Source organism: Chelonoidis abingdonii, chromosome 14 (assembly GCF_003597395.2).
Source record: "Chelonoidis abingdonii isolate Lonesome George chromosome 14, CheloAbing_2.0, whole genome shotgun sequence".
NCBI lineage: Eukaryota > Metazoa > Chordata > Testudines > Testudinidae > Chelonoidis > Chelonoidis abingdonii.
In genome coordinates, this window is record NC_133782.1 from 5,804,061 (window position 1) to 5,947,157 (window position 143,097).

Sequence of the window (143,097 nt, forward strand, 5' to 3'; positions counted from 1 at the left end):
TTGCAGTTGAAAAGACATTGTGATGTACAATTTATGGATTTATATTTGTTTGTTCAGCACAACGCTACTCTGTTGCCATGGCTTAGATCTGCGTTTAAGCCTGATTTCATTCTTTTGGGCTCTACTTTCAAACATTTGCTGTGCTGTGATTGCTGCTTATCATGTTGTCTCATTGTTTCTTTGTGCTTCCCCCATTAGTTTGTAGCACTTGCCTGTTGCCTCTCAGTTTATATTTAGACTGTAAACTCTTTGGGACAAGGATTATCTCTCTGTTTGAATATTGCCTAGCGCAGTGGGGCTCTGGTCAATATCTAGGGCTTCAAGGCACTATTGCAATGCAAACAATAATTTTTATTACTCACAAATGAAAATGAGTTGGGAGACCACAGAGAAGTGTAGTCCTGGAGCCAGGGGCCATGGCTTGTATGTTCATACCATAAGGTCTGAATATCCTTTGCAATGCACCCTGCATAGCCATTTACCCTTCTATGAAATGGGCATAATATGCTACCAGACAAGAATGGTTGCATTTTATGCTCCCTTTCCCAAGTGCAAATGGCTATGCCAGGTCCAAGGCAGTGAAGAATCAGATATATATAGTGTTCTTCCTGACCCAGTAATGATCACTGCATACACCTTGCAGATTATTGCTACTCACAGAGCCCTTTCTCCCCCCAGCCCCCACCAAAAAGGAACTGCTCACCTGATTAAGAGCTGCACGATCGAATCCTTAGTAGAAACAAACTCCGGGGGAGAGGGGTATGGTAGGTGTCTCAGAGGCAGTTTGCAGTCATAACATTGATGAGTACAAAGCTGTATTTCAATATATATGTGTGCCCATCTGGGGGTTGATTAAACTACGACACTGACTAGAATGTGGATGTTTGCACAGGGTGCATGTTGCAAAATAACAAAGGAAACAGGAAAAAAAACCATCACGTGGCTTGATGATTCTGCAACCCTTATGTACTTGAATCGTCCTTACTCATAGGTACTGGAACTAGGGTGCTGGAGGTACTACCACACCCCTTGGCTTGAAGTGGTTTCCATCATATCCAGGGTTTACAGTTTGGTTCAATAGTTCTCAGCATCCTTACGATACAAATTGTTCCAACACCCCTGTCTTTACTCCCAGGAGTCATCGTAGCGACTTCAGCAGGACTCTTTGTAGCAGTAAGGACAGGATGCAGACCACCTTGGCTGATTACAATGGAACCACTTGTGTAAGGATTACTCAGACAAGTAAAATAAAGGGATTGGGCCCTGGTTTGTGCTTGTTCACTCCCTTAATATCAATGTCTGCACTGACGGTGACACCTTGTGGTAAATCTCCAACAAAATAAATAATCTGATTTAACAGTATCACTCAGCCATCTTTATTTAGCTCTGCACTAGCACTTTGGAAAGACATGTTCTTTCCAGTGTCAGAAGCTGACAGGACTGTTTAAAAGCTGGGAAGAGAGGGAAGGCTTCCTGGATGCACATGCAAACAACACAGACTAAGGATTTCATTAACACTGTACTGCTGACCATAACTCACAAATAACAAAGCCCCAAGTGAGCTATAAGGCTGCAGGCAAGGAGTGCATGGAAGGATGTAGCCAAAAGAATCAGCAGTTTTAGATGCACGAAGTCAGAAACGCATATAAAATTCAACATTCTGGCCTCTTATATGGCTTTTTTAAAGTGATAGTAGCAGTCTTTGCTTGTGATTATCTTTTTTCACTAACTACATGATAAACATACTAAAGTACATATGCTGTAACCTGAGAGGACTATTTGAGAATAGGTCAAAAAGAGCCACAATTTCAAATGAGCGGACCCCAAAAATGCAGCTTTTTCACTGGGGAAAAGAACACCACATGAATGTGCTGTAACCAGGCAGCCTCACCCCTGCGGCACCTTCTGCTGGTTACTTCGGGAATTAGCTCAAATTCCAGCTCGGAGCACCCTCTGCAGGCCAGTAACCCACCTGTCCCGGCTGGCCCCTGTGTCACTCCCTGGACCCGGTGCCCTTTTACATGGGGTTCTGCCCCCTGGCAGCAACCCCTTTTCCTTAGGGTTTCCCCTCCCTGGGAATCCCCCACCCTCTATCTCCACTTTGCTTCAGTATTGGCTACTGCCAGTCATTGTCTAGCCCCACGCCCTGGAGCAGACTGCAGTATCAGCCACTCATCATCGGCAAAGGGGTTTGAACCTGCTGCCTTGGCCTACCCCTGAGTTGCACCCTGCAACCAGTACCTCTTGGCCTAATCCTAGGCCACAGCCTGGGGCTTTCCAGGCAGGAGCTCCCCAGCTCCGCTGCCTTTCCCCAGCCCTGCTCGGTACCTTGTCTAGTTCCCAGCAGCCAGGCCCTTCTCCCTCTACAGCCAGAGAGAGAGGGAGTGGCTCCTGGCTCACTACCTCTTATAGTGGCCGGCTGGGCCTGACTGGGACCTGGCTGTAGCTTAGCCTGCTTCCTCCCAATCAGCCCAGGGTTCTTGCTCCAGCTACAGCCCCCTCCTGGGCTGTTTTAAGCTGCAAAGGGCAGGAGCGGGTAACCACCCCGCTATAGTGCAAAGCACTGTTGCATTTTTGGCTGCACTTTTCCCCTCACCTCCTTCTCTACGCACTCCCTATCCATGGCCCCACGAAGTCCCGGGACCTCCTGGTCAACCTCCTCCTCGCCCTGGCTAAAAAGGCCATCTACACGACCAGGGAGAAGAGGTTGGCCGATGGAGACTCCGGTGACTGTGGGGCTTGTTTCCGGTCCCTGGTCCGTTCACGTATCCAGGCAGAGTTCCTCTGGGCGGCGTCCACTGGCTCCCTTGATGCCTTCGAGGAGCAGTGGGCACTGTCCGGGGTTTTCTGCTCGGTGTCCCCGTCAGGCTCCCTTCTTATGACCCTCTGACTACACTCCTGTCCCTGTTCTTTTATTAGTTGTCCCCCATAATCAGTGGGCTTCTGTGGTCCTGTGGGTCCTCCCCTTAGGCTGGGGGAGGATCCTTTAGCAGTGGGCGGGCTTCGCCCGCCCACTTCCCAGAAACCCAATAGATACAGTGCAAAGCAAGTAATTGGCATAGATGATGCTTAAATGTCGATGCTGCAAAGGCTTATAGCAATGCACAGACATAGGGCTCTTTTGTTAGCCCTGTCTGTTAGCCTCTGAGTGTGTTCTCTGAGCCAGGTTCACAGCATGGACATTGGGAGTTAATATTGCTTTATGCCTGAAGTGCAGAAAATAACGTGTTCCTTTTGGAAAGAAACTTGCTGTTCAGCCTGGCTCCTCCCCATAGCCATGCTGGCCACTCTTCCCTGCACAGTCTAATGACCTTACAGCTCATTTGTAGCGAGGAAATTAGATGATGGCCAGAGGGCAGTGAGCAGCCTACTTAGTTGTCTTCACACTGCATGTTGCCCTGGATGAATTTCAGTGGTCTTGCTCCCCTCCACATTGCGCAGCAACATACCTGGCATGCTGATGAAAGGCTGAGAGAAATTGGTAAATAAACCCAGGAGCATTCAGAATTGGGAGTTCCCAGATGGGGCCTCCAAACTCTCTGATTCTCCCTGTGCTGCCATCAGAAGAAGCAAACCAACCTATCAGGATGAATCCCTTTCTCTAACTCAGTGAGTCATGGACCCCACTGAGGGCACAGTGGTAGGTAAATATCAGTCTTTGCATGTCCACAGTGTGACGTGTCATTCCATTTTCTTTATGAATATATACTTATGATATGAATATAACATAACTGAAAGATATGTTATGCAAGATGGCTCATGTGAGATATCATTGGAAAGGTTATGATTTACTGAATGAGATTATTTTATTTGTATGCCTGTATCATTTCTGTACCTGAAATTAGGAATATTGTATACACACTTATGTATCTGTATGTCAACTATGCTTCTTTGGGTGATGCCCACTGCCAACACTTCAGGTATAACAATGGAAAAGCCAGACAGGGCAGATGGCCCATCAACAAGGAGAATAGACTGCAAAAGGGTTTAGTCTTCCTGTGAACCCTGTGGGTCAGCCTGTGAAGAATGGTTACAAGGGCCCTATAGGGTCAGGTGGTCGTCACCTGATACTAAAACATTACCTGGGGCCTCTTGTAACTTTCCACTGTAAGAGAAAGGGTGTCAAACTAGGTAACGAAGGACTCCAGCCTTATGCAAATCCTATTTAAGGGTGGGGAGTGAGGTAATCCAGGTCATCAGTTCTCCCCTGTTACCCCACGCAAGATGACTGCTAGAAACAACTAAGACTGAACACTGGGAAAGAACTGGGCCCAGGCTGGAAGGGTGTTTGGCCTGTGAAGAAGATTATTAGAACCACATTTAGGGTGAGAACTTACATGTAACCAGTTTCTTTAGTGTATTAAGCTTAGTTTGCGTGATCTGTTTTATTTTCTTAGTAATCAGCCCTGTTCTGTCTGCTACCTCCTTAACTACTTAAAATACATCTGTTATAGTTAATACATTTATTTCTGGTTTATAATACAACCCAGCTGATGTGATTTCTAACTGGGAGGGCGAGAAATTGTGCATACCTTCTTCCACATTGAGGGAAGAAGCGAATATATTATATCTTTGGGTCTGTACTCTAAGGGAGGGGGACATCTGAGTGCTGGAGCAAGTCCCTTAAACTGAGTTGTCCCAGAGCTGATCTGCAGTTGGGTATGGCCCTGCCTGCGTGTGCGTTAGAGGAGATTTTAAGAGCCTGGCTCAGCAAGAGAGGTTAAAGGCGGCCCATGCTAGCAGAACAGGTAGTGGCATCTTAGCACATCAGGTGGCTTCCCAAGGGGTCCAACCAATCACACACGAGTTCCATTCTGTCTACATCACAATTTCTCAAAACCCCAAAAAGTTTTTATGAGACATTTCTACCCAAATGAAAAAAACATCTGAAATTTCCTGCAAAAAATAATTGGCATTTTTCACCCAGCTCTAGTGGGGAGGGAAACAAAGGCTCAGAAAGGTGAAATCATTAGATCATTCATTAGCTGGTTACTAATCGTAAGTGAAAGAAGTTTGGTATCTGTTTAATGTTTGCAGGTTTCAACTGCATTGCCCGCCCCTTCTTGAGAGCAGCCACTAGTAAACACAAAGAGGCAGAGCACAACTCCTGTGTCCTATTTTGGTTGAATCAGCAACCAGGAGTTTCACTGTTCACAGTACACAAATAGCCCCATTCTCTCAGGCAGCTGTCTTCTGTGAAATGAAAGTGCAGACATCGACAGTATTACCCTGTGCATATTCACACAGGAACTGCTGTTATAATGATAATGAAGACAGCTAGGATAATCATCTTAAAGCATAAATACATCCCAGATGCTGACTCACTTTATCTTGTTCAAATCTCACTTTTGGGAGGTATTTCTTTTTGTATGCCGCTTCCAGTGTGGGTTTGTTGTGTCTGAAAGCAGTAATATTATTCTTTTTAGGTACAGGTCTCCAAGCTGCTTAAATCAACATATGTCTTTTCCAGAGGCTGTATTCCCTCTAAGTACAGATTGTAATTACTTGAAGTAGCAAATATGATCAAGTCCAGTTCAGACAAAGCTGCCACAGCTGCAGCCTCAGAGGTAGCTCAGGTCAGTTTATGCTAGTGTGTTGTCAACTGCTTGTGTTCCAGTATGGGTCACTTTGGGTTGACTGAGAATTGAAGGAGGATAGAGTCCCCTGGGGAATCAGGATATTTCCTAAGCAGATCACTTTTAACAGGAAACCTCTATAGTCTATTTCCTATCTAGCTCCACAAACCTGGTCTACTTATTCCCTCCTCCCTTGGCTCCAAAAACCAAACGTACCCAGCCCAACCAATCTTCATTACATTGTTCATGGCAAGTGGAAAGGAAAAGGCACACATGCATCATGAAGGCAAACAGATAACTGACAAAGGCTATTTGCTGGAGGTTCCAAGTAGTTTCAACTGGTCCTAAGTAAGGCCATTAGCTCCAGCAGGGACGAATTTGCCCATAACATCCAGCAACATTATGACTTAGTCCCACTCCTATTCAGTAAGCCTCAAAAAGTCTCTTTAGGAATTCTAGATCTTCCACTATCTTTATTCTTCTTCTTTATAAAGCTGGGTTCATGGCCAAGAAACTTGAGGAGCTGAAATTGAAACTACCTGCCATTGGCACTACAATGCAAAAGTATCCAGAGAGGGTATGCAGGAAACACACAAAACCAAGGGTGTGAAAGGTCACACACTGAAAGCCCCTATTCAGCGGCAGTACAGTGTGGGCAGAGATTAACTCCATGAAAAATGAATCACAATCAAACCATAGGGCTCCCATTAGCACTGGCTCCGCGAGCTGTTCCAGAAATGCCTGGGGCCTGGGGATAAACTTTCAGCATAGCAGGCTTCGCTTAGTTTAGCCACACAATCGTTTTTATTACCATGTTTGCTAATTGCTATAGATGGGCCCCACTCAAGGTGCACATGGGGCAGCCCCTCAGACTCAGTTGGAGCCTAGACCTGAGCAACTACCCTTCATCACGCTGGATGGCTGGCTGCCTCCAGCTTCAAGGGCAATGCAGTCCAGGAGCCAATGTCCAGCAAGCATCACGCTAAACGGAACCTAACTCAGGTTGCTGGGCAGGGCAGTGTTGCCAACTCTGGTGACTTTATCACGAGTCTGGTGATCTTTGATGTTTTCCTTGAAGCCTCAGCTCCTGCAATCACATGCATAGGTCAGAATCTCAAGGCTTCATTTTTTTTAACAATAAGATTCTTTCCAGCCCTGGTCATTGCAGAGAAAAAGCTTGAACCCGTGACGTAGGTGCAGCCTAAAATCTCTAAAACCAGAGTGCAAACAAAATGAACCCCAAATGTTCTATTTAAAAAAAAAAAAAAAACAACTCTTGATTTTTAAGCCAGGCTTGTGCCTTTTGAGGTGTGTCGTGGTGGCGGAGTGCTGTGCTGGGGCTGCGGTGGCCAAATCACTGTTAAGAGGACCTAGCAGCGTTGGGATCTGGGTACAGTGTTCCCTATATTTTGGGTGGTGCAGGGAAAGGTGATGGATGAGTGGGTGTGGGGGGGGGGAGGGGGTGGTAGCTCCCATTAAGGCCCTGCTAGGGCCCTTTCCTACTAGCGCAGTCACCAGAGTTACTGGTCCCTCTGCCACAGGCACCTGCCCTCCCCTCTCCTTCCCCGCCCCCACCCCGAGTAAGACACTCCCACACCGGGCTCCCCCTTTCTGGAATGGCACATTCCTACGCCTGTCACCCATGCTGGGACCTCAGCGCTCCGTTCCCTACCGCGGCGCTACAATGTTCTGTTCCATTTCCCAATCCCTTGTCCCCGCGGTAGCCGCGCCGTTGGTCCGCTCCGCGACTGCGCACTGGCCCTGCCCGGGGGCTCTCGGCTGGGTGAGTGTTTACAGCTGCCCGCCGGAGCCGAAGAGCTGAGGAGAGGTGGCCCGGCCGGGGGAACCGCTGCCCTAGCGCCCAGGTAGAGCCCACCCGCCTGCTCCCCCGGCCTGAAGCGGCCGCTCTCTTTGGGCCGAGCGCTGCAGGCCCCCAACCGCCCTCGCCTCACGGGGGCCCCTCCCCCTCAGGGCCCGGGTGGGGGCGGGGAGCCCGGAGCCCATCTCCCGCTCCTTACAGCCCCTTGCTGGGGGCCCCCCATACTCCGCGGTTCCCTCTCAGTGGGGCAGGCCCCCAGAGGCCTCCCCCCAGCGCCCTCTAATAACGTGGCCCTGCTCACCTCGCCACCTGCTGCAGCAGCGACCCTCTAATAATACGGGGGGGGGGGCTGCTGGGGTTCCCTGCACGATGTGGGAGGCCCCCCAGGATAACCTGGCAACACCCCCGCCCCAAATTGTTACCGAGGCGCCCTGTCTCTTTTTTCAGTGCTGAGTTGATCTCTGATTATTTAAATTGCCAGGAGCGACCCTGAGCTGTGGAGTAATGGAGTTGTGGGTGCGAGAGAGGGCGATGCACAGCGCTGTTTATTACACGCGCACGCACACATATCAGTGACCTGCATGGGGTCTTGTAGTGGAAGTAACAATGGGGTGCAGAGTGAGTGTTTTGGGGAGGGTTATTGGAGGATCAGTGAGAGGGGAGTAACTCAGTCTGGTGTCTGACGAAGTGGGTATTCGCCCATGAAAGCTCATGCTCCAATACTTCTGTTAGTCTATAAGGTGCCACAGGACTCTTTGTTGATTTTACAGATCCAGAGTAACAGGGATACCCCTCTGAGACTCAGTACCAGATTAGCTACCTTTTATTATTCATTGCAAAGTGTGCTGTGGAGTCTGTGGCAGTTGTCAAAAAGCTGAGTTTACCTGTCATGTGTTTTATTGTGAGCTTACAAACAATGCATTTAACTCTGTTTGCTTTGTAATAAATCTTTAAAATATCACTGTTTGTTCCTGGAATATGAACATAGCTTCTCACGTTGTAAACTCTCCTTTTTCTCAGAAAAGGTGAGCATGGCACTATATAAATAGCGGGTGGCATAACCGTTTCTGGAGTGTACACAACTCAGTAACTACACTGTGTTCTGATAGTGATCATAATTGTGGCATGCACTCTCCAGAATAATGCCCAGACTTGTAACACTGTGATCTGTGGAGAAGTCTGTACTCTGCACAAGAGCTGCGAATGAGTGCAACTAGAGTATTAAAAGGTGTGTGTGTGGGGGGGCGTGGATTTTACCTTTGATTTTAGCTAGCAGTTTAGGAAAACAGATGTGTAATTATTGGAAAAGAGAAGTTTAAATGGGGTATGTTTAAAATTCTGCATATGAAGCAGATGTTTTCCACAAAATGAAGACCCATCTGTGCTACAGAAATAACCATTTCAAAGTCTCTCTCTACACTACCAGTATAACTTAGAGGACCCTGTTACAACTTAGTTGTCCCCTGACCGGGTTACAAAATTACTGTTGCTTGTAGTGTGGATGAGAACTGTTGATGTCCCCAAAACTGAGCTAAAGCTTGGTCAGATTTCATGATGGGTTTTAGTGTATAATGGACCATAAAGCCACAGCTCTGAAACATGGTTGTGGTGCTTGTGTGTACAAGAAGCAAAAAAGTTTGTTTAACCTTGTCAGGGAGCCACATCAGAGCCCTGGTAGGGCCACAACCATACTTCACAATTGTATTTAAACATGGAGATTTTAATAGTGTAAAGAGGGCCTAAATGGAGGGAAGGAGATAAACATCCTGAAGATAGTAGTATGCACAAACAAACCTCAAGAAAACCAAGGTCTTAAGGGATGGAAGGAATTTTCTACAGACTGTAATTAATCTGTGTAGAATAGTACCAAAGGCACCAGCCGAACTATGATCAAGCAGTCACAAGAAATTGATAGGTATTTAAGAAGAAAACAAAATTGCAGGATAAGACTGGCTGATGTCCATATTCTAGATTCTGGGCACTCTCACTAGCAATATAGTGTAATGATTTTTTTTTTTTTTTTTAAACTGTGGTGAAAAAGGGATGGTAGACAATTCCTGTCACCTGCTAAAGGAGTGGGGGGAAATATCCAAGAAACTATTAATGGATTAGTATACTTGGAGGCATACATTTAATAAACAGGCTAAAGGTCCTTCCTAAGAACTTGAGTGAAGTTCATCATGCCTCATGTCTGTTTGCAAACAGACAGGACAGTACTCTATGAGAATACATGTGTTGAGATTTTCTTGCTGCAATTTCTTCTTTGTTTCTTTTGAAACTGGTAAAGTATGTAATTTTTCTCTTGCTGAATGTATAGAACAATTTAGCTGTGGGCAGATCTACTGAATCTAGAAAACAACACTAAAGCTGCTGCTTCTGCAGTTATTGTTAGTACAGCGCAGCAAAGCACTGCAAATAAAAATTTGCATTGTACTTTCTGCCATGGAACTTTTTAGTGAGTGGGAAACAACTAGATTAATTTGGAATTATAAATTAAGTGCTTTCCTTCTGTAACTCATTCTTTAAAAGATGAAGATGTACTTTATAAACTGTCTCTCTTAAATAGAGTAAGTGGTTTGCTTTCTTTTCCCAGAATGAATTGTGAGTCTGTAAAAGTGATATCAGCAGTGTCATTATTTTGTAAGGGCTGGATGGAGTTGAAATAGTTTCTGAGGGGGATGATCTCACTTAACTCTTAGAAGAGACAATTAGAAATTGCACTCACTTCTGAGGAAATTTCTTTCCAACAGTTGCTCTCTATTCTATTGCATTCTCCACTGAAGGTGATGCTTGGAGCTGCAGAAGTTTGCGCCACAAGAAAGTATGTATTCTGTTGAGGAGGTGGTGGATATATTTTTTTTCCCTTCACTTCTGCCTGTGCCTCTTGATTATCATCTTTTTGGTAATGTATGTCCATGGACTTAGCATCCTGTTATATTTTCTTTCACCCTTCACTGCAGGCAATTTCGGAGGCTCCCTGGTTCTTTTTTCTGCCTGTTTCTTTTGAAGTCTATTAACTCCCTTCTGGTGTTATTGCAAACAGGGAATCTGGATGTTCCTTGAATTTTGGCAAACACGGGACATTTTTATTACTTATTTTTTGTTATTATTGCTTGGACTCTGTAGTGGAAAAGGGACACTGAATAAGAAGGGGAACCAGAACCCATAATCTTATTTAGCAATTCAAGTGGAAAGAGTAACTGACATGGTGGTAAAAAGTTGGTGTCATTGGAGGAGAGTATTATGCAACCAAAAATGAGAATATTATATTATGACCTTCCAAACCCTCTCCCCAAAACATGTATGTAATTCTGAAACTCCAGGTACATGATTTTGTTTTTAATATTTGATATTTTTTTATAATAAAGTCTGCTTCTGAGTATACATTCTGTTCTAGTGTTTTTACATTGATATCTTTGCAAAGGCATTGTCCTATTTTTAGGACTTCAAGTTGTTTTATGTTCAACAGCCTTAGCGCTTATAATGATGTTAAATGTCTTCTGTTGCTCATCTTCCCCCACCCCAATTTAGTTTTAGAACTTGCTAAAAATTGTTGAAGAAGATGGGAGGTGCAGTGAGTGCAGGAGAAGATAATGATGAGTTAATCGATAATCTGAAAGAAGCACAGTATATCCGAACAGAGCTGGTGGAGCAGGCATTCCGTGCCATTGATCGAGCAGACTACTATCTTGATGATTTTAAGGACAATGCTTACAAAGACTTGGCATGGAAACATGGAAATTTTCATCTTTCTGCACCGTGCATTTACTCTGAGGTGATGGAAGCTTTGGATTTACAGCCGGGACTGTCGTTCTTGAATCTGGGCAGTGGCACTGGTTACCTGAGTTCTATGGTTGGACTCATCTTGGGTAAATAACTTTTGTCAAGTTAATTATTGATTACATTATCTTCTATTTTCATGGTCGTAGGAAACATTCCTCTCTCTAATTTCAAGATTTTAAATTCGGTCTAAGTGCAGATAAAGAATATGTTAATCAGACTTGGCCAATTAAGGAGGATTCAGGGAAACCGAGTGATGACTCAAAACAGACAGTGATGCAGGGCACAGCTGATTGTCGTGGCCTCCTACTGAGGTGTGTAGGCTTGTTGGGCTCTCACTTAAGGGGAAGATCAGTGTCAGGAGTGGAGACAGAGAAGTTTGTGTGGGATGGTGACTGAGTTTGACCAGGGAGGGCCCTGAATCTTTAGATCTGTGCCCATTTATTCTTAATCCCCCACAACCAGCCTAAAATAAGTTTAAAAGATGTGATTGTGATCTCACACTGGTGTTACTGCTGATTTATACCAGTGTAAGATCAGAACCTCGTATGTAGTTCCAGTTACTTCCAGAGTGCAAGCAAGGTGTTACTTCAAAATACAATTTAGCAAATAGTCTTATGTCTTAATATAAGAACAGTGGCGGTGATTGTCCACAGTTAGCAACCTTCTTTTCTCCTTGCCTTCCTGCAGACAAACACACAGGAGTAAATGTGTAAGTAGAATAGCTCTTCCAGGATGTAAACATGTGGCTGATCATACAGAACATAAAAGTGCAGCAAATCCCTCTCATTCTCATGATAGTAATAATCACTCTGCATGGGGAACTGTCAAAATAAATTTCAGACTGCATTGATCCTAGTGAAATCAGAAACAGTGTGTAAGCATTGACTTTGGACTTCCAGTACAGCTACTAATAGCAGGAGGGGCTCCGTTACTCTCCTGCCTGTGGGTCGGAAATTTTAATTGTTTAAATGTTTGTGTCATCGGAGCTGAGTCTTAGCCCCCCTTCCAGTGAGTGGGCATGAAGCTGGAACTATTTATTGGTTTGCAGCAAGCTTTGACAAAGCTAATTAGAATATGAACACTTATAACTTTTTAGGTGCCTTTGAACTATTTCTCCCTTAAAATTAGCAAGCCTGTCTCATATCAAAATAATAGAGGGGTATGTGTAGCGTTAGTTATAATGTAAATATGGCTATTGTCTTCAGTGTCTAATAGCAGGATTCTTAAACTGTGCAAAACTGCATAACTGTAATTCTGCAACAATTTCCTTTCAGATATTTGAAGGCAAATTGCCATATTTTGTATTTTTCTTTGTTACGTTTAATCATGTTATGTAAAGTCACATGACATAACTGGATTGAACTTGTTGTGACATTAAGCAAGGATTCAGTTTGTCAAAATATGTAGGTCACAGGGACTGTTCTGTTTCTGATTAAGAGGAGTCAAACTCTTCAAAACAAAACAGAAAATAATCAATCAAAGATTAATTCCCTAAATTATTACAATCTTCTGAAGGCTATAGTACTTCCTCTTTTGTCCTCTGGTAGAATTTAGACTCCCAGCACTTCAGAAGAACCAGAACATTGCTAACCATTATTGCCTTTGTAGTAACTTCTGGAATGCAAAGGTGTTATAAGCCCTGTTCAGATTCCTGTAATGTTCAAGTTCTTTCAGGTGTAACGCAGAATAATAAATCTTACTCATGGCATACTAAGTAAGTGTCTTTCCCTAGTTTTCATGGAACTGAGCTGCACTCATAGTATTACTCTAATATATTAAAGTTACAGTTCAAAGGAATGTTTCCAACTTACTAACCATATTTAGTCTGAAATATTTTACCTATTGTTACTTACTAGTAACATCTAAGATTATTATAACTGAAAAATAAAACATAAACATCTTTAATTTTGTGGGAACTGTTGCATTTGGCAACACATCTCATGGTGTTTTTAAGCCAACCCGCTTTCCCTTGTTGAAAAGATCCTTATAAATATGCTAATTTGAATGGAAAAATCATTCTAAAACATTTTAAAAGATTTTTTTTTTTTTTAAGTTCAGGATATATCTTTAAAGGGTTGCTCTGTCAGAAGCTTAAACTTTTATATATTACTCAATTAAATATAATTCAAGCACTGTTCCTGTAATAGTAATGAGTCTCATTTCTAGAGCCAGCTAAAATTACGATGTGAATTGTAACTCTTGCCGATTTTTGGTCACTTCGCATAGCAATAATATTTAGTGATTTATAGTGGATTCTTTGTGTTCTATAGCAGTGGTACATCTGAGACATCAGCATTCCCACCTTACCATTTCCTGTGTAAGTAGGAGCACACTAGTTACAAAAGGTTGCTGCACATCAAGGCACTAGCCATCGCTTGTAGTAAATGGTCCTGCACTTCTAAGTGCAGACCTCAAAACAAAAATTTTAAATTGTAGAAACATTCTTAAGGAGTAGTTTATCTGAAACACGTTGAGAATGTAACAGGGATCGGTTGTGCTTAGCTTTTTCCAGTTGCCCTTAAAACCATTTTCTTTGCACTCTTTAAACTTGCAGGTCCTTTTGGTGTTAACCATGGTGTGGAGCTTCACTCTGATGTTATAGAGTATGCAAAGCAGAAATTGGACTTCTTCATCAGAACAAGTGACAGCTTTGACAAGTAAGAGTAGAGAACACTTGTGGCATCCTACTTCGTGATTTTGAATTTAATAATTATCACTACAGAACTACTAGCTCTTTGGGTAGCTCCCCCTATTCCCACAAACTGCAGATTTAAGGGTGATTTTAGGACACTGTCTCCTTAGGCTTGCTGAGCTGCAGTGTGTGGCGGGTAAGTGGAAGGAGAGAAGGTAAGAAATTTTTGCTATGTTGTTGTGCTCTTAGCTGTTCTAATGCCACACAGGTTAAAAGAAGCCAAAATCGGTTATTGGCAATAAGATTTAATTACAGCCAATATATTTGAGGGTGCAAATGATGATAGCCATCTATCTAAAAAAATATATTTGTGACCTCTCAGCCTGAATCCCACCAAAGAGTATAAAGTAATTTCCATGCTGTGCTAATATGGTTTTATTGGAAGAAAAACTTTATTGGTTAAAGTGTGAAGCTATTTTTATGATGACTAAGTCAGTACTAAAGCTGCTTGGAATCTGATTTATGTTCTTCCTTGCAACTTTCACTCCACTGCTGTCACAGCTAATAATTTTCTGCAATTTTCTATAACCAAACGTTACCTTAGCAATACAAGTTGTAGCTCTCACATTTTTGGATTTATTTTGCAATTTGTTTGTGGGAAGAAATGCTTCTGACCACCTGGAATGGTCACAATGCTAGAATGAATAAAATGGATACAGCAGTCTTTAAACAAGAAGAGCTGAATCATAGAATGTCAGGCTTGGAAGGGACCTCAGGAGGTCATCTAGTCCAACTCCCTGCTCAAAGCAAAACCAACCACCAGACAGATTTTTGCCCCAGATCGCTAAATGGCCCCCTCAAGGATTGAACTCACAACCATGGATTTAGGAAGCCAGTGCTCAAACCCTGAGCTATCCCTTCTCCCCCCTGCAGCCACTTCACCAATCTTACACTATTGTCACTACACTGAGAAGCTGATGGTTGAGTAGGGAAGAGGTAACCCTCTTAGCATGCAATCTTTTGTTGTAAGCATAGAGGCAAGAGTTCCTGTGAATAGGCACCAGTCCCCTTCATTGCTAAAATAAATAAGCCTATTGTTGTTGTTCTCGTGCCATCTCGCTTTAAAGAAATACAATTACTGTAGCTTAATGGCACAGAGCAACCTAAGTAGAAAGTTTCATATCTGGAGACCGGTTTGAAAAAAACCCAGTGACACTGCAGTGCAAGTACAAAAGGAGTGGGGGAGCTATACTATTAAAGATGGTGTCATTTAGACGAGATCCTTGCCAATCTGTGGTATATAGAAATTGGTATATCTCACTGAAACTATATAAAAAAGAATAGGTGGTCTACTGTCTGATCAAAATCTTTTTAATAAAATTGTCCTAATAGCCAATTCTTATGTACAAACTACTGATGAGTTAACAGTGCGGTGATTATGTTGGTAAACAAATTGCCCAATAATTCATTGTTTGTAAAATGCTTTGGGGTACCTGGAGTAAGAAAAATAGTATATAAAACCACACTGCTCTACAGCTGACCAGTTTGTACTTCAGAGATTAATACTGTCATAGATAAGAAGAAAGTCTTCGTCTTTTAAATGTTTTTGAGGATAAATACAGGTATGTAAGAAGAGGAAAATAGCTGATAGGATATCTGGCATAACACAGGTAAGGATGTTAGCCAGTTGTTACAAATGTATCATGTTACTTCAGTTCTTGAAATCTTTTGCTTTTGTAATACTAATACCATATTTCAGTAGGCTGCCTTTCTCCAAGGGCCTACGGCGTTCTGTGGATATCTCGATACAACTGTATGTTTTAATTGCAGTTAACTCACACGATTAACTAAAAAAACAAAAATTAATTGCAATTTTAAAAAGTTACCGTGATTAATTGCAGTTTTAATTGCACTGTTAAACAATAGACGATCCATTGAAATGTATTAAATATTTTTGGAGGTTTTTCTACAATTTCAAATATATTGATTTCAATTACAACACAGTATACAAAGTAGACAGTGCTCACTTTATATTGTTTATTACAAATATTTGCACTGTAAAAATGGCAAACTAAATAATATTTTTCAGTTCACCTCATTCAAGAGATTACTCTAGTGCAATCTCTTTATCGTGAAAGTACAACTTAAAAATGTCAATTTTTATTTTTGTTGTTACATAACTGCACTCCATAACAAAACAGTGTAAAACTTTAGAGACTACAGATCCACTCAATTCTACTTCTTGTTCAGCCCATCGCTAAGACAAACAAGTTTGTTTACATTTACGGGAGATAATGCTGCCTACTTCTTGTTTACGATGTCACTTGAAAGTGAAAACAGGCATTCGCATGGCACTTCTGTAGCCAGCATTGCAAGGTCTTTACGTGCCAGATATGCTAAATATTCATGTGCCCCTTCATGCTTCAGTCACCATACCAGAGGACATGCTTCCATGCATTATTTTTTTAACAAGCATAATCAGCATTAATTACATTTGTGACGTCTCTCCTTCAGTCCTCTACTCTGTTTTACCCTCATTCTGCCATATATTTCATGTTATAGCAGCCTCGGATGATGACCCAGTACATGCTGTTTCTTGTTAAGAACACTTTCACTGCAGATTTGACAAAACGCAAAGAAGGTACCAGTGTGAGATTTCTAAAGAGAGCTATGTCACATGACCCAAAGTTTAAGAATCTGAAGTGCCTTCCAAAATCTGAGAAGGACGAGATATAGAGCATGCTTTCAGAAGCCTTAAAAGAGCAACACTGCGATGTGGAAACTACAGAACCCAAACCACGAAAAAAGAAGCTCAACTTTCTGCTGGTGGCACTGGCTGACTCAGATGATAAAAATAAACATGCATCAGTCCACACTGCTTTGGATGGTTATCGAGCAGAACCTATGATCAGCATGGACACATGTCCTCGGGAATGATGCTTGATGCATGAAGGGACGTATGAATCTTTAGTGCATCTGGCACATAAATATCTTGTGATGTTGACTACAAAAGTGCCATGCAAACTTTTGTTCTTACTTTGAGGTGATATTGTAAATAAGAAGTGGGCAGATTGTCTCCTGCAAGTGTAAACAAACTTGTTTGTCTGAGCAATTGGCTGAACAAGAAATAGGACTTGCAGGCTCTAAAATTTTACCTTTTATTTTTGAATGCAATTTTTTTGTACATAATTCTACATTTGTAGGTTAAATTTTCATGATAAAGAGATTGCACTACTGTACTTGTATTAGGTGAATTGAAAAATACTATTTCTTTTTTTACAGTGCAAATACTTAATCAAAAGTAAACATAAAGAACTTTGTGTTCTGTGTTGTAAGTGAAATCAGTATATTTGAAAATGTCAACTATTTAAATGGTATCCTATTGTTTAACAGTGCGATTAATTTTTTTAATCGCTTGATAGCCCTAATATTTTACCATTATTGCTGCATCAAATTTAGGGATTATTATAGTCCGTGAATTCTGGCCATTCTTTAAAAACAGCAATTAGCATAAAATTGTTTCTTTTCTCTTAAACTATATCAGAAGTAATGTATTGCAAGAATATTTGTCTAAACTATGAATTTGTGGTGAAATCCTGGCTCAATTGAAATTGATGGTGAAACTCCCATTGACTTCAGTGGAGGCAGCAACTTACTCTTAGTGTTGAAACCCATTTAGCAGTTTATGGGAAAGGTTATGGAAAATTAAGCCAAAGATATTCTGGTTCAGTCTTAAAAGAGCTTAGAGTTCAAATTTCACTTGTAATATTTATACACAGATATTGTAACTGGGCCCACAAATCGGGTAATAGTATGACAAATCCCAATCCTGATGATTTGCGTAAGCAGTTATTTAGTGTATATGTTCAGATTCTGCACCTAAAATCTTTGGAAAATCTCATGTATGAGTAATTTCAGAATCACTCTAGGCCTTTCTGGTAGTCTATAGAATGAAACTTTTTGAGATCCAGGAAATTGGGGCTTGGGAAGAGAAACTGGCAATGAAATTTCTTTTCTTGTCAAATTTGGAGTGTTGTGATTGGACCTTTTTCTTTTTCAGATTTGAATTCTGTGAGCCATCCTTTGTTACTGGCAATTGTTTAGAGATCTCTCCAGATTCTACTCAGTATGACCGTGTTTACTGTGGTGCTGGGGTACAGAAAGAACATGAGGACTACATGAAGAGTCTGCTGAAAGTTGGGGGAATTCTCGTCATGCCACTCGAGGAAAAGGTTGAGTGCCTCTTTACCTATGATTTTGATTTCTTTATTCTTATTTAGCCTATAGGTGCAGTTCACTACCTTCCTTATAGGCAACTGTTTGGCATATCAGCTCTTACACTAAGTTTTTACTAGAAATAAAGAGAGCAGTTTCCAGAAACTGAACTATACGTGTCTTAATTATATGTTACAAAGTATGCATATTTCTACCGGACAGTCCTCCTTCAGGTCTTTTGTATTTAATTTTGTAGTGAATTGTGAGGTATTCCAAGTTAGTTTCACACTTCATTGTTGTACTTCTTCAACAAACTTTGACTGAAACATTCTTGAAGTGAGGTACCATATCACACTTTGTGCTTTCCAGTGGTAAATTAGACGGTCCATAAAAAGTGTTCCATAGTAAGTACAGTATGTGGAAAATACTGACATTCATGAGTGCCAGTGAGCACTTTGTGCACACAAATTGGGTAATTTCTATGTATATGAAAATACAAATACACCTAACTTATGCATAATAAATATTACAGGTATTAGGAAAGTCAGTTGAAAATTTGAACCAAGGAGTTAGAGATTAGTTAAAACTTTCTTTCACTATTAAAAAAAACAAAAATATTTTCTGCAAGAATAAATGTGGGTTTAGTTGGGTTTTTTTTTTCTTTGTTTTTTTGGAATTTCTTTTTCTACTTATCCCATACACTGTTGAAGTGTTCTCCAGCAGGAAATCTGTTCAGAATTCCAGATACAACCAGTGAAAATTGGGCAAGAAAAAGAAGCAGCTTACTTTGCCAAACAGGAAGTATTCAAAATAGTTGCAAGTCGTAGGCTAAATAAACAGTAGAGTCCAACAGCCTGTCGCAAAAACTGCCACTGATATAAAAAAAGCTTTCTAGGCCTACTGTCTTTATACTGTGGAAAACTAACAAGACAGTTATTAGACTACTGTTACCTTTTCTGTGTGCTTCTGCCTTCTCTGTGGCAGCAACACCCTATGAACTCTACTTTTCCTAGGATTGTGGTGCTGGTATTTACTGGCCCAGCAGATCAGATACCAATTTTTCTAATGATGCCATTTTTAATGGTATGCCACAGGTCACTGTTGATTTGAAACTCTGAATAACCATGCCCAAACTTTCTAAACAAATATATAATTCTGGTATCTCTCGCAAGTAAAGATGTATTGTTTCAAGGGACTGCTTGGTTTAGGATTGGAAGTGACATATGGAACCTTTCATCTCCAAGTACAGTAGTTAGTTTTGGTGAGCAGCTCACAGAAATTATTGCCATTCAGAGGCTGTTAGATCACCTACAATCTGTAAAATTAATTGGTGATCCCGTTCACAAAGCAAAACCCACCAAAAGCAGCAACTTTCAGCCAAGGAATGAATGTCTATTGAAGACAGAATTAACCTCTGAACTCTGAAGCAGCCCCTATAGTTCAGAATGGGGAGAAATTGGGAGGACAGTGTGATGAAATCTGTTGTTGCCACTGTACATGTTCTGTGATTAGACAACTTCTTTGTCCATTAGGGCTGTAAATCTGGTTCTTTTCATGAGTTCTAAATTCACTCTTTAAAGAAGGAATTATGATGAACCTGTGTGTTACTTGGCTTTTCATCTTGTCACCACTAATTCTGTGTATTTCGAACACTTTGCCTGAAATCCAAAAGGCAAACAGTAGATTTTTTTTATGCAGAGAATGAACATAACTATACATAACTGATTTCTACTGTTTGCATAGTAGACAACACTTTCTCTTTTTGATGCAGCTGACGAAGATAACGCGCACTGGTCCTGCTGCCTGGGAAACCAAGAAGATCCTTGCTGTTTCTTTTGCTCCTCTGATTCAACCTATTCATGCAGATTCAGGGAAATCGAGACTTGTTCACTTGCGTAAGTATAAAGGTTTATAGGTACATTTGCTCCTCTTTCTGCTTTTCCTTTGGCTGTTAGTTTCACCTTGATCCAAGCATGGTACTCATACACAGAGGAAGTGCAGCTGTTTCATTCTTTTGATAGTTGTCCAATTTTGTCCATCCTATGCTGGTTACCAGTTTTTCTGTATTTGAAGAGGTGTGGTATTAGGAAAGCAATTTGCAAAATAAATCCAGAAATATTAGTGTCTGCTCTGTGAAATTGAAAGTGCATATCTTTGAATTTTAAAATAATCTGCCTGCATTTTCAGTTTCCCATTTGTCAGACTTTACTGCCTTGCCCATGTAGATTCTTACATGGCATTTTATATTATTAAGAGAATATATTGCAAAGTGAAAAATGCACACAGCATTTGTTTTAGATGTGACATTTATCAATTTATATCAATAGCATGGCTATGCAGAATTTCTTTCAAACATGATACTCTTCAGGAGGGAGTTGCATTATTTTTAGTTGTATTGCAGGTAGTGCCCAGTGATCCCAATCTAGATTGAGGCTCCATTATGCAAGGTCCTGTACAAACACATAAGAACACATGGTCCCTGCCCTCAAGAAATTACTACTTAATCTGTTTTTATTCTTATATGATATCCGCTTATCTCACTGTACAGAGCTTATTAACTGTCCATCTGAGCATACTTGCATGTCGTGTCCACTATGAGGAAGTCTGCAAGTATTTCGTACTTATTTTTCCCCCTTCTTTGCTCAGAAGCACTGCTGTAAGTGTTTTTAATCCACAGTGGAACAGAGCTTTCAATTTAATGTGATGCTTCTCAGTGCAGGGATAGATATATTCAAATACAAGTTTTATTTATATTACGTGAGAGACATGGAATTGTGCAGTAGCGTTGACTCTTGCACTCCTTGGATTGGCTGAATAGTGCTGCACAAAAGAATGTAGAGTCCTCTAAACCAGTGGTTCTCAACCTTTCCAGACTACTATACCCCGTTCAGGAGTCTGATTTGTCTTGTGTGCCCCCAAGTTTCACCTCACTAAAAAACTACTTGCTTACAAAAGCAAACATAAAAATACATTTTTAACCATATCATTATAAAATCAATTGGAATATAAATATTGTACTTACTTTTCAGTGTGTAGGATATAGAGTAGTATAAACAAGTCATTGTCTTATGAAACGGTGCTTTTTATGTAGCCTGTTGTAAAACTATGCAAATATCTAGATGAGTTGATGTAGCCCTGGAAGTCCTCCGTGTACCACCAGGGGTACACGTACCCCTGTTTGAGAACTGCTTCTCTAAACCACTGAAGAGGGTGGGTATGTATCATATATAATACATAGTCGCATGCTTCTAACTCCTTTTATCCACAGATCTTGAAACATATTTCATATAGTAATGACGTTAGCCTACACCTTTTGAAGCAGAAAAGTATTGATGAGGAAACGGACAAAAGTTAAGTGATTTGCCCAAAGTCACAAAATTAATCTGCGGCAGAGCTGGGAGTAAAATCTAGATTTACTCACTCTGTCTTGTGCATTTAGGACTGTTTCCACACTATTGAGAAGTCCAGAAACAAACTTCTCCTCGTTATTGTACAGTCTGAATTGCGAAGTTTTAAGATTTAAAACTTAAAACACGGTAGCATAAAATAGTTCCTTGATCATTTGCGTATAACATACCAAAATTCTATTTTAAATATTTCATTCAGTCTCTACTGATTTGTGTTTTGTGCACAGTGTGGGTTTGTGCGTTTGAACTTTTTCTCTCAACTACTTCTCTTAGTGATCAGATTATGGGAGAAGTGTGTAACCCAACATGTTTTTTGGGCGAAAACATTGTTTATCTGAGTTGACAATGATTGAAATAAAGCTGGTGGGTTTTTTTATAAACATAATGGGGAATTGAAATAGTTATCCTCACTCCGTTTCAGACAACTCGTCGGCCTGTGCTGCCAGATTTTTTGCTTCCATACCTGTTCATATTTTCATTCTGTGTTATAGCACCAATAACTGTCCGCAGCCTACAGGATCTGGCTCGGATTGCCATCCGAGGAACAATTAAGAGGATAATACATCAAGAAACAATGAACAAAAATGGAAATGGTCTGAAAAACCCCCCAAGGTTTAAACGAAGACGTGTTCGCCGCCGTCGCATGGAAACCATTGTCTTCTTGGATAAAGAAGTCTTTGCCAGTCGTATTTCAAACCCCTCAGATGATAACAACAACTGTGAGGAGATTGAGGAGGAGAGGAGAGAAGAGGAGGAAAAGGGTATCTCTGAACTGAAGCCAGACCCCCCTGTAAACTTTCTGAGAGAGAAGGTCTTGAGTCTGCCTTTGCCTGATCCTCTGAAATATTACTTGCTTTATTACAGAGAAAAATAAGTTTCTTGTTCATAGAAAGCAGAAAGGTAGACATAAAAATAAAATACTTCTTAGGGCTTGACAAATGTGTACCACTTGCTTGCCTGTTAACATGACCACACATGGCACTAGGCTGGCTAGCTGGGGAATGTGGCTGCTGTATTTTTAAACATCATAGCTTTTTTTAAGTTTCCTCTCCTTCTTGGTTGTATGCTAGAGTTTTATCCTGCAGCAGTGTTCCCTTTTAAAAAGCAAGCTGATAAAGTGCTCAGTTGCTTAGAGAGAGAAGGCTATCATTCCCTGAAAACTAACTACACAGAGATGTCTATTGAAATCTCTTGGCTGCATTTTCACCAAATTGCAGTTTTAAATATTCTTAGGCAGTGCTCTAAAGACTTCATTGTCCATGCTCTCCTGCTAACTTTGACACAAATGGAGTACACATTTGGTTTCATTTTTAAACGGAGATACTGGTAAAATCTAACCTGGTAAACCTTATTTGTTCCAGTAATATGCAAAAAACACAAACATACAAAATCAGACTTTGGTAGTACTTTGAGGTATCCAGGTTTTGAACACTGAAGCAAAGCACTGGCCACCTTTTGATTGGTGGGTCTCAGGTTAGCTATAAACCTTACATTTTTTTATATTTTGAGGGAAGTGGAATGTTTGGCAGGGACTTGGTGTTTCCTTCACAGAAAACAGCTTGTTCTGTAAAATCCAGTCTGAGGTGAGATGCAAGCTATGTAAGGTTTAAAAAGAAATAAGGAGAGCGAATTTAATTTAGAGTTGCTAAACTGATCTGCTGACTGTCAAAGATTGCTAGAGCGATCAGGTTTGTGGCTGTTTCCTCTGGCACCACTTATAAGGTAATTCAGAAAAAAATGGATGAAAAAAGGACAAACCTAGCAAGGAGCTAAACTAAGACTGGTTCTGATAGCACAATCAACAGACCTTTTGAGTTAATGTGTGACTGCTGTGCTGAACATAGTGTAAGGCAGGTAGTCTCAGGCATTCCTAGCCTGAACTAAAGGAAGTAGCCAGTGTCCTGGGAAATGAACCAAATGTTATTTCTCAGAGGTTGCACAGAAAGTGGAAACAGTCTAGGAAGCCAAAGTGAGCGGTTATGCTACTGACACATAATGCTTAAGTGCCCTGTTTGGGGCTCTGCTGTAGCAAGGAGACTGCAATGCTGTTCACCTATACCTTGTCCTTTTAGATTAGCAGGAACTAGATTTACAACCTTACTAGTTCATTTAATTTTTATTTGTTTCTTTAAGTAGCTTATATAGAAAGACAATAACCTGCAGTTTCATGGAGTATAAATTCTAATCTTTATTCTCAAGTCTTCCTGTAATGATGGTAGGAAGAGATTTATATTCATGTGTTGAGGGGAAGATTGCTTGATTATTTTAGCCTGTTTGAAAAAATCTGTGTACAGTATTGGGGGCTAGAAGGAAACAATTGAGACTGCATTGATTTGGATCACTCAAAGGCTAACTAAATAATAATGCTATCAGTAGATAACCCAGCTATGTTAGAAGGGTATTTCCTCATCAGTTGCAGTTGGTGGGCTTGATCTCCTTTGTATGGTCTCCTCAGCTTGCTGAGAGGAGTGAATGAAGATTGTTTTGCCAAAACACATTAACCCAGACTTTGTTACATGGTACTGAATCGCACAATTTGCATTGACTGAGTTGTGTGTTTTAAATCTTGTGCAACACTTTGAAAATGTAGGAATTAGTCTAATATGTCTAAGCAATGCTTTTATGCTCGCTCCCTTTTTAAGTCTCCAAATACCCACTCTGTACTTGTGACAATTAACATGTCTTTTTCTATAAAATACAATGTATGGATGTCCAATAAAATCCCTGTGAACTGCATTTGTTGTGACCTCAGAGGATATTATTTTTAACTGTTAAACATTCGTGTTCCATGTTTGTCATAGATATATGCCTTTCTCTCCAGTGGCAAGACAATTTTTCACCTTTTGAGCAGCCTCTTGATTTGAGCTACCAATTTCCCCTCCTGTTTATTAATTGCAGGCCTTTCTACAGATATCGTGTAGAAGTCTCCTATTTTTAAAATAGTCAATAACAACTTGAAGTGCATATTTATATGAATAATCCTATTTGTTGCTTCTGTTATTTTATCTTTGCATTTGGCACTGTTTGATGTTTTTTTCTATAACTATAAAAAATATTTTGTCAGATTTTCACCAGATTTGCCTTTTTTATTACATTTGCTAGATTTTGTAGGGCTCTTTAAAATGCATAGAAAAATATTTTTCCCGTGTATGCCTGAATACAGTAAATATACACACAAGCAGTTTGAGTTCTAGGTTGTCAGTGTCCCATTGTCAAAATAAAAAACATGGTAGAAAGTCTATATGTGTAATATAACTGTGAAATAGTGTAGTTTATAGCCTGTAAATAAAGGAGAGTTGTAAATATGATTTTTCCCTGTGCACAAGCACTTGCACTGTAGTTTAGTTCAGTAGATTTGTGTGTTTGCTAGATTAACTGTAGCATACTGGGTTTTTTGTATAGTCTATAAATTTTATGGAAATATTACCTGCTTTTCTGATGACTGTTTTTCCAGATAGTCTGCATTTTAAATGCATGTGACTTCTTTGTAGATTTTGATAGAATAGTAAGTACATAAGGAAACAAGCTTCAAACTGTTGAAATCTTAAGTATGCAAATTGAAAAATAAGTGTGTAAAGCAATTTTTGTCATTTCTGATCTCATGAGGCATGCAAAAATGTCAAGCAATTGAAAACAATTTTATTAAAATGAGTTTCTATATCAATAAATGCAGTAATGACTTTTTAGCATTGCTTCTGTATCATGTGTTAAGAATACTTTGCAAAAATAAGTATTATCAAAACTACAAGAAGAAATTTCTGTTCTTAGAAAAGACAATTCTTAATGCCAAGCAATTGTGTAGTTTACATTGATTTCATCTTAACTTGGAACATCATCTTCCAAAGGCAGCCCAACTGGTGATCGCAAATCAGTAGCTAATGGAATAGTGGAAGATATGGTTGGCAGTTAGAAGTGCACATGGAATTGGTATGGATTTAATAGTACAGCAATATACTGGCAAGCCAGTTTCCTTAGCTAGATCTTTAAAATGTGAACTTAATAGTGAGACAGAGCCCTGAATGGTAACTAGTACTGTGAAAACTCTATTTCAGCTTCAGATGAAATGGAAAACTAATCTTAATGCAGCAAGAAGAGTCAACTGTAGGTATTCTTCATTAGCAATAGATATATCTGTTGACCCTTATGCTACAATAGAATGTATAGATTTTCATCTTTATATCCTCTGGGTTAATCCAGACAAGTGTGTGTGTGTGTAGGTAATGTATCCTTCTCTGAATCAAAACAGTAGGATAGTATGTAAATATACAACTAATCCCTTCCATTTCCATCCACTGCTTCCTAGAAATACTTTTACTGCTTTTGAGATGGGATGAATGTGCCATGTTCTACCTAAGGAGACCAATGTAATTATTATTTCAAAAAGAAAGGGTCCTGTTTTAAAAGACTGTTTAAAAGAATTAACAGGTAGGAAGAGTTTCTGAGAAGCACCTATTGGTTACAAGTAACTATTTGCCATTTAGCCTACTGTATGTATATTAACTTTAAAACTGGCTATCAATAAGGGTGTTTTTATGGCAGTTGCATTTACAATACATCCCATATCTACATTTGACTAGAGCCCGTGAGAAATATTTCAAAAGGCGTTGGAGGGAAGCTTTCAACAACATGCATATGCTTAACTCCACCAGGTAAAAAATGCATGCTATCACAGCTCGCCGGAAAGTGTCAGACGCCACCAAGATGTTCTTAGTAAGTGGAATTTTTGTTCCCTTCTGTTGAGTGAAATAGTCTCTGGCTTAAAAATGCTCTTTTTTCTTTTTCTTTTCAAAACTGTAGTGCTATGTCATTGGATGACAATTGGATATCTATTTATTTGTGGATATTTATCTATACAAAATGTCTCAAAGCTGTTCCTTTTGGTGGTGTCTCATGTTACAAAACAAGTACAGTATTTCATAATGTCTTGTGGAGTAAATGTATATTGTCTGAATTCAAAGTAGAGCTTCATGAACAATGTTATGTTAGAGTTTGTTTTGCCATTGTATTTGTTCTGGTTGCTGTAAGGCATTTCAGCGTGTGTAACAGTATAGTGATTACACTGAAGTTGTGTAAGTAACTTCCATAATTAAACCAGAAAAGCTATGTTCAAATATCTACAGAAACTACTTAACTTGCCAAGCTTCGAAGTTCGTTGATAATACCTGAAAGTCCACTCAACCCAAGACGCTCAGAAATGGAACGTATAGAGCTATACCATTCTCTTGTTATGTACCTGCAACTCCTCTTGATATTCATTTGAGTTGTGTTTGCTGCTCAAGGTAACCAATAGTATGTAAAATCAAGCACTGTCTTGGGAATCTGATAATACTCAGGCTCAGCTGGGCTAAGGTCAGAATGTTTCAGGCTTACCTTTTTGATTTCCTTTGAGACCTTGAGGCAGACCCTTAATATCATTTGAACATACTTGTTGTGGTTTAATTTCTTCTCTTATGGTACAGTACTATTAAACACATATAGGAAAAATATGGGCCTTTTCCCAAGGACTTGCTGTGACTTGGGGTTTGTGTGTAATATGAATTACAGTGTACCCTTTAAATGCATGTTAATAATAATGTGTCTGCATGCCATGGATTTAAAAGAGCCAATGTTACAGTAATTGTAGTTACGAAAACTACATGCACATGCACAGTAGCTACTCCCTTACCAGGCTTTTATAATACATGTAGAGTGTTGTATGTAGTGGGCCTAGTTCACACTTTCAGACTGATAGGACTGTACAATTTGTAATTAACAAAAATAAGTGTTAACTGGGGGGCGGAGTGTGTGTGTGTGTGTGTGTGTGTGTGTGTGAAATCTCTCAAAACAAGACCTCTGTGAGAACTTGATCTTAGTGATATTAATAGGTGCTAATATAATAAATAATAGTTGACAAACAAAAAGTAATGTTGTTCTTATACTGTTGATAAACTTGTTTTCCTCTTCAGATTTTTATTTTAATTTGTTAAAATATAAGTGAGCTACTGTCATATATTAACAAGAGAGCTGGGCTCATCTCACTTGTTTATTGATATCAAAACCTACTGATGGGTTGATTTAGAATTCTCAAAGTTCTTCTTATTTCATTCCTTATTGTTTTTTGAGATGGCTTAAGATTATATAATGACTTCTAGTCACAATAACTGATTTCTTCTCTTGATACCCCCAAAATAATTTTCATTGTTTACAAGAAATAATGGAAAATATTAATTTGGAATCAGATCTTTACTGCAGAATGTACTTAACACAGGGTAGTAGGTGCCAAAAAATATTTTTTCCCTTATAACCTCTCCTGCTTTGGTCTTTGTAGATGAAATCAATTTATAAATAAAGTGTCTATAGGTTTTTGATATTTACAGAATTCTTCCTTTGTTTCTTTTCCCCTCCCTGTAATTTTATTTAAAAAAAGAACAAGCTATTACATGACTGATTTGTAGGTATAATAATTATTTTTACAATAAATATTGTTTATGAAACTAACTAATTTCACAGTTGGTTACATACAATAACAATCGTATTATGTCAAGACAATATGAATGGGAGCTCAGAGACATGAAAGGCCACATTTTTTTGTGCTTGTAAATTATTTTGTTGCATAAATTGGTTGTACATTTAGGACCTGATCCTACAAACACAGCCAATGAGACAACTTGGGCCTGAGTAGAATAATGCCAGTACTTTAGGCATGCGCAGAATCGAGCCCTCATTTTACAGGTATAAAAAATCCCTGGCTCTGGTAGCTCGGTGTCCAACTGCTGATTAACATGTGCAACCTATTTTGCTAGCAAAAGTGGTGATTCAAAATCTCTGGTCTTCAGACTGAATTTTCAAAGGGTGACTGAAAATATGCCTGCACTATTTCTGGATATTCTTCTTTGTGGAGTATGCAGAAGCCAGTATTTTTGTGCCTTTTTTGGCAGAGCCTCGCAATTGTAGTCCATTCAGATTGTTCAAATGCAAAGTGTAATGTCTTGTGGAAGGAGAAGAGAGAGAAGTCCTCAATCTGTCTAAGCACAGTAAATTATATATACCACTGATCTCAAAATCTTTTTGTATGAAAGAGATGGGTTTTGGCCATTATTGGGCATAGAGTACAAGTATGTGCATTAACTCTCTTCTGTCACTCCCAACAGCTGTTAAGTTTCAAACCTTGTTTCCAGGACTGCATATTTATTTTGAATATCATTTGATGCTGATGGACAAAAAGGTTAATTAAATACATAAGCAAAAGGGAGCTATGATGGCTAGTGTTCCATAATAAAGACCTCAACAGCAACTCCTTTTCCAAACAGAAAAGACAAAATGAATAGGAGAAGACACTAATTTGAAACATCAGCTTCATTTTCAAATGAAGGTTGATTTTTTTTAAAGTAACTATGAATAGAATCTTCCTATTCAGAACTGTTCTCTATGTGTTTAGTTATTAATGGTCCAGTTCTGCAGATGAAAGCAACTGGGTGGACTGGTATGTTTGCATATTATCTATTGCAGGATCAAGGCCCAAAATATGTTGTTACCCAAGCCAAGGCAACTATAGGGAACGTGCTCTGAATTCTAGTCTGGCTTTAGCAATGGAATTCATTAAACTTTGATTGCAATGTCTTTGGAAGATGTGTGAGCCAGGAAAATTATTCATAAATGATCTGGAAAAGGGGGTAAACAGGTGGCAAAGTTTGCAGACGATCCAAAATTGACTGTGAAGAATTACAAAGAGATCTCATAAAACTGAGTGACTGGGCAACAAAATGGCAGATGAACTTCAATGTTGATAAATGAAGGTTGCCAATTTTGGTTGAACGTATTCCTGGAGGTTTCATCACATGACATAATCTTTAATTTCAGGAGACTTCAGGGCAATCCTAGAGGGTTGGCAACCCTATGATGCAGAGTAATACATGTTGGAATACATAATCCCAACTATATATACAAAATAACTGGGTCTAAATTAGGTGTTAAGCACTCAAGAAAGAGATCTTGGAGCCATCGTGGATAATTATCTGAAAACATCTCAATGTGCAGTGGTAGTCAAAGTTAACAATGTTAGGAACCATGAAGAAAGATAATAAAATAGAAAATAGCACAATGCCACCCTGTGCCCACACCTTGAATTCTGCATGCAGTTCTGGTCACCCATCTAGAAAAAGAGATATTAGAATTGGAAAACACAGAGAAGGGTAAGAGATGATTAAGGGTCTGGAACAGCTTCCGTGTGAGCAGAGATTTAAAAGACTAGGACTATTCATTTTAGAAAAGAGATGACTAATGGGGGGAGGGATTATGACAGAGATCTATAAAATTATTAATGGCCTGGAGAAAGCAGAGGAAGAACTGTCATTTACCTCTTCATGTAACACAAGAACCTGGGGTCACCCAGTGAAATTAAGAATGTCGATTTAAAACAAACATAAGGAAGTACTTCACACGATGTACAATCAACCTGTGGAACTCACTGCTAGGGGATGCTGTGAAGGTCAAAAAGTATAATTGAGTTAAAAAAAAGAATTAGATAAGTTCATGGAGGATACGTCCATCAATGGCTATTAGCCATGATTATCAGTGATGCAACCCCATGCTCTGGTTGTCCCTAAACTCTGACTGCCAGAAGCTGGGACTGAAAAATCATTATCATTCAATAATTACCCTCTTCTGTTCATTCCCTTTGAAGCATCTGGCACCGGCCACTGTCAGAAGACAGGATGACTAGATGGATCATTAGTTTGACCCAGTATGGCCATTCTTATTTTCTTTAAAAAAAAAAAAAAAAAAATCCAGTTTGACTTTAAGGTTCCAAGCTCATAGCTGATGGTTAGAAAAACCATATTGCTTTAGCACACTGAAGAAACTTGATCTGGAAGACACTGACAAATGTGGGACATTTCATGGCCTTTTTACAGTAATTTTTCAGAGCAGAACTGCACCTAAGTACTTGTTATAATGCTATACTGCTCCAACAGATTTCAGTCTGATTGGAAAGAGAAGAGGTGTGGAGCCACCACAGAAAGAGTCAGAAGAATTCATGCCATTCAGGGCCTCAGGACTTCAATCAAAATCTTGTTGCCTTATCTTATAAATCCCAGACAGGAAGGAACTGAATTTAACTTGTCAATTAGAAGTTCAAGCTGCCATTAATCTGAGGCTATCTGCTTTTTGGATGCCAGTAGTTTGAATTACATGAAGAAGACTGTAGTGCAGTGGTTCCCAAACTTGTTCTGCCACTTGTGCAGGGAAAGCCCCTGGCGGGCCGGGATGGTTTGTTTACCTGCCGCGTCTGCATGTTCGGCTGATCGCGGCTTCAGGCCAGTGGGAGCTGCTGGAAGCGGCACAGGCCGAGGGACCTGCTGGCCACCACTTCCAGCAGCTCCCATTGGCCTGGAGCAGCAAACCACAGCCAGCAGGAGCCGCAAGCGGCCAAACCTGCGAATGTGGCAGGTAAACAAACCGGCCCGACCCACCAGGGGCTTTCCCTGCACAAGCAGCGTCCCAAGTTTGGGAACCACTGCTGTAGTGGGTATTTTTTAGCCTTTCACAGTATGTAATCACAAGAGGGATTTTTGCTGGCCACTAGAGGTCACTCTGCTCATAAACAAGAATAAAGCCTGCAGAGTATAGGTGGAAGATTTCCAGCAAATTTGCCTAGTTTTCAAACCAGTGCCAATGTAAGCAGACAGAAAATTGCTTGAGGGTTAGACCAGAAACCTGATGTACAATGTCTCCTTTTTCTGGCTGGGAAGTGAATGACTTTTAACATCAACTATAAGATTACCATCTAAAAGGTTTGGTCAGATATAATGCAGCAACCACAAACTATTATAGTACGGTTGGTTCATTGTGCCTTCCCGAAGAAAATTACAAATAGTATGCATGTGTCTGGGTAGAATTATTTTGGTAACATTCTGGAAAATATTATCTAAACCATGGTTTGGAAGGTCATTAAGTATAGGGAAATGGCTTTAAAAGGGAGGGAGGGGGCAAGCCGGCAAAAAACCCCAAACTTAAAATGCTCGAATAATATAAAAGGCTTGGGGATAGAGGGAACCACAAAATGCGAGGAAATACAGGATGAAGGCTAAAACTCCATTAACTCAGTCTGGCATGCTTGCACTCTGTAACACCAATGTCTGTAGCCTAATGTTGAGAGAATCTGTTATGGCTAGAACACAATCCTCAATTCCTAGTTTCCTGGGTTTTGAAGGTTTAAATCAGACTCTTGTTAATTATGTTGTTGTCATTTTAATTGTATTTTACAGTTTACAAGGTGGAAACAATTACTGACTTAAAAAGAACTTTCAGTTGATCCGGCAGACAGAGTAGCCTGGAAATTTGCCATGTTCAGTGTTCCTGGAATTGCCCAATCCACTAATGAACTTTCATGCTTAATACACAAATTTAAAACTGCACATCACTTTTAAAAATCATTATGAAACTTCCAGACTCAAAGTTTAAGCTTTTTATAAAAGGCAGGATGTCCAGTATGAAGAACCATTAGGTCTTCCCTTCATTTCTGAATTTTCTCATACAATGCAAAACATGGGTGTAGGGGGTTGAATTTCCATAATCTGGAGAGTTAGTATCACTATTTCCAACTCTGGGTTCATTGTGTTACTTTATACAATAAATAAAAGGCAATTTTAAAAAATGCCTTTATCCATAATCCATATTTTTCTACATGTAGGGCATGGCATCCCATCAACAAAGCATTTTATTAGTTGATCAAATTAGTCTATATTGCAACAATCAGAGAATCCTAGAAATGAGAGATGGGAATTACTAGTTAGGTCATTTAGTCCATTTTACTCTTGCGTTTCTAGTCTGCTGGATTGCGCCTTACAGTACTGTTTTATCTTCAGGTTATTTATCTTAGCCACTAACCGTATAGAACAAACCCACCACTATATTTAGCTGAATATTGCTGACTTGTTTTGTTTGTAGCACCACACAAAATTGGGGACCCATTGCACTCTACTCATGGTGCTGTGGCTACACTTTATTTTTAGTGTGCCAACTTGGAGGTCAGAACTAGTGCAGTCTCCTCGAGCTGGAATTTACATCTCCAGCTCGAAGTGTAGACCTACCCGAAGAGAGAGAGTGACTTCCTCAAGGCCAGCTCTCCTGTGTCCTGGGTCAGTGCTTTAACCACAAAGCCATCCTTTCTTTCGCCTCTGCAAAGCTGACTTTTACCAATGTCAGAGAGCTGTTATGTGGACTTTTCAACAAATGTAGAAATGTGCCAAAGAGGAGTTACTTGAGGAGTTAATTTACTATTCCAGCTGAGAGCCATGGCTGGAGTAAGTCAAAATCAATTGTGGGTGACTGTGTACAAACTCTTAAATGAGGGTGGGGGAGCAGTGTGATCTCAAACAATGTTCATTATGGCAGAGGGGGTGGAAGGTTACACTGTCAAACTGCCTTAATTTAATTGAAAACACATGCTGATGAGTCCCCTCCTCCTGGACCTCAAGGCTGGGAAACTTTTGTCAGCTCCCTGCAGTTCAGAATCAGGGAAAGTACACTTCAGCAAACACAATGCTGGTCAAGTCTGCAGTTGTTCCTAGCTTCTTGCTTTTTGTTCTCTTGCCTGATTTCTCCTGCTCCTGTCCTAGCCGCTGCTTGTGCTTTAGGACTACAGTAAGATGCATGCATCTGATGCTGGAAAACATCCCTGAAGTCCCACCTCAGACAAACATATTGTAAGTAGCCGATTTCATTTTACTGCTTATTTTGTATGATCAGCCTTTTGAGGAGAGGAAAGAAAAGTCATGCTTTCTACACCTTGCTTTTCCTGTAGAAATGCCTGTATTGCAAAAGCCTCACTTCTTCAGAGACTGTCTCACTTAGCATCAGTTAATGATATTTAACTGGACACCTACAGGAAACTAAAAAACAACTAAGGTCACATGAGAACAATGACTTTTGAGTCCCTAAGCAGGGTTTGTTTAAAGGAAGATGATAGATCCTCTTTTGCTATTGGAGAGAAAGCTTTGAGGTAAGGGGGGGGACACTGGGTGTTCTAGTTTTGTGTATGCAAAGAGACAGTGGTTTTGTTTCTTGCTTATAAATGCAACTCCATTCCCTTATCTGCTTTTTCCTGTAGGTTCTTACTTTCCAGACCCAACTGGGGGAAGAGAGAGGGGAAGAACTGAAGGTTTATTTGGGATACCAAACAATAGTGATAAACCTTATATATTCCTAAAAATCCACTGGGTTGGTTGTCTTCCAAAAAAAAAAGGGAGGTTGGGGGGGTTTACAGTGGGGCAGACATGAATTGTTGGCTATGCCTATTTCAATGGAAGATCTGAGTAACAAAAAGAGAGGGAATTCATGTAGCCTTTTGAGGCCAATCTGCGGCTTCTGTAGAACTTCTGGTAATAGATGTGGAAGAACAAACTTCCTTTGCTTTTAAGGAATGGTAAATTATAAAACTCCAGAATGGTTTTAAGACATATCTGGGCCTTACCAAAGTATCTTTACACATATTATCTAGATATGATTTCTTGGACAGTGTCAAAAGCAGACAGGAAATTGTTAAAGATGTATAAATAGTTTTGTTCTCAGATAAGTTGCTGTTGATTATGGAATTTGTTCACAATTAACTAGTTGAGGATCACGTTCATGTGACTGTAATTGACCAAATTGTGATCTCAGCTGGGGTGTCTATCTTAGCTTTTTCTCCCTAAAATTTTTCCTCTGTTGTTACTAGTGCAGCTTTACTACTGGCAACAATGGGAACACTGCAGGAGACAATATGCCATCAGCCACTCGCATTTTAACCACTATGGCATACTCCTGCTCTGAGTGTGGTTAGACAACACAGTGCTATCAGTTCACACTACTGCTCCTCCTGGTGCTGCTGCTGGTACTTTTTGCATGTCTAAAAGTTTAGAAAATCTAGTTATTTGGGTTAATGTGACAGTCAAAGGTAGCAAACTACTGAGATCTGAATGCGATTATTCAGGCTTGGGCCCAGATGTCAAATTAAATAAGAGCCATCCCATTTTGATGTATATTCCTGCACTGCATTTAATATTTCAGACACTTTCTGAGGAAAATTCGTGGCTCAATCTAATGTTGTCCATCTAATTAAAAACAAAGCTCATACTGATAAATCTTTACGGACCGCCCAAGCCAAGTTAAATATTCTCTGTTGTTCATAGATCACTGTAAAGATATACAAATAAAAAATACACTATCTCTCTGGTTGTCCTGAGGTTTTTATAATCTAATTGAAATAAATAATCCTAAGAGGCAGCTTTCTGTTTTATCTGTTATAAAAATGTTTAATAATTCACATGCTGTTTAAAAGTTGCCAACGATCAAAAGGTACATCTTAAAAATGCCAGCTGTTCCAGATTCTTATGACAATCGTACTACTTCCTTTCAGGAGAAGGCACACTGCATCTGTGTGAACGTCCAGAGGTCTGGCAAAATTAACAGCCAGATCATGAAGTTCTTATTTTGAGTAAAAAATATGGAGTTATGTTCATAAGTCATAGTTTGATATGAACACAACGTACTAGTATGAAATACAAATACGAACACCCAGATCCTGGGCCCCAGCTGTATCTGTGCTGCTATAAAATCAAAAGCAGCTGTAAGTCCCCAGATGGGCATTCCTCTGATGGAGGCAGTGATGGGTGGTGTAGATCCAGTGTAGCTGGCTCCAGTGCCATTCTTGAGCACCCCATGTAGGGAAGTGGGAGGAATTGTGGCCAGCACAGACTGTGCTGCAGCAATCTCCTGCTACAGGATGGCTCCTGGGGGGCTGTAGCCAGCTGGTGTAACTTAAAGCAGCCCTTAGCCTGATCTAGGTGATCCCAGGACTGGCTTAGAACCATCTCCAGGATTGATAAGCTGTTACTGGCTCCTTTTGACTCTCATCCCCCGCAGTTGGGTGCAGCTGAGGATCTGGCCCAGTGTCTGGTTTTAGCAATGGAATATTTATCCTTGGTAATGAAGTCTGTTCGTGTTATTCTGAGTATTGGACATGATGGCTGTAATGTGTACAGATAAGTAAGCTATAAAAATGCATGATGTATAACTGCAAATGTATTTTGGCTGTCATCCGTTCCACTGGAACAGGATTTGCCAGATGTGATTTGTTGGTTACCGCTGGGACTAAGGCAGTTCATTTAGCCAACAGGCCAAAGAAGGCAACAGCTGTGAAACATACACTCCGAAAATTTCAATAGGTCTTTAACCTTCTAAGCCATTTGTTTTATAGCATGACATTTCCAACCATAAACTATGAAACATGTTGGTATGGGGAGAAGGCACCAGAGAGAAGAAGTTCCCTGTAGCTGGAGGCTAGTGGATTCCAATCATATTATACATGGATTATTCTCCTTTGCATTATATGTAGATCTACTTCTGAGTTATGTGCTAACTAAACTTAACTTAGGGTAGAAGAAAAGAACATGCAGCATCTGTGACCTGAACTCGGTGCTGGCATGAACTGAAAATGACCCAGTCAGTCCACCACCCTTTCATGGAGTTTGTCACTAATTATGCATTTTCTGTGTATGTCCAATATGACACATTTTTGCCTTCCCTCGCTGTTTTACAGCATACTGTCTGAGCTGCTCTTCTCCCCAGACATGGCTGCATTTAGTGGGCGGATCATGTATGTAGTTTGTGAAACTCTTTGGGATCGCTGGGGATAAAAGTTGTGATATAAAAATTTAGCATATTAGCCTTAAGAAACCATATTGAGCAAATGTGTTCTTGTTGGAACTGCTGCTCTCTTCACGTTGTTTCTACCCTCCTGCCCAAAATTTCTGTTGCACAGGTGGACTGGGGGGAAGGTGGGGGAATTGAGCAATTAATTTCTTCTCTGCATTAAACATATATGTGTAATGTACCAAGTGTTATCTCTTTCCAGTTCATCCTCTTTATATAGGCTACGTAAATAGCCCTCAGAATGAAACCCTTTAGTGTTGATCAGAATTTTCTCTCTGAAAAACTCAGTTTATCAGAAGGAAAATAGGAAAGATTATTCAATAATCACCCTTTTCCCTATTTGGGGAGAACTTCTGCAGCTCAGTGGTTTGAGCCAATGCTAAACCTGTTAAGCCTGCTAAACCCAGGATTGTGAGTTCAATTCTTGAGGGGCCATTTAGGAATCTGGAGCAAAAATCTGTCTGAGGATTGGTCCTGCTTTGAGCAGGGGGTTGGACTAGATACCTCCTGAGGTCCCTTACAACTCTGTTATTCTATGATTCTATCTTTCAAATGAGATGGAAAATCTTACGGTGATGAAGATCCCAAGATGCTCTTTGTAAGGGCAGTGGTTACCAAATTCTAACTTGGGTACTTGTATTCTGCCTCACTACTCCACCTCTGCCCTGCAATTTCAGCAGAATCTTCTTTCCTCTTGCTGTCCTAAAATGAAGCATAGAATGTCTGTGTGCTGTTTATACAGCTGCCGCATTTCCTCAAAGAGGTGGCAATGCTACAGTAGTGGGTGGGTGAAGCAAATCATCATCTTTCTCTAAGCAAGTGCCTCTACTTGCATGCATGTGCACACGCAGAGTAAAGATCTATGGGCTGTGGCTTGAAAGAAGCGGAACAGATTCTACTAATTAATCAATATAAAGGCATCCAGCAGCAGTTCATCTTAGACTGAGAAAGTCTGTGTCTCCTTGTTAGACCCATGGATGGGGATAAATTTACCTTTGTGCTTCTGAAACTTCCTTTTGTTGCTCCTTGATCAGATTCAGTGCATGTTTTCCAGAGCTCAGGAGGAGGGGAGAGCTGTATTTATTTGATTTGGGCAATGTCTGAACAGTCAACATATGGGCAAGATCCAGTGAATTGAGGGAGCCCTGCTGCTTGCTGACATGAATCCCAAGAAGAGGCTGATCTGGTTTGATTAGGATCAGACTGTAATCTCCTCCTTGGAAGAGAGAGCCCCCCTAGCTGCTATTCTCACTTAATAGATCAAATTAACTGGGATCACTTGGGTCAGCAGTTGGCCGTGTAATTTGCCAATTTGTAAATCTGTCTCAGGACCAAATATTTATTCTTCAGACATCTTTTCTCCTCCCCATTCTAGCCACCACCAATTAAATTGTGGCTATCTTCCCAAAGGTGCAATCAACAGACTTGTTGGGCTAAGAGTAGGCAAATGATGATTCACATAGTCTTCATGCATTTAGCCATGGAAGGAGTAATGCAAAGGGAAATCCGCACACTAACACAGGTTGGAATAAACAGGGAGGCACTCAAATCACAAACCAGCAGAGGAATCAGCTGTTTTCCTTGTACATAATAGGCCTATCCTCATTCAGTGTCTGTGACATCTGTCCACTCCAAAATAATTGGGGAGATGTCATACATTATTTGCTGTATTAGTGTTTTATGGGGATAAAATTCAGGGTGCGATGCAAATAATTTCTTCACCTGCTGTCACTAGAGAGAGGACTGAACTGTAACCCCCAAATCTGATCACATAGATGGGCTCTGGGCAATTTCAAATTTGGGTCTACACTTCATTCCTCAGGCATATCTCTACTTATCACGTTATGGGGCAGATCCCAATCTAATTTCCAAAAGCCAAAACCTCATTGAAGTTTTTGTGCCATAGCTATGTAGCAGGCCTCACAGTTAAACACATCTGCTAGTTAAAAGGCACCGGAAAATGTAGGGTTCTCCCTACCAGAACCTTCTGAATGTTCCTGGCTATTGGCCTCCACTCTTAAATACTGTGTATAATGTCAAGTGTCTCCTGTGGTGCTAGGAAAGTGTATTTCCAGTAGACAGGATTCAGTACAAATAGCCAGATCCTCAGAGGGTGTAAATCTGTGTGATCCATTGATATCAACTTTGTACTAGAGATTTGTTCTATTAACAGTGTTAGTGCTCCACTGCAGCAGTGTAGTGAGTAGCTGAGGGGTTCTATCAAGGGTGAATTGTGCTATGGAGACACCATGCTTTTACCTAGATTCATTATAAATCACAGAAGTAAGACAATTAAAAATATCAAATTGTCTCTGGGCAAATGAACACAAGAGCACTCCATTATCCTTAGCAACACTAGCTGTATCTCGGTGTTTTCAGGTGCTGTAGCCAGTCTGGGGTGCTGAAGATAAAAGCAAGCCAAAGTGTTGATGGTATGAAAGGAAAGTGAAATACATTTTTAATTTCTACCAAACTAGTTCCTAGAAATTCTGTGTTGTGTGGGAAACTGAGTGAGGTGGTTATGGCCTGAAATGCCGTCTTCTGTTTAAACGGCTGCCATCTCATCACACCAACATCTGCAGACCAGGGCCGGATTTCCAAACAAACTCTGCATATTGGCTGCTGAGTTATGAAATTCTTGTCCTAGGTGTCACAATGGGAGCTGCTGGGGGAATCTGGCTCCAATTGTGGGTGCTGAGCACAGAAAATCTGGTGCTAAGCAGTTTGAGAAGACTGGCCTCAGGAATGGCTCTGGATTTTAGTTAAAGGGTTACCAGAATTCCTCTCTCTCTCTCTCTCTCTGTGTAACCTTAAAGTTAAGCAGTCCAGCAGTAAATACAAAAGAGAAGAACAGCTGGCTCTATAGTGCAAGGCTCTCAACACTGGCTATATTTGATTTTTTCCTGCATTTTTATCCTGAAGTGTAATCTTGTTTCCTGATACTTAGGTAGATCTCCTGTTGTTATATCTCCTAGAACTGGAAGGGACCAAAGGTCATCAGATCCAGCCCCCTGCCTTCACTAGCAGGACTAAATACTGATTTTTGCCCCAGATCCCTAAGTGGCCCCCTCAAGGATTGAACTCACAAACCTGAGTTTAACAGGCCAATGCTCAATTTCCCCTTGTCTCACAGGCCTGGTCTACACAAGAAAGTTGCAACTGCCTAACTTCAATCTATTTTTAAACAATTTTAGATACACTAGTGCAAACCCCATCCTGGACACTTATGTTGGTGTGGGGGCCTTATTCTGGTTTGGAATAAACAGATTCCTAATTGACTTAAACTGATTCCAGGAGCCATTGATTGGTTTGTGTGCTCTCACTGATTGCTTTGTATGTTCCCATTGTTAATGATTCAGCATAGTGATGTTGGGAAGGATTATTCTGCTAACAGCTGACAGGATCAGAAACAATACAACATAATTCCTTAGGTTGGACTGTTACTATCTGATTTCGAATCCCCTTGTTATCCTCCATCATTCTTCATGCTTCCCCTGGGTGAACTTCACTGGGGAAGATGTGGTGGTATTTCTATAGCAAATGCTAGATTATCTATGTATTTTAACCCAGCCTCCCTGTCCTATCTACAGCCCTTTACAGCAGTAAAGGCAAAATTTGCATTAGCACATTGGACAATTGAAGGCGCCAAATGGATGCACGTTCCCTGTAGAATTGTTTCTACTTGTTTACTTAGCACTTATTTTATCTTCTAATAAGCAGTCAGAATGTAAAGTTTTAGGGTCCAAGTCAGTGCAGTTACACAGAGAGCCCTTTAAGTTTGCCACAATGGACTCTGCTAGTTCTAAATGAAATGGCACTAACTGAAAACGCAGAATGGGAGAAGCCTTTGAGTCCGGCAGCATTTTGGGGCTGATTTGAAATGCTGACTGTATGAGGCTATTCAGTAAGATTTGACCATTTTAGGGCCAAAATTTTGGCCCTGAGCTTTAATAAGAGTGTCCACAAAACTGTGTGCATGTCTGTATACACCAGCATGTGCGGCTCCATTTCAGGCAATGTGTTTGCAAAGACAGTGCACCCACATATGCAGGAGTCTTCCTGCAAATGTAGGGTTTCATATGTGCTCCTCTGTGCGCTTTCTGGAAACTTGCACAGTGCCCATTTGGAAATACTGAATCCTTGTTATGAGTCTCTAAAAATACAGATCCACCTGCATTCTGGCATCGAGAAGCAAAGTTTATGCTTTAGTTAGGTTTACACAAGTTGCATGTGCAGTTACCACATTTTGTGCATGCAAGTTTGGTAATTGCACAGGTAATCACAGAACAATAACCACTAGCAATCACAACAATCCTGTGTTACAAACTAGTGCAATTGATCACCTGACTCCTTTCAAAATGTGGCAACTACGTGTCAGATTCTTAAGAAATGAAGGTGAAGCTCATAAATCTAGGGAGGTTCAGACTGCCTCAGCAAACATGGGTAGCCACTCTATCATCCCAGAAAGGATTCTTCATCTGATGTAGTTTCTCAAGCTCCTTTAGGCCTGACATGCTGAGGTCTAAAGTACCAGGACAGCTAATGATGTTTGTTGCTAATGGATAATCTCGCTCTCAGATGTACACTTACTGATATCATTTCACTTTCAGGGATTTACGCTTCAATCGCATCAAAGAGATTCAACCTGGAGCCTTCAGGCAACTGAAGAATCTCAACACACTGTAAGTTGTCCCCATCTTAAGTCACCCAGTTGTAGTGTCGTCATGGTACAGAGAATGGAAGGAATCAGAAACATGAGACCCTCTTTGTTTTGCAATGTAATCTTGTTTATAGAAATTAAAGGAATTATTAGAACACTGCAAGTAACAACTCCGGTATGTGCAGTCGTGACTTAATTTCCTCCTAGCCTCCATGAACCAAGATAGCAACATAATATCAAAACAAGATAACTTAGCATGAAGATAAAGATGCAGGTCCACCTGTTGGTGGAAGGGCTATCTGCACCGATCATTACAGGAACCAAAAGGGTAGTTCAGTGCTAATGTAACAGGCACAATTTTCTCGGGTGAGGGAGCTTAGACATATAATGGACTAAAGGTATTTGGGTTAGATAAAGGGTATGTGCCATAAGTCTAACGGCTATATGAATGCATTGGCCACTCCCTCTAATGGCTTAGCAAAGACGTCAGTCATGTGGGTTCGTTCAGCTGTGCCCAGAGCTGTGGGATGCAGCTAAATTCTCTGCATAAAATGTTTCCCCCAGTCCAATGCAGGAAAATTTCTTACCGTTTTCAGTGAAAGCTGGAGTTCAATGACTTCCGTTTGAGCAATGAAACTGTCTTTTCTCGTGGTGCATCCTGACAGCTGCCTAGGACGCGTAAAGCCAGTAGATCTTAGAGAAGCTCCTAAGGACAGTTTTGGCCTTGGCTGACCCAGGAGCAGACGAAGAGAGCAATGGCTTAAAGCTATCTTTTTTTTCCCCTTGCCTACCTCAGCTACACAGCTGAAGACCAGGACACCTTGTGCACATACCACTCTTGGGTGGTTACCCTCTGGTTACTCTGTGATATTCTGTAACCCTAGTGTGAGATTGAGAACCAATATCCACATACGCTTTGCCTTCACTAGCTGCACTAAAGTAAGTGTGTTCTGCCGAGCTGCTGGTGCTCACTCCAACTCTAGCATTCCCCTTTGCTCATCCTAGTGCTGGTGGGAATTTGAGCAGACCACAATCCCTTCACTATATTCTTACCTCTGAGCCAGAATAGACCTTGCTACTTGTTCCACTGGGTAGGACTGACCTTAGTTTGGTTTGGGGGGCCTTTATTGTAACAGCGCATGTTTTGCGTTGTAAGATCTCTGGTTCCTATTAATGTTTGATCTTTTGTAACTGAAGCTTCGTTCTGGGGCTTGTTAGTTATAACATTCAGGAACGGGGACTCCGTATTCTTTGGCCTCTGACAATGCCCATCGGTTTATTAGAGCCTGCGACAAGATTTGCTACTGAACCATCCATTAACAACCTTCCCCCCCGTACTTGAATTAAAGGAAATTATAGAAACCTTTGTTGTAGTTGTAATGAATACCAGGAGGAAAATTCCAAGCACATTTTTCAGAATGACTTTGTGGCCAAGTTTTTGTGTTCTTGGACCTAAACTTAAAAAGAAAACTTCAATCAGTTTCCCACTCTGGTCTCTTGAGAAGCCTAGACTCTCCAGTCTAGAGAACCAGGGTAGTGAAAGGATTGTAGCAGGAAGATCCATGCGATATGGATTTCAGTCTAGTTTGTGAGTGGAGGCTGCCTGTGTTCTTAGTGTCTGGTGTCTTTATCAGAAAGAACCACTTCATTATTGACTAATTAAAAAAACAGGGTTTACCTTGGTTTGTTCCTCTCATTGGAGCCAGTTGGCCAAACCACATGCATCCTGCAGAAACCTTCCTCTAGAGGTTCTGAGCAGGAGCAAACCAGGTGGAAAGGAAAGAGATTTTCAGCCAGCCTTGGATTACGGACATCAACCAACTCTCATAATTTTTATTGTGAGTCTCGCAACTGGTACTTGCATCTTTCCCACAGCCCCATCTTGTAGAATCAAGGGATTGCCTGAGAATCCAGGCCCCACATTTCTATGATTCTATGAATCTCTACTTCTTTTTTTTTTTTTAAAGATTCTAGTTCTCATGGTTGAATGAAAAATCTGGAACCCATGAAGAAAATGCATTGTAAAGGCTAAGAAACTAGCATACAAATAAAATGAATCTGAAGTGTATTATTTTAAAACAATCTCATGATTGGCTGGGGATTTTTAAGTGCTTTTTGCTTGGTTGTAGCCATTTGCCAGACATGAGTAAGCATGCAACTCCAGACTTTTGTTTGGTATTTGCATAGCTGGGCCCTCAGTGCCCATTTTGCAAGATGGCTTTTGCAGATGCAATCAGTTGAGCAAACACAATCAGAGTATGGGGCAGGTGGTGTCCGCAGCAAGTCCTGCTTCAGGGGTGAAATCAACACTGAACTCCTTGTTCTTATTGACTTTGGTGTAACAAGAGGCTATTGATACAGGTTTGAGAGGTAGAACTCTCTATTTCTGGGTGTGCCACTGATTTATAGTGTGGCCTTTGGAAAGTCCCTTAACCTCTCTTCCTTAGTTTCCTCATTTGCAAAGTGGGGGCAGGAATCGCCATTTAAGTACTGCACTGTGTTGTGGAGGGTTCGTAAAGGTGACGTGCTCTACAAGTGCTCTAGGAAGCTTTTAGGGTGGGCAGTCGTGGCTAGAAACAAGTCCTCAAATCCTTCATCCAGCCCTTCCTCCCACAGAGAGTAACGTGTACCACTAGGAGGATCCTGAGAGGATTCCAATCGAGGGGTGGCAGCAGGAGTGTGTGTGTGGTTGTATAAGGACATGAGATGGGGCTGCAGGCAGCAGTGGTTACCTTCCACCTTGGCAGGTGAGATGACCTCACTGCAGAGGATGAACTGCAGCCTGTACCTTACAGCAGGCCCTGGGTTCGCTTGTTGGCATACTATGGAAAGTTTTAAATAAAAATTTGAGTTGAGTTATTTAATACAAGCTCTCATTGCTGTAATGCAAAGAACATCCCAGAGTCTGGCTATCATTTCACCCTGAGGTAGAAACAGCAGATTTTGATTGACTAAGCCTTATCTATATTACTGAGAAGACATGAGTCGTACCAAAAACCTGGGATCCCAGCACTTGGACAAAGTTTGTATCAAGGTCCAGGTTTTCCAACCGAGCTTTAACGCTCTAATGAGCCAAACCAAAAGCTCTGGATTCAAACAGCCCCTTCAAACTTCCTCCAAAATTTGGCTCTGATAGTTGGGGCTTTCTTCCCTCTTTACTATAAATAAATCGTTACGTTACTGGACTGGGACTCAGTCTGGTAGCAGAGGCCCCAATGTGCAGTGTACTGTATAAACGCGCCCTGAGAGACAGTCCCTGCCCCAAAGAGCTTAGCCTATACAGACAAGGAATGGGAAGAGGCACAGAGATTTCACCAAGGACAAGAAGGCAGGTCACTAGCAGAACCACGAATACTCCCAGTTCAGTCTCCTAGCCAATGGACCACCGAGCTCAGTTCTCTTGGGGCGACATTGACTTCAATGGAGCCAAGATTTCACTATTAATCTCTTTCTGCCGCAGTCCCTATCTTGTAAAAGGGGGATAATCTGATTCCTTTGTCTGGCCCTTTGTCTTATCTATACAGATGATAAACTTTTGGGGCCAGGGACTGCATCTGCACTGCAGCCAGCACATGGGGTCCCAGTCTTGGTTGGGCTCTGTAGGCACTGCTGTAATACAAATACAAAATAACGAGAGTGTAAATTTGTATTCCCAGGTGCTAACTGCTCTGTACTAAGCAAGAGAAGTTGTTCGTTCTCATTCCAGTTCAATTGCACTCAGTGGAAAGTATTGCCTAGAGGCTGCTTTCACTTAATTGAGCCATCTTGTTTATACTTTAATAGAAGATCTTCTGTTATCTAGCCCAGCCAAGAAGCCTGTTGTACATTGGATGAGGGAGATCCTGGCAAGATAAGACAGTGTTACATAGTGTGTGTTTGCCTCGTTCAGAAAAATAAAGCAATCTGCCACATGCTTCCCCCTTTGTGGAGCATTGGGAGCCAGTATGTTTGGAATTAACACCATGCAATCATTAAATATTTACGTATCCTAGGACCTTATCCAAAGGCCAGTGAAGTCAATGGATAGACTCCTGTTCATGCTAGTACCATGTAGCTATTTAGCCAGGCCTGTTCCTAATGGGAACTAGAGCTGAGTAGTGGGCTCAGGTTTCTGGGCTCTTAATAGCCCTGGATGGGTGGATCAATTGTGTGAATGACAGGGTTGGAGGAAGTGAGCTCAGATAGCCAGAGCCAAATGCAGTGCAGGGTCACGTCCCACCTTGCACAGAGCTTCGTTGTCCTGAGTTCTGACCTGCGCTGTTCCAGTCCTTGGCCTCACCAAGAAAAGCCTGCATTGCTTGGAGCCAGCATAGGTACTTTGGAAGCTTCTTCTATTCAGTTCTACCAATGCGCCAGATTTCGGTGCTGCATGGAGAGTACTGGTAATCCAGCCCTGTGCTTGAGGACCTGTAATCGGGCACCGATTAATTTCACACCTATCACATGCCACTACTTGTGAGATATCCACAATAGCTCTCAATGCTAACTATTATTCCTTGGAGCGTCTGGAACCCCAGTTAATGTCTGGGGCCCCCATTGTAGAGACACCTAGTGAAATGGCAGTCCCTGGTCCAAAGAGCTTCTAGTCTGGCAAAAGACAACAGCTGGCTACAGCAAACAGGTGTGGGAAGGACAAGTTGGCAGTGGGACAATTATAATTAAAGTAGTAACCAGTCGTCACAGGAGGCTTTATGGTGACATACGATATTGCCACAATAACTTGTCCTGATGGGTTGGAGAACAGAGCTGTGTGCCACCCCTCGGCGGTGGAATTGGCCATACCGCAGGTCTTCATGGGGAGCACGTGGTAAAATAAATCAGAGGCTTCAGCACAGCAACAGGAGTTCTCAGGCACATGTGGTGATAGAATGGGCACATTTCCCTGGTCCCACCCTCCCAAAACCTCTAAATCAGGATTTCTTTCTCTCTCCTGATTGCAGCAGCTTTGCACAGCCTATGCTGTCAATTTGCTGTGTGTTGAACCCTGGCAGCAGAGCTGGGTTGAGTCAAGTGGACTGGAAGAGAATTCGTGCTGTACGTGCCCATCTAGCTTAGGCACATTATACATTCCAACAACTCTGTCTGCTCTGCTCCCAGGCCAACTAAAACTTCAACCCCCTAGGCATGGCTTCGGGTCACTCTCTTGCTTCCCCGCCTTTCCCAGAGTTAAAATTAAATTGCAGCTGAATTTAATCCTGGAAGCGAGGGACTCATAATGCTAGCTGGAAGTCAGGCAATGGGTGGGTAGGTGCTATTAGGATGATGTATTGATTTTATATAGCACCTTTCAGAAGGTCATATACAATGTGCTTGCGGATCCCATGCAATAATCACTGTACTTTCCGTACTGCTGAAATTCAGCTACATCTGTGCTGGTAAGGGGCAGCTGTGATTCTAGGCCAGCAATAAAATGTACCAGTGAAAAGGACACAAAGCAAAGAGGCAATACCTATCCAATTAAAGTGACTGGTAAATTAAGGTGGGTGAAATGTGATTGCTGAAGCTATTATTTGTGTAGAACACCAGGACCAATATTCCTAACCTTGTAAATAGCACCATGGGGTATGTAACTACCAAGAGCAATCAGGAGAAAAGGCCAACATAGATGTACATGGTGGATTCGTGTCATTCTTCAAGGGGCTCAGTTAGGGCGAGGAGTGTGGAATGAATGCCTAGGTAGAGACAGAGAGACCTTAGACAGGTGTGCATCTTATCACAAAGCTATGCAGATTTTTTCCACACAGTCCTGCCAAAACGCCTCAATCTAGGTGCGATGAGCTCCCTGCTCTTCCAGCCCTGAAGTAAAGAAAACAACTCATTCCAAATTAGGTCATGGCTTTGCGATGTTTGGATGTGGACAGATGTTTGGCAGGAAGCAAAATGAGACAGCCAAGCTATTTTCAGAGGGACAATCTGCAGGCTGGCAGGCCTAAAATTGGAAACACACACCTCACCTTTACTTTGGTAGGCTCGCGTGCAGATCTACTCTACCTGCCTGACCAGCTACTTGTGACTAGACAGGACAGTGAAATGTACAAGAGTTCTGCCTTTCCAGTCCCTGATTCCTTGGGTTCTTCTTCAAGATCCAGTAAATGAGGGCATGTGATCCAGGCCAGCTGGATAGGGCTAGAATGGCTGAACTGCCCTTCTTATCTTTTTGATTGGTGGCAGCATCTCATCTACTACCTACCAAGAAAAGGCTGCTCGACGGGGCAAACGTTTTAGAAATATGTTAGGATTAAAATATCAGGCATTAAGTGAAAGTGCTTCTAGGTAGTCTCCCAAATGAATTTTTCCTTGGCTTAGGGAAAGAAGGTAATGATTTCTCTGCGCTCTAGGCAGCACGGCTTTGCGTGCATGTCTGTGTCCGTGTACACACAAACTTTTGCATTGGGGTGCCAATGTAACTGGTTGCCAGAGTTGGGCAAAGCTGCTATAGCTGAAAGAAATATGAGCAAACCCTGGAACTGCACATGCAACTTTCTCTCTGGGGCAACCTTACAGCTCACTGCTTCCTATCAAACAGAGGAAGGGGCTTGCAGATTTTGCCCAGACAACACACTGTGGCCATCTGAAAATGACTAACCAGACTGTATGGAGAATAGCTGACAAGCAACTTCACCAGCATCCAGGCAGCACTAATGGGGAAAGCATTCAGATGGGAAAAATAAACGCAGGCCAGCATCAAATCCAACGACTTGCCGAGGAAGGGGTCCATCCATGTATCAGCTGCTTCCAGCATCTTCCTCTGTCTGCCCAATCACTTGGAACAAGTTGCAAGCTTAAAAGGGCTTTGATTTCTCCTGACTGAAGTGTAAGAGATTCAGACATTTCTTGAACCCAACAGCTGGTTTTCAGGTTGTGCACACAACACAGGAGCACAGTGTGTGTCGTCTCCTTTTAGTGGCTGTTCCGCCTGAGAGGTTTAAGAGTAGTATTGCTACCAAAGAAAGGCATTATTCCTTTAGTTCAAGTGGCAGAGACCCCTATTTTAGTGCTGCTAGCATAGGTGCTCCAGAGCTGGAGCGGTTTGGCAGCCTGGTTAGCATGCTCCAGGAGGTGTGGGGGGGAGCGGGAACGTGGCATGCTATGGGGAGAAGGTGGGGAAGAGGTGGGGCTGGGGCGAGGATTTGGGGAAGGAGTTGGAATGGAGGTGGGGAAGGGGGGGCAGGGGGCGGGGTCTCATGGAAGGGGTGGAGGAAGAGGCAGGGTTGAGCACCCACGGAAAGAGGGGAAGTTGGCGTCTATGACTACCAGTCCGAGGTTCACAGTCGGCTGGCATCCCACACGGATGGTGTAGGGGAGTGACTGACTTTGCGAACTGACAATGGCCTTTTACCAAATCACCCATGATATGGCTGTTTTTCCCATCAAGCTGCAACAGCCATGCCTTCCTCTGGCTGCAATGGAATTTCCCAGGTTTATATAAGTCAACTGGAAACAGACTTCTTAAAACAAAGAAACAAACAAAGTCAGGGTGGAAGTTTAGTAGATCAGAACTCTCTTACACCCATGCACCTTTACAAAAGTATGTCTTAAAAGTATACGGCAACATTTGACAGGAGGTTTTCAGGAAAGCATTAAGCACATGCTTTAAACAAATTGAAGTTCTGTAGCAGGAAGAATGGCATACATGTGGTAAAATCAAGCTGTAGCAATTATGTTGTTGATTCAGATATTGCATCCTGGGACTACGGGTTAAGAATTCTGGTGGAGGCTTACAAAGGGCAGTTAGGTGTCTGATTCCCTTTGAAAGCCAAGGGGAGTTGGGTGCTCCTTCATGACACCAAAGCATTCGGGATTTCCGTCATTCCAAATTGGTATGGACAGGCCTGATATTTAACCAGACTGTGACTTGTCCTACTATAGGGCTAGCCTGACAGTAAAGCAGAGTGAGAATCTTTTGGGGTTGACGTTAAACTAGAACTGGGTGCAATTTTTCGTACAAAACTTTTTTTTTGAGTGTGGGGACAAAATGCAGATTTGGTGACACAGAAATGTTTCATGTATTTGTGTCAGTTTCACTGGATTGTTCAGCTTGAAAAAAGTGTGAATTGAAAATTCAGAAAAGAATTGAAACGTGTTGACTTTTTGAAACAATGTTTTGATTTTTCGGATTGTTTCCACACGTCTTTTTGCTTCAATCCCATTTTAAAAAAATCAAAAACGTTTAAAAATGGTTGTAATGAAAACACATTTCTGTTTTTGTTGAATTGAAGCATTTTGTTCAAACCAAAATGAGAAAATGGATTTCCATTTCGATTTTTTTCAAAATTGCCAGTGAAGAGAAAAATCAGATGTTTGCACAGTTCTAATTGTAACATCCTGTAGTGGTGGTGGTCATGCTGCAATGTGCCACAGAGAACGGGAGACAGCAGCCCTATACAATTTGGGTGTTTGTCATTTATTTAGTCTGTTTCCTGCAGCAAAACTGAAAGAAGCTGTGGAATTTGGCTTGTTACAGGGCAAATTTTTGCCCCATGCATCTTTATGGGTTATGAAATCACAAAGAAAATGAGTTTTTTTAAAAAAAAACAAACCCAACCCCCTGTGAGATTTGTTCTGGATTTTTGTTTCGTGCTAATGTGCTTGATGCAAATGTTCTGAAGGGTTTGAGGATGGGTCAGGGTCCATGTGCAGGAGTCCTGAACATGCAGTGTGAGGCCCAGAGGCAATGTGAGCTGGAGAATTAAATGCTGCTCCCCCACTGTTAAATAAATAAATAGATAAAAACGGCCTTCCTGTAGGTTGGCAGGGGAAGGGCAGCAGATTGTGTGGTGAAGTCTCTGCTTTGCGTCTCTTTCCAGGCAGGGTGGCTGTGGAATATCCAAGCTGACATCTGTAAACCTCCTTGCTAAGGAAACTTTGTACGCAGAATCTAACAGGGAGTGAGAGAAGGAGGTGGGCTTTGAAACTGCCATGAAAGGAGCACACTGCAAACATACTGAGGGTCTCTTGGGGCTTCTAAACAGCCTGGGCTGGAGTAAGATTTCCCTGCTGGCTCCAGCCTCTTGCTTTCTTTCCCTGAAGCAGGAGGTTTGATAAATTGCAATACTTTAAAAGAAACAAATCCAAGTTAAACTATTGAAAGGTTGCAAGCACAATATGCTCCTCGATAGACCTTGTCTAGTATTCTCGGTAGGGTCCTGCAGCGGCAATGAAAGATTATCTCAAGTTTTCCACCTTGGTGAGCTTTTAGGTCCTGTCGACTGCCTGTCAGCTAGCTGGAACTCTCCCAGCCCTGTTACATGGCCCATGCTGATCGTTAATGAAGTTGGGCAAATACAGAGCCATTCAGCCTTGCGATCTCTGCCTTGCGGTTATGAGCTTGTGAACGGAGCTCTCTTAACACAGCACAATGAGTCTTGAGGGTCCCCCCACTCCCTTTCTTGTGCCTCTTTCTGTGACCAATGCCCGTATCGGGAAGACAAGTGCTTTGGTGGCATGGAAGCTGGCACAACCCGTCACCTGTACTAGCCTTTCACCTCAAAAGATCTGGGACTGCATTGCAGTTGCGTTCAAAGTTAATGCGTTTGATCCCATCTTAGCTCTGAGGCTCTGGACCTGTTGGTGTCAACCCTCCCTTATATCCTTAACCCTCCCGCTTCAACAAGCCACTACGTGCTGCATCTAGGATGACTCAGAATTCAAAGGATTGGGTTGCAGACTTAGCTCTGCTGTGCTGGTTCTGCAGCTCTCCCATGCCCTCACCCACCCACCCCAGCCAGCTGGCATGCCGCTCTTCTGGTGCGTGCGGCCGACACACCTCCTCCCCTCGGCCAAGGCAGCTGCAGCTGCTAAACAGATGCTGGGCAGCCATTCATCTGGGACCCCCTGAACACTCAGGCCTGCTCAGTCTGCCACTGCAAAAAGGCACCTGGAAAAGCCCTGCACCCTAAGCTCAGGCCTGCCTCATGGGCCTGCTGGATATAATAGTCATGGCTGGTAAGCCTTAGAAGAGGCCAGAAGTAGAATCATCGCCATGTTTGCAGCTCAAGGCTGAGGTGCATTGTCAGCTGTTGCCTTGAGCGAGAATCACAGGGAAGCTGGAGATGAGGCAACAGAGCTGTATGTGAGAGGTTTCTGCAATATCCACGGGCACAGCCAGTGGGAATGTCTGTACTTCAGGGTTAGCCCAGGTGATCAGCACCCAGGTCTGAGCACCTGGGTTAGCCTAGCATGGGTGTGAGAAAAGCCCTACCCAAGTTATTTTGTCCTCAGTGGTGGTGCGCTCACTTGCGTGTGTTGCTGGGACATCTGGAGGCATATCTCAGGGTTCTTTGCATTGCAAGTCTACTGGGCCTCTCTGAGTCTTTCCCAGTGAATTGTGTGAGAACTTGTCTGTTTTTCTAGGCACATGGTGAATTGGGGGAGGGCACTGGAGGGCAATCAGCATTTGAGAGGTAGGTGGGTTACCAGCCACAGTGAAAGTGGCCCTGGGGTCTAACCCTCTCCCTGGCGGGGCCAGCTAGCCAACACTGAAAGCACCTCCAAACATGGGTGAGGGATTTTGTGTGTGAGGGAGTGGGGGGTTAGGGACAACACCCAAATAACAGCCTGGGCTAACTGTGCAGTGACAGCACACCCTGTAATGGCTGGGAGTTTGCCAATGGAAGGAATGTTGGGTATGTAGTCAGTGTTAAGATGCTATGGTCATGGATGCTACAGAGAAACCTAGGGTACATGCACAGATAGGAATGAGAAGTGGGCAAATACCTCCGGGCAAATGGCAAACTTTTGCTTTTTCCAGTTTTTCAAACAGGCAAATAAAAATATGGCCTTTCTCCATCTAGTTTGTATTTTCAGGAGATATTGCAATGTGTAACCAACTAAGGACCACTAGAACTGTCGTTATTTTTATTCCCTGTCTTTAATGTGCTAGGATCAGCATTGGCTGCTCAGCAGATTACGTTGTACGTTATAAATTGTCTGCAAAAACCCCTCACTTTTGACTACATTCCAGGGCACATTAGAAGTGTGAGAGTTGGGGTCCGGCCCCTCCATGCATTAGGAGGGCCTGTGGCAGGAATCCGATATTTCTGCTTCTAATTGCTTTTTAAACTCTCCACAGATTTTTGTGCATCAAACAATGGGGTAACAGAAACACAAAGACATTGGTGCTGTGTGTACAGTTTGCATTTACAGAGGGGGTTATTTTGCTTTGATCAAGGCAAAAGACTGGATCAGTACAGTCAGCCAAATAGCTGTCTGGCTGAAATGGGCTGGGCTGAGGTTTTAAACAGCAGCAGAGTTTGGAAATACAGAGGATTTCACTCTGAAATCACCTGCTGAAGTCATTCTAGTTCCAAATACATGGTTATTACATTTGTGCCTAGAGACCCCAGCCAAGATCAGGGTCCTGTGGTGCTAGGGGCTGTACAAAACACAGCATGAGACAGGCCCTGCCCCTGCTACCTGGTGGTTACCTGGCAGCCTGCATGAAATGACTTGTTGAAGTCTGTTGTAGTGGACAGGTGTCCACCTCCCTAGCAATGACATCATAGCTCTTCCTAGCTGGCCACCTGTCTGGCTTTCTCTGAACTGAGGCTGAGGAGTGAATAGCCACAGGGACCGACTTGCCTTCTTCCCATCGGAGCTGATCCCTCCATCTCAGGATTAACTCCACTGGCAGGGAAAGATTATGAAGATGCACTGCGGCTGTCTTGTGCTGTACTTATTCTGTGGGTAATGAACAACATTATTCTGCTGGGCTACTTGGACACCTTGTGCTGGCACTCAAGCGTTTAATCAGCAGAGAAGCTAATTGCTCTGTATTTAGGAGCTGTTTCCTCTTTCAGCGTGGCTGGCTGTTGGAGCGGAGTAGTCTGGTCCAAGACTTTGCCCTCACCCTGCATCCTTATGGGAGAAAGCAGGCTGTGCAGCCTACACCATGTCTATGGAACCATGGTTTCCAGCTGTGGAGATCTCTCTTGCAGTGTCTATCTGTATTAATCTTTTCTATCTGTCGGTCCATCCTCCTAGCTATCTGCCTATTTATCTGTTGATGTTTTTATAATGTAATATCTGGGCAGCTCCCAAGAGACAACAGGCCGGATTTCCAAAAGCACCCATGTAACGTAGGGGTGCAAGTCCATTGACTGTCAATGATATTTGTGTTCCGAAGTCATAGGTGTAACTGTGTCAGTTAGGGGAGTGGGTTTTGTTTTTGTTTTCACCAATACAGCTAGGCCAGTACAAGCGTGGGTGCAGTTATACAGTATAAAGATATACTTACACTGGTATGGCGATTGCCTTTCCTGTATGGGAATAGCTAGAGTAGCATAAAGCACGTTTATACCAATATAATTGCATCTGGAGGGGAAGTACTGGTCTAATTATACAGCCATAACTACTTTATAGTATAGACAGGGCCTCAGTTACTATACTTTACAGCAGTGTTTCTCAAACTGGGGTTGCCACTTGTGTAGGGCCAGCAACTTCCAGCGGCTCCCATTGGCCCAGAGCAGCGAACCAGGGCCATTGGGAGCTGCGATCTGCTGGATCTGTGGAGAGGGCAGGTAAACAAACCAACCCAGCCCACCAGGGACTTTCCCTGCACAAGCGGCGACCCCAGTTTCAGAAACATTGCTTTACAGTAACAGGTATCTATACTGCTGTCAGAAACTTTACGAGTCTCAGGCATATTGCATTCATGTGTGTTTCTTTTTTTTCCTTCTGGTTTTGAACAGGCTGCTGAACAATAATTTGATCAAACAGATTGCAAGAAGGTCCTTTGAAGCTCTGCAGAACTTGAAATATCTGTGAGTTGGCACCTCTAAATCCCATAAAATCCAAAAGCTTCTATAACTCTGCCAGCCAAGTGCATACTTTGTATGGCCAGATCTTCTAGATGGCATTGACATAAGTATATCCCAGCTCATATCCAATGAGAACACTCCAGCTGCGTCCAGCTTTATAGCTCTTTTCTGAGTATCTTGAATGCAGCAATGTCCAATTATCCTAATGCTTCACGTTTCTCTGTTCTCCTCTCTCCCCAAAGCTACCTGTACAAAAATGAAATTCAGAGTATCCAGCAACATGCTTTCAAGGGGCTCCATTCTCTGGAACAGCTGTAAGTACAAAAGAGCTCTGTTTGCTGCTTGGGAATATGATTCACTTTAGAAACTCTCACTAAGACATCTCTGAACTGCTACACATGGCACTTAAGACTGATGACGGGACTTCAAGAAGGGCTGGTCCTTCCATGCTGACTGATCAATGCTGAAGACTGTTCTTATTTTCATTCAGTTGCCCATGGCCCCAAGGGATATTCCAGCACCTGGAGATCCCTGTAGCATAGGAATGCTCTGGCCATGCTTCTCTTTCCCTCCTTTTCCCTAGACCAGTGGTCCTCAACCTTTTTCGTCTGGCAGGCGCCAGACTATGAGCCATGGAGGACCATGGCAGCGGACGAGCATCCACCGAAATGCTGCCGACGAGCGGCAACATCAATAGGTGTCGCCGCCGAAACACTGCCAACAAGCAGCATCATTCAGAGGCATCGCCACCGAAATGCTGCTGAAAATCGGCACCATTTCGGCGGCAACGCCTCTGGATGACGCTGCTTGTCAGCGGCATTTTGGTGGATGCTCGTCCGCTGGACCGTACGCGGGTGCACTTAGACGCCCCAGTGGGCACCATGGTGCCTGCGGGCACCGCATTGGGGACCCCTGCCCTAAACAGTTTCCTTGTGCTGGGAGGTGATGGGGAAGTGTGGGAGCCAGTAGGAGATTTTTATCCTAAGTGGGACAGACCTTTACAGAGCAGGGCCCAGTATCTGGCCCTTTGTTTGAATTTTGGGGATAGGCTCAGTTTTTCTCTTATCCAATCCAGCTCATCTGTTGCTGGAAGCAAATGGGCGAAGCGAACAGGCAGCTGGGAAAGTTGAGTACTTATAGCAGCTGTCAGTATTGTGGTGTTTGCATGCATTAAAATTGCTGCTGAAGTCCAACTCTGAGGTACTAAACAATAGAAAGACTTTCAGACCATGCCTCCTGGGATGCCCCGGTATGATGGGACCCTACACTCTGTATAGCCACTGGATCCTGTAACAATGATGCTTCAGCATTCTGTAATGGTGCCCCCTCTGGCCATAGCTAATTGCTCTGTTTGTCAGTTAGAGCCATTTTTCTTTCCAGCTATCAGCACTTCACGGCCAAAGTGGTATAAGAAAACCAGGGGGTAAATCTTCCAAAGCGTCCTCGCAAGTTGGGATGGCTTTGTGCATGCACGGGGAGTGGGTGGTTCATGAGAAATCCCTGGTGTGGGTCCGCATGTGCCCATGCACAGTGAGGGGTTGTGAGCATAGCGGGCAGGAGGACAAAAACTATTTGAACATGCTGGTGGATGCAGCCAACGGTGAGTCTTTTCTGCCTTGTGCATCATCACCAGCAACCAAGGTTCTGGAGTTGGAACATAACTGGCTACTTTGCTGCATGAGAAACAATAGGATTCAACTCGGTCTCTACAGTGCTGACAGTACTAAATTTATCTAATACCTTTTCCTCCTCAATAAGCTGAGCAGAAAGGTTGAGAAGACTCCTGGAGAGCAGATACTATACGTGCTGTAGCATAGGGGCTCTTTTCAGAGATACACTTCTGGCCACAACCACATTTTAACAATGAACAAACCAGATTTGGTGTCAGAGGGATAAAATACCCCATCTGTTTCTAATCCCTGAAACAGGCTTTTCTCCAAGCAAATTGGCCTTGCTCAAATCCATCCCACAAACCAACTTTTCAAGTAAAACTAAAACCTGTTTGACAGACAGTATCAGCTGCTTTCCTTCAGAGGAATGAAAGCACGCAACTGAGACTTATTAAAACACACTCCAGGCTATAGAATCTGAGTCACAACGGTTTAGTCTTTATTCTGATAGCCAATCTTCTACCAAGATTCATTCCATTATGAACGGAACAGCTGCACGCTGGCTTTTGCTCAAACCAGTTGGATGCAACTGGTAGAACATAGACTTGTAGAGTTATCAGGGGTCACCACTGGAGCTTTATTTAGGTGGCATAAGGGGAGGAGGCTACTTCTGCCACTTTGATATTTAGGTGTATTTCCTAATCATTTCAGAGCAGTGCTACTGTTGTGGGTTGATGTAACAGCTAGTTGTGGGTGGGGGGAGAGTGGAACCTTGATTATCTCTGTCTCTGTATGTTTATTGCCATGCGCTCCTTCATCCCATCCATGCAAAAGTTTCCACTAGAACCCTGTACTTTTGGATGGCAGGCATGGCTTGGAATGTTAGTGGAGCCGAGAACATCAGCCAGAATTAATATGTTTTGGCAGAGCTGGGTTGCTCATGTTAAGCACAGGTCAAACTTTTGGCACTCCATTTGACCATCCACCCTAGGGAACCCCTTCCTCAGTGCCACATGAGGGTGGGTTATCCCCTCTTCTACTGTCATTGTTTGACAGGTTTAAACTAGAAGCAGTGGTGGATTCTCTGTAATTTGAAGTCTTTAAACTTTGAGTTACTGAAGGTAACAAATCAGCCAGAGGTCATGAGTCTGTTACAGGAGTTGGGTGGGTGAGTTTCTGTGGCCTGTGATGTGCAGGAGGGCAGACTAGAGGATCACAATGATCCCTTCTGGCCTTAAAGTCTATGAGATAGCTATCCTGACTATTGTGGGGTGTATAAACCCGCATCAGCAGGGAAAGGGTTAAGGAGCTGCTTGGTCTGGAGGAGCTGCAAGTCATGCCAGGAATGCAGGAGGAGTTTAAAAGGCAGAAGCTCCTCTCAATAAGAGGCAGCCCAGGAAGGGAGCAGGCTGTTAAGTTTCCCAGCTCTTCAGAAGATGCCTGAGAGCGAGTGGAACCTCTGCCCTCACAAACGGGGAGCACAGATCCCCTAAGCTAAAAGGATGAAGAGATTGTATCCTGTGACTTGTGCTGGAGACCCAGCGGACCATGGGGTGGATTGTGGCCCATCCAGGGCCCCTTTGTGGAAAGAGGCTGATATCCTGGCTAGTACTGCCCCTGGGGTTTCTTTTTTCTTTTTCTTTGCCCCTTTGTTTAACTTCTTTTGCTGAATTTGGGTTGTTTGTTCGTTTCACTTGAGACCCCACAAAGAGGAGAAATAGCCAGAAAGTCTCAGCTGGAGAGCTGAGAGCCCACTGCCACAAAACCACCACGGAATCCTTCCACTAGGCAGGCTGGGCTTATGCGAGTGCGCTTTCCAAGGAACATCCAAACGGGGTGCTCTGATGAGGACAGATCCTTGACAGCAACCTTGTGTCTTCAGGGTGTGTGGGGGGGGGGGGCCCTCTGTAAGCCTACGTCTCCTCTTCCCCCAGTCTTGCAAAGGACTACCCTATACAGACGCTAGGGAATGCTTTAGGTAGCAGGAGGGAGGAGGAGAAAGCCCTGTACTGTTGCAGCCACTAGCTCCAATGATAGCAGCTTCAGAAGAACCACATAAAGTTCAGCCCAGGTTAATAGTCTATTGTACAATGTGGTGGTGGTGGTGGTGTTTCTATGGCTAAGGGGAGAGCTTTGAAAGTCTGGCCTGTGGGGGTTTTTATGGTTCAGTAGAGTAGAACTGTTGACAACTGACAGAAGTTTCTTGGAATGGATAGATAGGGCATGATTTCCCAACCCGGGCTGGTTTTGCACATGCAAATTGCAGATACAAATGTGAAGACCATCTTCTGAAAATTTGCCCTTGACTGTGCAGTGGCTGATTGACTGACTGGTGAACATTTGTCTGAACCACTCTCCAGCCGTGAGCTATTGTCCAGTCTTGTAAGTCAGTTTTTATAACACCATCCCTTGTGCTTTCTCTTTTTGTGCCAGTTACCTCCATTTCAATAACCTGGAAACCATGGAGCCAGAAACCTTTAGCGACCTGCCCAAACTGGAGAGACTGTAAGTGAAGGGGAAGGGGGACTCCCTTGGTCACAACATTCTTGACTTCTCATCATGTGGCCCACTGGAAGAGTTTCCATCTTGGGTGATGGGCAGGAAAGTTTCTGAAGCTTTAGTTTCAGGATCTGATATCTTCTGCTTCATTTCCTTGGAGCAACACCGGGCCTCTAAAATTGAGAGAGACCTGGACATGAGTTTCCTCAAATCAGAAGACTTTAGTCCTTGCAAAACAGGAAGGTGGGTGAGAATATAAGGAGCTCATCCCAGGATGTATTCTGTGCATTCTGACACATACAACGGGGTGAATCCACCGCTGGCCCTGTATCTGGTCAAGCCGTATTAAAATGCTGTGATTTTACACTTCTTTTCAGGTCAACATTAGTCAACTCTTGGCACCAATGCCAGAACGAGGTGGAAGGAGGGCAAGGGGCTGTGCCCCCCCCCCCACTTTTTAACATGGGCATAGTTTGGAGGGGCAGGGGGGGCTTTGCCCCCCAAACTGCAAGCCTTGGGCAGGCTCGGAGCAGTGCCAGCAGGGGCTGCGCTTCCCAGTGGGGGAGCTGATCACAGTGCTGCAGGTGCCAGACCAGACTCCGGCTGGTGGGAAAGGCAGGAGGAGGACAGGCTGTGTGGCTGGTTCCCAGTGAGCTATGTGCAGCTGCTGGAGGGAGGAGACGGGCTGCACCAAGTGCTAGGAAGAGAGGGGTGCAGGGGCTAGGTCCATGAGGGAGTGCAGGTTAGGAGAAAAAGGGGCTCGAGAGATTAGGGGAAGGGGTACAGAAATCCCTCCCCCCACCTTTTACAAAGATTCTCGCGGCCTTGACTCTTGGGCAGTTTGCATGAGAAAATGAGGGGAAAATGCAGTCAGAGAAAAAGATAACAAGAAAAATGTGTGTAATGCTCTAGAATGGGTAGAGAACTAAAGCTTTCCTTTCCTACTCCCCAGTACTACTAAAAGGAACAACATCACAGCCAGAACAAGTCAAGTGAAGGTTCATATTCAGTTCAGCAAGCCCTCTCTATATTGGCAAACAAATGTGCTTTACATCCACAAACACTAGAAAGAGGCCCAGAGAAAAAGCCAGGATTCAAACATCCCTGAACTTTAGGATAATCAAGAGCTGGATCAAGAGGTTCTAGCTGATCTTTGTAACTTAACAAACTAAAACCCTGGTATCATAACTTCTTACTCAGATTTGAACCTTAGCATTCATAAACTGAGAAGCTAGCATGAACCCTTCTAAGCTTAATTACCAGCTTAGATTTGATCTCGCTGCCACCAGCCAAGTGATTTCCAAGACTTGGCTCCCTCTCTAGTCTCCCAAAACCTTCTCTGGGGGACCCCAAAACTCAGAAGCCCTGAGTCTTACCCCAAAGGGAAGTAAACCCGCTCCCCTTGTCTCATCTTTATCTCTATTTCCCGGCTCCCCCTCCTGGGTTATCCTGGCGTACTGTACTTAACTCCTTGAATGCAAAACAGAGAATGTGCAATTTACTTCCCCTGAGCATGCAGATTCAACTTAGTCAAGCTAACAGAGAGATTTCCCCCTCCTTCTTCTTAGCCTTTACCAGAGAAAATTCAAACAGGTTTTAAAAAGAAAGCTTTATATAAAAAAAAGAAGAAAAAAGAATCAAATATTGTCTGTATCAAGATTGACATATAATACAGGATCAATTGCTTAAAAGAAAAAATGAATAAACAGCCTTATTCAAAAAGAGATACAATTTAAACATTCCAGCAACTACACACATGTAAATACAAAACAAAACATATAAAAGCCTATTGTTTTGCTACCTTTGTACTCACAACTTTGAAACTGAAGATTAGAAGCTTGAAGATAGAAAGAAGCCTCTCATAGCCGAGAGACAGACAAAAGACCAAGACCCAAACGTTCCCTCCCCTGAGCTTTGAAAAATCCGGTTTTCTGATTGGTCCTCTGGTCAGGTGTTTGGTTCCTTTTGTTAACCCTTTACAGGTAAAAGAAACATTAACCCTTAGCTATCTGTTTATGACACCTGGATCTAAATTTCAGGGAAGTTAAAACTCTGAATTTAAACCTCAAATCCAAATTGTGAGGCATGGCTGAACCCTAGGGCACCCATGCACGCGTTTCACACACACGGCTGCCTGTGTATTCCTTTCCTGTTCCATTGTTTAATACAGTGAGTTACTCACTAGCATCTGTCAATTTTCCTTCATTCTGAATTTTAGATATGGCTGCAGACCTCCTCCTAGTAATCATAACCTAATTACTCCATCTTGCTCCCCACCTATGCATACTGGTGTAACTAACTTGCTGTTCTTCTAAGAACCAGGAGTCTTGAATCATATGTCTCAGAACCTGGAGCTGAACTTTGGTTTTATCTAGAAATAGGCCAAGGGGCTGGTGTTGGATCTGTACTAGATTTAGGATAGGGTTTGGGTTCAAGGTCTGGTTGATTCTAGGATCAGGTTTGGGTTTAGACTTTTTTAAGGGCACTGGGCTAACATGAGATGTTCTCATAAGATCTCTGCCTCCTTGAGCTGACATCTTATAGTAATGGCTGCTCTTGCAAAATTTCAGCAGTGTCTGAATCCATGCTCAAAATAAGTCCCTTCTGGTTTTGGATCTAAGCTAGAACCAAAATGCTTGGGATGGGTCCAATCGTAGAGCTTCAACCTCTTCCTCCCTGCCCCTTGCAGAATTTGAAGTGGTTTTTATTTAAGAATATGGTTTGGGGAATTTTTTATTTCAAATCCCGAGTCACCATCTCCAGTACACATTCAGCATTTGATGTTGCATATTGCATTGTGTTCACAGGCAAATTAACAATATCCCTATAGCCCCTAGAGAGTATCAAAGTATCATATGCACACACACAATAAATTTGCACATCAGCAAGATTCTGGTGACCAATGTTAAGGTTTAGACTGAGCTTTGACCTGGGATGTTGTTATCTGTATAGTGTAGAATTCTGCATAATGCTTTGGCACTCTTGATATCCCCATTGCAGATTCTTGCACAACAACAAAATTTCCAGAATTCATCCAGGAACCTTCTCTCAACTGGAATCCCTCAAACGGCTGTAAGTGGATGACACTGCCTGCAAAGAACAATCGTTTTGTCTTTTATCACATGGCCAGGACCTAGAGACCAATTTGACTGGCTGACAAAGGTTCCAGTTAATGTAGTTCTGGGACAACTGTTATGTCTTGTACACTGTTGTGTTAGCCGTGCACAAGAGAAGACTTAACCAGTTAGTGGATCCTTCACTTTGCTGACTCAAATTGCTGTAGTGCCTTCTGCACAAGCTGCAGCTGAGGTCCCTCTTAGGGCTCAATCCTACAAGGTGCTCAGTACCCTCCACTCCCATAGCATGCTTGAGCTCATCCAAAGCTTATTGAAGTCAATGAAATGATTTTGCTTGTTAGCCATCCTTAAATCGATACACCCTGTGAAAGGAGAAATACTGTATGGTGAGAGAAGTCTTTTAGTATTTTTTATAGGGACTTGGGATAGAACCTTGTGCTTCACTACACAGCCAAGAAGCATGGTTATCTTGCAACAAACACAAAGCTTATCATGTGGTGTTCTTCACTTAATCTGGCTTTCTCCTGATTTTCTCTTTCTTTCACTTAAAAATCCTTCATACCTTAGAGTTGTTTGTGAAGTTGAAAAGTTTTGTGCACAAATCATGGGGTTCTGCCATAATTGAAAAATCCACAGTAGGATCATGCTTCGCCGTTCCGCTGCTGCCTTCTCGACATTTGCTGCACACAGAAAAAACTTCTTCTCATGTTGCCTAATAATAATTCATAATAATAATTTATAAGAAGTTGTAAAATGTTGCCCAAGTGTCAAGGATGAATGAGATGTTTGCAAAATATGGTTACATGGTATGAATTTTTATATTACCAAATATTTGTTTCATGAAGCATTGTACCCTTTTTCATTTTTCTTATGCAATTTTCACAAAGTGAAACCCAAGAACCTTCCACAGCTGAACTTTCAAAAGGGAATGTGGTATAGTCTAAAGTTTTCTTTGGTCTCCTTTAGCCCTGCACCTAGAGTTGACCCTAGTAATGAGATCTGCAGGGAAGAAAGGACAGAATTAGCTGAAATACCATTATTGCCATCTCCCAAGGGTGGGAAATGGTTTACAGAGATGAAAACTCCTCTGCAGTCATGGCAGCATATACAGCATCTAGCATTGGGTGTACCAAGCAACTGATTCAAAGCACATTAAAATCAATGAGAATCTTTCCACTGGCTTCAGTGGGCATTGGATTAGACCTAAGAATTGGAATGTTAGATTGGTGATGTTATTCCTTATATAGTAATCTGAAATTTTATACCGCTGTGCTCCTTTGTATGGGCACAATAAGAACCCACAAACTGTGTAGATGTAAAAATGTGTCCATGAGATTTGTGCTTGTATTTGTGGTCCCACAAATGAATTGTGGATACCAATACTGATAGCTGGACAGTTACTGAACTGATTTTCTAGTTTCAGGCCAGATGAAATATCTGCGTAATGGGCAGTGGTGCGTATTCTAACTATCCAGGTATAATTTGAAACGAACAAGCATGGGGAACTAAAACAGGATTTCTACCTTCAGCAGTTAGTAGCAGAACTGAACAAAAACTGGAATTTCCATCCTGCATGAAATTTTGATATTTCAACATTTGTTTTTATCCCAAATCAAGACAAAAAATTAAAATTAGATCTGATTGAAAAACTTCAAGGGAACATTTTCCATTAGAAAATGCAGTTCAGTCAAACTGAAAATGCTTCAAGAAATCATGTCAATTTTGCTGATGTTTCATTTCAGGGAAGAAAACAGGAGGGAAAGTCACAAAATGTCGAAACGTCCCATTTTGACATTTTGGAATGAAACGTTTTAATTTTTTATTTTGAATATAAAGATACATTTGAATAAAATTTTGAATCAACTTTTGATTTTGAATTTTGTTTATTTTATATTATATGTGATAAAATAAAGTAGCAATCTTAACTAATTACTTAAATCTATCCAAAACGTTTTTAAAAGTTTTTTTTTGCAGAGAATTTCTAGATTTTTGGCTGAATTAGAATGAAAACAAATTTTGACATCACAAAATCCAGAATGAAACAAAATTTCCATCATCTGCATAGCTCTAGGTGAAATATCAACATTTTTCATGGAATGAGTAGTTCTGAAATATTTAGATTTGAAAATGCCAAAATATTTCATTTCTAATCAAAATGAAACAGTTTGACACTTCAACTTTCATTTTGGTTTGTTTTGGGTCACCTCAACATTAAAGTGTATTTCCCTATGGTTGTGCATTGCCTCATAGGGGCTGTAGTTTAATTTGCTTGATGACCCATTCTGCCCTATGGATCAAGCGCCCTGGCTGGACTACATCTGCCATGATGCACCACACTATTCAGTTAGAGGGGACCCTGGATTGCATCATGGGAGATGGAATCTGGTCAGGGAGTCCAGCCCATAGGACAGAATGAGGATCTGAACTACAACTCTCATGAGACAATGTGCCACAATAAGGATCGGATTTAGCGTTCAACTGACCTGAAATGAAACATTTTAGGTCAGTACAACAAATCGAAACATTCTGATTTGGATCAAACCAGCTCTAATTCATTGATGTCATTGAACCAATATGTATTTCTGAGGAAAGGAGGCGGAAGCACTGATAAATTGAGGACCAGATTTCCAAAAGAGCTCAGCACTCAACAGCTGCCATTTTAGGCACGTATACAATAGGAGCTGTTGGATGCTGATAACTTCTGAAAATCTGCCCACTTCAGTTAGGTCCCTGGATGGGAGCTGAGAGCTCTTTTCAGAATCTGGCTCCGAGTCTATTTCGTGTAGCCCAAGCCATTGTGTATGTTTAGGGAGGGTGATTGGGGAGTGAATGGGGAATTAAATAACTTTTCTTTGATCTACATCTCATAGACGGCTGGACTCCAATGCCTTGCTCTGTGACTGTGATTTGATGTGGCTGGCCAAACTGCTGAAGAAATATTCTGAACAGGGCAATATTCAGACAGCTGCCACCTGTGAGAATCCAAGGGAATTGCAGGGTCGGTCCATCACAACCTTGACAACCCAAGAATTTAACTGTGGTGAGCATGTTTTTATTATTAAATCTATTCACCCAGTGATGCTCAGTTCTGAAATCAGTGGGATTGCACCGGTGTAAACAAGAAAAGGGGTTGGTCCAGCATCTGTGGGGTTTTCCCCCCTATGGTCCTGCTTTGCATTCACTTCCACTGCTGAAATGAGCGATGATTAATGAGGTCAAATGACTTGATCAAAGTAACATAATAGGAGTCGACAGCACATCTAGAATGTATGCTCAGGACCCTTCCAGTATTACTCCTTTTCTCTAGCCACTAGACAACACTGCCTATTTCAGTTCCTTTTCAGCACCAGTGCTGCAAGTAGGAAGATGGAGACTGGTGCTGTCAGCATCCCAGGTGAATAGACCATACCCTTAAGCTAAAAGAGCACTTTGGCTGCAGTCATTTTTTCTTTGCACATGAGCATCAGTACAAGTATCCATAACCTTAGTTAAATACTCTGTCATAAGTACTATACCAATGGAGCAATACGATATAACGAGTGCCCCAGCAGTATGTGTCTCTTTCACTGTAATAGTGATAGGCCCCAATTCAGCAAGGTACTTAAGCACATGAGCAGCCCCGTTTGTTTCAATGGCACTCCTCATGGGCTTAAACTTGGACACAAGCTTATGTACCTTCCTGAATCAGGGTCAGATTCATCCCTATTCAGCAAAACCAGCACTGCAGCATATTTAATTCCCATTGAAGCCAACAAGACGTAAACGTGTGTTTTGCGGAGTAGGGATGGACTGCTGCATTGGGGTCACAGTGTGTAAGCCCATTTTATAATATAAGTGGTAAGGCTTAGAATATTGTACCCATATTTTAAGCTATTGGGTCAGAATTGGCCCAGGATTGCTTGGCATGTGGGGTGATTTATTCATCTCTAGGCTTGGTCTAATTAGGCTTTAACTTCATCCTACCCTGGAGTTTCCCAATACCTGTATGTTAGGTTAGTATATACCACCTTATACAAATGCCTGGCAGTTATAAGAGCTGAATTGGTCTATGGGTTTTCCTGGAGTTCTGTTCACTCATGCTAGGGTGCATCTCACAATACCCTCCCATCGTGCCACCCAGCATTTGGCGTAAGTAGAAGGAAATTTGTCTAAGTCAAGTTTGTTCTATGACTTAGTACAAGCTGGGAAGGTACCTTCACAGACCGATAGCTGGAATGCTAGCATCCAAAACAAAAATAAGGAAGGGGCAGAGCAACAAGTTAAGGAATTGAGACAAACTGAGGGGTTGGATTTTAGTGACCTGTAAAGAGTTTTGTAACTTTGTTAAATCATCCTATAAATACTCCTAGCTGAAATGTGTAACTGTGGGACCACACCTTCTGTTTAAGGTGAATGTAACCACGCTGCATAAGACTGCTTCCTGGAGACTGGTATCATATAGAATCTTTTTCCTGTACTATGTTCTTACTGGCTTTTAGCAGTAAACCTAACTGATACTGGTTATGAGATTTCATTGTGAGCCAATGTGTGGTCAGGCAACTGACTATACAATTTATCAACACTAGAGTGGGTTTTGTTAAATGGTGTTTTTCAGAGAGGCCTCGCATCACCACCGAGCCCCATGATGCTGATGTCAAGTTGGGAAACACTGTTTATTTCACCTGCAGGGCAGAAGGAAACCCAAAGCCAGAGATCATCTGGCTACACAACAAGTGAGTCGCACACACAGGCTCTGTGGGGGTGGCCGCTTCCATCGAGTTACTGCCTTTGATTACAGGAGTCATTTCACACAAATTAGAAATGCATGTTTCATTAATTGTATTTACCTTCATTTTAGTAGCACTCTCCAGTGACCCTGTCAATAAAGTGCTGACTTCTTCTCCATCTGAAATGTTTTCCCAGGGTTTATACTTGCCCATAAATGTACTCTGCAGGCTGAAAGAAGTTGTCTCTGAAAACATTTTATTAACCTTTTGGCGTGCTTGGAGCCACCATGTTTGTGATCTATTAACCACTAAAATGGTGCCTCCTGTACTTGGTTTGCCCATGGAAATGTCAGCACTTCAAAGGGAAGTTATTGTATTCCATTGCGGTGTGGAGGCTGCAATGAAAGCTCTCCTGCCAGTGTAGACGCCTCTGGTGCACAATGACACTAGGTGCTGAAAAGTCATAGGGAAATGCCTGACAAGAAAATGTTTTGGGCTTGAGCACTTGTCAATTCTTCATGTTAAAGTATTCCTTGGTTTCCCTTGCTTCTATGTCATGGGAATGTGGGCAAGTGAATAGGACGATTTTAAAAGTAAAACCAAAAGGATGAATGCTAGCATCCCTGCTGACACTCTGCAGGCAGAGTTTCACTCCAGTGCAAATTTTTGTGGCTGAGTTATCTTGCTCTTGAAAGAGGGTTTTGTGATGGAAATGCTGGCAAGTTCCCACTCAGAGCAGTGCAAATGGGATCACATTAATATATGTTCATCACACTGGAAACCACTATAACCGGGCAGCAAAGGGAATTAATAAATGCTCACCGCGCATGTTGTTCTGCCTGGTGGATCCAGCTATATTCTGAGGGAGAAATTTCATCTCTTTCTTTAGTCTTCTGCAGCCCTTCAATGTTTCATCATGCTAGGACAAATGATATCCAACAGGGTGACCTTCTAATGCTGGCTGGGCTCCAGGAGTTGCAGCTGAATGTGGGGAGAGAAAAAAATACTTCACAGCTTTCAGGTCCTGGAATGGAATTCCCATATTTATTAGGACTCCACAGTGAATTTCCACCTAGCTCTTCTCCTAACGAAGAACCTCCAGCCCTGCTGAAATAAAGTTGGCTTCTCATAAAGCTTTAGGGGTGACTTCATCATGACTACTGCATGCATTACTTGATGCTATTTTATATGTGCTTTCACTGATTTTTTTTTTAATCTCTTAGGTATAAAAAGATTCCTACCCTTACACTAAACATCTTAAAAAACAAAGTTAATACTACAGCTGGGTGAAGTTTACTAAAGGGCTATTTTTAATATATATTTTTTCAAAACTTTGAATGTAGTGAAAAAATATTTTTTCATAATTATTTTTACATTTTCCCTATTTCTCAACAGCTTATAGCACCAATAAACATTTTTTTCCAAATTTTGAAATTTCAATGAACATTTTTTTAATTTTACATTTTGAAAAAAGGAAGTTTCACAAAATGTTTTCCATTTTTTTTTGAGCAGCTCAGTCTAATGTATTGAATACCATAAAACCTGTCACTTCTCCCTAAGCAAGCAAGGTCTCTGATGGGATTGCTACTAAGAGTTACCAAGTTAAATGTTGTTCTAGCTGCCTAACTGCTATGCTACATGTTTAAATTTTCAAGGACGTTCCTGTCTACAGAGACAGGCAACCATTAAGTAGTCATTTTAGGGCAGACTGTCAGGGGAGACTTTTCCTTTTGTTCTTTCTTCCTTTATAGTTCTCTTTGCCTGCAATAAAGATTCCTGTGACTGAAAGTATCAGTGTATATCGAGGTGGAGAAGCATGCTAAAAATTGTTTAGGTGGTTTTATTGGATCCATTGGTATAATGATATATTTACTTGCAGTGTATGATTCACCTGCTGAATAAATCTATGTTTTGAGTTCCGGATAGGGTGTGGTCCTTAGTGAACAAGGGAGAGAGAGCTGGAATTCAAGCTGAGACAAAACTTGAATGTTTCTGCCTGTAGTTGTTTTCTGTATAAAAGGAATACTAGCTGTGATTCCATATAATATGACAGTCGGTGGAAAAAATATTTGCTGTCAATTATGGGGAGCTAAAAAATAATTTGAAGAGAGACAGACCTAATACTATGCATGCAATAGATAAGTAAATAGTTTGACGATGATGAATGGGGGAAATGGTAGTGTTTTTCCTCTGTCCCTCCAAACTCAGCTTCTTTGTGCCTGGCTGTGCTTTTCAGTAATGAAATTGACATGAAAGACGATGGGCGCCTTAACTTGCTGCAGGATGGAACCCTGATGATCCAAAACACCAAAGAATCTGACAAAGGCGTCTACCAGTGCATGGCCAAGAACGTAGCTGGAGAGGTCAAGACACAGGAAGTAGTTCTGCGCTACTTTGGCACTCCATGTAATTGAGCCTTAAACACTTCTTGACGGTCTGGATTATGGAAGGGAGTCAGATTAAGCCCTTCCTTTATTTATGTACACTTTGGCAAGTGTCTTCACACGTGTGGTGCTTTGAAAGTTCCTATCTGGTTGGAGGGGTGTTATGGAGCAAAGGGAGGGATAGTACTAGTGAAGCCATTATTGTATGAATCCACCAACCATTTCAACCCCTCAGAAAATTAACATAGCACACATGAAGGCTACTGCTGCTCTGAGCAGGTAGGGACAAGTTCTGCTCCTGCTCCAGAACCTTCAGAAAGAAGGGCTGCCTCTCTGTAACTCTAATACAGCACCCTGGAGCCTGGATTGTTTCCTCAGGCTGTGCAGGAATGAGGATTTTCCCCAAGGACTCAGCTTGTGTAGCAGAGAGGGTCAGAAGGCCCCTGTGATTCATTGAGTAAAAGTCACTGGAACTGTGTTGTTACATTCATTATCCACTGATGTTTATTTCTAGTGGCCCCCGTGTGTGCTAGGCACTTCGAGACAGGAGTCAGGGTTGAAGTACGTCTTCTGGAGGCAGGGTCCTGAGTGCAGAGAGAGAAGGGGACTGGAGGAGGGGAGGTTTGAGGGGAGGGAATCGAAGGTGGTAAATAAGTGTTGGGGATTGCAGGCCTAAGAATATCACAGAACAGAAGGAGAGGACAAACATCCCAGTAAAGAGGATCTGCACAGCCCTGAGACTTTCTCCAGGGATGGGCAGAGCATGGAAGCAGAAGCGCAAGAATCATAGGTTCGGAGTAAGCCAGGGTGGGAAGATTTGTGGGGCAACCTTTATAGACATGGATGATGAGAGCAAAGGGGAGAGGGAGAGCGGAGTACAGCGATATCGCAGCCGAGTCAGTGGAGATGCAGAGTGGTAGAGGAGTCATTCGTCTTGTCAGTTTGGAGGTCATGGAAGGGTTGGGTGGAGGGAGGCGTGATGAGACACAGCAGACTCTGAACACATTTGAAATGCAATCTGGGTCAAGCCCCACTTTTCTGTGGAAGATTTGTTCTAATTTACCAGCGAAGTTTGATTTGCCCCGTTCTCGAGGGGCCTGCCCAGGAGAGGGCAGCAAGGTTGCTTGTGTCTGAAATGTGTCCCTTGCTTTCAGCCAAGCCCAGCTTTGTGATCCAACCCCAGAACACAGAAGTGTTGATTGGGCAAAGCGTCACCTTGGAGTGTGGGGTCTCTGGGCACCCACCCCCTCATGTCATCTGGACTCTGGGCACGGGCTCACCACTCCCAAGCGATTCCCGCTTTGCCATCACGGGCTCGGGAGGGCTGTACATCCAAAACGTCACCTTTTTGGACCAGGGCCAGTACAACTGCAATGCCAGCAACTCAGAAGGCTCCATCCAAGCTATGGCAAACATTATAGTGCAAGGTGAGGAACTCAATGACATTGGCTGGTGTTAAGCACTCAACTGCTGGTCAGGCCGCTAAACCCAGTGTACTGGGCCCTGTTCTGCTCTCAGTGGCTATTCCTGTGTGGCTGGATTTGGTTTTTTCCTACTACTCTGCCATTGTCTTCTCCCCTCAGATGCTCCCAGGTTCCTGGTCATTCCCATTGATCAGACTGTGACCGAGGGGCAAAGCGTGGATTTCTCCTGCACTGCTGAAGGCCATCCTCCACCTGTTATCACCTGGACAAGGGCAGGTACTCCCCCCCCGTGTTATCTTCTCCTGTAAATACCCACCGGGCCTGGACAATGATGGCTAGGCTACTGCTCTGGGGCATTCTGCAGCCGATGGTGAGTTATCACCCAGCTGACCTGAAGGTTTACCACCCTGGTAAGATGTCGGATCTCATGACATCCTTTGGGCTGGTGGTTGGCCTGAGGTTGAAGTGGATGGATAATGCGTGGCTGTTCCCATACTTACTCAGTGCAACTCTAAAAAATGTTCATTATACTACATGAAATATCCAGGTTCGGAGTCACCTTCCCAGGTGCTTCAGGAGTGGCATTAAAGTGGTTCCCCTTTGTCCCTCCAGTGATTGGAAGGTGGTGCCAAGAGGCCATGGCATCGTCCTATCGTCACTGGCAGGGACGTGGAGGATTCTGGTGGGAAAGAGGGAGGCTGAGGTGAGAGTACAGGGAGCCTAAGGCAGTCACTGAAACTCTTCCTTAGGGGTCGAAAGAGGCAATTTGGCTTCTGTAGCCTGTAGGTACCAGTGAGGTCAGTCGCTTCTCTTTGACTGAATTTTCTTTACCTTTGATGGATTAACTGCTGTAGCCTTGACTCCACTCTCTAAAGAGTGATGGTTCTGGCCTGAGCCTACAGGGCTGGTAGCTAGCAGACATTCCAGGGTGAGTGAGTGGCTACCGTGGCGGGTGGACTGTGTCAGGCAGCCGGGGGTGAGTGCAGGAGTCACTGGTCAGAAGTGGCTCTCCCTTGGCAGGTTCTTCATCCAGCCCAGCATGGATCAATACATGGCACAGCCCTGGGGGCAAGGCCACCCTGCAGGGTGCTCCCCTGGGCCCTCCAGGGCTCCCACAGCTCACCCTTAGGGCACACCCTTCCCAGTGACAAGTTACCACCACAGCTCCAGCCCCTCCGCTGGCTGGGAGCTGGCCTGACCCACCCGTCCCCTCCACCAAGCTAGGACACTGCACCAGCCAACGAAGCCACAAGCAGGGAGCAGAGCCCGCCTGGCAGGCACATGCCTCTTACCCTGCCCAGGCGCCAGCACCCTCTTGACCACAACACCCCAGAGCAGTTGCCCACATTGCCCGCCCATAAGGCTGGCCCTGATTACATTGCATCATCCAGGGTAACATTAAGAATCAGGAAAAGAACAGAGACTCTTAAGCCTATACACATTCCTAAGTAGGACTATCAGAAGGAAGGAGGGATTTGGAGACTGCATGTCCTTCACTTTCTTTTCATCATGAAGTCCTTGGCAACGCTGAACCATAGCCAGTTCCAGTCACTCACCTGGTTTGAGAGAGCTGGGGGCTGGATAGCCATGGCTGATTGGTGTCACCGCACTGCAGCTTTTGGTCATCACCTGGTTCTTTCTAATGGGAGAGGGTGCTAGAGGAGAGAACTTGCTACTGACACCTCCCTGGGGTTTCTTTTTTTGCTTTTGAAAACTGACCTTTGAAGTTCTGTGATGGTTCTCAGCACGGCTCCTCGGCGCTGACCCCACGTAACAGTCTCTGGGCCAGGAGCCAGTTATCCCTGGCCCAGAGGCCCCCCAGCTTCCTGACGCTCCACAAGCCATAATTAATTGTTTTGAGCTGCCGGCACTGTGGCTTCCACAGCAGCAGACCAGCCATCAAGCTCAGAAGGGCCAGCTGAGATCTCCTTAACCAGCATGTTCTCCATTTCCTTTAACCTTTTCCCTGTTGCTGCCAGTGTTCCAGGAGCAGCTTTCCTGTAGGATGGACACTGAATGGAGTGCCATGACAGACTGTGGAGTTAGCAAGGCTGTGGCATGAATAGACTTGGTAGGCTGTCCAGCAATGAAAAGGTTAAATAAATACCACTTTAGTGTCTGACCTCCTGCATAACACAGGCCACAGGACTTCCCCGAATTAACTCCTGTTTGCACTACTGCCAACCCCTTTCAAAAACATCCCATCTTGATTGTGGGGAGTCCACCACATCTCTGGGTAAGTTGTTCCCATGGTTAATAGAGGACATGCAAATTGCAACCCAGGTTAGAAAGGTCTGGTGGAGTCTTGTTCGTGTTGATTGTGCTTCAGGGCATCAATAGCAGGGGGTCGGGGGTTGTAGTGTGTGAATGCGCCGATTCCAGACACACACTCAACCACTCAGTGAACGCAGTAGTAACACAGCTTCACAAACACATCATTCTGCTGTCACAATCAGGTGGGCCATTGCCAAATGACCGGAGACACAGTATCCTCTCCACTGGCACCTTGCGCATCACGAGGGTTGCCCCGCATGACCAAGGCCAGTATGAATGCCATGCCGTCAGTGCCATTGGAGTCAAGAGCCTCCCAGTGCAGCTTTGGGTGACGCCTCGAGGTACACCAATGCGGGCCAGCATGTGTGGAAAATACTAGTTGCCAAATGGATTGCATTTGCTTTACAGTATGTTGAGTTTGACACTATCTGGTGAGGAAGGCAATTTTCTGAATTCCTGGGCAATGGATTTTTCTTTGCCTTGGGGAGCAGAGGGACCATAGTAAAGTTCCTTTAGAGGATGGGAGAAATGCACAAGTCCAGGTTCTCAGCCAGTGTAAATCAGCATTGTTCCGTTGAAGTCAATGAAGCTGCCTAGTTTACATCAGCTCAAAACTCACCTGACATGGACAGTGACTGGGAGACAGGGACTACACCAGTGCTCATCTAGTTGGTGAGTGTTAGTTTTAGTGCTCCTCATGGATCTTTCACTGAGCGGTGCCCTTCCAAAACCTACATTTAAATGCTGAAAAATACATTCAGGCTGGGACGTTTTCAAAGGAGCATAATGGAATGAGAATTGGGCATCGGACTGCTTTAGACTCCTTTGGAAATCCCAGCAGAAACATTTTATTTGGCTTGATATTTCCTGGTATTTCAACGACAACCAAACCTGAAACGTTGCATTGTTTCGTTTAAGAAAATTAGCTTTGGGTTAATTTTTTGGTAAAAGTTTTTTTTCAGTTTTTAAAAACAAATTCTTTATTAACCAAAAATGGTTTTTCATTTTTTTCCTCTTTATGATTTTGTTCTTTTCCATTGGGAGTGGAAATAGTATTTTTTGTAGGATACTTTGACAAATGCCAATTTTGATATTTGCTGTGAAAAATTTATTCTTTTTTCCTAGCAGCACTGGTTCTGGCACTCTGTATAAGTGGTAAATCTTACTGAGAGATCATTGTTCTGAACACTAACTGCCGGGCAAAATTTCACCCCAAATTTAGATTTTCCTGAAACTGAGCTTTTGCAAAAGACAAGAACAGAAGTATTTCTATGATTTTTTAAAATTCCTATGGAAACAATCTTCTTAAACAAAAAACATCACCCACAGGGTTTGCCCACCAAACACTGCAGCATTGTGCCCCTGGTGAGACTGGGGGCAGGCCTACACTATAGGGTTAAGTCAACCTAAGTTATGCAACTCCAGCGACGTGAATAATGTAGCTGGAGTCGATGTACTATAGGTCGACTTGTTGGGGTGTCTACACCACGCTGGGTCGATGGGAGAAACTGTCTCATTGACTTACCTTACGCTTCTCATTCTGGTGGAGTACCAGAGTCAACGGGAGAGCGATCTGTGGTCAATTTAGCGGGTCTTCACTATACCCGCTAAATCAACCCCGGTGGATCGATCACCACAGCCTTGATCAGGGTAAGTATAGAGATACCCTAGAGAAATTAAACTGACTAAAATCACATGAGAAACTGACTAGCTTCTGTAAAATCATAGATTCATCGAGTTTCTCTTCTGTGTAACACAGACTAGAGAACCTCACTCAGTAATTTCTGAATCAAGTCCATAATTACTGCTTGAGCTAGAGGCTAGAGCAGATCATTTAGAAAGAGATTCGGTCTTGATTTAAAAACTCCAAGTGATGGGGAAATCCATCGTGTAATTGTCCGAGCTGAGAGAAATACAAACAGCGGCAGAAGACGAACAGTGAAATTTAAATGAGAGAGCGTTGTTAGTAACAGAGACAAGGAGAACAGATGATGTTTTAACTTGACAGTGTCCCATTAAATGTTGTTTGAGACAGGAGTCTGGGAGCCTTATTATTTCTCTCTGGTGAGATGTTACTAACTCAAACCTTCTCACAGTTGCCCCTAACAAAGAAATTTCTTGTATTTATTCCTCTGTTTCTTCACACTGAACAGTGATCCCTGTGTTTCTTCACCCTCCACATGATGTGGTAGCTGAGACTGGCCAGGATGCTGAGATCACCTGTACTGTCCAAGGAGATCCACGACCCACCATCACCTGGGCCAAAGTAAGAGAATTACAATTCCATAGTCACCCTGTACCCAGCTGATAATCCCCAGGCTGCAGTGTTGCTGATACTGTGTCATTACTAGAGCAGAGTGAATCATTGATTTTCCAGTTCAGTGACTGAGCCTAAAATATCTGAAGCAAATTCGGTTAGTTTCAAACCAAGACTGAATTTGTTGTTTTTTTGGTTTTGTTTTTTTTTTCTTGCTGAAACAAAAAAATGAAAAACTTGCATTTGGGTAGAAAAGAAACGTTTCTGATGTTGATTCGAATCAATGTTTCAAAACTAAATGTTGAGTCAAAATGACATTTTCGAAATAGTTTGGTTTTGATTTTTGTCAAAACGAACTATTTCAACACTTCCCAAATTTTTGTTTTCAGTTGGCTTGGCGGGTTTATCAGCCAACATTCTTCACCAAATTTGACCGGAATTCATGAATAATTTCAGTGCCCCCCAAAATGCATTTTTCAGCGAATTTACTATTAACTAAAAAAATTTCAGTCAGCTCTAGTTATTACCTAGTGCTGTCATGGTTTTAAATAAGCTTGCACAGTAAATATGGGAGAAGAAACACTTGATGGAAAACAATAAGGTTTTGAGGAGAGAAAAAGAAGGGATAGCAGGAGCAGTTCAGTTCAAACAGGAACTGAAACGTTATTTTTATTATTGTTGTTTGTTTTCTTTTATTCCTATTATTGCTGTTTGTTATTTGTATTACGGTAGGACTTGGGACCCACAATAAAGATTAGTACCCATAGTGTTAGGCCCTGTACAGAATTGTGTTGGCCTGACTCTTCTCATTTAGGGCTTGTCTTCATATGGAACTATACAGGAGCAGTTATTTCTGAATAACTCCATGTGTGGACCCTCTTACTCTGGGATAAGGGCGCCTTGTTCTTGTTTAGCTTAATGCACATGAAACTATGTTGACTTCAGTGTGGTTAGTCCAGAGTTACATCAGTATAAATGAGAGAAGAACCAGGTCTTACATATCCCTTGGCTTCAGCTGAAAAGCAAGAAGAGACACCACAATCCAAAGAGAAGGGCTGCTCCAACTTTTGTGATTCTTTCGCTTGTCTCTCAATATTTGACATTTTACTTCTTTGTAAACTACTTTTAGATTGACTGATGAAAAGCACTGTACTATGTAGTGTATGTATTTATTTATTTATTACCCAAAGCCCCAACTCCTGGAGACAAGCAACTGCATGAGATTCTCATTTTCATTTTTTTAAAAAAATAAGTTGCTAGCTAGCTTTGTGGTTACAAAGAAAGGACTGAAAATGTGACCTGAGTTTGGCCTGAAGGCTCAAAACTCAGAAGGCAAAGAACAAAAACCCTAAATTTATTTCTTTTGGATCTCATGATTTTATGCCAGTCTCATGATTTCTGGGGGCCTGACTCAAGATGTTGACTGTTTGGGGTTCTTAATACTGAATATGTCTGACCCACCCAAGGCCACGATGGTCTGAGATCTCATGAGAGAGCCTGGTCCTCTAGAGGTTCAGAAAAGCCTCTAAATTTTTATTCTTCATCTGAACCAAACCTGTTGATACTTATCCCTTGCACTTCTCAAATTTTAATGTCTGTATTGCAGCAGAACGATCCCAGCTTCCTGCCTCTAAGCTAGTATAGAATATGGAAGAAAAAGTAATTCATAAAATGAATGAATATATATGGATTATAAGAACAGCCAGACTGGGTCAGACGAGATCCATCTGGTCCAGTATCCTGTCTTCCAACGGTGACCAGTGCCAGGTGCCCCAAAGAGAATGAATAGAACAGATAATCATCAAGGGATCCATCCTGTGTCATCCAGTCCCAGCTTTTGGCAGTCAGAGGCTAAGGGACACCCAGAGCATGGGGTTGTGTCCCTGACCATCTTAGCTAATAGCCATTGATGGACCTGTTCTCTGTGAACTTATCTAATTTTTATCTGAACGCAGTTATACTTTTGGCCTTCACAACATCCCTTGGTAGTGATTTCCACAAGTTGATTGTGCACTGTGTGAAGATGTACTTCCTTAGTTATGTTTGTTTTAAATCTGCTGCCTATTAATTTTATTGAATGACTCCTGGTTTCCGTGTTATTTGAAGAGGTTAATAACACTTCCTAATGGACTTCCTCTACACCTCTATCTTATCCCCCCTCAGTTGTCTCTTTTGCAAGCTGAACAGCCCCAGTCTTTTTCATCTCTTCTCAGGTGGAAGCTGTTCCATACCCCTAATCATTTTGTTGCCCTTCTTTGTACCTTGTCCAACTCTAATATTAATTTTTTTGAGATGAGGCAACCAGAACTGCGCACGGTATTCAAGGTGTGGGCGTCTCATGGATTTATATATTGGCAGTATGACATTTTGTATTTTGTTATCTATCCCTTTCCTAATGGTTCCTAACATTCTCTTAGCTTTTTTGACTGCTGCTGCACATTGAGTTGATGTTTTCAAAGAACTATCCACGACTCCAAGATCTCTTTCTTGAGTGGAAGCAACTAATTTAGACCACATCATTTTGTGTGTATAGTTAGGATTGTTTTCCAATGTGCATTACTTTGCATTTATCAACATTGAATTTCATCTGCCATTTTGTTGCCCAGTCACCCAGTTTTGTGAAATCCCTTTGTAGCTTGTTGCAGTCAGCTTTGGACTTAACTATCTGGAGTAGTTTTGTATCATCTGCAAATTTTAGCACCTCACTGTTTACACCATTTTCCAGATGATTTATGAGTATGTTAAACAGGACTGGCCCCAGTACAGATCCCTGGTGGACACCGCTATTTACCTCTCTCCAGTCTGAAAGCTGACCATTTATTCCTACCCTCTGTTTTCTATTCTTTGACCAGTTACTGACCCATAAGAGGACCTTCCCTCCACCCCATGACTACTTACTTTGCTTAAGAACCCAAGGTGTGGGACCTTGTCAAAGGCTTTCTGAAAGTCCAGCTATACTAGATCCCCTGGATCACTCTTGTCCACATGCTTGTTGATCCCCCAAACAATTCTAATAGATTGGTGAGGCATGATTTCCCTTTATAAAAGCCATGTTGACTCTACACCATATCGCATTCATCTATGTATTTGAGAAATCTGTTTATTACTACAGGTTAAACCATTTTACCTGGTGTTGAAGTTAGGCCTGTCATTGCCAGGATTGCCTCTGGAATCTTTTTTAATAATTGGCGTTAGATTAGCTACCCTCTGGTCATCCAGTATCGAAGTTGATTTAAGTGACAGGTTGCATACCACAGTTAGTAGTTCTGAAGGAACTCCTATATGAAACTGCAAAACTATGCAATGTATGTTTGGCAGCAGAGAGAGGTGGGAAGCTGGACACAAGTGAAACCAGTCAAAACAATTGCTGGGGGTAGGGTGAGGGGTGAAAAGGACTGAAGTCCTTTTTTTTGCTTTCAGATACTTTTCTGTGTTGCACAGAGATCTCCTGACATCTGCTGGCCATGCCAATCAATGACAGCTGTGTGTGTGTGTTTCGGAGCAGAGTCTAGGCTGAGGGATTCTCTCTGAAACGTCTTCCTGTTTTTTGATCATGTCACAGGAGGGTATTCAGATCACAGAGAGCGGCAAGTTCCATGTAAGTCAAGATGGGACCCTATCCATTCGAGACCTGGGAGTGGCTGATCAGGGCAGATATGAGTGTATAGCCAGGAATACCTTTGGATTCACATCCAGCACCATGCAGCTGACGATCACTGGTACAGTGTCCCTTGGCTTTGTCTCGACAAGGTTCTCTCTTTCTCTTGTTCTGCTTACATACTTCCTGTGTGGATGCCTGTACTTTTAGAGGACAGTTATGTTACTCCTTTTGCTTCCTTACGGGCAGGTCATTCAGACACCCAGGCTTGCAAAGGGTGGGAGAATGAGAACAGCTCTACCAATACAATGACAAGCTTTTAAATGCTTCCTAATAACCCTAATCCATTGGGGGAAGGAAGGCGTTCTCCATTTTTCACACTACTGCTCTGTGTAAGAAGATAGGAGAAGCAGAGATTGTAACAAATAGCAGCCAGGGAGGTAACATCACAGTGGTAACCCTTGGAGGGAAGGGAAGAATCGAGGAGGAAAAAATTGGAAGAAAAGCAAGGTCGGTTTAAAAGCATTTCTCAAGCACGCAGGGGTGAATAGTGTGCATAGCATGTCATTTATTAGATTAATTTGGTCTCCTTATCTGTGCATGAATTGACCATGAGGCGTTTAGGATGGTGTCTAACTTCTTTGTTGTTTGAAATTACTCACAGTATAACTAATGTGATTTGTTCGTGGTGGTTCGCTTGTTTTCCAACAGCACACGTTGCACGTCAGTTCCCACTGTCAATATTCACATTTGAGCTGGGTTGATTACCTTTGGTGTGATGTGCTGGCCACAAGGTATTGTCTGGTTCTTCAGTGGGCAGGGGGAACATGTAGGGTTTGTCTGATTCTGCCCAGCAATCAGGAGGTGCTTTGATCTAGCTAGTGCCACTAAAAACAGCACTGAAGTGGTGGCAGCATGGGCTAGCCGTTCGAATACATATCCAGGGTTGTACATGGGCAGCAAGCCTGTGCCACTGCCCACGCTGCTGCTTCACTGCTATTTTTGAGCAAGCTAACTAGCTTGAAGCTAGCTCAGGTATGTCTTCACATGATACAATCACACCTCCCAACTGAAGTGTAGAAATACCCTTAGAATCAGGTTTCTGAAGTGCATACTTCTGCGTACGGGCTCATGTTAAAAAACTCGCTCTTGCCATGAACGTACCTGTCAGTTAACATGTTCTTTAGAAGATCTGTGAACATGACAGTGGGGCAACTACAGCTGAAGCAAATTCAGATATCTTATGCAAGCGACTGTTCACAGACCAAATCTTGGGGTGCTCGCTAGGCCTAAGATGGCATATTGTCATCCTGCGGTGTCGTCTCTTGTATGCTGGGGCAGCGATTTCAGTTCATAACTACCCTGCAAACTGAGACACAAACCTACCCCAAGTTGTTTCTGATGACATGCAGCAATGAAGTTCTATTTTGTAGTGGACACTGATGCACAAAAGCCTCCCCAAGTTCTCTCAGGGTTGGAAAACCAAAGTAAAATGAAGTCATTTAATTTTCTCATTCTCTCTTGATTCCTTGAAAGCCACGGATGTTGATCGGAGTGGCGACACCTTTGTAGCCACGTCAATACAGGAAGCCATCAGCAGTGTGGACCATGCTATCAATTCAACACGCACTGAGCTGTTTAGCAAGTAAGCCTGCTTGGGGATAAGATCTGAGCTGCAGAAGTGACAGCCGATGGAGATCAGAAATACATTGGGTGGAGATGCTCTGAAAGCATGTATTATACCTCACTGCTATAATTCCATCTCAGGTTTCTGGTGATCCAAATTAGTAAACATAGGCTCGATAGCAGGGTAAAAAAAATCATAACGGGGAGACCCATTTGACTGTAGAATTGTCTTACAAAGGAATCCCATCTCTCAAGTCCCTTGAGACTGTTTTGTAGGAAATAATACAGCTGTAAGAAAAATGGGATTGTAATCCTGAGCTGTTCAAAGAGACAGAGCACACAAAGAAATAAAGGATCAGCACAATCAGTATATAAATGCAGGTGACTTCATTCATTGTGGGGCAGTGGAGCAGGCCAAAAAATATGTATCTGAACTTTTTTCTTGACAAAAAGTAGCTAAGGATTAAATGGAAATTTCATAAAAGATGTATTTTAATTGAAAATTTGGGGGTTTTCATAAGAAAACCAAAAAAAATTGGCCTTCAACCAAAATGTTATGGTATTCAGGTTCCAAAAACTGAAACATTTTTGAAATTATGAATAATTATGAAAATATTCATTAATTTTTTTCATTGGGGGGGGAGGTGGAATCCTTTCCTGCTCAGGTCTAGCAAGCAGACACGTGGAATCACGAACATAAATACTTGTTGGGATATCTCTCCTGAATAGGTCTAGACCAGGGTTTGGCAACCTCTGGCACGTGGCTCGCGAGGGTAAGCCCCCTGACGGGCTGGGCCAGTTTGTTTACCTGCCGCATCCGCCGGTTTGGCCAATCACGGCTCCCACTGGCCACGGTTCACTGCTCCAGGCCAATGGGGACTGCAGGAAGTGGCGCAGGCAAAGGGATGTGCTGGCCACCGCTTCCCACTGCCCGCATTGGCCTGGAGCAGCGAACCGTGGCCAGTGGGAGCCATGATCGGGCAAACCTGCGAACGCGGCAGGTAACCAAACTGGCCTGGCTTGCCAGGGTGCTTATCCTGGCGAGCCGTGTGTCAGAGGTTGCTGACCCCTAGTCTAGACTGTGACTCAGGGTTCCTGAAACATCTTGTTAACATCAGGGAAATATTCATTTCAGTAATCAAGAACCCCTTGTAGCCTACTTTTAATTTTCTGAAACAGGCGACCCAAAACTCCCAATGACTTGCTGGCACTCTTCCGTTACCCCCGGGATCCTTACACCATCGAAACAGCCCGGGCTGGCGAGATCTTTGAAAGAACCTTGCAACTGATCCAAGACCATGTCCAGCAGGGATTGATCGTGGACATGAATGGCATGGGTATGACAGGTTATTTCTGATCCGACAGTAGAACATCAGGAAATTCAGAGGGAGAATAAAGTAAAGTTAACAAACAGCAATGCCCATACTGTTGCAAGGTGGGAAGTCAGAACATTGTACTAAAAGTTCAAAACACTTAAATATCAGTAAGTGGAGACATAGACTGTCCAGGATCCAACACCAGTGATTAACTCTGCCCCTTATCCTGACCATCATCATCCATCTGACTTTCAACTATAGACATGAAGAGCATAGAATGCCCTGTAAAGTAGAAAGCATAGCCCAGTGGTTTAGGCCTGGGTTCACTTCCACACTCTACCACAGGCTTCTTGAGTGAACTAGGGCAAGTCACTTAGGCCTGGTCTACACCTCAAACTTAGGTTGGCCTAGTTACATGTCTCAGGGCTGTGAAAAATTCACCCTCCTGAGAGACGTAGTTAAGTTGACCTAAGCCCCAGTGTAGACACTGCTAGATGAATGAAAGAATTCTTCCATCAACCTAGCTACTGTCTATGAAGGGGGTGGATTTACTACAGTGATGGAAAAGCCCCTTCCATTGCTGGAGCAAGTGTTTAGATAAAACCAGAGAAGCTGCAGTTCTGCTGTTGTAGCGCTTGTAGTGTAGCCACAGCTCTAGTCTGTCTCTGTATCTCAATTTCTCATTTGTCAAGTGGGGATAATGCCTTCCCACTCAACAAGGCTGCTCTGAGGATACCTACATTAAAGATTGTAAGGTGCTCAGATGGCAGCCCTCTTATGACTATAAAGACATAAAAACAAAACAAATATACTAATTAGGGACTGGAAACCAAGCTCACCCTCATGGCATGGCCCGGCCCGGCCCAGACACCATAACATCATACATTATCCTCTCTGTAATGTTTATACCAAACCCTGCTTCCATCCACCACTCCATGATGGAGCCAGTACCTCACTATTCTTCCTTCACCCTCCCACAATCAGTCGCAGGCCCTACACTCCACATACCGCCCAGTGATCACATTGGCCTTGTCCACCCTCAGGATACTGATGACAGACCCCAACTAGCCCTCGTGTGGGGTGGCACAGTGTGTGTCTCCGATGGCTATGCTCTAATATGTTGTTTTGGAGTTCCCTCACAGGCTACCGTTACAATGACCTGGTCTCCCCTCACTACCTGAACGTGATCGCCAACCTGTCTGGCTGCTCCACCCACCGCCGCACACCCAACTGCTCTGACATCTGTTTTCACAAGCAGTACAGGACCCACGATGGCTCCTGTAACAATCTCCAGCACCCAATGTGGGGTGCGTCCCTCACAGCCTTCCAGCGCCTCCTCAAGCCGGCCTACGAGAATGGCTTTAACCTGCCGCGGGGCTTCTCTTTGGCTGAAGACTCCAGGGAGCTGCCCCTGCCACTGCCTCGTCTTGTCTCCACAGCCATGATAGGGACAGAAACCATCACCTCTGACGACCAGTTCACTCACATGCTCATGCAGTGGGGCCAGTTTCTGGACCACGACATGGACCAGACGGTGGCAGCCATTAGCATGTCGCGGTTCTCGGACGGGGCACCCTGCAGTGAGGTGTGCACCAATGACCCACCATGCTTCTCAGTCACGATCCCGGAGAACGACCCCCGGGTGAGGAACGGGCGCTGCATGTTCTTTGTCCGCTCTAGCCCCGTGTGCGGCAGCGGGATGACCTCCCTGCTGATGAACTCCGTCTACGCCAGGGAGCAGATCAACCACTTAACTTCTTACATTGACGCCTCCAACGTCTACGGCAGCACGGAGCAGGAGTCTCAGGAGCTGAGGGACCTGAGCAGCCAGAGAGGGCTGCTGAAACAAGGGCAGGTGGTGCCCAGCTCAGGGAAACACCTCCTCCCGTTTGCAGTGGGGCCGCCCACCGAGTGTATGCGAGACGAGAACGAGAGCCCCGTGCTGTGCTTCCTGGCAGGGGATCACCGGGCCAATGAGCAGCTGGGTCTCACAGCCATGCACACCCTTTGGTTCCGGGAGCACAACCGCCTTGCCGCCGAGCTGCGGACCCTGAATCCCCACTGGGATGGGGACACACTCTACCACGAGGCGCGCAAAATGGTGGGCGCCCAGATGCAGCATATCACCTATGCACACTGGCTCCCCAAGATCCTCGGGGAAGCTGGTATGAAGGTGCTGGGCGAATACAAAGGCTATGACCCCAACATCAATGCTGGAATCCTCAATGCCTTCGCCACTGCGGCCTTCCGGTTCGGACACACACTGATCAACCCCATCCTGTATCGGCTGAATGAAACCTTCCAGCCCATTCGCCAAGGCCACGTCCCTCTACACAAGGCCTTCTTCTCCCCTTTCAGGATCACCCAGGAAGGAGGGATTGATCCTCTCCTCCGTGGTCTGTTTGGGGTCCCTGGAAAAATGCGGGTCCCCTCTGAGCTCTTGAACATGGAACTGACCGAGAAGCTCTTTTCCATGGCACACTCTGTCTCACTGGATCTGGCAGCAATCAACATCCAGCGGGGGAGGGACCATGGCATCCCCCCATACAATGACTTCAGGGTCTTCTGCAACCTCACGTCGGCACAGGAGTTTGAAGACCTCCGGAACGAAATCAAAAACCTGGAAATCAGGGAAAAGCTCAGGAGGTACTGTGGTTTGGATCATGAATTAATTTTAAATTTTAATTTTAAAAATTTAAAATTTAAAAATTTAAAGATCAGTCTACCAATGATATTGCCCTCCCCTAGCACCTATCAACTGATCTGCTCTATTGTGATGGGGTTTAGAAGCCAGGGTGATGGCCGTGGTATAACAACTAGAATACCTGGAGACTTCCAAGCAATCCCTTACTTCTCAACCTCTAGTACTGTATCAGGGGATTGGTATGTTACTCTTTGGGTTTCAACCTGAGTCCCTGGTAGCTATTTTCCAAGAGGACTAAATTGCCTGTTGTCTGTCTGGGTTGCTACTCCTCATTAGGCCCTCCCGTCTGTCATCTAGGTAGTTCATAGTAGTTACTGTCCAAATGTTGCCCAGATGAACTCCTTGTACCCAGATTCCTGTTCAACTGAAGCAATACGCCAGCTGAGATCGCTTTCCACCCTCTGATAATCTTTTCCTTTTTGCCTCTCACTGTGCAGTTTATATGGGACTACCAAAAACATTGACCTGTTTCCAGCACTGATGGTGGAAGATCTTGTCCCTGGGACCAGAGTTGGACCAACACTGATGTGCCTGCTAGCAACACAGTTCCAAAGACTCAGAGATGGGGATAGGTACCATCATCTCTGGTCAAACCAAACCCCCCAGTATTCTACTTGGGGAGATCACTTCTCTTGGGGAGACACGAAAGGAGCAATTCCTGATTTCACCTGGTTTCCAAGGCTGTGATGGTTCTTTGGGTAGGGGAATAAGGATGTAGGGCAGGCTCTGTTCTCCTCCCTTCTGTGTATCTGCTCAAGGACTTATGGCAGTTCAGGCATCTTATCTTGTTAAAGATTAATTCACTTGGGCTTCATTGTTACTTTCAAGGTTCTTAAGTTGTCATCTGCTGTGGGAATGCTAGAAAAGTATGGGTGTGGGGACAGGGTTGGGAGCTTAATTTGGGGCAAATTTGGTGCATGCGTTATCAGTAGTGCCACTGGTTGCTCTGATTACCTGCAGAAAGAATGCAAGCAGGAGCTATGTGTGCCAGGGCATCACAATCCTAACCCACTACTCTATAGCTATTGCCATTCTGAGCTTGTCTTGGGATGGAACTGGTTCTACTAGGTATCCTGCAGGGAGGGGAAGGGTCGGACTTGAGTAGTCACCCCTTAAGGCCTGTGAGACCCTCAGACTCAAGTCCACTTAAGCCACAAATTAAACTCAGGTCCTGAAATGTAAATACTGGTTTCCTACCTCATTGCACATCCTCCACCCTGCCTGGCCTTTCCCCACATCTTGGCCTCTCCTCGCTCGGCATTACTGCTTGTTAGCCTCAGTGACACCATGGCTTGCAATCCCCTGTAGGTTTTGGTATGAGAATCCTGGAGTCTTCACCCCAGCCCAGGTGACTCAGATAAGGCAGACGTCGCTCGCTCGCATCATCTGTGACAACAGCGACCACGTCCAACAGCTCCAAAGGGACGTGTTCCAGGTGGCATCCTACCCCCAAGGCCTGGTCAACTGTGAGGAGATTCCAGCGGTCGATCTCCGCATGTGGAAGGACTGCTGCGAAGGTGGGCGCAATGCCGCTGTTGTGCCAATCGGCACGTGGGTTCAGGTGGGATGAGTCCTTTTATGCGCTCTCTCTAAAAGAGATAGAAGGGATGGTTTTATCAAGTACGTAAGTCCTCTGCAGGCAGGAAGTCACAGCTCATTCTTGTTACATATCATTGGTATTTCTGTAGCGCTTACAATCCTCTGTCATGAACCGGGACCTCGCTGTGCCAGACCCTGTACAAACACACAAGAAATATCTGTATATCTGTGCAGGCAGTGTGGCCTGCACTGGGACCCAAGAGACCTGAGTTCTGGTCCCAGCTCTGTCACTGCCCTGCTGGGTGACCTTAGACAAGCCACTTCCCCTTTCAGTGCCTCAGTTTCCCCATCTGTAAAATGGGATAACGACACTCGCCTATGGAAAATGCTTTGCAATCTACTGATGGAAAGTACTGTCTAAGAGAGAGGTGGTATTACTATCAAATACAGATGCATGCTGTATATTTAACAACCTGCTTATATTTAGACAGGAGTCTGAAAATATGATGGGTTCCTCCTTCCCCTTGATCCTAGCACTTCTGGTCCTGTGGCCAGTCAGTCCCCAGCAGCCTCCAGTATTCTACCCCTTGGTTCAAGCGGAGCATTATCATGGCTGCACCCCCAAAGCGTGCAGCCTAAAAAACAGTGGGCACTGGAGAAGGGACTGGCTGGAGTCTCTGTGGAAGGCAGCTGCAGCTGCTGCCTTTTGCTCTGGGAAAGAGGGGCTGTTGGTAGGTAGAGCTGGAGAGAGATATTGGCTCATGCCAAGCCATGGGAATTAGGGGAAGAAGACGAGGGAAGAAGACAAGAGGGAAGAGAATCCAGAAATTCTCAGAAATGGCGCCTTATTATTCCCAGCTCCTCTGAGCTTCAAGATCCCCCCTGGTTTCCCTTCCTCACATTCGCCCTGAAGGCATCATGTCACAAACGCTGCCCTTCCAGCCAAGAAGGGCTGGACTGGGCTCACTCCAGAGACGGTCAGTGCCGCTCCATCCTTCCCCCTCCACACACTGCCACCATCCCTGAGAGCAAGTGACCAGGTGTGGGAATCAAACCCCGCGCCCCAGGCCAGTCCTAGAGGAGTCGGGTTTGATCTTGAAAGGTCAGATACTGACCTGCCAATGCTATAATGGGCACTAATTTCTGGGGGAGTGGAAGCAGTGCAACCCCTCGCTGGGTCAGGCCTTTGTGTCCCTTTGGAATCAGCGTAACTCAGCCTGGAGCGGCCCAGAGAAGGCTGGGTCTCCTGATATCGGAGTGATCACCAGGGACCTTTTGAAGGAGCAAACTTGGGTCTGTTGTCTCCATAGGGAAGGATGCCGACGCCCTGAATAAATTGTATGTCCTGAAAAATCAATTGGCCGGATTCTTTTTTAAGTTAACTTCTGCTGCAACCTGGGCACCCCTCCTTGCTGGTGCAGCTGTGGCCCTGCCAAGCCCTGTACCCCAGCAGGCCCACCTCCCTCCAGCATATCAGGAGAGGAGGGGGGCACAATGAAACCACTCAATGACTTCAGTCCTCCACTGGCACCAGTGGCTGCAGTTCTATGTGGCAGTGGGGGCCAGCGCTCAGAATCGGGGCATGGAGCTGGCTCCCTGATGCTCTCGCCCCTACGTTGAATGGTGCTCCAACCTGGGAGAGGTTCTTGCTCCATGTGCTTGTGCAGTGGAACGCAGCAGCTCAGAACTGCTTGATGTAATTGTTCTAGCTGCATATCAGAAGACGAAGGCTTATGCTGAGTGGGGAGATTGGAGGGAGGGGAAATTCAAACAAAAGGGCAGGACTTCCAGACTGAGCATCACTCCAGGGTCTCCTTTCCCTTCCTCCAGACTGCAGAACAAGAGGGCAGTTCAATGCTCTTTCTCAGCAGTTCCGGGGCAAGAGGTCTCCTGGCTTCAGCTACCCAGAAGAAAACCCTTCTAAGCACAACCCTGCCGTCCCAAGGTGTGGTACCTCTGCATCTTTCACCTTCCCTTTCTCTACTGTCACAACGGTTTTCAATTTGTGTGTGCGCGTGCATGTGATCATTTGAAATTTACCAACCTGAGCTGAGGACTAGGCTGCAGGGATATTTGCAAAACTAAAGATATCAAATTATACATGACTGAATAAGCTGTTTTGTCTAGAGAAAGTGCTGGATTCTGCTAAGATCCGAGCTATGGTGCTGTTTAGGGAACTATGATATCGCACAAATACAAGCTCTGAGCCTGATCCAAAGCCCATTGGAGATGGTAGGAGTCTTTCTGTTGAGTTTAATGAGCACTGGATTGGAGTCCTGTATTGTTGACAGTACGTATGCAGGTATTGTTTGCTGCTCTTTCCCTGTGAAGTGTCATCGCCAGGTGAAAGCACATGAAAACAAGAGAAAATGAACACTGTAGGGCAGATTTTCAAACTCTTCGGAGCCTAAGGCCACGCACACAAACAAATCTGCAATTGCACATCTAATCAGTATGTAGATTCACCAAAGTGTAAATTTGGGGTTTGCACTCAGTCATGGTATTTGCTTGTGCAAATTAGGCAAACAGTTGCATGGGCGTTTCCCCGGTGACTTTTGGCTCTTGAACCCTTGAGAATCTGGCCCTTAAACTCCTTTTGATTTAGAAAAGCAGGAACATCAAACACAGAACCTGAGTGTACAGCCAGGGTCACACTTTTAAATACCTGCACAGCCAGGAAATTCACGAGTGAATGTTTTCACAACAGCTTTCACTTTCTCTTCCCCACCCCCCCTTACAGAAACGAAGAGTCTTCCCATGACCAGTCTTCCCAGCAGGACCTTGAGTCCTTCGTGGCTGACCTAGAAAAGACTGTCTCTTTCCTACGGAAACAGGTAGGACTTCATATGGCACGAGAGCTCTTCCCCTCACCCACCCGTGAACAGGATGTAGTGCCCTGTATAAAGCTGCCAAGTGTAGTGGGTGTGGCTTGTTCCCTCCCTCAGAAGTGGGAGTGACTGAGCAGAGGGAACTAGGGGTAGCCCCAGGAGCCGGAGGGCAGAGAGAGGAGGGGAAGGGCAGGGCTGGTAGGAGACTCTTGCTGGGTAGGGATTACTGTTAGGAGTTCACCATTCTGAGACTCCATCCCAAAGCCCCGAGGTCCAGCCTCGCATCTTTCACGAGGCTGCCTGGCCTTCTGAAGTGCCTCCAGAATGGGATTCATTCTCAGCATCCCTCTACATTTGATTCAGCTGAGACCCAGCAGTGCAGAGGCCTGTACAAATTGCTCTCGGCAGTGGGAGTGAAACGTTAACCAGCCTCCTCCTAATCTGAGGGTGCCCTCAAGTTGGGGAGTGCAGGCTGCAGAATTTTGGGTGGGGAGAGGAGCTTGGCAAATTCCCCACCTGGAAGCTGGTGCTATCTTTGTCTTGGTGTCTCAGGTCAACTCATTAGAAGGTCAGCTGAGGTGGTGGCATAGAAGCACTAACGAATATAGACAGTGGAAGACGACTGGAGAGAAACGGAGAAAAAGATGATGACCCCAGCAGCTAATGTGAGGTCAGAGCACGTCAGCTGGGCCACCAGCATGGGAGAGGGTGCAGGGAAGGTTAAATTGGTACTAGATGTCTGATTATTATTGTTACTATTTATTATTTGTATTATCGTAGCACTTAGGAGCCCTAGACATGGCCCGGGACCCCACTGTGGTGGGCAGAACAAAGAGACAGTCACTTCCCTAAAGAATTTACAATCTAAGTACTGTAAGTGGATTTACTTTATCCCCAAATGATGCCCCCAAATCTCTCAGCCCAAAAGGGTCTCTAGAACGCCATGTGGGGAGCTCAGATCACAGACCGGGGTGGACGGAGGGATTCTCCTATATATACTTTGTTCATATGCGTCCCCTGAAACTCAGCAATAGCTGTACATGGCTGTTAGCCTGTGGACTGCTGCTCCTTCTCGTGTTAGCAGCCTCGAGAGCTATCCGTGCTGTACCCCAAAGCCATGTGCCCTCCATCGAGTTCGCTGTGTTCATGGGGAGTGGTGCCTAGTGGGAAGCAGAAGGAGCCCACTTAACAGTTATTTGCCTTAGGAAAGCACTGTGGAGATTCTTACATCCCTGAAGGAGATTAAAAATGGCCTGGCTGGCAGTACACCCAGTTTAAGAGTGGGGACCTGTAACAAAACAAAACCAATCCACTAAGTGTGTATCACAAACAGGAAGCCCCTACTTGGTGTGGTGGTGATGCCCATCAACCACACTAGGGCCAAGGGCAGACAGATTGTACAGCTGTGCAGCATGTCCCCAGGAGCTGTCCTCTGCAGAGAGTAAATGTTTGGAAAACCTATTTGGAAAGAAGGAGTTTTAAACTCGCTCAGTTCGCTTACAGCAGAGGCTGGACAGCTAGGTTCCCGCAGAGTGATGGTGGAGGATAGAAGGGGAAGCTTCAGGGGGGAGGGATAGCTCAGTGGTTTGAGCATTGGCCTGCTTAACCCAACATTGTGAATTCAATCCTTGAGGGGGCCACCTAGGGGATCTGGGGCAAAATCAGTACTTGGTCCTGCTAGTGAAGGCCGGGGGCTAGACTCAATGACCTTTCAGGGTCCCTTCCAATTCTGTGAGATAGGTCTATCTCCATATATTATACATTAGAGGGCTCTGTAGCCTCTTGTTTTTATTTGATAGGAGCTGTCATGCTGCTATTTGCATTGCAATAACATCTAGAGGCCCCATCCTCTTGGTGCCAGGTGCTGTACAAACATGTAACAAGGAGATGATTCCTGCCCCAAAATGCTTACAATCCACCTGATCTCTTTTCCTCCTCTCTAGGTTTTCGGGTGATCTGTACACCTCACGCTGCTCCATCTCTCAGCCAATCTTCTCCACCCAACATGACGGCCAGTGAGAACAGCGTTTCATCCAGTCTGACACGTCTTGTACAACTGTGCTTTCCCTGGTACCTGACTGTCTGCACTGACAGCTTAGAGCCCCTGAACCATCTCTGTCCCCCTATGCTGAAGGGGAAAGGTTCCTCCTAGCCTGCAAACCTCTGCATTGCCTTGTTTTAGGCAAGCATACCTGCAGTCTGCCACGTGCCTCTAGGATCTCACTTTTCACCAGCAGAGCCCTCGCTCAGAAAGCAGAGACAAGTTAAAACTGCTTTGATGCCATCATCCTGTAGGCTTTCCTCCTCCAACTGCTGATCACATCCACTTAGCTTTTGCAGCAGGTATTCCTAGGGCACCCAGCCCCATTGGGAAGATAGCGTACCTAGCAACACTTCTCCCAGACAAGCCATCTCAGACAGCAAGGTCAGCAAGGATTTGAAAAATCTGATCTCACGTGTTTAAATTTAAAAAAATCCTCCTCTTACGTAATTGAGTGAACGAGAGCTTCAGGGACTGTGAAGCACTACTGGCATGGCCTGCAGTTAACGCAAGCAGTGACAAGAAAACCCCCCATCCATGGAAATATTCCTCCCATCCTGAGCAGCGGTACTGGAAACAGAAAGGAGGTCAGCTTACCCTGGATGCTTTACTTCCTCAGTCATGTTAAAACTAGTGGAATCTCCCCATTTAAATCTCAGCGAGCGAATCTACCTTTTGCTGCCCCGTGGTCACAAACATTTCTTTCGCTCTGGACTGTGCTCTCCATGCTTCGACCATTATGCGTTTTAGCTGCGTGTGTGTTTCCATCGGTCTTTCCCGTCCTAAGGCTTTCAGCTGGAAGATGTATTTACAGTGTAAATGTAACAGGACCTGATGTGATGCACAACCTCAGATAATTAAATGTAATAGCCCTCTAGTTAATAGCCAGGAGCGGTTGTGTTCCATCAGTTAGCTACGTGGAGAATACCGTGTGCTGTATTTGACACATTAATGAATATAAAGTGTTGCTTGTATTTATTATTCTCAGGTGCTCCACTGCTAAATAAGAAACATGTAACCAGCTTTTGGGGGGCTACTTTGGACGTGCTTTTCAGTGGTGCTATAATTTATACCCATGGGACTCCACAGTAGCCGAAAACTTGTCAGTCACGGGCAGATAGTGTTTTTCTAAGAACATACCTGAGTCCTTAGTTGTTATCTCTGTTCCTCCCATCATCCCTTTCTTTTTCCCAGCCTGTATCCTCCCCTTCCCACAGTACAAGGATCATAAACTTTTCCAACTATGCTTGTTCTTTTTTTCTTCTTTTTAGGCCTGTTACTGAATCGAAGGGACCCAAAGCCTGTGATGCCCCTGCTAGGACTTGGAAGTTATTAGGAAAATAAAATGATGCTAGAAAAGGGATGTGGTTGGTGAGATTTTTTCAACTATTTCTTGGTGTGCCAAGGTGGGTGAGGTAATGTCTGTTACTGGACCAGAAGATGGTCCAATAAAAGAGATTGCCTCGCACACCTTGTGTGTCTCATATCCGGGGACCCTGTATACATACTTCTGTGGGACGGGGTGTGTAATGCAAGTGCCTGCTTGTAGGGACGGTAAAAGCTACACAGGGATGGTTAGCTCAGCTCAGATGCAGTGTCTGGTTCTAAGTGGCATTTCTGCTTTTCTAGCTATGGTAGAAATGAAGAATCAGGAGGAAATCCTCAGCTGCTGTAAATCGGCTACCGTTGGCTTTTGCTTTACACTGTCTGAGGGTCTGGCCCCGTGGGTCTTGACAGAGGTCAGAGGGAGTGAGTCCAATATTCCATGTCTCTTTCAGCAAACAAGAAGTTTATGCAGCCCTCGTTACATATAACAAGGGGCAAATGTGCGGATGCCGAATGTCCAGTTTAAATGCCTGAAGAGACACAGAGCCATGGTGGATTTTTCTCTTGATGCACGTGGTTAAGGCTGGTGGGGGCATGGAGAGCATAGCTGTGAACAGCGGAGTTGTTGGTGTTTTACACATAGTCCAGTGGGCAATGCGGAACTTGCTGTCTCTTTTTTCCCTACAAGTTGGAACCTCTGCCTCCCCTCCTGCCTTTTTAATTCCAGTTCTTATGCTAGAAGTAAGAAAAGCACAACTTGGTGAAACTGCCTAAGCAGAAAATCCTCTCTCCAGTGCCTGGTGCTTGTGCAGATGATGCAGGCTGATGGGCAGCCATCAGTGGAGCATCTCAGGCCAGGTAGGGCACGTTTGCTGTGCTGCTTTCTTGTGGGTGGAGAGTGGCTGGTGTATATTCATGATTACAGACCCACCAGTCCATCCTTCCCCACAACGCCTATGCAGCAGCCTGGAATGATTCTTCATGGAGCCCAGCTCAATGGTAGATGTGGAGAGGACACAAGTTGAGTGGCACTTCTGGCTCTCTGAGCCTTCGGGATGGGGCCAGATGCCCCTAAAATCTGATCAAGTTTTGGGGCAGGCAGTTTGGGAATCGTCAGAATCCCAGGGAGCACGCAGGGAACACTGGCACTGAGCCACAGGATTTGCACACGTTGGTTTGCTATGCTATCCTGTGCCACCTCTTCATGTTGATTTCTGGACTCCTACAGCTGCTGCTATGAACCGGGAATAATCTCTCTCTATGTCTCATGGGAAACCTGGTGTGATTTAATAATGCGGCACCTTGAGACACTTTGTTCCTCACAAAAAGCAAATTTACCAGCCAAATGAACTCACGTGTGAATTTTTGCACTCAACATCAGTGGAGTTACAACTTTCATAAAGGGGTGTGTGTGAGAGAATGAGAGACAGAGTGTGTTCGTTCAGTGCTTATGAACATTTATCCTGAGGAGAGCTGATAGCACTCTATGCCAACCCCATCCCAGATAAATCGAGAACTCGGTGGCCCCACTCTAAGTAGTCCTGTGGACTCTGGAACAACAGTCCATAGAGTCCCAGGCCAGAAGGCACTGTTGTGATCAATGTGTAAGACAGGCCAGAGACCTGCCCCAAAGCAATTCCCAGAGCAGATTTTAGAAAAACATCCAATGTCCAAGCCAGCACTTGGCAGCTTCATTGCCAAGTGCCTTTGCACCCAACCCCCCTAGATTGCACATGGCTCCAAGCACCCAGTCTCAAGGGCTGGTCCTATGGGCCATACCCTCAGCTGCGCTGCCTGGCTTTTTGCCACTCATGTTTGCTGCGTCAGCAAGTGGAGGGCGGATTTACTGCATCAGGGAATGGAGGATTGGCTACTAAAGGGTGTGAAGTTTAAGGAATTTAACTTTTTAATATATCCAGGTGAGTAGACAGCTCTTCTGACCACAGTATCTAAAGGCTCCTGTGAGTTAAAAGATGCAAAACCAGACAGATGCGATTCCTAGAGCCAAACTCAAATGAAAAGAAAAATTGAAATCCAAATAAGAGAGAGGTTTTCAGCTAAATTTATAACGGTCTGAATTTTGCTACTGAAGTGGCCTTAAGTTGACCACTTAAGTGATCTAGCTTTGCCACTTAATTGAAAATTGCAACTTTGGCTGTCCCGACTCACCACGTAGGCACTGTGGTCCTCTTAAGTAGAACTCTTAAGTAGCTGAGACCACTTAAATGGCATTATTATTCACTAAACCTCTGTTCAAACCATTACAACAGATCTCTTCCTCTCTCTCTTTTTTTAAACCACTTCTTTCAAACCAACAATTTGCATCCTGAAAAGGAACCAGAGTCAGCAATGAAATTCCAGACAATTATAACTAGTTTTCAATTCAATTTTTATTTTTTTTATAATTTCTATGGATAATATCGATGTTTATTTTTAAACAATTTTTTCTGATTTTTATCAATTTAAATTTTTGCAGTTGTGGGAAATTATGGGGGGCAGACGATAATTATTTAATTGACAGTAGACATTGAGATTCAAAAAGTTACAGCTTTATAACCGTTCAAACACAAGGTTAACATCACATATCAAAACATACGAAGTAAATATCTTTAAATCAAGCTCTAAGTTCTCAAGCAGCGTTTTTCTTACTTTGCCTCACAGTGAATTTCGGTCATCGGAGGAAATATTCGTGTGTTCGTTTGTGTGTGTTCAGTGAAATTGACATCTACCAACACTGACTAGTCCAATCCCTCCCACTGTAACTATGGCAGCCGAGGAAAAATAAGAGGCACAAGAGCTAGAGTTCAGGGAGTGCAGATCACCTGGTGAGAGATGCAAATCTCACTAACATGGAAACTCCATGCAAACTTCAGACCATTTCAACTGGGATTTTTCACATTACATAGCAAACCTGAGGCCACATAAATGGTAAACTCCAGACAAGAAATGCAATAAACCTCTCCCTTTTATTCAAGAGTCTGTTTTATACAGATTGCATCCACTAAAGAGCTCCAGTTTAAAAAAAAACAAACAAAAACAAAACAAAAAAACCAAGGCAGTTGCAATGGAGGGGGAGTTAGTAATCCAGACAGGTAGAGCCGGATGTCAGAACCTGCCCGGGAGGAGAGCTGTACCTGGCAAGCAAAAAAATATTTGAGGCAAAAATCCAGACCACTCCAGCGGAAAACCTCCCACTCTTACACTCTCTCACTTGCTGTCTCTGTAACTCGTTTTTTTTTTTTTAACTGTAGCACATTTGAGAAGATAATTTATATGAAAGATCCTGCACAAAATAGAGGGAAATTATTATTTAACTGAGATGTACCACTTGTACGTCCGAGTCCCTTCTACCTACCAGGAACTGGTAAGTACCAGAACGTATTTTCGGTTAAGTTCTGGTTCAAAAGACTCCCTTATTTCTCAAAGTGTAAACAGAGTTGACTAATGAAGCACACTCCAGCTGTGATTGTCAGGCCAGATGTGTGTGCAGGTCTGAGCCTATGGCTCCAGCCCACAACGAGTTACACCTGATCTTCTAGTTTCACTTTCAGAAGTAGGAAGTTCTCAGTTAAAGGCAGCACAGGCGCCTGTTCCAGCACTGAGCTAGCATCACACACCCCTGAGCGTTGATTCGAACAGATGATGTGCAGGGCTCAGGACTGAAGACATGGGTCCGAAAGTCCCTGCTCTGCTGTGGAGAAATTCTATGGCATAGCAGCCCCACGCTTGGACACAGCTTTGTTTGGAACAGGGATGGAACAACATGTCAGGAAGCACTTGACCTTCCTAACCTTCATCTGGAACAAACTCTGGCCAAACACCGTCTCTGCTGACAGGCCCTCGCAGGGGTATTTTGATCCTGAGCCTGTCGCCCTGCGGCCTGACCTAGAGCCGAATCCTGTCCTCCCCAGCTCCTCTCTCTTTAGTGCGCTGTATGATTTCAGAGCCAGGAGTGCAGAGGAGCTGAGCGTCAGCCAAGGAGACAAACTCTGCATCCTCAAAGAAGAGGGGGAATATGTCTTAGCAAGGAGGCTTACGGGGGAACCAGCGCTGGGCTACATCCCTGCTAATTACGTGACCAGGATCAACGAGGAAACCTCTCAGCAACCGTAAGTATCTGAATCCCAGCTCTTCACTGTGGCTTATGTGGGGATAATCTCTTGTAAGTGGCGCACAAAGCGTGGGGAGCTACTGCAAGCTGCATCTTACGGCACCAGTGCTATATATTGATCTAAGGCCCTGCAGAACTGGGCACCTAGAGCTCCCCTCCCAGCTAGGGACAAAGGCCAAAGGCTGGGCCTGCTGCCCCTACACTGAGGCTGTCCCCGATCAGCTCGAATGGTAGCATTTTCTTGTGTCTGTTTTTCTTTTGCATTTGCATTTGATATTGTCGGCAGCCAGGGTCTAGGGCACACTGCAGTGATTGGGCTGGGGGTGGAACCGGCGCATCGCACAGTTCTGGGCCAGGGCACAGAGATATCAGAGCTGTTTCTAGAGCAGCTCCCACAACGGGGTCCTGCTCCAAGCTAGGGGCTCCCAGGTGCTCCGGTAATACAAGTAATTACGATCCCTGGCAGGTGGCAGCCAAATGGCCTGCTCCACTCACAGGTCCTGTATAGGTGTTGCTAGGTCGGTTAGGGTGTGATAATTTTTTTTAACTGAAATAGTGATGCTGGTAAAACTCCCTGCCTGGACACACAGATACCAGTCTGAAGGGGTCTTGTCCCAGGTATAGCTATTTCCCTTCCTGTTTGAGAAGACACTGTCCCAGGATACATCACCTTTCTAGTGGTATAGCTGCCCTTCAGACGAGGGGGCTTAGACCAGGTTGATGAAAGCAATGCCACGTGTGTGTGTGTAGACAAGGCTTTTAATTCCTCTTTGTGCTGCATCAGTCCCCAAAACCACTGCTTGTCCTCTTCTCTCAGACTGGGGGGAGCAGGCCGAGGGGGCTGAGGCTGAGCAGACAGCTGTGGCAAACGTGGCAAAGGGAGGCAGCTGCCATGCTGAACCCCCGAGCTGCACCAGACAAAACCCCTGTTTCGGCGCAGCCATGGGCCAGTCGAGTTCTCCAGCTCAGGCTGGCACAAGGGGCTCCAGCAGCAGCAATCTACTCCTGCACACCGCTCCCCCCACAACAACTCCCCTTCGATACCTTCACAGCAGCTGGTTTTAAATTTAGAACATTAACCTCTTCCTGCCCAGTGGGCGAGTGAGTTTACTATTCTATAAGGCAGTGTTTCTTTCCTCACTCGCAATAATCCAGTTCCAACATGCTTTGTGAAGCACACCTGAGACACTTCCGTTCTCCCAGTGTCAGGCCTGTGAGTCACTCAGTATCATTAGCATATTACACACACGCTGGAAGAACGCATTGTGAAAACTCCTAGTGAACTCCCAGTAAAAGTTTCTCCTCTGGTCTTTCAAGTCTATTCAGGTGGCATCTGAGCTCTTACTTATCTTCCTGAATAGGGACTCAAAGGGATGGAGGATGGAATATGGATGACAGCATCCAGTACACACCACAGTCAGTTTTCAAAGTGAAATCACTTTGCATTTTAAAATAAATAGGTTTCCATTTCATTTCTCCATCTCATTGAGATCAAATAGACAGGACACCGACAAAACAAATGGTTGTGTGGTACAGCCAGAGTATACTTTTTTCAGCACTGATAAAATTGTTTGACTTAATCAAGCTACGGGTACGGCTGAGCAAGCAATTTGGGGGCTGAACTGAGAAATACAAGGAAAAATTGATTTTTTGGGAGGGTTTTTATCAAAATGAAAAAAAAATTGCAGGGCAGAGGGATCAACATTTTCTAAACAATTTGCTGTTTGTTAATTTTTTCCCCCAATTTTTTTTCCAGCTCAAACTGTCCACCAGATTCAATCTGAATTCAGAGGTAGGGTTGGTCACCCCAAAACTGCATTTTTCAGTTAATTTAGTAATTGCTAAAAAATAAAAATTCCCCTAACTCTCCATACAACCCCCTGCAAGCCCTAGTATCAATGGCAGGGTAGGCATTGTACTAGTAGTCACCAGTATATACCGGTGCCTGTCATATGCCAGGGGCATGACACTTGTGTAGTCCTGACCCTCAGCCACTGATTGGGGCTGGCTCAGTCTCTTCCCAGCACACCTGTGTTTCACCCCTGTATTACAGGTGGCACAGGGGGTAAAGGAACCCACCTTTTCTTGCTGGTGGTATCAAACCTCAGTTTCGATCGGGAGTGACAGTGTTTGGTGGTAGTGCATACAGAGCATAAGCCCACAGCGCAGTTTAGCTGTTACGATTGGCAACACACCAGGACAGCAGAAGGCAAGTCCAGACAAAGCTTCATGAACAAATTCATTCATGGGCCCCATGAATGAGAGTAGCTGCTTTAGAATAATTCCAGGAGAAGAGTGAAAGTCACTAGTACTCCTATATGGAAGAAATTGATCCTGAGCCTGTGAAGTGTTCTTGGCTCCATTGATGCTATCCATTCCTCACTTTCATGCCTCACTAGTTCATAGCCCCTTTAATAATCTGCAGCCAGCAATAATCTGTGTGGCAAAGAGAAATTAGTGGGGCCTACTACGATTTCTGAAAAGCAGCCTCTGAGTTTGTTACCGAATAGTATCGTGAGTGCAGTTTTACAGGAGCAAAGAATGTGATCTCACTGAGTCGTCCAACTCGCTGGCTGCACCCACACAGCACCTGGTAAAGTGGGAATTTCAGAAGCAGTAACCTAGTTTGCTGAAATCCAGTGGCAAAACTCACCAGCTCCTCCATGGCAGAAGCCTTGTGCCGCCACTGAATGTTTTTTGGGACTCCCACCTACGTATCCAAGTATTTTCAAATACACTTGCAATTGTTTGCACCCCACCACAGGCCCCTAGTTATCTGAGGGTGCAAGACTGATGGCTTAGTTGAGGCCCGTATATAGGGCCCAACCAAATTCATGGTCCATTTTGATCAATTTCAGTGTCATAGGATTTTAAAAATCATAAATTTTATGATCTCAACTATTTAAATCTGAAATTTTACATAATTGTAGAGGTCCTGACCCAGAAGGGAGTTGCGTGAGCGGGGGAGGGTTTCAAGGTTTTGCGGGGTGTACTGCTACCCTTACTTCTGTGCTGCTGCTGGTGGCGGCGGCACTGGAGAGCGGCGGCTGCTGGCCAGGAGCCCAGCTCTGAAGGCAGAGCCATCACCAGCAGCAGCAGAGAAGTGAGGATGGCAGGTATGGTATCACCACGCTTCTGTGCTGCTGCTGGCGGTAGCGCTGCGTTCAGAGCTGGGCACCTGGCTACTAGCCACTGCTCTCTGGGCTCCCAGCTCTGAAGGCAGCACAGAAGTAAGGGAGGCAATACCACGACCCCTCTAAAATAACCTTGTGACCCCCCCTGCAACTCACTTTTGGGTCAGGACCCCCAATTTGAGAAATGCTGGTCTCCCCTGTGAAACCTGTAAGTGTACAAAAGACTAGATTTCATGGTGGCAGACCAGATTTCACGGTCTGTGATGTGTTTTTCATGGCCATGAATTTGGCAGGGCCCCACCCATAGGCCAGTCAAGCCCAAAGGTTCTTTTCAGATTCAGTCATTTTATTTTCAGGAACGGCAGCGATGCATTGCGAGGCACAGGACAGTAGCTTCTTGCTGCCCTCACCTGTGGTCAGGTCCCCCTTGTGCGAGGGGATTTCCCTGCATGCAGGCATGATGCAGTCTCTCTCTGCAGCTTGCAAGCTAACTAAAGGCAAAAGATAAATTGTGGGAGGGAAAACTGAAGGGCAGCGACTAGCCCAACCGGTAGAGCCAGGAATTGGGCCCGGGCTGGTGCCATAGCTCGTAGCCCACATTGCCTGCTATTTTGGAAAATAAAAGTTAGAGGCTTATCCAGAGGGGTGGGACTGTGGAACGGAAACACCAACCTGGCTGTAAGGACAACTGTAGAGAAATCGGATTCCGCCCCAGCCAGGAGGTAGCCAGGATTCCCCCAGCTGGCTAGAATGCTGAGAGCAAGACTGCGGCCCGAGGGGGAGAGGGAGCCTTTCTCCCAGGTGTAACACAGGTGCTGGAAGGCCAGGGTCTGTGGACGAGCTGCCTGCTCACAGCCCTGTGTGCACTTCGCCCCCTCCTATGCAGCCGGGCAGTGGTTGTCTTCACCTGCAGCCTGCCAGTGATGCTGTGATTCTGCTCCCATCACAGGCGGGGGTCTTGATGGCAATGCCTGGCCATGGGCCTGGCACCCTAGATTCATTTTTTGTCGATGGGGATGAACGTGCACTTGCAGCTTGCCCTGAACCTTCATGCTCAGTGAAGAGACGGGAGGGGGGACAGTGCTAATAGCCTGGGAGGAAGCAACTAGCCGGGGTTTATTGCAAGTGAGCCTGTTGCTGGGGAGCAAGTCCAAGAACCTGTCAGCTCCACACCCCATCAGCATTTGTGGCTGAGGCAAATACTCCCTTTCCTACTCCCTTCTGCACCAACCCTGGGCCCCAGGACAAGCCCAACCTGTCTTCCCCCCTGCCCCTCCCAGCAAGAACAAACAAGCGAGGTACATGCAAAGAACAGGACATGCCAGCTGTGCCTTGGGCCGAGTATACGAAGCTGCTGGATGGATCAAGTCAAGTAAATGCAGGCTATGGGGCGCCATTCACCCAGCACCCTTTGGGAGCCTCTCCCGGTGCATGCGTGGGGTGTGCGGGGAGACTAACAGACCCTTTCACTGCTCATCGCTTTGTAACAAACACCAGTGCAGCTTTCTGCAGCAATGGCCCTGGCATTTGCCTTTATGCATGGAGTGGCTGGCAAGCAATGACCTCAGACTCTTTCCCAGGTGATTTTTAAATATTTGCACAAATTATAGGACTAGAGGAGCTGGAGAGGGAGGACAGAGCCAAGATCCACTTGCATCCAACAGAATTCCGCGCCGGCAGGATTTTAGGAGCAGTGCAGTTTAGGTTAGTACATGTATTGTAAGCTTCTTGGGGGCAGGGACTGTCTCTTTCTGAGTTGGTACAGCCCCTAGCACAGTGGAGTCCTGCTTCACAACTAGGGTTCCTAGGCACTATGATCATACAAATAAATAATGTAATAACCACAGGAGTGGTGAGAAGACACATATAATAGTGTCCCTGGCCCCTGCACCCTTACACACACGCAGTGGCCACATATACATTTGAGTGTACAAATTCTAGTACCCATGTGTGTTACGATGGGATAGTCCAGATCAGAGACAAGGCTGGCTCTGGGCAGGGACTGGGCAAAACGTCCCTGATGTGGTGGTTAGTGAGCCCTTCACACTTAAGGAGCTTGCAAGAGTTCTGCTTCATTCTGTGTCCAATTGCAATTGGCTGTGCCTGTAACAAAGAGCTTCCCAGAGCCCTGCCCGGACTGTGTCTGAGAAGCTCAGCCCTTAAAGGTCCTGTCCCCAATAGCACACTTTGCACAGCTCTGCCCAGAGCACCTCCCACCTGACCTACAGCCCTGCCGTGCTGCTCCAATCTTAGACCTCCTTTGGTCAGACAGCATTTTGCCAAGCGCAGGGTAGTTTTGTGACAGGACGAATAGAAGAAAGGCCACCAGCACATTTTTACTTGTGACCTAATCCATATTTGAACCTGGATTTTCTAGAACTGAAGGGCATATAAATGCCTTGTTTTAAGTGCTACCAAACCCTTCTCATTCTTCTTGCTTCCTTAACTGCTGAATTAAGATCAACATGACCAGTGTCTTTGGTGGAGTTAAGTGTTTGTAGGCGACACGCCCTTGGTTCTAAAGATCTGCTCTTATCTGGGGCAAAGTGCCAGGCTTTCCTGTACTTTCCTCTGGAGTCCAAAGAATGAAGGAAATAGTTCGACGTTAACAAGCTGGGATACCAGATAACAAAAGGCTCGGGTGAAACTGAGCTAATCAGTCAACAGCCTCTGAGCCCAAAGGTTAGCAATGACATCAGAAGGTGCCATTGTTTGCGGGTGCTCCTGTCTCTGCACTGTAAATCAGCTGTTCTGCTGCTCATTAGGCAGTTGCACAAACACAAATAGTGATAACCACAGGCACTATGGGCTGGAACTCAAGAACCAGCATCTCTGCTATTCCAACTCGGTGGGGACATGATAGGGGGACGGACATCTGGCATCCTGATCTTCTGTCCTGTCCTGCCACTGGGGGTTTCTGGCCACCCCTCAGCACGGGGACTGGGATTTCTGCTCCCTTTGTGCCACAGGAGACGTACAAAGACGCTGCAGAGGGCAGGGAATGAATGTAACATGGTTCATACCCAAGGGGAAGGAAGCTGTGTGGGAGACATCAGAAAACAGCATGTGTGTCTGATGTGACTAGTTCAGGGAGCGACATTCTACATTAAGGAAGAGAAATCGACATCAAAGAGCAGCGCCTCCAGTCCTGGGGCGCATGCCCCCGCAGTGGGCGTGGGTGAAGCTAGCAAACTGTGCTGCTGGCTTGTATGTGTGCAGCCACAATATACATTACTGAACTGAAATCCACATCAAAGGGCAGCTCCTTGCATACTGGTGAGCATCAGCACTGGAAATTAGCAAACCTTTTCTCTGGCGTTTGCCTGGGCATCCCTCGCACCAGGTGTTCGGTGGTCTAAGCAGGACTGGGTTACAGATGACGAAATCTTTTCAAAACAAAGGAAATGGTTGGTTGGACACTGCATCCAGCCCCACGTCCAGGCTCACGTGAGCAAACACAGTTATGCATCAATATAACCCACTAAACGCCATTCCTAAGAAATGCCAGATCATACAACTTCAGCAACACCCAAGCAAGTGAGAAATATGCAAATTAAACCTGCCGGCAGGTGGGGGATAGTCGCTTTCCCCTCTTTACATAGAGGGGGGCACCGGAGAGCTGCAGGTCGCCTAGTGCCTGTGCTGGTATGTGCAAACGCTGATCTGTGCCTGTGCATTACCCTAGCCCATGCAGGTTGTTCCTGCTGCAGCAGGTAGCTCTTTTTCTAGGAAAAAGCATATTTCTCTCTTGCGCACCCTGGGCACTGGCCACCCCATTTTTACTTGCTAGTTATCGGGGGGGCTGGAGTTTTTTTCACTGTCTTTTTTTTTTTTTTTTTTTTTTTACCTGCCTTAGGAGGTTTTACTGGTGCCCATCACTCCCATATCACACCACCTTCTGCATAAAACAGAGTCGTGCCCGTAAGCCCATCTGGGTCAGATTCTTAGCTGACGTCGATCAGCATAGCTCTGTTGAAGTCAGTGCAGTGCTGCCAATTGACCCCTGCTGAGGACCTGACCCTCTGTCACTTATCCCTTGGCGCATGCTATGGCTAAACATAGCCAGCTGCAGCCGCACAGTGCAGAGCCCAGCACAGTCGGCACTGCCCATTTAGATGCACTATTGGGCTTTACTCTGACTCACCTCGTCTCAATGCCTCTCGGGGCCTGGGAGCAGCGAGGGTCTGTCCTGGGGGGCTCTGCCGCTCTGATCGGCCATTTGTCTTTCTTGCAGCTGGTACTTCAGAGGAATCAGTCGAAACGAGGCCCAGCAGCTCCTTCTTTCACCACCCAATCAACATGGCTCCTTCCTCATCCGCGACAGTGAGAGTAGCCAGGGGGAGTATTCTCTGTCAGGTAACCCCGAGCACACCGTGGCGTCCGGCCTGCTGCTCTGCTGCTGTCTGGTTCATTTCTGCCTTCGTGCCACAAATGGGGCTCAGCGCTGCCCAGGAGCAGCTGGTGGGGTGGGGAAGAGAAGATGGTTGTGAGCTACCTTGCCACCTACCTCCATCCTGGGGCTGGCCAGAGGCCAAACTGATCCCTGACACAATTTAGAGCAGCCTCAAGGCACTTCTTGGCAGGGTCAGTTTTACGTTCTCTCTCGGTCGCGCTTCCCTGGGCTGTGCCAGGCTCTACTAGAGATTTGGTAAGATGAGGGGAAAGGGAAGCAATCAGCATGTACCACATGCAAGTGGGAGAAGACCCTGGGCAAAGGAACATTCTGCCCGAGGACCTGGGCTCACCAATGTGCAGGAAAGAGCAGGGATGTGTTTAAAGTGGTTTATAGCATCCTGTTAAGATGGATTCACTTCAGCTCTGAAAAGGGGCAGAAAGCCACTCCAGTGGCCACTGCATGCCCTGCATATCTATGCAAATATTGATCGCTGAATCATTGTGGGGAAGGAAAGTACAATGCTCTCATTCAGGGATATGAAAGCCATAAACAATTTACAGCTTCATAAGATAGCTTCATAAGATGGCTTCATAGTCCTTAGCCGCAGGTTTTATTTCCAGTGGCTTGTTCTATTGTTCCGCGGGTTATATAAAAAGAGAAATTGCCGCTTTAAACTGTCAGGGCCTGATTCAGATCTCATTTACAGTGATGTAAATTCATAGATTTTAACACAAGAGGAGCCCATTTTAATCACTTAGTCTGACCTTTGGCATGACACAAGATAAAGAACTTCACCCAATAATTTCTGCATTACGCCCATAAACTCTGTTTGCAAATTAGCATACAGTGATAGTCAGTCTTGACTTAGACTTCAAGTGATTGGAGATTGCATCATGTCCCTGGGTAAATTGTTACAATGGTTAATTACCCTCACTGTTAAAAATATACCTCTCCAGTCTGAATTTGTCCAGCGTTAGCTATCAACCATTGGCCTTGGTCTGCTAGATTAAGAGCTGTCTACTACCTAATCTCTGCCGTCTGTTAGTATTTAGAGACCATTTATAGACCAAGTCACCTGCTAACAACCTCTTGGATAAACTATCGCGATTGAGCTTCGTTAGTGTGGAAGTTGTTACACTGGGGTAAATGGGAACAGAACTGAGGCCAGAACCAGCAACGCTCAGGGGAGGGGACTAGTGCTGGTTGCATGGGTGACTGAACTCTGTTTCAATTTCTCCTTTGTTTTTTTCCCTCGCAGTCCGTAATCATGCTAAAGTTAGTCATTTCCGGATCTGCAAAGGGCCTGACGGAGGGCTGTACATACAGAAGGGATGCCCTTTTCCCAACCTGGAGGAACTGCTCACCTTTTACACAGTAAATTGGAAAGTTGTACAGAGCCCCTTGTTACAACCCTGCATCCCTAAGGTCTGTGTACACAACACTAGTGTCAGCTAGTTTCTTTTACTCTTACCCTCATCTTAACCCTGATGTTCACCATTTGGTTGCTGGCCTGGACCATTCTCTTGCTTCATTATTTCATTTTAGTCTTGTGACTTAAGGTATGTCTACGCTACCCGCCGGATCGGCAGGTAGCAATCGATTTATCGGGGATTGATATATTGGGTTTCATCTGGAGGTGATATATCGATCCCCGAACGCGCTCCCGTAGACTCCGAAACTCCCCCAGGGCAAGTGGCAGTAGCGGAGTCAACGGGGGAGCTGCGGTCGTCGATCTCGTGCCAGGAGGATGGGAGGGAAGTCTAAATAAGATATGTCGACATCAGCTATGCTATTCCTGTAGCTGAAGTTGCGTATCTTACATCGACCCCACCCCCTACTGTAGACCAGGCATTATTCTGTGGTTGTGCTGGGGTAGGAAGCAGGTGATTTGCTGGGGGACATGCTGCGGTTAGAACAGAGGCATTCTGAAGGACCCCGCAGGCGGTTTCCTATAGAACTGCTTGCATTTTTTATTTTATTTTTTGGTCAAAACTTTTTTTTTTTTTTTTTTGTCGCCAAAACAAAAATTAATCAGAAAACCACAAAAATTCTCCAGTGGGAGAAATGGGGCCAGAATGAAAAAAAATCTGCCTTCATTCTGTGAAAAAATGTTGAAAATGAAAATGTTTTATTCAGCATTTTTTCACAGAAATGTGTCCATAATTTTTGAGCAGCTCTATTTTTGACGCTTTATTAAATGAAAAGTTTGTGTCCTTTAATATAGCTGCCTTCTTATCCGTCCATCAGCCTCTTTGCTTTCAGGCTTTGTTGTTAATTATAAGGTAAAGAAGTCTCTCTTGTTCTGGGGCTTTTATCTGGTTTGGTTTCCCTTTCTTCAAGTTGAATTGCACAGGGCTTTCTCAAATGCTCACTCCATACTCAAGGCCAGCTTTAAGGTCATTGGTTCCAGTTCAGACTGAAAAAGAATTTTGAAATGTAGGAATTTTCCCTGGAACATAAACTCCAAGTTTCAACCAGCTCTACTGAGAAATTTAATTTGCAGGGGACAGAGACCTATATCTTCACTGAGCACCCTCTTAACATACAAATTAATATTAATGGTGCAGGTGGAAAGGTCTCTCCTAGGGATCTGAGTGGTTGCTGTCCACTGCATACCCCTTCCAGCAGCTTCTCTGCCTTCACGCTTCCTGCGAGACCTAACTGCCTCCTGAGAGAGACCAGAGCCCTCAGTATCCCTTGAGGATTTGTAGTTCCTGGTCCTAAAATGGTGACAGATTCCTGCAGTCTCAAAGTTCTGTTCTCATGGACATCTCTGGCTTCCAAATGTGCCCAGTACTCCAAAGGCAGCAGCCACTGCAAAGGATTCTGGGACACATCTGAGGGTCAGAAGTGCACACGGAGAATCAGAATGAAGAGACGCTGTTTGGGATTGGCCTGGATGCTGACTTCGGTTGCTTTCTCAGCCTATGCCCAAGTTTGCCCTGGTTCATAAAGCTGCCTCTACCTGACGGCGCAGGCCTGAAATGAAATGGTCTATGTGTCTATACGTTTAATACAGACCCCTCTGGTGAGAGATGCATGGGAACGGCCCCGTTCAGAATTCATCCTCAGGAGGAAACTAGGGGAAGGATACTTCGGAGAGGTGTGGGAAGGATTGTGGAAGAACATGGTGCCAGTTGCCATCAAAATCATAAAACAAGGTGTGTGGACATGAAGGCAAGGAACATTAACCATGCGCCACCTCGTCTCTTTCACTCACTGCCATGAAAGATCTCTCCAGTCCGTTTCATTTCCCCCTTGATCACCCAACCTCTCATGTAAACAATCAGACTGAATAAACTAACTGTATATAGGACCTCCTGCCTGGTATAGTCGGGCAACCCTAACTCATCAGGCTACTTGCCTGTAACACACCTGCACACACCCATTTGAAAATCCGGTCCCATCTACGCTGAGGCCTTTACAACATAACTCCTCCCCACCCCCAGTCCCCCATCACTCTGGAGGCTTCATGGTAATACACTGCACTATTGTGTGGAACAGGGGCTCTCAACCTTTCCAGATGACTTCTCCCCCTTTCAGGAGTCTGATTTGTCTTGTGTACACCTAAGTTTCACCTCACTTAACAACTCCTTGCTTACAAAATCAGACATAAAAACACAAGTGTCACAGCTCACTGGTACTGAACAATTGCCGACTTCTCATTTTTATGAGATAATTATCAAATAAACCAATTGGAATATAAACATTGTGTTTACATTTCAGTGTGTTGTATATAGAGCAGTATAAACAACTCATTGTCTGTATGGAATTTTAGTTCATACAGACTTCACTAGTGCTGTTTATGTAGCCTCTTGTAAAACTAGGCAAATATCTAGATGTGTTGATGTACCCCATGCAGGGCCAGTGCTTCCATTAGGTGACCCTAGGCTGTCGCCTAGGGCACCAGGATTCGGGGAGCGGCATTTTGTGCGCTCCCCACAGGACGCACGGGAGCTTCCAGTTCCACTCCCGTCGTGCCACAGAAGAAGGACCTTCTGCCTATGTGCTACGGAAAACAGTGGCAGGCAGTTGAGCAGCTCAATGACTGCCGCTGTCGCCTGCAGCATTTCGGCGGAGGGTCCTTCTTCGGTGGCGCAATGGAAGCAGAACCGGAAGCTCCCGTGCACTCCGTGGGGGGCGCACAAAATGCCTCCCCCCAAATTCTGCCTAGGGCACCAGAAACCCTGGCTCCGCTCCTGACCCCCTGGGAGATCTCTGCGTCCCCCCAGGGGTAGGCTTACCCCAGGTTGAGAACCACTAGAATGGAAGTCCCTGCTGCACTCAGCCAGCTACCTGAAAATGGCATCTCAGTCCTAACGAGAACAACCTCAATAAATGTTAGTATTGACCTATGAGGGAATGGGGTGCATGAATGCTGAGGGGTGGGGTTGGGGCTGAAAAGCTCCCACAGTCACACACACAAAGCCAAGATATGAATGGCAGGATGAACTTAGCAAGAAACTTACCCCGGCAATGTCTCGGCTTCCTCCACAGCTGACATGAAGGCGGAAGATTTCACCAAAGAGATTCAGAACCTGAAGCGGCTGAAACACGAGAGGTTGATCCAGCTCCATGCTGTCTGCTCTGTGGGCGAGCCCCTGTACATCGTCACCGAACTCATGAGGAAAGGCAACCTGCAGAGTTACCTCAGCAGTCAGTACCACCCTGCCTTTACTGCCTAGCCCCCCGGGGAGTCAGCCGGGTGGCACTGCCGCTCTAGGTACTCGAGTATCCTGGCACTTGAGAGCACCTTGAAGGGACTGCAAGGCCCAGCCGAGTTCCTCTGCCCTGCCCAAATTAAAACGGCAACAACGCACTAATGTTAAGAGGCAGCCCGCCAAGCTCTGCTCTCGTTTACATTGGGGCGAAGGCAGGACAGCTCCACCCCAATCGATGGAGCAATTCCATGCTTGCACCAGTGTAAGGGAAAGCAGAATTTGGCCCCAGGTACATTCTAATTCACCCTATATGGGCCAGGGACAATTCGCCATTTTAAATTTTAAACCTGTTATAGAGGCCCTCACCCCTATCATCGGTAACCACACAACAGGCCTCTGCAGAAAAGCTGCAGTTGTCCTAAGCACCCAGATCTGAATGTAAAGCCTGGTCTTCGCACTGTTTTTGGCACTGGTATAACTCACTTGGTTGGGGGTGATTGTTTTACTGAAATAGATATACCAAAATAATATCTCGTGTGGGTTATAGCTGTATAATGCTGTCTTATTCCAGTACCATTTATTCCCCCTTTATGGAGGGTGGTACTGCTCAGACTATACCAGAGTAGTGAAAGTGGTACAACTTGTGTATGTCGACAAGGCATAGGCTTCCTCAAAACTCCTGCAGGTTTGACCTCCTGCCGTTGCTTAACGCCCCTCTCTAAGAAGAGCTGCTGTGGTGTGTTGAGACATTTACGCAATCCGAATGGCATGCAACTTTGTTGTTCACCGACTCCAAAGGTGGTTGTTTCACCGGGGGAGTGAGAGAGGGAGTTTTCAGCTCCCCAGCCTGCTCGACCACAACCCCAGTTGGAAGCGAATTGCCAAAACTTGAGCATCTGAAACTGATAAAAGGGCAAGTCTCCTGTCACCACCTCGATAAGTCAGCCCTGAAGCTGCACAAAGAACATGCCTGTGGTGTTATTTCTCTCGTTCTTTTCTTTCACTCCCCCAACCAGGAAATAGTCATTAGGGAAACAAGTCACACAGCTCACAGCTGGGACCTGTTCTTTTCTAGGTAACATCCTCCATTGACTAATGGGACCTCTTTTGGGGGAATGGGTCCAGCAGGGCTCATTATCCTAGGAGCAGCGACTCCCAAGTACGATGGGTTCTGAAACACAATTCCCAGCCAAGAGTTAGACTCTGTGGCTCTTACTCCTAACAGTAAACTACTTACAAGGAGCATCTTCCTCACTGCAACAGAGGCCATAGGGGTCCAGTGCCTGCCAAGCTCTGAAACGTGCTTAACTTGACAGACGTGGAAGTCAAGGGCAACCTGTGCATGCTCAAAGTTAAGCATGTGAGCGAGTGCTTTGCAGAGGTAGTGGCCGAATAACGAAGGCTACACACGTTCATAACACGAGTGTTTATTTTGTCAGTTCCTAGTGGCGGGTCTTTTTCCCAACAAGGATGTACCGATTCCATAACGTGCTCTGTGAGGGTTTTAATGGATCAGTCTAAAACAGAAAGTGATTTTGATCCTTCGATCACTGGTTTAACAGGTCTGGAAGGGAGGGCTCTGAGCACGCTCCACCTGATCAGCATTGCTTGCCAGGTGGCCGATGGGATGACGTACCTTGAAGAACAGCACATTGTTCACAGGGACTTGGCCGCTAGGAACATCCTTGTGGGAGACAACCTCACCTGCAAAATCGCTGATTTTGGACTTGCCAGGCTTCTCAAGGTCAGTCTGCTGGAAGCTGTTGGTCCCTTTGCCTTGCTTATTTCCACATTCCCTTCCTTGTCCCCAAGGGGCTCCCAGTTTCAAAGCTGCAGTTCACACTGGAACCTGCTAGCCCACCCTTGAGGCTTCTACAAGGTGGCACCATCCTACTAGCTGGTTAAACCTAGCGACAGCTGATTAACTGGCTCGGGGATTGGGTTTGAATGCTACAGAACAGATAACTCCACCTCTCCCCAAACACTGACTCTCTTACGTCCGCTCAGTCCCTGCCTGCCTAGAGGATGAGAAACTAGCGCCCGGGATCCAACCTTGGCTGACCCAGGCTGACAATGCCCAGAGCAGCCAGACCGAGGTACTGAAACATGGTCTCCAGTTACATCGCGTGTGGCAGGACACATTTTGATACCTGCTCTGCTCAGCTGTCCCAGGTCTCTGCCAAATCAGTGTCGGCATTGAAACCAGTGCACTATCGGAGAGAGAGAGCTGTGGGGCTAGTAGGGGTTACTTGAGAGAGCAGTTTAGGCCTCTCCTGCCCCCGAGCCTTTGAGAGGGGGGATATTGTTTGTTATTTTCCCTTTGCTCATGGCCTGTCTCCTGTCGCTTTTTAGGACGATATTTATTCCACCAGCGGCAGCACCAAGATCCCAGTGAAGTGGACAGCCCCAGAAGTAGCAAACTACCGCACCTACTCGCTGAAGTCCGATGTTTGGTCCTATGGGATCCTGCTCTATGAAGTCTTCACGTACGGGCAGACCCCGTATGAAGGTATGGTGCCCACCCTTCCCCCTCCTCTTTGTCCGGCCGTGCTGCCTTCGGGGGATACCATGCCACGCTCTGGCTGAGAACACCCTTCATGGTGTGTCTACACAAGAAACGTGGCTGCGTCGCAACGCTCAGAGCCCAGGTCAACTGACCCGGGCTCGCACTGCAGGGCCAAGTGTAGATATTCAGGCTCAGGCTGGAGCCCAGGCTCTGAAACCTGGTGAGGAGGGAGAGTCTCGCAACTCCGACCTGAGCCTAGAGTGACCAGACAGCGAGTGTGAAAAATCGAGACAGGAGGTGGGGGGGTAATAGGAGCCTGTATAAGAGAAAGACTCAAACCTCAGGAATGTCCCTATAAAATCAAAACATCTGGTCACTCTACCTGAGCCCTAATATCTCCCCAGCTATTTTCAGCCCCCTGGCACAAGCCCTGCCAGTCTGAGTCAATTGCCCCAGACTGAGATTGGTTTGGTTTTTTGCAGTGTAGATGTGTCCTCATTGTGCTCCCCTTACACAAGGCTGCTGTCCTCTGGCTCCCCACCTCACGGACACCCAGCAGACCTCCCTGATGAAACGTGCTCCCCTGCCCTGTCATCCAGCCTTGCTGCTGGGAGAGGAGACTTTCAGCACAGTGCGTGGAGCAGCTACTGCACGGCCAGGAGGCAGCCTTGAGAGTTGCTTAAGATGGGTTTCACTGCACATGAGAGGTGCACTTGATGAGGGATCGAATGGTGCTGGAGAAGCCATTCCATACTGGCAGTTGCTCAGGCTGGCTAGACTCTTCACAGCCAGCCTGAGCCATTTTGCGGGATGAACTCCACAATGTGATGGTGAATAGGGTCACTGGAGTTTCTTGTTTCCTTACAGGAATGACGAACCAAGAAACCATACAGCAAATCAGCATGGGTTACCGCCTCCCCCGGCCAAGCACTTGCCCTCCTGAGATCTATGGCGTCATGCTGGAGTGTTGGAAGGGTAACGCTGAGGAGCGGCCCACCTTTCTCGCTCTGAGAGAGAAACTCTGCTCCATTTACAGACGGCTGCACAATTCACTGTCCTGATGGAAATGGCCTTACACCCCACTCCCATGATTATTTGGGGTTCCATTCCCACGCCCACCAAGTGTAGCTGCACTGCGGGGAGTATCCATTCCATTGGCAACCCATGCAGGACTTGAGTCCAGGGGGCATTCTTGTGTTGCACATTTCAGATGAAGATCCACAAGGCCTTCTTAGGAGGGACAGAAAACCATGTTCCATTTTGGAGAAGTTTAGCCTCCTTGCTATGGTCTGGCTGCTCCCTCCACTATTGAGGGAGCATGAATGAGGACTATTCATTGTAGATGTGGTACAGCAAAGATGTCACCCTGGGTATAAGAAGTTCTTAATCTAAACAGTACGGCAGGATTTCACAAGCTACCCACTGCGTTGAAAGTGAAGTTTCCCATTTACTTTGTCTGTGTAAACTACTGATTGCTTTTGGGTTTATTCATGATGTGTGTCTAATTTATTTATTGATCAATGCATGTAAACCCACCCAGTTTTCACAGCATGTGCGGATAGTGTAACTCTTCAGTGTACTTGGTAATATCAGTGGCAGGATCAGACCTGACCGTATTGTAGTTCACAGCAAGAAAAAACCATGTAAATCCCTGCTTCCTCATGGGGGTTTGGAGACATCCAGGCATCCCACATATGAGCAGAATTTGAGTCTCAAATCTGCCTGGACTTTTCCCTCTATGCCTGGAACTGCCAATTACCACTCCCGCCATTCCCCACAATTTGGGGTTGTATTCCTCTAACCATCATCCTTCCTGCCCCCTCCCGGTGTATATTACTAAGCTCTCATTTGTCCCTCATTTAGACTGTAAGCTCTGCAGCAGAGTAACCTGGCTTCTCTATGTTCCCCAACTGTGAAACAATAAATCATCATCATCATTAATTCATACTTCAGGGAGAGCTGAGCCTGATCTCCCTGTCTTTTAGCACCACTCAGTGGCTGCCTGAAGTATGACATTCTTTTTATTTAATTGCAAATGTTAACTGTAAATTTTCTGCTTCTTTAAATATAAGTATTTTAACCAACTTTCTCTGTTTTTATCATCAAAGTATTGGAGGAGGATCTGTGAAGCTATTGGAAGGCTCTCAAGAGAATCTAGGAAGCGTCCTCTTAAAAAATAAAAACACACCAACTATGTGTATATCCATCTCTTACCATACTTCCTATCTTTCTTATGCATTGGGATAGTTTGCACTTGTGCCTTTAATAATGATGCTTTAAAAAACTGCCAAATGTCTTGAACTCTCTTTCCCCTTAGATTTGCTTCCCATGGGATCGTACCTACCAATTCCCTGGGTTTGCTAAACTCTTCCTTCTTGAAGTCCAGTGTCATCATTCTGCTGTTTTCCCTCCTACCATTCCTTAGAATCAAAAACTCTATCAACTTCATGATCATTTTCATCCAAGCCTCAACTTCTCAACCATTTCCCCCCTATTTATCAGAATCCAGTGTAGAACAACCTCTCCCCTAGTTGCTTCCTCCACCTTCTGTAATAAAAAGTTGTCTCCAACGCATTCAAAGAACTTGTTGGATAATCTCCGGCCCTGCAGTATTATTTTCCCAACAGATGTCTGAGTAGCTGAAGTTTCCCATCACCACCAAGTGTTCTGCTTTGGATGATTTTGTTAGTTTTAAAAAAGCCACGTTCACTTGTTCTTCCTGGTTAGGTGGGTAGACACCTACCATGACATCAGCCTTGTTCTAACCCCATTTAGCCTTTCCCATCCATAGCCTTTTGACAGGTCTGCCTCCGATTTCTCTCTTGATCTCAGTAGGAAAGACAGTAAGTATGGTAAGAGCCCACCATGGCTTAACTAGGAGATTGTCAACGACCTGAAACTCATACAAAAATTGGAAACCAGGTCAAATTACTCAAGATGAATATAAAAAGACAACAACGCCAGCATGTAGGGACAAAAATTAAAAAGCCAAGGCACACAATAAGCTAGGGATTTAAAGGGTAACAAGAAAACATTTTACAAATACATTAGAAGCAAGAGGAGGACTAAGGACAGAATAGGGCCATTTCTCAATGAGGAGGAAAAGACAATAACAGAAAATACAGCAATGGCCAAAGTGTTGAATGCCTTTTTTGTTTCAGTTTTCACCAAAATAAATTTAGCAGTGATTGGACCACTAATATAGTGAATATCAGTGTAAATGGGGTAGGATCCAAGGCTAAAACAGGGAAAGAACATATTAAGAATTACTTAGACGTGTTAGATGTCTTCAAGTGGGCAGGGTCAGACAAAATGTATCCTGCAAGACTTACAGTACTGGCTGAAGAATCTTTGATCCATTAGTGATTATCTCTGAGAACTCATGAAGAGCGGAGGAGGTCCCAGAGGACTGAAAAAGGGCAAATATAGCCCCTATCTATAAAAAGGCGAATAAGGACAACCTGGGGAATTACAAATCAGTCCGTTTAACGTTGGTACCCAGAAAGATAATGGGAGCAAATCATCAAACACTTTGTAAGCACCTAGAAGATAATAAGGTGATCGTAACAGTCAACATGGATTTGTCAAGAACAAATCATGTCAAACCAACCTAATATCCTTCTTTGGCAGGATAACAAGCCTTGTGAATAGGGAGAAGCAGTAGCTGTGATATACTTCAACTTTAGTAAGGCTTTGGATACTGTCTCACATGACCATCTCATAAGCAAACCAAGGAAATATAGCCTAGACAAACCTAATATAAGATGGTTGCACAACTGGCTGGAAAATCAAACTCAACGAGTAGTTCTCAATGGTTCACAGTCCATCTGGAAGGCCAAATCAATGGGGCTCCCTCAGGGATTTGTCTGGATAATGGGATAGAGAATACACTTATAAAGTTTTTGGAGAATACCACCCTGGGAGGAGTTGCAAGTGCTTTGCTTTGGAGGCCAGGATTAGAATTAAAAAATGACTTCCTTTTGCCTCAGTTTCCCCTAACGCTGGACTGTGAACCATTGATACCTCCTCTTTGAGTGTGATTTTCCAGCCAGTTGTGCACACACCTTATAGTAGGTTGTCTATGCTACATGTTGTGAGCTCTACAGGTGAAAAGCCTTGTATGGACCTCATCCAGCACAGTCAACAGGAAGTATTCCATTGACTTCAATGAGAATTGGATCAGGTCCCATAAGAGGCACAGGGGAGTGGGATCCCATGAAAGTGGGACTGCACATACAGCTGAGTGGCTTTTATGGAGCAGTTATTACATATGGCAGATAACGATGTAAGACAATATCCTCCTGGCCTCTGTTTTGGGGCATGTGAGAGACATTGACCATAGCTCCTTGCCCCAAAACGGAGGACAGGATATTGCCTTTACACCCTTATGTGTCACATGCAATATCTGCCTTTTTAACATGCCTGAAATGCTCAGGCTGACTCAAGAATCACCACTAACCCTCTAAAATTCCATTTCATTCCCTATTCCCCTCCCCTTCACCTCTTTCCCCATTTTCTCTCTCTTCCCTTCCTCCCTTTTTAACCTCCTTGACCCTCGTCTTTCTCTATAAATTTGTCTCCCTCTCTTCTCTCCTAGCATCGCTGTTTTCCCCCTTTCCCTCCCCTTCCCCTCTCCCATGTAGCAGTCTACAGCTGGGTGAAATTCACCCAGAAGACGGCTACACTGCAGTGGGGGTGTGCTTGCAATCTAGCTGGCTTGGAGACCACTAGCAATGAAGCCATGACAACACAGCTAGCCATCCAAATGACACCTTGGGTCCCAGGTGGGCTTGCAGAGCTCAGGATGAAGTCCATCCTGCCACAGCGTCACTGCTATTGGTATGTGAGCTAGTTAAAGGTAGGTCTTGTATGTCTGCACATGCGTCAACCACACCTCCTGATTGCGGTGCAGATTTTAGGTACCCAAAAGTGAATCCTCTTCATGTCACCCATGGCCTCGTCACCTCTGGCCTTTAGCTAGCCAGCCCTGCTTGCTTCACGGGGTTGGTGCCCTGCACCCATCTGAGACCTGGCAGCAATTCACTTGACTTCCTCTGTCCTTTTGTTGCCAACAGAGGCGTGGCTTAAGGGCAGGGCTGCAATTTAGCTATAAAGAAGATGATGTACAGAGGGCGTTATTGCAAAGTCTGCTCCTGGCAGGTACCATCTGACCTGCCTCCAATGAGATACGTTGGCAGAGTTACACAGACACCCTCGGAAGGCAGCCGGAGACAAGCATTCCAGGGCCGCTCGGCACAGCTTTTTAAAGAGCTCATGGCTGGAAAACTATGAGAACCTTGTCGACATTGGCTTTGCTGCGGGGAGACCTAACTCCTGCCATAATTCAGCTCCTCTACCCGGTAGCATGAATTCCAGGCTTGGAACCAGTCCTCTGTACACCAGCCTCTGGGACTTTGATGCCAGGACACGGACAGAAATCAGCTTCCGGGCAGGAGACCTCTTCCAGGTCATCAGGCAAGAAGGAGAATGGTGGTGGGCCAGGAAAGTCGATGGCTCGAACAGGATCCTAGCCAAAGGTTATGTTCCTTACAATTACTTAGCTGAGCAGGAGACAATGGAGGCAGAACCGTAAGTAAAACTCTGCTGGGGTCAGGAATCTTAACCACTGTTTAATGCTGGAAGATAAGAGGGCTTTGCATCTGTTAGCCAAATGGCAGTCTAGCCACACCAAGCAGTTTGGTGTCAGTCTCTGAGCCTGAGCCGTAGATAGTGGCTTGGTTCTGTATAGGAAACTACAGCCCTTTTACAAAGGTTTGGGTTACAATGAAATGCCGGGGCAGCATCCCACAAGGCAAGGCCAAAGAGAACCTGTGTCTGACACCCCTACACCCAGCACTGGATGGCAAGGACAGCCTCTGGAAAGGGAAGTAGGGAGGACTAGGTATCTAGGGCCTGAGTCATTGACCTGCTCTGGCTGCCTTCTTTGTGCCATGCCAGTGTCCCAGACCAGGCATAACCTCAGCAACAAGCTTCATTTATGGCTGTTTTGCCTCACCAAGATGGTGCAAAGCAGGTGAAGGGACCTGGGAAGCCTGGTCCCCTACTTTTTGGCTGTGAATCCCAGAGAGACATTGAAGGTGTGTATGAAAAGCGGGTGGGGACGCCACTTCCCACCAGTAACTGGCTCATGCTCTTTGTTAACCAACTTCTGTAACTTAACTAACTTGTAAAGCGAACTCATCCATAGGGTTAATGGGGCCGATTAACCAGTGGCTAGTGCAGCCTGAACCCCTGTGATGAACTAGTGGGGTCCTGTGAAATATGATTAGCCAGCATGAGGAAGCTCTCCACCAGCAGCCACTCTGGTGCTAAACCTCATGGCATGAATTTATGTCCAGGGATCTGGGATCTGGTGCATCACAAAGACAATGCAGCAACCCCAAAAGAAGTCATAGAAGCAGAAAGAGACTGGACCTTCCTTAGCTTGAGGGATGTGTTGATGGAGCAGGGGAGCAGAGTCCTGTCCCCTGAAGCAGGTTCTTTGTGGTTGGGGGATGCAGAACAGCAACACACCGAAGTCTCTAGCTGGCCATGGAGTTGTTCCAATGGGTTGATGCAGAGATCCCCAGGTGTGCTGACACTCTAGGGAGACTCCATCTCAACACACATTTATTTTCTCTCCTCCTCCAGCTGGTTTTTTGGGCAGATCTCGCGTTCCGAGGCATTACACAGGCTGCTGTCAGAAAAGAACAAGACGGGGGCCTTTCTAATCCGAATAAGTGAGAAAAAAGATACTGACTACGTGCTTTCAGGTAAGTCTAACTATTTCTCTCCCTCCTTCTGACCCACCTTCGGTAACAAAACACCAGCCCTTTTGCTTAGACCACTGAATATGGAATTTCCTTTTCTGGACTATTTAGCAACTTCACAGGAGCCAGCCATACTAAAGAGACACTATCCATTTTTTTGAATTGGCTAAATTGGAAGAACAGAGTGCCCTTGCATTCAGTAGTATGTCTTGATTTCTTTTTTAAATTCCTTTGTAAGAAGTAAGGAGTTTTTCTGCTCCACCTGTTGCTATTAATAAGGCATCTTCCTGTGAAATTGTTTAGCTTGTTACTCCAGGAAATTGGTGAACCTGACCATAAACAAAGCTCTGTCAGATGCTGAAGATACCCCAATACCTCTTCGACCCATTTCTTTCACAGATAGTGATCTGAGTAGGTACAAACATTTTGGAAAGAAATGTGCTCAGCAGGCTGGCATGTCTCTTTAAGAAACCATATGTGATCACTCTCTGTCCCATAGCACAGAAATCACATACTACTTCCCCTCCTCCATCCCAGATCAAACACATTGAAAGTTGTTCCTTTGAGCCAACTGCTTCCACAGCTGCTAGAAATGGGGATTCTGAGCCTCTCTGTTACAGGAAGACAGCAGTGAAGTTTGCAGTCCGCAGTTCCAGTGGTTAATCTCCTGCGGCTGCATGAAGTCTCAGGACAGTACCTACCAGGAAACAGAGCAAAAATAACTGGGATGTTTGCCAGTAATGAGTGATTTAAGTTAAGGTCATGGCCTTAAATGTAAACGTATTTAAACCTTTTAAAAAAAAAAACATAGTTCCAGCTGAAACCGGGGCTTGTGAGTTCCAGGAAGACTTCTTGGAGGGCATGTGTCTAACAGTGTGCACTGAGTCAATGTGCAGCAGGGAACAAGGATCAGAAACACAAGATAAGAGGACACTGGATTCTTCTCTGCAAGCATTGGCAGTGTTTGAAGGGAACTGACTAAAATTCCTGAATGCATTGCTAGTCATCACTAAGACACATTTGAGATGGTTACATATTTGGTTTATTTCAGTGAGCAAGGTGCTTTACAGACACTTTTAAGTTAGACATGTTCTCTGTCTCCAGGGATTCCAATCCACATTACACCAAGGGCCTTATTTCCCAAGGTGCTGAGCACCCACAACTCTGCAGTCAGTGAGAGTGACAGATTGTTCAGCACCTCTGACAGCCAGGCCTTAAGTTAAAGCAAATTGGTGATTTTAGTGAGGGATCACCCCATTCGATTCTGAAACCCAGGCGCAGGCGGCAGGCAGACCCTGTACAGATGCAAACCTTTCCCCCCACCCGTGACAGGTGTGTGAGGAATGACTTCTTGCCTCCTGGCATGTTGTCAGTTACTGGAACAGGAAGGTAGCAACACATTTAATGACTGTTTTGCATTGTGTGCTCCTCCCCCCTCTCCTCCTTGATTTCCCAGTTCGGGATGACTCAATTGTGAGGCACTACAAGATCTGGCGGAACTCCCAGGGGAACCTCTACATGAACGCTGCGCTCTCCTTCCCGGATCTGCTCAGCCTAGTGGAGCATTACAAAGCGAAGAATCTTTCCCACGGCCTGAGACTGACAATCCCCTGCTGGAAGGTAAATCTGAGCCAGCCAAGAACTGCCAGGATGATGCTTGTGGTGGGAGCGTTAGTTGGTGAGTGAGTCAGGATATGGCAGGGCAAGCTTGACGTCTTCTTGCATGCAGGCTTGGAGGTCAGATGGGCTCAGTATAGGGGTGATGAGGTGAAATTTTATGGCCTGTGTTATACAGGAGGTCAGATGGGCTCAATCACAGGGTAAAATTCTCTGGTTTGTGTTCTACCGGAGATCTTAAAATCTATTTGTTAGACCAAGGGACTTGAAATCAGAAGATGTAGATGCTATTCCTGACTCTGTCACTGACTCTCTGACTTTGGGCATGTCCTGAAACCTACCTGTGCCTCAGTTTCTCAGTTTGTAACATGAGGAGAATAATACCCACTTTTGTAAAATCATTAGGAGGTAGGTGCCATATAAGCACTGAGGGCCAGATTTCAAAGGTATTTTAGTGCCTAGAGGTGCAGATAAGCACATAGTAGCGTTTTTAAGAGCTGTTAAACAGGTTAAGCCCCTAACTCCCATTGAAATCAATAGACATTAGATGCCTAATCTGTTAAGGCATTTTTGTAAAATCCCTCTAGGCACTTACCTGCATCTTCAGGTGAATAAATATCTTTGCAAATCTAGCCCTACGTATTCCTATTGTTAGGTGATACATGAGTTGTCACACTTATAACATGAGAGAGATACCATGGTCTAGATAATACTTAGTCCTGCCATGAGTGCAGGGGACTGAACTAGATGACCTCTCGAGGTCCTTCCAGTGGTATGATTCTATGACTTCAGGAACTCAGCCAGAGCTCAGGGGTCTGTGACTGGAGTGTGTGGGTGAGGTTCTTTGGCCTGCAATGTGCAAGAGGTCAGACTAGATGATCACAATGGTTCCGTCTGGCCTTAAAGTCTATGAGTCTATAAGATCCACGAGAATGATTAAAGAATTGGATAACATGGCTTATAGTGATAGACTCTAGGAAATCAATCTGTTTAGCTTAACAAAGAGACGGCTAAGGGACGGCTTGATCAAAGTCTGTATGTACCTGCATGGGGAACAAAACTTTGATAATGTGCTCTTCAGTCTAGCAGACAAAGGTATAACAAGAGCTAATGACTGGACAATGAAGTTTAGACAAATTCAGACTGTAAATAAAGCACCATTTTTTTTAACAATAGAACACCTTACCAAGATCTGTGGTGGAGTCCCCATCACTGGCAATTTTAAAATCCAGATTGGATGTTTTTTCTAAAAAATATGCTCTCGTTCAAACAGAAATTAATTCAGGGAAGACCCAGGGCGGCACTTCCATTTAGGCAACCTAGGCAGTCGCCTAGGGCGCCAGGATTTGGGGGGTGGCAATTCGGCGGCAGGGGGTCCTTCCGTGCTCCGGGTCTTCGGCAGCAGTTCTGCGGCGGGTCCTTCACTCGCTCCGGGACCCACCGCCAAAGTGCTCTGAAGACTGGGAGCGCAGAAGGACCCCCACCTAGGGCACCAAAAACCCTGGCGCTGCTCCTGGGAAGACCCATGGCCTGTGTTATCCAGGAGATCACGCTTGTTAGTCACAATGGTCCTTTCTGGCCTTATAAATCTGCAAATGAGTAACTAAATCAGCCCCCGACCCAGAAATGCATACTTAGTGCCAACCGAACACTGCCATCCAGGGACTGCACGTATGTTATATACTCCTGGGGGAATTCTGCCCCACTGCACGAATACAGAATTCATATCCTCTGCAGAGTTCTTTGCTCCCCACAGAAAAATGGGGAAGCAAAGAAATCTGCGGGGGACATGCACCCCTTCCCAGGCAGCCCAGACATCTCTCTTCGAGCCCCTGGAGCAACCAGTGGAGATGTAAATCACTGTGGGGGGTGCAGGGCTGGGCGTGTGTGGGGAGACATCAATCACTGCCAGGCGGACGGGGCTGGGCGTGCATGTGACTGAATGAGTGAGAGAGGCTATTGCCACACACCTGGCATGGAGGGCTAGAGCTTCAGGTTGTTTGGAGGTAGGCTCAAGGCAAGCTCTATCCCCTCAAGAAGGCTAATGGCATTTTGGGCTGTATAAGTAGGGGCATTGCCAGCAGATCAAGGGATGTGATCATTCCCTTTTATTCAGCATTGGGTGAGGCCTCATCTGGAGTACTGTGTCCAGTTTTGGGCCCCACACTACAAGAAGGATGTGGAAAAACTGGAAAGTGTCCAGCGGAGGGCAACCAAAATGATTAGGGGGCTGGAGCACATGACTTATGAGGAAAGGCTGAGGGAACTGGGATTGTTTAGTTTGCAGAGGAGAAGAATGAGGGGGGATTTGATAACTGGTTTCAACTACCTGAAAGGGGGTTCCAAAGAGGATGGATCTAGGCTGTTCTCAGTGGTACCAGATGACAGAACAAGGAGCAATGGTCTCAAGTTGCAGTGGGAGAGGTTTAGGTTGGATATTAGGAAAAACTTTTTCACTAGGAGGGTGGTGAAGCACTGGAATGGGTTCCCTAGGGAGGTGGTGGAATCTCCTTCCTTAGAGGTTTTTAACGTCAAGCTTGACAAAACCCTGGCTGGGATGATTTAGTTGGGGATTGGTCCTGCTTTGAGCAGGGGTTGGACTAGATGACCTCCTGAGGTCCCTTCCAACCCCGATATTCTATTCTATGATTCTATTCTATTCTAAGAAGAGCAGAAAATGTAGCAGCCTGCCTGCTTAGTTATTACTGTTCCTACTGTTATTGAATTGTTCCCATTCTTAATCAATTCCCCCAGCAGCATAGAACAGGTGTAAAAGTTTTAAGGCTCCTTTACATTGCCAAGGTGGTGTAAAGGTGCCTTATTGTAAATGACAGGAAGGGAATCCTCAGCTAGGAAGAGCTATGTGGTTTCTTGCTTTTGTCCTCTGCCCAAGTGGCACAATGGAGTTAGATTGCAGCTCAGGATCTATTTTACTTACCCATTTAAAAAAAAAAAAAAAGACTCTGATGGCAAATAAAACATTTGTCAAGCAGTCAAGAAAATGTCAGGACAGTCGGAACCAAGCACTGCATGGAGTAGCCAGCCAGGTCGAGATGAAGTTACCAAAGGGATATTCATTCTTGTGCATGACGTGAATGGCTTTCACATCCTGCACGGAAAACGGCCATGCCAACTTCTCATGCTCGAGAATTCCCTGCAAAACTGCACCTGGAGGGGGACAAATTATTTTGCGCATCCTGCAGTGTTGTTCTCAATCATGACCGATGTTCTGTAATTTGTTGATCATTTTGCCTTAAAAAAAACCCCAAACTGAAGGAAGATATGGCTCAAGAGGAAGGCAGAAACACGTACGCTGAAAAACAAAACACAGGCAGAGAAAGAACGTGTGCAGGTGAGTGGAAATATCAGAAAATCTTATAATATAGAAAAATAAGATAAGTAGCTTAGAAGAACTATAGCGATGGGGTCTCTTCACTTGCTCAGAGATCTTGAATAGACAGCTCTGTTTTTAAACTTTTTTTAAGTGATAACTATGGTCAGTTTTCTGTTGATGATAATACACTCTACACGGTCACTTTTGCACTTTCACGTGATGTTCTACAGTCAATTGTAATTTAATAATGCACTTTTGTTATCTCCTTGAATAGAGACATAAGCCAAATAACTAAATATTACAATATATATGGAATCATGTGATCATTTATTATACTATAAATCTAAATTAAAATCTAGACATTCGGAACTAAATATAATGTGAATAAATGTATTAATCTAAGATTAAAGATGTTACATGAATAATAAACATAGGTAAGTCTTGAGTAAGCACCAAACTTCTCTACTTTCAGATTTGTACAGCATGAGTGAAGACACTAGCAGGTGCCAACATCTCTATGTTGAAGACTGACCACCCACTTATGCGAGATTTTCTTGACAGCAGGGTCCGGAATGGTGGTGCGATTCCTGATAGGACACAACTGACTGAGACACTCACCCAAAATGTACCTCAAAGAAAAGGAAAACTTAAAACTGAAGCTTAAAGACAAGAAAATCGCTGTTATCTTTGATGAGTGTACTGTTTGCACCATTAGAACCTGCTTGCCATGGGCATGTTAACTCTTTTTTGGTGGATAAAGTGTTTTTAGATGCTGTTAATCAGTCAGCTGTTTCACAGGCTGTAGTCAAAGCAGGAAATGAGTACCAGCTTGATTATGAAAATGTTTTCGTAATTGATACTGACAATGTTAGTTGCATGAAAAAGGCATTTAATTCTATTTTCTCTATGCTGTTTTCAAATTCTGTGCATATCACCTGTTTAGCACGTATTGTTAATTTAATTGGTGAATCATTTTGAAAGCCTTTTCAGCTGGTTGATACACATGTAAAGTGCTTCAAAAACATGTTCTATTACTCTGGTAGTAGGAAAGTGAGGTACGGCCGTTTCATTAACCAGAAACTACAAGAGGAGTCTCCAGATGCAAAAGCATCCATGCCTTCGAGCCAGGTAGAACACGTGGGAACATCTGGGTCCATGATATTCAGTATCACTCTAAGAACTTTCAGTTCTACAAAGAGTTCTTCAGTGACGAGAGCAACAGATACTCCTCAGTTTCTGTGCCAACTATTCAGATAATGCTGAATGACCCAAAGTACAAATCACTTTTGTACAGATCACTTTTCTAGCATAGAAAGGTGAACAAATTCTCAGTTTAAATCTGGCATTTGAGAACAGGAAGCTTTGCACTGTTAAAGCATTTGACCTTCTGGAAGAACAGCAGATATATTGCAGTTCACGTCTAGAGCTCCCTTCAGAAAGCACCTCAGAGTTTTTCAAATTTAGGGAAAACTTATCTCCTGTTGAAAGACTTGCCTTTCTAGCTCTCTTTAAAGAGGCATTCCATGAAGCTTGACAAATATTTGTCCTTTGGACAACCAGGTCTGAATTTTCTGAAGGCTTGTAGGTTATTTGATCCTTATTGTGTTTATATCTTGCCAGTACACTATGTGAGTATTTTCAAGCAATACCTGGTTTTTCTGAGGTACTTGAACAGGAGCTAAAACTGTACAGGGAAAAGATTGTGCTTGAAGCTATTCAAAGTAAACCTATTTTTGTAAAGCTCCAAGTGTTTTGGCTTTTGGTGAAAGAGAAGATTCCAAATATTGCCAAATTGGCCTTGAACTGCATAAATGCTGTCTCAAACCCTGCAGATGGAAAGAGAAGTTTTTCACTGTACAATTTGATCCTTTCTGCAAGAAGGAAATCATTAAGTGAGAAAAAAATGAAGGCTCTTTGTTTTCTGTACTATAATTTAAATAAAAATACTGGATTGTATTGAAATGCAGGACAACGATTCGCAAAAATGAATGACTTTCATGCATGAAAGTCGGAGAAATTTAAAGCGACATTCTACTTTATTTTTATTTTGCTGTTTGGTGTTCTGTAATGTAATTTCAATGAAAATCCAGATTATAACTGGAATGCAGGGTATTGGTTACCAAGTATTTGCAGTGTAACTTTCATGTGTTTAGGAAATGCTGGATTGTTGTTGTGATTTTTTTTCTGTATTGCAGTTTAAATAAATTACTAAAATAATTGAAACTGGCATGATTATACTCCGTTATTTTGACAAAATATGGAGAATTTTGCAGAATTTTTAATTTTTTGGTGCAGAATTCCCCAGGAGTATTATACAAGTTCTTTCAATGTTGTATATACATCCTATTAGTCACTGTCCATTCTGTAAGATCAGCAATTATAGAAATCAAATTTGCTTGGCAAAAATCAATCCCTGGTGTAAATACTGAAGTCAGGGGAGTTACCCTCAGGTTTATGGCAAATTAATGCATAAGCATATCAAGAAATGGCAAGGGAGACTGAAGGAGCAAGGTATCAGGATAGCATCTCAGATTGGCAGGTGGTTTGGGTGTATATTAGAACTTTATGTGGGTGGAAGATTGAGTGTTATCTGGGGAGTCTGCATCTATGTCATTTGACTAAGGAAGCATGTAGCGTCTCTTATGCTCACCCAGTGACATGGAAATAGCAGCTGATACATAGACCATTCCTTAACCTCTTCACTGCTGCCTGTGCGCACATGCCTCACTGCAGCAGAAGGAGGATGCAATGAAGAAGCCTTGTCTCACAAATAGGACACCTGTAGAGAAGTCAGTCAAGCCACCAGCTTTTGCTTCATGGATATTCATGTTAGAAACCTGAGGTTTGGCAACAAAAAATCATAGATGTCACTCTAGGGGAAAAATAATTTCCAGTTGTGACTATTTCACCCAAGCTGCAGTTAGAAACTTGGCCTGGGGTGCAGCTTTGGTCTCTAGATAGTGAAGTCTCATTTGTTTTTGATAGAAAAAACACTTTTCCTTGGTGAAGTGGCATGGGGTTTATGCTTGTGGATGCTGCCTTTCATGTTGCAAAAGAGAAACTAAAGAAAGAAAAGGTGGCATTTTTGCAAGTGGAAAAACACGTGTTGCCCTGCCCCAAATGGTTTAATTATCTAGTTGCTTACGTGATTCCCCTCAATGTGGTCTGCAAACATCTCCATGGTATCTGAGTACTTCCATGGCAATGACACATTGGAGGAGCACATATCCTGGAACATCTTGTTGTCACCAACTCGTGTAGAGCGAATATAACACCTTTTCTCTGGATGTATAATCACATCAATCACCCTGCTTGATTGGTCCATCAGCCCTCGTAGAGAGCACTGATCATAACACATCATTCATGTTGTTCTAGCCAGTCCTTCAGGCATCTCCGTTATTTCCCCTGATGGACTTTCTCAGGCTGAAACATTATAAAGTTGTTTTGTTGTTGTTTAATCTAGCAAGAACAAGAGCCTCTGCCTCACTGGGATGACTGGGAAAGACCCAGAGAAGAATTCAGTTTCATCAAGAAGCTGGGAGCTGGATACTTTGGAGAAGTTTATGAAGGATACTGGAAAAAGAAGGTCAAAGTTGCAATTAAAACAATCCCCAAAGGTGAGAGCTTTTATTCTGGGAGGATGTTTGTGCTCTTTATCTAGAGAGTGTAGTGGTGGCTTGTCTTCTCTTTGCAGCTTCAGCTTCCCCCACTGTCTGGCTGCTCTCAAGTACTGGCCAAACCAAAACTCTACCCTTTTCAGGATAACAAGAGTCCATTGACAACAAACAGCTCTTCCGACCCAAGTCTAAGCCTTCACCCCTGAGTCCAGTGCTTCTCACACAGCCCGCTCCCAAATAAAGAACATACCCCACCGTTCCGGAGTCCTGCCTGCTTCTTGGATCTTTCTTGGATCTTCCCTGGATCTTTCTCAGAGTGCTTCCCACAGCCCCTTCTAGCCTCCTTCCCTGATTTCCTCTCAGCAAAGACCCCAGTCACTGCGGCAGCAGGCCTCTCCTACCTGTCAACAGAAGATTATTATAGGCAGGAGATGGAAATGGAGAGCATTTATATTCCTGCTCCATTTCCCAGCATTCTTTTCTCTGGCTTATGATTGCAAGAGTGCCACTGGGAACTACAACTCCCAGGATGCCTTGCTGCATGGGTAGGGTAGTGTCACTGTACAGCTGCCTTCAACTCTGTGGCAGAGGGTCGTCAGTCATTATTGTGAGTTTTTTGTTTAAAGGGTCATGAAGAAATGCAAAGTATTTGTAACCACAGTGGTTATGGTGCAAACTCACCCCCTACCCCTGAGTTTTGCCTTATATAATAACAAAGCCCTGAGGCAGGCCTGTATCTACAACATGAAGTGTAGCCCCAGCTCCGAGCAGGCTGTTCCTAGTCGAATTTTGGCTAGTAAAAGGTGAAACTGCAAATGTTGGAACTGTTCAGTTTCATTATCTGCGCGGTTTGCAGCATGCCATGGGCATGGCCCAACTCCCCTGCATCCTGTTCGTGACGCCATGTAGATTGCCACGTATTCGCAGGGGCGAAAGGAAGTGCAGGCCTGTTATTTACCAGGCTGCACGTGGCAACAGACTATATAGGTAAGGGATGCAAGGAGAGTATGGGTCACGATGCGAACTGCAGACACACATCAACTAAAATTAATCAATTTAAAGTTTTATTGGTGATAGTTACAAGGGGTAAGGAGCAGCGTATGTTAGCTAATAGAATTAATAAACTAAAACACACAATGACTAAAAATCTACTAACAATATTTATAAACAAAGATGCAGCATTTAGTAATAACCGATACTTACAAATACAAACCAACGCATAACGACCGGCAAACGTAGAAACTCTGTTTGAAACACGTGAGCTGAGAGAGAGGCTTCGAGGTGATCAGGCTCGGTTACGGGTGTACACAGGATACACAGGATTCATTTTTCTTTCTCCTCTGCCTGCCTGCACATGGCAGGGCGGCCTAAAGTACTTACTATGACATTACAGAAGTGTCATAGGGGACGGAGCCCAAAACCTGTGTGTGTTCGTTTCTGATTGGCACAAGCAAAGTTTACACCAAGTAGGGGAGCAGGTGCCTAAAAATCTGGCTTCGCCCCCAAAGGGTGAGGAGATGCATATTGTTTTAGAGTGTGTTCAACACTGAATGACAAAAGAAGAGGTCAGTGCAATACCGGTATGGGCAAGTTCTACAGGATGCAGACAGGAACTCATCTTAACACCCCTGAGTTTTGCCTTATATAATAACAAAGCCCTGAGGCAGGCCTGTATCTACAACATGAAGTGTAGCCCCAGCTCCGAGCAGGCTGTTCCTAGGGTTTCTCTCTGAAAGGCTTTCCTCCTGCTTTCTCTGACTCCAGAAAGGCTACCCTAGGTTAAAAGCCAGCCAGTTCTATGGATTTAAGTGTGTTAGCCTACATCTTCTTCATGAGTATTGAGAGAGCTTTTTGCTTGTGTGAAGCTAATTGAGCCAACATGGTTGAAAAACACTTCCTTTGTGACCATCAGGGCATGGCTTTGTAGTCCTGAGGTGGAGATAATAAGTCCCACTTGGTCCAGCTGCCAAAATGAGTCACTAAAGTCCCGTGACTCCATGCAAGGTCCTAAAGCTGATACCCAGTGTGGCAAAATGGCCAGTGCTGGTATGGTGGGTCCCACACTTTTCTTGGCGGGGGGTGCTAGGACACCATCCCTCTACCCCTGCTCTTGGGGTGCTGAGGGCCGCGCTAATGGCCCGAGAAGGTGGTAGAGGACAGAAGCAGGAAAGGGGTCTGGGTTTGCTCCTCACTCTGAGCCCCAGCTCCTGTCAACCCCTGTGGGCTTCTTACCTCCTTCCCCCTTGGGTAGGGTTACCCTCGGTCCTTGACACTGAGGGAGGGAGTCTCCCTGCCCTACTGGGGCAGGGTATCCCTTCCTCCCATTCTCTGGTCTTTTAATTCTCAGCAACACACCTCCAAACTCAAGTCCTCTCTCTTTCCTCACACCAACCACCCTGTCTGCCTGAAGCAGGGTTTTTTATTAGGTTCCTGATAGGGCCTAACTGAATACAGGTGCTCTAACTAACCTGTAGTAACCTTCCCTACTATACAAGGAGCCATGTCTTAATTAGCCTAGGGCTTATGCCCATCCACTTCCCAGCACCCAATAAGATCACTCTCCCACTTCTCCCTGGCCCTGCTGCATCTCACCAGTCACAATATTGGTATGCTGAGAAGTAGGGGTGACTGAATGGGTCACAAACTCTTTGAGATGGGGTGTGAATGCACCCTTCAATTAACACAACTCTCAGGATAAGTTAAGCACAAGAGCCTCCCCTAAGACAACAGGGGTTGTGAACCTCCCCCCCCCCCCAGGAGTTTTAAGCTGGGTGGGCAAAGCAGAGGGGCTTTTCACTGAGGTGAGCCCAAGGTGACCCTGGAAAAGCTAGAGAGAGCAGTTTTGAGCCTGGTGTTGGCTAAAAAGGTTTAGGGCTATAAGCTAAGACACTGCTCCTTTGGTTCTTGACTCCTCCTGCATTCGGAGATGCAGGACTTTGGACTATTTCCTTGTAAATAAACAAGATTGCATCAAAGAAAATGCCAGACTCCATCTGTCATAAACAGATAGCTAAGGGTTAATGTCTATTTCACCTGCAAAGGGGTAACCAAACACCTGACCAGAGGACCAATCAGGAAACAAGATTTTTCAAATCTCAAGGGAGGGAACTTCTGGGTGTGTGTTTTCTTTCTCTCTTGCCTGTTGCTTCTCGGCTCTGAGAGTGAACTGTCTCTCTCCAAGCTTTCTAATCTTCTGTTTCCAAGTGTAAGTATAAAGGTAGAAAGACAATAGTTTTATATTGTTTTGTAATTTACATGTGTGTAGTTTGCTGGAATGTTTTAAATTGTATATCTTTTGGATAAGGCTGTTTATTCATTTTCTTTTAAAGCAATTGACCCGTGTTAATGTCAACCTTGATACAGAGACCAGTTTTATGCCTTTTTCTTTCCTTTTTATATAAAGCTTCTTTTTAAAACTTGTGGATTTTCTTTTCTAGCTGAGGCTCAAGGGGATAGAATCTCTGTGCCAGGGTTACGGTCTCTCTCAGGGAAAGACTGGGAGGGGGAAATCTCTGTGTCAGAGTGCAAGCTTACCTTTGCAGGGACTCTGACTGAGGGTGAAAGAAACTGGATCTCTCTGTTTTGCATTTCAAGGAATTGAAATAGTGGGCTCGTCCAGGGCTATCCAGGGAGGGGAAGCCTGGGAGGAAATAAAGAGGAGACAAGGGGAGGGGGTTATTTCCCTTTGTTGTAGACTCAGGGCATCTGAGTCTTGGGGTCCCCCAGGGAAGGTTTTGGGGAGATCAGAGTGCGCCAGACACTGGAATCTGGCTGGTGGCAGTGATATCAAATCTAAGCTGGTAATTAAGCTTGGAGGTTTCATGCTAGCATCTTATGTTCTGAACTCTAAGGTTCAGATCTGAGTAGGAAAGCTATGATACCATCAATTTCTGCTTCCAACTGGAACATCTTCACGGCCCTGAAATTTGACTAGCCGCCTAGGTCGAAAAGGGGCAACAGTATTAATATTGTCACCTCAAGAGTAACACCAGAGACTAGCTCTGTGAAATGCCCTACTTTAGGATTCCACATCTCTTATCTACGAAGGGGTGTTAGTGGGACAATTTCTTCGTCCAAGTATTCTTATTGCTTTAGGATGGACATGAATGCCCGTGTCTCCATTTCTCTTATGTTTCTGCCGGTAGCCTTTTGGACTTGGAAGAGGTAATTCAATGTAAAGATCTCTATTAAAGTATCTCATTCCTTCCCATTCTCTTTTCTTGCACGGGTCCTTTGCAGCTGACCTGACATACCAGGCCACTTTCAAGAACGAAATCGAGGTAATGAAGAATCTGAGGCACAAGCACATCCTCTCCCTCTATGCCATCTCTTCTGTTGGAGATCCTCTCTACATCATCACAGAGCTCATGCTCAAGGGAAACCTGCTAGATTTTCTCCGAGGTAAGGCAGAGTAGTGGTGCTTCCTGGTGACTTCAAGCCATGATGAGTGGAGAAAGATTTGATCTTCAAGCCACCCTCCTCCATTCTTCCCTAATTTACAGTGATGATAGAAGCTTATGTTAAAAAGAGGGCATAAAAACTAGAGGATGATCTCCAGGAAGGAGCTGTCTCTGGAACAAGTATGACTGATCTAGTAGTAGGTGAAGCAATGGCAACTGTGGTAGTTCAGGCAGTAGCTGTCTCATGCAGGGCATCCAACAGCTGAGGCCTCCAAAATAATTGGTGGACATTTTTTAAAATGGTGGTCTAGTCTCTTGGAACCACACGTACTTCAAGGTTCTGGGATTAAGCAGGTGGGAAGTGACCCAGGGTTCACTTTTTGAAGCCACCTCAATGTCTTAAGAAGCTAAGTCTCTCATTGGACTCCTAAGGTCCAGATTTTCAAAGGTATTTTAGGTCCCTACACCCATGGGAGTTAAGCACCTAAATACCTTTGAGGCTCAGGGCCTAAGTCACTTTTTAAAAAGAAATTTAAGGTCCTAAGTGACTTAGTTGCTTTTGAAAATTTTAGCCCAAGACAATTTTGGCAGGAAGATAATAAACCCATGTCAGTGATTACCTGATACTTTTCAATGGCGGAGATAATTTAATTGTGGGGAAAAGTGAAAGGCACAATTTCATCCTTGCTGTTCATCCATCATTGGTTTTAACAACAGCAGGGATGGAACTGATTCACTAAATTCAGTGAGGTCAGCTTTTGTCATCCAGAGAAGTGCAATACAGAGATTGATTATGTTGGTGTAAGGGGTGTTTCTAGAGATGTTTTGATTTTTTTCCCCCGAATCTTTGGATACATTTATATTGTTGGGAGAAAAAATGGTTAAAATTTATGCTGGTAGAAAAAAACATGGTAAAAATTTGCTGATTTTTTTCAATATTTTTCCTATTGTTTTTATCAAAGCTGGAAATTTTGTCTAAATTTCAAAATTTTAAAAATGTCAAGTTTAAAATCTCTGAAAATTGAATACGTTTATGCCTTTGGAATTCTTCTTTCTATCTTTTTTTCTCACATGCTTCAACTTGTCAAATACAAAACCAAGCCTATTTTATCAGGTGATGGAAGAGATATGAGATATATACTGCTCTACCTCTGGAACTCTCTGAAACTTTTTGACTGAAATTAAATTTAACATATGAGTATGTTCTTATCCCTATGTGACATCTACACAGGTTTCCATGACCAGCTAAGATCTTGCTTTGCCTTTTCACCACAGTGTGTCTTCCACCACCCAGAGCTATTTTCCTGTCTTTGATCCATATGGCCATTGGAGCTAGATAATAATAGAAGGATCTTTTGTTCACTTTTTGTCAGAGTCAGAAAGGGAGCATCTGGAAATGACCGATTTGGTTGACATGGCATCCCAGGTGGCTGATGGGATGTGCTACTTAGAGTCTCAGAATTTTGTTCACCGAGATTTAGCTGCGAGAAATATTCTTGTTGGAGAAAACAACATCTGCAAAGTGGGTGACTTTGGCCTGGCCAGGCTTATCAAGGTATTGTCAATCAGTTCAGGGCTGACAACGGTTGGTTTGGAAGGGGGAAGTAACAAAATGTGATTACTGGACCCTGATGAATCCCTCAATGAGCTTAAGATAACATAACTGAGGCCCACTGATGGTTAATAACCATGAGCCATAATCTGCTCACAGTTACCCCCATGCAAACCGTGAATTTACTCCATGGTGCTCTGAATACATTCCCCTCTGAGTAATGTTAAAATGTGGCTAACTTTGGACACACAAATTAATGGAGCGACAGGCATATTTGCAAAGGAATTGTCTCAGGGCCTGATTCTGCAACCCATTCTCATGCAGGATAGTGTTTACCCAAGTGAGTAATTCCATTCAACTCAGAGGGCGACAAGAGGTGAAGAAGGATTGTAGAATAAGGTGGGTTGGAATGGATCCAATGATCAGTAGCTGGGAGAAGCTTTCCACAGCAGGTGCTTCTCAATCCCAAAACAACATCAATGCCGAATACACTAATAATCTCTTATGGCCAAATCACTCCCAGTTTTCTGTGGTTGCAGAGGGTCTGGTTGCTGCAGAACCAGTGGGATTGCACTGGCCAAGAGTTGGGGGCAGAATATGGAGACAATATCGGATGTGAAGACGTCCTGTCGAGGCTCCCTGCCCAGTAGCACGTAGGGAGAAGTCAGGGATGGGATCTCTGTGGAGATTATGGCACAGTCATGGAATATTATGCTGGGCTGGTGTGGACTGCACAGAGGAGCTCCTCAGCTAATGTGGGAGGGTGATTCTTCTCTTTCTCCTTTGCTCAGTTTTTCAGACTGGTCTCATGCCTGATCCTTGGAGAGCAGTTAGCCAGTCTCACCTACTGTAAAATCCCAGTTTTGTTTCCTTCGGTCCAAACCGAATGGCACCGATTTTTGACCTCTGGAGGGAGCAGAGTCCTGCTTCCAGGAGCTGTATCTACCTCTCCTTTTAATCACAAATCCTTTGTGTTTGTAGGATGATGTGTACTTGTCTTACTCCAGGAATATCCCCTATAAATGGACAGCCCCTGAGGCCATTTCGCATGGACGCTATTCCATGAAGTCTGATGTTTGGTCTTTTGGGATCCTTCTGTATGAAATTATCACCTATGGACAGATTCCATATCCAGGTATTGTGCCTGAATAGCAAGGAGTTGCACACAGCGTAAGTTTAATTTCACGAGGTATCGTGGAAAGCACCTGCTTTGTGTTTGGTTTGGAGCCCAAGGTAGAGTCATTGGCAAGAAGCCACGATGACTAGAGCTGTGCAAATAATGGATTTTTAGCTATCCCGAAAAAGGAAAGAAAATTGCTTTGATTTTGAGCATTTTGGAAAAGTTTTTAATTTTTTTAAATAAGAAAATCAAAGGAAATTTTGAAACAAAATTTCTCTTCAAATGGGAAGATCCATACATTTTATTTGTGATTTTCTAAATGAAACATTTTGGTTCTTTTGACATTTTTTAAAAGTTGTTTTTGAACAGAAACTATTTGATGAAACTGACCTGAATGCACATGTTTTGATGTTATCAAATCTGCATTCTTCACTGAAAATAAATGTCAAAAATTTTAACCCTGCTCTTGTGCTGACAAGATACACACGTTACAGGTATCAAAGCTTGGGAAAACACTCTTCTTCTGATTGCACCCCAGTGTAAATCAAGGTTAAACTCTCCTTTCTGCCTGCAGTTACACCAGCATATTTGCTGCTGACTTTCACAAGTGTAACTCAGGGCAGAATTGAGCATGGCAATTTATATCCCAGCCACTTTCCCAAGTTCATACAAATATGCTTCAAGAAGGAATAATGGCACTTACCCCCAAAGATACTGGATTCCAGTTGTTATTCTGGCTGCACTTGGGTTATGCGGTGATGCTTCTAACACACTTTTTCTTCCTTATATGTAGGTATGAGTAACAGTGAGGTTTGCCAAAAAGTCCAAACAGGTTTCCAGATGTCCTGCCCACCAAAGTGCCCATCCATGCTCTATGAAATCATGCGCAAGTGCTGGCACCTCAGTCCAGATCAGAGGCCTGACTTCCAGCACCTCAAAGGGAAACTCTACAGTTTCACACACTACGAGAACCCAGGGTGATAGCTGCACCAGGAGCCCTTGTCTTACTGTTTCCTTTCACCTCTTTTTAAGTCTGGCATTTTTGTTATAAAGACCTCTGGGATATGAAACCAATAGCTCTCTGGCTTGGATATCTGCGGACTTTTCCTAGATCATTTTCTGAAGAATAGGGATTCTGATATACTAAGGATACATGCTTAAAGAACAGCTGTTTCCAGAGAAGATGAATCTATTTCAGGAGCAAGGACTCATGTTAGTTGTCATCAATCATTTCACACACAAAAATCTGAAGCAACACAAGAAAAACCATTTGGGGTTGATTCTCTCCTGATAAGACAATATATTCCTTCTGTCCGCCTTGCAAATTCATTTCGAGACTTCCTGCTCACCAGACCATTGTATAATTACATCTACTCCATAGACGTGATGGGGTTCTGTAAGACTTAATTTTTGCCGTAATGTTAGAATGTGTAAATGATTAGCAAAATATATGACAATAATCTACATGTCCCGGGGAGCCTTTATCGGACTCCACTGTGAGGAATAACAGAATGATCAGCTGTGCAAGACTCCAGGGTCTTGGAAAGGGAGCAATGGAAATCTATTGGGAAAGGTGGGTGGATCAGTATATAGAAAGAACACCTGATTCCATTCAAATTTGTGTGGTAGGGGGCCTGTGCATTGAACTGCAACTTTGGATTCTGTTGCTTTGCTTCAATACAAATTGTTATACACTGACTGCTGTGCTAGATGAGGTCACTGAATGCTACCACTGTTCAAAAAGTGCGTCGTCATGATCATTAATGTGTCATTCATTGTGCCTCCAATTCTGCACCACACATTGGATGCAATCCAGGATATATTTTTAGAATGATGAGTTTTGGCCCCAAATCCATTATGTTCCTTTTCAATCCATCTTTGTTTTTTTATTTGCTCCACTCCCCATTCTACAACATAATAACTGTCCCTGTGTTTTAACTATGTCAAATCACCAGCTGGGCAGGAGGGGGGCACGCCATAGTCCCAGCCCAAAGTCCAGGTAAATGCTTGCCCAAAAAGCTCCCAAGCATCAAACTCAGACTGTGGTGAACCAGCAGAAGAAAAGTTCTGCAACCAGAAATCTTCCACCAGGAGTGCCCAGCCCTGCTTTCAGTTCTCCAGCTTCTGAAGGTGAGGATTGTCACCCTGAACATCTCAGCTGGCCTGTGCAGGATTCCAAATGCAGACTATGGAGAGGAGAATGAACGGTCAAGGTGGAGGATGTTCCACCCTGAATAGTGAAGAGTCAGGGCTAGACTTTCTAGGGCTAGCTAAAATCATGACATTCAGGTTTATTAGGAAGGTGTGGATATAAGGCATTGGAAGGGATATAAACCCTCATGCCCTAGGGCATAACCCCACCTCTAATTAGTGGTGGTGAGGAGGAAATACTTCCCTTGCAGACAAATTATGCAGACACTGCCCATTGCAGGGTACCTTACACACTGAGACAGCTGGTGCTGGCTGCTGTCAGACACAGGATACTGGACTAGATGGCTCTTGGACCTGGTCTTGGCTGGCAGTTCCTATGTTCCCATGCAAGGCTAATGGGGAAACTACCATTCCCTGCTTAACGTATAAAGCAATCCGGGTGAGCTCTGTGAGCAGCACTAAGCATGAAGGGAAAATCATTACAAAGTGAGTGCCCATAGGGAGGGAAGAAGCGGAATTAGGTTGATAAGACGTTGGCAGGGGAGTCCGCAGAACCAGTTCCAGGCCTTGGTCACCTATGGGAATTAGAATCATCTGGAGTCGAAGTTTATTCCTGGCCTAGCAGGGCTGCCCCTCCTCAGCAGGAATAAGTGATGTGGGTGAGGTTTGAGTATCACATCCACTGCAATGAGTGCAGAGGCAATCATTAGGGGGTTGCACACTCCATTGCTTCTGTAAGCCAAGTGCACGGCATCCACCCAGGGTTCCTTCCTTATTCCCCCACCCCTCCCACCAAGATTTGTGTGTGCCACCCTCCCATCTCCCTTTATTTCAGGGAATAACTGTAACCTACCCCCAGCCCTCCCTCATTCCAGGGGCTCTGTGTGCTCCCTGTTCCCCCCACCCCATATCAGGATCCCCTGCTATCCCCACTTTCACCCATTCCCTCTTCTCTCCCATGCCAGGGGTTCTGTGTCCTGCCTATTCCCTTCTACCCCCTGCCAGAGGCTCGGGCGGGGGTGGGGGTGTCCCATGCCACCCCTTGAGTCCTGGGGTTCTATGTCCCACCACCCCCCCAACTACCCCAATTCCAGGCGTTCTGCATGCCCCACCATGCTAGAAGGTCTGCATGCCCCACCCAACCCTGGGGTTCTGTGTCCCTCCATTCCCTACCTCCCTGCATTTCAGGGCCTCTGTGTGTTCCCCTTTCTCCCAGAGGTTCTATGGGGGTCCCATTTCTGGGGTTCTGTGTCCCTCCATTCCCTGCCTCCCTGCATTTCAGGGCCTCTGTGTGCTCTCCTTCCTCCCAGAGACTCTATAGGGCCCCCATTCCACCCTCCCACCCCATTCCTGGGGTTCTGTCTCCCCCCCCATTCTGGAGGCTTTTCATGGGGTCCCTCCATTCCCTGCATGCCTTCAGCTGTATGTCCCCTGGCCCCATTGCCGTGTCTGCTAGGGGCACACTGTGCCCTCCATTGCCTGCGGCTCTGTGCACCCTTATTCCCTCCTCCTCCTTCTCCCCCACCCCATGTTAATGGCTCTGTGTGTCTCTCCCATACCCCTCATGGACCAGGCTTTGGGGAGGCAGCTGGGAGGAGGGTGGAAGGAGCTCCTCGCCTTCTGGCTCCCCTTGCTGGCCGAGCATCTGACCCACAGCTCTGAGGCAGCTCAGCCTAGTGAGCAAGGAGCAGCCAGTTTTTCTGGCTTTGCAATTCTCACCAAAAATCCATCCCATTCAGCTCACTGACAGAACATTCCTGGAAATTTTGAAATTCATCAGTTGTGGTGTTCAAAAGTGATTGTGTCACATCTGGACAAACCTAGAAATGCTGTCACGTTACATAAAGAGCTTCTCTGATCTCGGCCAAGCGTCAGAGCTGATTGGCAAATAGTAACTGTTTCACCATCCAGAATGCCACAATACAGTTTAGGCAACAGCAATGATGGTGAATTGTGGAAATCAGTTGGTTTCCTCTTGTTCCCCTTCCATCCCAGTTGTCTGACACATTATTTGCAAGTTCCAGTTCCAGCTCTTAGTCCTTACCTTCAACAACCTGGGCCCAGCATACCTAAAAGAGCCTAAAACACCGGAATGGGGACTGTGCTCAAAAACCCTGCTCCTCACGCACGAAGGATCTTTCTATCACAAAGGTCCAGCTTGTCTGTTCACGAGATGGAGCTTTCCTGAGGGCTCAGATATCACCACCTTCCATGCCACATGCAAGGCATGCGTCTTTGACCTGTACGCATGGAGCAGCATGTTCAGATACACAAACAAGTCACCCTACTGAACCACTACTCGGCACACCCAGTTCTCCCCAGGGCGAGATGATACAAAACCACCCGGGTACAGATGTGTAGGCATGTTGCTTAATGCCCAACCACCAAGTGCTCAGCTGCTATGGTAGTAAGTGTGGGAGAAGACAAGACACAGAAAAAGAAGAGAAATCAGTGGACAGAAAACTCACAATTCTTTCTGCCACCAGATGGTGGTAAAAACCTAGAGGCTGCAGACTGCACTGTACAAAGATTGTCTGGGTGGGGGTGACGAGCTTTGTCTGTCTGGCTCAGGAACAAAGAAATATGTCTGCACAGTCGCTACTATGAAAAAAGGCAACTGTGGTAGTTTGTAATTTGAGCCACCGGGATCCTGGTGACTGGGGCGGTTCTGGCCGGCCAGCTGGCCTGCTCGTTGGTGGGAGCATTAGTGCTATTCTTGTTTAATATAAACTATATGTAGGTTGCCAGGCCGGTTTCCCTTGTTTTCTCGGTTGCTGTGCACTCAGGCAAACAGTTCTAATGCATCACATGCTACGCCCTTGTTAGCAAAAAGGAATCACCAAGGCAAGCACTGGCGAGGCGAAGTGGAAAAGCAGCGTCGTGAAAGATCTCTCTGAGCATAGCATGGGCTGCAGAGAGTTCAGCTGAGGCCTTTGCACACCAGCTGACCCAGAGAACAGTGGGTCAGTTCACAGGGGGATGTCTCTACGAAGTATGAAAGCTTGCACTATGCTAATGGCTGTGGGCCTGTCAGTCTGGACCTCATTTTCCATTCATTTGTACTGCCAACACTAAGCATTCAAAAACCATGAGCCACCCCCCGCCCCAAAAAATCATGTGATTGACTTAAAAATGATTAGATCTTAAAGCACGGGTGCCAGAATGGTGGGGGAGGGGGAAGCAAGGGTCTATGTCCCTCCTACTTTTGAAAGTGGACAGCCCTGACCCATCCACTTTCACCATGGGACAGGCTCTCTGCCCATCCTCTTTCCCCAAGCCTCCCCTCTCTCCCCCCTGCAGCTTCAACCAGGCTGGAAGCTAGAGCCTGGCCCAGGAAAGAGCAGCTTGGGGAGCCCTGGTAGCTGCAGAGAGCCCTGAACCCTCTACCTGCCCTGGGCAGGAGGTCTGGGGGGGGGATATGGGTCGGGGGCTGCTCTTGCCCCCCACCTCCCGGCAGGTGGAGGGGGCCCTGGTTAGGGATGCCAACTTTCTAACTGCACAAAACCAAACACTGTTGACCTGTCCCCGGCCCCACCCCTGCTCACTCCATTCCTCCCTTGCTCCATTGCTCGCTTTCCTCCAAACTTTCACCCTGCTGGGGCAGAGGGCTGGGATGCAGGAGGAGGTGAGGGCTGTGGCTGGGGCCAAGGATGAGTGGTTTGAGGTGCAGAAGGGGGCTCAGAGCTGTGGCAGTGATTGGGGTGCAGGGGGGATGTGGGCTCCAGGAGGGTGTTTGGGTGTGGGAGGGGGCTCAGGGCTGGGGCAGGGATGCAGGAGGGGGGGTAAGAGGTGCGGGTTCTGTTAACAGTAAAGCAGACAAACAATGCAGGCTGGGCATATCAGGGCGTGTTTCTGTGACCACCGGTGGGAATGGAAATACAGTCACTTTAAATGATCGTTTGTGTATTTTTCTTTCAAGGGTTGCTTGTATTTAGTAGTGTCGGCGTGCTGCGGGTCAGCCAGGCCCCTGCCATGTCATCTAGTCTGAGCTGTGTCTCACAGGCCACCAACAGCACCTGCACACCAAGCCCAACAGTGAGGGGGAGCCCCTGGAAGGGAAAAGCTAATAAAAGGCATCAATGCACTTTCCTAGCAAATGTGAACTGAGCGAGAGACTAAGCCAGTGAACCAGAGCGTGAGATTCAGCAAGAGCCCTGTAGAATGCCCCTGCCTTCTCCTTGGGCATTGTTGACACACAGTTTTCATAATCATTGCTGTGACAGGCAGCCTCGGTCCCTTAGCAACCATTCCCGAGCAAGCGCAGTATCAGAGTGCAAATTTAGAGCCACGGGACTGACTGCGTCCAAGCTGTCCTGAAGGGACCTTTATTTAGAGGGTTTTTGTTTTTGTGCACTGTGGTTTGGAGAAGGAGGGTTGAGCTGCTGCAGCTGAAAAGCAACAGGTGTACAATGCAGCCTTGCTTCATGGGCGGGGGGGAGTTTTTATTCTGTGATGATCTGTGGTTTTGGAAAGGAAAGGATCACTGCTCTTCTCCCAGTAGGCTGACCAGACAGCAAGTGTGACAAATCAGGAGGGAGGATGGGGGGTAATAGGCACCTATATAAGACAGAGCCCCAACTAGTCACCAGATCCCCCTGGCCATTCCACCTGTGCATTTCGAGTGCTGAGAAGTAACACTAAACGAGTGTGGCAGCATGGCCGCATCCTCTGCCAGCCAGTCTCCTGATTCTGTTTATGCTGACTGCATTTAGTAGCGGCAGCTGAAGTGCAGAGTCAGCATCTCTTGGCAGAGAACGGTAGGTGCCAGGGGCATGAGCGGGGGGTAGGGTTCTGAATGGAATGTGTTTATTACGGCTAAATGGAAATATCTACATCTAGGAACAAAGCACGCAGGCCATGATCACAGGATGGGGGCTCTAGCCTGGGAAGCAGTGATGATGCTGAGAAGGATTTGGGGGGTGTGGCGGGTAATCAGCTGAATATGAGCTCCCAGTGCGATGCTGTAGCCAAAAGAGCTAATGCGCTCCTGGGATGTACAAACAGGGGGCTCTTGAATAGGAGTCGAGAGGTTATCAGGCATTATTTGGGGGCAGGTCTCTGGCCTGTGTTACAGAGGAGGTCAGATGCAAGCCTTGCACTAGTCCCTTGTTGGCCTTGCAATCCATGAAGGCCGGACTCATTAACCCAAAGCCAAGTTAGCCAGCCCAGACACCAAACACAAAGGAGCTCCGTGTTTATTGAGTCCTGGCCCGTGGTTCAGCTTTCAAACCCAAACTGACCCAGTAGGATTGTTCCTTGCTGTAGATTGTGCCCCATACATGCAGCAAGAGCGAGGTGTTTCCATCACAATTCCTGACCCTCTGGTGTCTGGGACCCTATATGGGGTGTGTGAGTGGGGGGTGGGGGCGGAGGGGGGCAGCAAGCAAGGCAAAGGCCTACCGGTCTAAGCATGCCCATTCTAGAAGCCACACAAGAGAGGAAGGCATACAAAGCCAGTCCTTCCCCCCCCCCCAGGCCCCACCCGCCCCGATATCAGAAGCACTCATGGTGCAATTCTCTCTGGGAGCAGGACCAGAGCAGAAGACGTCATGGCATGAACTCCCCTTGCTGAAACTGATATGGGGAAAAGGAGTGCAGCTCCAGAGGGTAAGATCGATGGGCGAGATCAGACTGGATGCTCAGAACTGCCCTGTAAAATCTATGATTCTATGCACTCCTAGCTCAGGGTTGTTATGCATCCATCCTTGAAGCTGCCAGACATGCTAGCTGCCTTCCATTCTGGCTAGATGAAGGAACATATACGCTTGTTTGTGATAGCTGAAATGATTGAAGCCAGCACCCAAATCACAGCCCAGCATGGCAAGGCTGGAATAGAAGCTGTGCCATGCAGTCTGAGTTTCCCTGGGGTCGGACTGCAAACTCAGGGGGCTGGTTATTGTTTGGTAGAGTTGTGTGTGTCTGTGTGAGTCAGAAGCAACCAGAAGGCAAAAACAAGTGAAGCAGTGCATAGCGTGGCCCTGAGACAAAGCCTTGAGAGGGTTTTTTGGGCAGAGTGCTGGCTGAAAAGAGCTTTTGAGTTGTGAGCAAAGACACTGGTATCTTTTGCCTAATGCCTACTGTGTTCAGGGAAACAGGACTGTCTGAACAATCTTTGTAAATAAACAGGATTGCATCAGTGAAATACCTGACTCTATCAGCAGTTTCTCCTCCTAATAGAAACAACCCCTCGCATAGTCACTTGGGCTAAAAAGGGTATATTCCCCACCTTTCAGACGAGGGACTGGCAGCAGGTAGGAGAGACATGAAATTCATGGCCTATCGCGACATCAGCATAGGAGGGACAATCAACCTCACTGATCCATCCCCTCCATATCAGCTTCCAGCCCTGAATAGTATATGGTCAACCCGCAGCCAGGTGCTTAAGCTTTAAGCCTTCTTCCTTCCTTTTGTTTTCCTGGTGGTAGTGTGGAGCAGGAGAGACACTGCCGGGACATTGTGGTGCTAGAGGATAGCGGGCACCAAAGACCCGTCTCTGTCTTACCCACTTGGGTGCTGTATATTAGAATGAAAGGCTCCCATGGTGAAGGGGATCAGAGGGCAGATGTTTGCCCTCTTCTCCACTAAAATTATGGGTAAAATTCATCCCATGCAGCACACCCTTCCCTAAAGGCCTGCATCCCTTAGCTGCCTAAGCAGGGCCTATGTGGTGTGATGGGACCTCAGCACCAGGGTGGATTTCACCCAGGGGCAGCAGATATTTTGGATTAGTGGGGACAGCCGTGGTATTGAGGCAAAGCTGCGGACCCAGGCCAAATCCCCGTTTTATAGCTCTCCAAGGTACCTGGCTTGGCACAGTCTGTTATGGGCTTTGTCTTGAGGGGCCGGCTGGAAGCAGTACAGAAAAGAGGGGCCTGGTTACTCTCTGACCCCAGGAAGAGAAACTTCCTCAGTCAATGTGCCCACGGAGGGTTCAGTGGTTTTCAGCCTGCGTTTCCCTACCGGCTGGCAGTGTACGCAGGTGCTTGGGAAAAATCGGTTTATATATAAGGTTCTGAAACAATCAACCAGGGCCCTGTCCCTCCAGCATACAGGCCAGCAACTACTCAACCCTTGAGTGCTTCCACCCCAGACCCATGGACTCTCCTCAGTTATAGGAACCAGCAGCGGCCATTCCAGCTTGCACAGAGGGATGCTTGGAGTAAAAAATTGTCTGTGATGTTTTGGGGATCCCCCCAGAGCAGTGAGGGGTTTGGTCACCACCTCTCCTGTGACCTTGGGGTGCCTGAATGCAGCAGATCCCTCACACCAGTGGCCTTCCCACTAGCACAAGGTCTCCTCCTGGCTTCCACCAGGCTAGTTACTCCTCGCAGAGTGACATCAACCATCCTTTGAGTCCCGAGTCTCTCCAAATTCATCCTTCCTGAGGTCTTAGCTACCAGACACGCAAACTTTTCCCTTCCAGTTTGTCACCTCACAAGGTATGAAATCAGCTCACTTTGGCCCCCACACACCACACAGTTTGCACAACAGAGACGTGTTTATTTAGTAGAAAACCCACAGATTCAGAGAGGAAATAATACGGGAGAGCAAACAGATACTAGTTACATAGTGAGCAAACATCAAGATGCTGCTTCAGGCTTTACACTGCTCTGTTAGATAAAATCCCTCCTAGTGACCTGTTCCCTTTGAACAGACCCATAGCCATGGGGGTGGGGGATCCAGCAGCCCCAGACAACCTCCCGCCTTCAAGACTGTCCCTCACGTTTTGGCTGGATTTAACTTCAAACCCCTTCCACTTTAAAAGAGCATGGCATGTTCCAGCAACCCCATGGCCTGCTGTCCATCTGTCCCAATCTGAGCGGTCCAGGAGAGGTGCCAGCTATATTCCCCTATGTAAAGGGAATCCCCAGATGGCTGCCTATGATCTGGTTCAAAGATATGGCCTGATGCACTGAAATCCCTCAGGTGACAGTGCATTACAGCCCTGTTAGGGGATGCCCCATTGCTCCCAGAGCTGAGGTAAAGCAGCCTGTGAAATTCAAAGACAACAGAGCACAGCGAGGTCCCCAAAACTGCAGGGGCCCAAGTCCCTCACTTGCTGCACTTGGTCCTAAGGATGGCCCTGGCTGCCCTCTCTGACAATAAAGGGCAGCTGCTCCCTCCAGTGGAGAGATGCAAAGGGGACACCTGTCTCTCATGCCACATGCAGGTGAGGGGCACACCTGGGGGTCTCCAGATGTGGATGGATGTGACGGGGCAGACCAGCCCCACATTGAGACTGAGAGGGTTAAGCCTTCCCTCCTTGCAGGGGAAGCCCCACCACTGAGGCTCTGTTGGGCATACTCAGCTATAAAAGCTGGCAGAGCTGCTCAGTCAGGGCTGACTGCCGAGGACGCAGGATGCCCGGCAGAGGCTCCAGCCCAGGAGCCATTGCGGCCGTTACCTGCGAGAACGGAAGAGCCCAAAACCAGGACCAGAGGCTAGCTGCTGTCAGAACTCCAAGAAGTGCATGGTGCTGAGAAGCCTGGAGATCCTGATATTACATGGACTGCTGCAGCAGAAGAGCCAGTAGGAAGTGACCTGCGGGGGCGGGGGGGGGGCGGGGTGAGGGAGTGGTACTTCCCACCCCCATGAGGGCAGTGGGTTTTGATGCGATACCCCACTAGTCTGGGGTGGGCTGTGCTACTTGCTGTTAGGGCCTGGGGTTGGGGCCCAGGGGAGTTGGGTGGGCCCAGCCCCCCACTGGAGGCCTCCACCCTCATGGGATGACCCCCAGGCTCAGACCTCCAGGCCACTCTATCCTACTGACAAAGGTGGCTGAAGTGACTCTAGCTACTAGTCCACGCTTTCCCATTAGAGGAAGAAATTTAGGGGGACTCTGGCCATTAGGCCATACTGCCCTACAGGCATGCTGAATTGACTCTGGTCACTAGGCCATGCTATGCCACTAGAGGAAGAAACTTAGGGGGACCCTGGCCATTGAGCCACACTGCCCTACAGGCACAATGAATTGACACTGGCCATTAGGTTGTGCTACC

At 44.8% G+C, this 143,097-nt stretch overlaps 4 protein-coding genes across 14 annotated transcripts; all 4 read left to right on the forward strand.

Moving 5' to 3' along the window:
* Positions 1 to 7,257: 7,257 nt before the first annotated feature.
* On the forward strand, positions 7,258 to 24,168 carry PCMTD2 (protein-L-isoaspartate (D-aspartate) O-methyltransferase domain containing 2). Of its 11 annotated transcripts, none has more exons than XM_032766470.2 (7): positions 7,277 to 7,359; positions 10,179 to 10,216; positions 10,927 to 11,264; positions 13,733 to 13,835; positions 17,871 to 18,042; positions 19,797 to 19,920; positions 21,924 to 24,168. In XM_032766470.2, the coding sequence occupies exons 3-7, from the start codon at positions 10,958 to 10,960 to the stop codon at positions 22,304 to 22,306; spliced, it is 1,089 nt and encodes a 362-aa protein (XP_032622361.1). In that variant the 5' UTR covers positions 7,277 to 7,359; positions 10,179 to 10,216; positions 10,927 to 10,957; the 3' UTR covers positions 22,307 to 24,168. The 11 variants fall into 11 exon arrangements, with proteins under 11 accessions (XP_032622357.1, XP_032622361.1, XP_074928307.1 ...); XM_032766467.2 differs by having other exon boundaries at positions 7,328 to 7,441; positions 10,146 to 10,216; XM_032766469.2 differs by having other exon boundaries at positions 7,328 to 7,441.
* An 8,784-nt stretch (positions 24,169 to 32,952) lies between these two features.
* Positions 32,953 to 88,010, forward strand: LOC116816866 (peroxidasin homolog). Its single transcript, XM_032766458.2, has 22 exons — positions 32,953 to 33,116; positions 40,713 to 40,784; positions 53,452 to 53,523; positions 53,763 to 53,834; positions 57,564 to 57,635; positions 60,630 to 60,701; positions 63,577 to 63,746; positions 65,301 to 65,418; positions 67,649 to 67,818; positions 68,951 to 69,223; positions 69,380 to 69,496; positions 71,677 to 71,835; positions 73,648 to 73,760; positions 77,314 to 77,470; positions 78,886 to 78,994; positions 80,155 to 80,312; positions 81,434 to 82,937; positions 83,433 to 83,567; positions 84,304 to 84,512; positions 86,365 to 86,479; positions 87,275 to 87,368; positions 87,915 to 88,010. Exons 1-22 carry the CDS (start codon positions 32,953 to 32,955, stop codon positions 88,008 to 88,010), a joined length of 4,221 nt encoding a protein of 1,406 aa, XP_032622349.2.
* Positions 88,011 to 94,327: 6,317 nt separating this feature from the next.
* Positions 94,328 to 111,545, forward strand: SRMS (src-related kinase lacking C-terminal regulatory tyrosine and N-terminal myristylation sites). The gene is made up of 8 exons (XM_032766459.2): positions 94,328 to 94,838; positions 102,209 to 102,330; positions 103,629 to 103,795; positions 105,390 to 105,531; positions 106,868 to 107,026; positions 108,594 to 108,775; positions 109,384 to 109,540; positions 110,405 to 111,545. The coding sequence occupies exons 1-8, from the start codon at positions 94,483 to 94,485 to the stop codon at positions 110,596 to 110,598; spliced, it is 1,479 nt and encodes a 492-aa protein (XP_032622350.1). The 5' UTR covers positions 94,328 to 94,482; the 3' UTR covers positions 110,599 to 111,545.
* Positions 111,546 to 114,839: 3,294 nt separating this feature from the next.
* On the forward strand, positions 114,840 to 132,928 carry PTK6 (protein tyrosine kinase 6). Its single transcript, XM_032766471.2, has 8 exons — positions 114,840 to 115,126; positions 116,189 to 116,310; positions 117,764 to 117,927; positions 124,722 to 124,875; positions 129,115 to 129,276; positions 130,649 to 130,830; positions 131,809 to 131,962; positions 132,741 to 132,928. Exons 1-8 carry the CDS (start codon positions 114,903 to 114,905, stop codon positions 132,926 to 132,928), a joined length of 1,350 nt encoding a protein of 449 aa, XP_032622362.1. The 5' UTR covers positions 114,840 to 114,902.
* Positions 132,929 to 143,097: the final 10,169 nt, after the last annotated feature.

What these genes read in the sequence shown, in the direction of transcription:
- SRMS (XM_032766459.2), top strand. Translation starts at nt 94,483, where the DNA reads ATGGAACAACATGTCAGGAAGCACTTGACCTTCCTAACCTTCATCTGG. An exon ending in GAGGAAACCTCTCAGCAACC is followed by an intron (nt 94,839 to 102,208) that starts GTAAGTATCTGA and finishes TCTTTCTTGCAG; the next exon opens with CTGGTACTTCAGAGGAATCA. An exon ending in GGGGGAGTATTCTCTGTCAG is followed by an intron (nt 102,331 to 103,628) that starts GTAACCCCGAGC and finishes TTTCCCTCGCAG; the next exon opens with TCCGTAATCATGCTAAAGTT.
- PTK6 (XM_032766471.2), top strand. Translation starts at nt 114,903, where the DNA reads ATGAATTCCAGGCTTGGAACCAGTCCTCTGTACACCAGCCTCTGGGAC. An exon ending in TGACAATCCCCTGCTGGAAG is followed by an intron (nt 117,928 to 124,721) that starts GTAAATCTGAGC and finishes TGTTTAATCTAG; the next exon opens with CAAGAACAAGAGCCTCTGCC. An exon ending in AATTAAAACAATCCCCAAAG is followed by an intron (nt 124,876 to 129,114) that starts GTGAGAGCTTTT and finishes GGTCCTTTGCAG; the next exon opens with CTGACCTGACATACCAGGCC.
- PCMTD2 (XM_032766466.2), top strand. Translation starts at nt 10,958, where the DNA reads ATGGGAGGTGCAGTGAGTGCAGGAGAAGATAATGATGAGTTAATCGAT. An exon ending in ACAAGTGACAGCTTTGACAA is followed by an intron (nt 13,836 to 17,870) that starts GTAAGAGTAGAG and finishes TTTCTTTTTCAG; the next exon opens with ATTTGAATTCTGTGAGCCAT. An exon ending in TCATGCCACTCGAGGAAAAG is followed by an intron (nt 18,043 to 19,796) that starts GTTGAGTGCCTC and finishes TTTTTGATGCAG; the next exon opens with CTGACGAAGATAACGCGCAC.
- LOC116816866 (XM_032766458.2), top strand. Translation starts at nt 32,953, where the DNA reads ATGCTGGTCAAGTCTGCAGTTGTTCCTAGCTTCTTGCTTTTTGTTCTC. An exon ending in CATGCAGCTGACGATCACTG is followed by an intron (nt 77,471 to 78,885) that starts GTACAGTGTCCC and finishes ATTCCTTGAAAG; the next exon opens with CCACGGATGTTGATCGGAGT. An exon ending in TCTCTTTCCTACGGAAACAG is followed by an intron (nt 87,369 to 87,914) that starts GTAGGACTTCAT and finishes TTGGTGTCTCAG; the next exon opens with GTCAACTCATTAGAAGGTCA.